We start from the raw sequence: 118704 nt of genomic DNA on the forward strand, positions 1-118704 counted from the left end.
TTGCACAATGTGGTGGCGATTGCATGTTGGTAGGTGGATTTGCAGATATAATTGCTAGACTCTGTCATTTCTTGATGGCGATGATAGATAGCAATTCCAGAATAGTTCCAGCTCTTTATACATCCATCAGAGGCATTGGAAAGCGGCACAGAAAAGCCTCTCTCGGAACCAGCACAATACACAACTTTTACATGAGCAGTTGATAGTTTGGTAGCTCGTCCCCGACTGACTCTTAGTTCCACCTTCTCTACCTAGGCCAACCAGAATTCGCGCGCGCTACATAGTTCCGTTCCCGAGAGGAACCACAACACCTATTACAAATAAAAATAACTAAGAACCATAAGTGAGGATCAACAATTACATAACAACAGCCAAACATATTAATTAAAACAGAACATTCGCACATATTGGTATTTCTACAAAAAATTATTTAAACAAAATTATTCAATCTTAAAGATAACCAAAGATATTAAGTGAGAAAGACAAACATAGCATTTGCTCATATCGTATACAGGGTGTTACAAAAAGGTACGGCCAAACTTTCAGGAAACATTCCTCCATTCCTCACACACAAAAAAAGAAAATATGTTATGTGGACATGTGTCCGGGAACGCTTACTTTCCATATTAGAGCTCATTTTATTACTTCTCTTCAAATCACATTAATCATGAAATGGAAACACACAGCAACAGAACGTACCAGCGTGACTTCAAAAACTTTGTTACAGGAAATGTTTAAAATGTCCTCCGTTAGCGAGGATACATGCATCCACCCTCCGTCGCATGGAATCCCTGATGCGCTGATGCAGCCCTGGAGAATGGCGTATTGTATCACAGCCGTCCACAATACGAGCACGAAGAGTCTCTACATTTGGTACCGGGGTTGCGTAGACAAGAGCTTTCAAATGCCCCCATAAATGAAAGTCAAGATGATTGAGGTCAGGAGAGCGTGGAGGCCATGGAATTGGTCCGCCTCTACCAATCCATCGGTCACCGAATCTATTTTTCAGAAGCGTACGAGCACTTTGACTGAAATGTGCAGGAGCTCCATCGTGCATGAAACACATGTGTCGTACTTGTAAAGGCACATGTTCTAGCAGCACAGGTAGAGTATCCCGTATGAAATCATGATAACATGCTCCATTGAGCGTAGGTGGAAGAAGATGGGGCCCAATCAAGACATCACCAACAATGCCTGCCCAAACGTTCACAGAAAATGTGTGTTGATGACGTGATTGCACAATTGCGTGCGGATTCTCGCCAGCCCACACATGTTGATTGTGAAAATTTACAATTTCATCACGTTGGAATGAAGCCTCATCCGTAAAGAGAACATTTGCAGTGAAATGAGGATTGACACATTGTTGGATGAACCATTCGCAGAAGTGTACCCGTGGAGGCCAATCAACTGCTGATAGCGCCTGCACACGCTGTACATGGTACGGAAACAACTGGTTCTCCCGTAGCACTCTCCATACAGTGACGTGATCAACGTTACCTTGTACAGTAGCTGACATTAGGGTTATCATCAACTGCACGAAGAATTGCCTCGTCCATTGCAGGTGTCCTCGTCGTTCTAGTTCTCCCCTAGTCGCGAGTCATAGGCTGGAATGTTCCGTGCTCCCTAAGACGCCGACCAATTGCTTCGAACGTCTTCCTGTCGGGACACCTTCATTCTGGAAATCTGTCTCGATAGAAACGTATCGCGCCACGGCTATTGCCCCGTGCTAATCCATACATCAAATGGGCATCTGCCAACTCCGCATTTGTAAATATCGCACTGACTGCAAATCCTCGTTCGTGATGAACACTGACCTGCTGATGCTACGTACTGATGTGCTTGATGCTAGTACTGTAGAGCAATGAGTCGCATGACAACACAAGCACCGAAGTCAACATTACGTTTCTTCAATTGGGCCAACTGGCGGTGAATCGAGGAAGTACAGTACATACAGACGAAACTAAAATTAGCTGTTACATGGAAATTAAGCGTTTCCGGACACATGTCCACATAACTTCTTTTCTTTATTTGAGTGTGAGGAACGTTTCCTGAAAGTTTGGCCGTACCTTTTTGTAACACCCTGTATATTAGATGGTCAAACTTCCCACATTCCAAAAAACATCAAGTTTACAACAGAGAAAAGAATAAACACTCTCATGGTATGGATTCAATCCAACAACATTTACAGAAACTCAACGATGTAATATTAAATAAAACAAAAAGGCAAAATAAATCAGTAGAGCTATGGTGTTACAACTTCACTGTCACACTCAAATTCTACGTCAGTAGGAAGAATGGTTTTGTCAGCTGCAGTGAACGCTCCTCCTCCTGTGGCATGTAAGCTAACTTTTCGATATACTTTCCACGTATCGCTGAATGTCTCAGAGCTTTCTAGTTTTTGTTCCAGCCAGCTGTCGGTCCCAAGTACACTTTCAGTGCGAGAAATTTTCTGGTGGGCAGTAAATTCGAAAAGTATATTACGAAACTTCGAAAATTTATTGATAAAATTTTGATAATTGAACTGTCATTACTCTTAACGCGGTCTGATTTCACTTTCTTCATGTCACCTGGCGAGTCTGGGAAAAATGTCGCAAATTTCCAGTTCTTCGAGCACAGCATACGTGATGCCAGCACCCACCATCACTTCCGCCAACCGCGTATATGAACTGCGAAAATAAAATTTGGAAAGAGTGTGTGGAACAGCATGGTGTGCAAGTAACAAATGTTTTGGCGTATCACTTGTCAAGCAACCGTTTTTAGCTGGACAGGTTGTGTAGGACATACTGCCACAAAAATCGCAAGGCATGGAACAGATTTATTTTGGGCTTCGAAGCTGTTACGAACTCATTACAAAACTAATCCACAGGATTTATCCCAGAGCAAATACTACTGGGAAAGAAAAGTAAAACCCTAAGCGAAGAAGTGCTTGTCATTCCCCTCTAATCCCCCTCCCCCCCCCCCCCCCCATGTATAATTTGGGATTAGATCGGGTAAAGGAATTAGTGATGGAATGAAGTAAAAAGACAGCAAAGCCAAAGCCAAAGTTAGTAAATTTACATTGGAGATTTTGTTCCCACAACAAATCTTGAGAAATCCAGCGAGTTGAATCATAAAATTTCAAAATTTAATTACATTTACAATGGCTCATCTTAAGTGCCAGAAATTTTCACATAAAAATATGCTATCTGATGTGTCCAAAACAGACCGCAATACAGTTCACCTTACATCCTTAGAACAGACAGTAAATCCTGTTAAATTATATGTACAAAATAATTTGTAAAATGTCTAATCTTGTACTTTCAATTTCGTACTATTATTATTAACTGCTGTTGTTACTAGGTTAATGAGAGTCTACAAGTTTCAGAGCCTGAAAAACTTACCTACGTATGCTGATAAAAGGACGTTCTAAAAATGGAATGGAACAGTGATAAGGAACAGATTAGTACAAGGACTGCACTGATTAAACTTTTGTACCCTAGTGACAGAAGTGCCTAAGGAAACATAAGATGAATAACAGACTGCCAAACTTAATAATGAGCATCAAATCTTACTGTTAAATGAACATAGTTTGCAAAGGAAAGTGGTTGCTACAAGTACCTGAATTGGTAATGGACTCAAAAATTTACCTAAGGCAAGTAGCGCGTGTAGTACCATTTCTTGGCAGACCGCATAAAATATTAGCAAACAAAATACCCATCAGGAGCATGTAATCTTTTTATAGAAACACGTCTCATAAACTGAAAATAATATCTTTCATTTATTTTTCAGCAATTTAAATAATCACAAAAGTAATTGATTGCTCTAACACAAACTGTATGAACTGATTAATCTTGCAAGCAAAATTCTCCATATCAAGTAAATATTCTCTAGATAATATTGTATGGAATCAACTGTTAAAGGTATGCATGTTATACAAAATTTGTGTTATTTCTTGCACATCTGCAAATTGTCTGCGTATTTCTTACCAGTTGTAACACAAAAATTATATTTCGCAAAAAACTACTGCTCTATGATGATATGAATGTATTACATGTGAATTATGCTATTCTTTTAAAATTTTAGCTTAATAATATTCCATGTGATGTAAAGTATGTAACAACTAACATAATTGGGTGAAACTAATGAATGACTGTGCCTACCACTCTATTTAATGTTGGGAATGTTTTCACGGATGATTATACCGTTAACATGAAACATCATTGAAACATGGGCCATATGTGACACATATGTTTACTGCGGATTATATAACATCTGTAAACCTTAACATATTTCACTTGCGATGCATCTAAATACTTCTTATCATTCTGTAGATTTATGTAATCCTGAAATAATTTGTAAATGTCTTTTTCAAAGACCGTTAACATGAAACATCATTGAAACATGGGCCATATGTGACACATATGTTTACTGCGGATTATATAACATCTGTAAACCTTAACATATTTCACTTGCGATGCATCTAAATACTTCTTATCATTCTGTAGATTTATGTAATCCGGAAATAATTTGTAAATGTCTTTTTCAAAGCAGTCTTTTGTGTCATGTACGAGTAAGCATTTAATTGTAACAAATATTGCTAGTTCATGCTCAGGAAACATAGTACTTGATGTGCTAGAAAAAATAGAGGGAGGTCTCTCCACAATGAAAATGCCTATGCACAAATGTAAAAGTTGGACAGATGCGAGTTAGCGTGCCATGTCTTTGTGTGCCCAGAGTCTGTGGCCAGCTCTTGAGGAGCAAAAATCCCAGGTGCTCAGTGAGGCAAGAATTTCTGGAAGAGTGGATAAAAAGAGCCTCGGATGAGAATTGTTATCAGTCACTTGACAATGGCATTCATTGGTTTGTTCTGAAATCTGCAATCCCAACACCAAGAAGAAATGTACAGAGCCTTTTACGGCAGGTGCCATCTTTGTATTATACAGCATAGTTCAATCCGCACAAAAGACCGTCCCAGCAACCACTTTCAGGTAAAGTAATGTTTAGTTAAGATTCTGTTGCATGGACCAGTGTTTGCTCATGTTTCCATAATGTAAGTGCATAATCTCAGCTGTGTGTCACCACCCTTAATTTGTGTAAAATCACTAACCTTGTCAGGCTTCCAGTCCGATTCCACAAAGTGACCGAACTTCAAAACCAAGTGAAAGTGTTTCAATTAATATTTGAAATAACTGAGAAAACCTTTAAATTTTGAAAGATTATTTATTTAAACAAATAAAGTTGAAAAATTGCGAAAATCATTTCATAGAATTTGAAACTGTTGACTTTAAATAGTGAATGCAAAGTTGTTTTAATATAGTTCAAGGACAAACATCATTTCTGCTTGCGTAACAGGTTCGTAGCTAGTGTTTTTGTGTATTTATACTTACATGTATTTTTTGCTATTGTTTAATTCTAAAAGTGTTGATCAAACAGCCAGTTGGGAGAGAGAACAACCTGAGGGGCCCGCTCGGTGTTAGTAGAGCGTGAGCAATTCTACAGTGAAAGTTTGTGTGAATCTCAGTTAATTAATTTTGAAATACTGGTGCTCTTGAAATAGTGATTTATAGTAATTTACCTAAGCTGTAACAGTTTCAAGGTCGCTACATATAAATCATAATACGTGCAATGCAAAGGATCACGAACAGTCATGTTAGAATAATAGTTTGGTAACTACCCTAGAACTACAGTTGATCAGCAGTGCAATTTCAGGCAAATCCGTGTATACCTGGTTAGTATATTTCAGTAGTTACTAGGGGGAAGTGCAATTTTATACTTTTTCAGTACCCTCTAAAGCAATCAGTAACGTCAGTATGAAGTAGTTTGCTGCCATGATAACCAGAAGGCAGCTTACCAATTCATTATTGACCATATTGCTAATTCATTTTATTCTCCAACTATCCAAAGTTTTTATTGAAATAAAGCTTAATTCAGTGTATATTTTACTTTCTTCTATACATTTAGTTGAAATTACATTTGTCTAATCTAGACTGGCAACCGCTTCCTTTTGCATTACCATATACTAATACTTCATGATAACGGTTCATTGGTTCGACTCCCACTCGAATAACTTTTTTTCCTTTCAATACCTAACTCACGCAGAAAACGAAATAAAGTTAATTTACTTTTCCGTTAACACATGATCAATTTAAGAGAGTGGTGAAGGTGCAATCTTTTAGGGGAAATTACTTACATTAGCATCCAACTTCAGTATTATACGTTGTAGTCCTGAATGTTCTTTGTGTAGCTCGTATCTATTTAAGGAGAAAAACCGACCACCCACCTGAGGCATGTTCATAAAAGTTACCTGCCGACCGGGTAAACCTTGGGAATTAGGAATCAGATAAGTAAACAGTCGATGAACATTGTGGTTCAAGTTGCTTTAGAATGAGGAGAACATAAATGTGATGTACATATATTTAAGGTAGAAGAAGTGTGTCAATATCTCTTCCCCACTTAAGTATGGCGTTATCATGAAATGTGCCTCATTGTAATTGTGCCAAGGCGCAGCGTATTTATATGGATTGTATTGAGACAGAATATTATGACAGTTATATACATTCTACTTCAGTATGGCTAATATACTCGTATGACGGAAATGTTTGATTGATGCATTGATGTAAAATGTTTTCCTCCTTGAAGATGATTGTAACAGTGGAAAACGGTAGAGTATAAATATCGAATTGTACAGCTGATGGCAAAAATATGATTTTCTCAAAACCAAGAAACAGTTTTCGTGTACATCGATGAATACAAAATTAACAAGTGGAAGTCACTGGTTGAAGGCAGTGGTCGAGAAACAAGTTGATCATACAACATGAAAATGATGGGCCTCGTTGAGACTGCCTTGACGCAAAGTTCAACTAAACTTTCAATTCCAAAATGAAATTTTCACTCTGAAGCGGAGTGTGCGCTGATATGAATCTTCCTGGCATATTAAAGATGTGCGGTGGACCGAGACTCAATCTCGGGATGTTTGCCTTTCGTGGGAAAGAGATCTACGGCCTGAGCTACCCAAGCACTAGTCACGACTTGCCCTCACAGGTTTACTTCTGTCAGTATCTTGTCTCATATCTTCCAAACTTCACATAAGCTTTTCTGAGAACCTTGTAGAACTATCACTCCTGCAAGAAAGGATTTTAGGGTTCTCTTGGAACAGTCTACTCTCACTGTACTACAATAATAATTTGTGCCAAGCCAAGGTTTGTGACGCCCACAACAACGAAGGCAGGGTCGTCAGCGGCGTCGGGGCGGCACAGGGCGTTCCCCGTGGCGGCGACGGCAGCCACCAGCAGCGCAGCCGGAGTCGTCGGCGCGGGCTGCATGTCCGAACTGTAGCCCTGGCTCACGGTCACCTACCGATGGCCAGCAGCGCGAAGGCCGGAATACTTGCCGGCGGTAGGATATCTTGGGACCTATTTTGGTCACCTGTGTCACGGAAGCAAGTAGGTTCCCGCGACCGACGACCTCTGGCGGCGCTACCAGGGCCGTTTAGTGGAGCACCAGAAATCTATTGGTCAGCCATCAGTGGCTGGCTGCCAAGCTGGCAATCCCCTAACCCTGGGACGTTTTATGTGTTGCCAAACATACAGGCGTAGAATCACGACGTATCAGTATTATGTTTTGGAGCAGCTGGTTGAAGGAAAACATATTTCTTAGTTTTTGAAATGCTTGAACTGACGAAACTTCGCCATATTGTCAACTTCTTGGTCTAGCAGAGTCGCCTGCCGCCACAGAGGAAAAAAAAAACGCTATTGACATTAGTTTACAGCAGTTAATACTAAATAACACGAAAACTGTATTAGCTATTCCTAAAACCAGTTATAAAAATTAACATTTTCAGTTTTGTAGGAAGAGCTTTGAAACCACTGAGCAGGTGCATTAGAGAGAAAGTCATTACCAATAGCCAGTTACATTACATTTCTGTATTCGTCATGGCATACTATCCACAAGTTCATCAAGGCAATGTTGGTCCAGATTATCTCACTCCTCAACGGCGATTCGGCGTAGATCCCTCAGAGTGGCTGGTGGGTCACGTCGTCGATAAACATACCTTTTCAATCTATCACAGGCATGTTCGATAGGTTTCACGTCTGGAGAACATGTTACCCACTCTAGTCGAGTGATGTCGTTATCACAAAGGAGGTCGCTCACAAGATGTGCGCGATGGGGGCGCGTATTGTCGTCCATCAAGACGAATGCCTCTCTAACATGCTGCCGATATGGTTGCACTATCGGTCGGAGGATGGCATTCACGTATCGTACAGCCATTACGGCGCCTTCGATGACCACCAGCGGTGTACGGCGGCCCCACATAATGCCCCCCAAAACATCAGGGAACGTCCACATTGGTCCACTCGCTGAACAGTGTGTCTAAGGCGTTCAGCCTAACCGGGTTACCTCCAAACACGTCCCCTACGATTATCTGTTTGAAGGCAAATGCGACACTCATCGGTGAAGAGCGGTCCATTTGGCATGTTGTTGGGCCCATATGTACCGCGCTGAATGGTGTCGTGGTTGCAAAGATGGACCTCGCTGTGGACGTCGGTAGTGAAGTTGCACATCATGCAGCCTATTGCGCGCAGTTTGAGTCATAACACGGCGTCCTGTGGCTGCACGAAAAGCATTATTCAACATGGTGGCGAAGCTGTAAGGTTTCCTCCGAGGCATAGTTCGCAGGTAGCGGTCGTCCACTGCAGTAGTAGCCCTTTAGCGGCCTGAGCGAGGCATGTCATCGACAGTTCCTGTATCTCCTCTATGTCCGAACAACATCGCTTTGGTTCACTCCGAGACACCTGGACACTTCCCTTGTTGAGAGCCCTTCCTGGCACAAAGTAACAATGCGGACGCGACCGAACCGCGGTATAGGCCGTCTAGGCATGGTTGAACTACAGACAACACGAGCCGTGTACCTCCTTCCTGGTAGAATGACTGGAACTGGTCGGTTGTCGGATCCCTTCCGTCTAATAGGCACTGCTCATCTATCGTTGTTTACATCTTTGGGCGGGTGTAGTGACATCTCTGAACAGTCAAAAGGACTGTGTCTGTGATACCATATCCAAAGTCATCGTCTATCTTCAGGAGTTCTGGAAACCGTTTTGATGCATTACTCTTTTTGATGTGTGTACAACGTTCAGGAACCGCTGTTTTGTTGGCCTGTAGAAGATGGGCATGTCGTTGGTGTTTTATGCGCGTTTGTTGCATAGCACTCATTGTTTGTCCTATGCTCCCTATACAACTCTGACAAGAAACATTACATATCGCATCTTTCGTAAAAGCAGACCATCTTCAACAAATCCCACAAGAGACGCCGTCTTGGTCGGTGCGGAGAAGATCACATCCACTTAATGCTTCTTTATTATCCTGGCAGTTTAAAAAAAAAAAAAATTCCTACATACGATAGAAAGGCTATAGACTTTACATATTCTTCTTCTTTCTCTTTCTTCGGTTGGTCTAGTATTTTCACTTGTAGACATTTCTTACTTTGATGTTACATAAATATATTTCTGCTGCGTTCGTCTTCCAGTTACTGTTACCATCACACGCTGTATGGGCCCTATGTACTGTTAGTTTGAGAAGATTGTTAGCAACTAGAGCCTGCAAGAATAAATCGATATGGGAGGGCTTACGATACACGAAATTCTGGTAAACGCAGTCCTTGTTACGTGAAACTGATACATCTAATACCGGTGGACAGACATTCATTTCTCATTCCATGGTAAAACTGATATTTTCATGAGTGGAGTAAAAATGCTCAAGGAGCTCCAATAATTTGTTCTCGCAATGCTCCCAAACAGTCTTTATGGCACTGTTTGCACCTTAACCCCACCTTTTTTTTTCGGTCATCAGTCTACTGACTGGTTAGATTCGGCCCACCACGAATTCCTTTCCTGTCCTAACCTCTTCATCTCAAATTAACAATTGCAACCTACGTCCTCAATTATTTGCTTGACGTATTCCAATCTCTGTTTTCCTCTACAGTTTTTGCCCTCTACAGCTCCCTCTAGTACCATGGAAGTCATTCCCTCATGTCTTAGCAGATGTCCTATCATCCTGTCCCTTCTCCTTATCAGTGTTTTCCACATATTCCTTTCCTCTCGCAGTTCTAGGCGCGCAGTCCGGAACCGCACAGCTGCTACGGTCGCAGGTTCGAATCCTGCCTCGGGCATGGATGTGTGTGATGTCCTTAGGTTAGTTAGGTTTAAGTAGTTCTAAGTTCTAGGGGACTGATGACCACAGATGTTAAGTCCCATAGTGCTCAGAGCCGTTAGAACCATTTGAACCTTTCCTCTCCGATTCTGCGTAGAAGCTCCTCATTCCTTACCTTATCAGTCCACCTAATTTTCAATATTCGTCTATAGCACCACATCTCAAATGCTTCGATTCTCTTCTGTTCCGGTTTTCCCACAGTCCGTGTTTCACTACCATACAATGCTGTACTCCAGACGTACATCCTCAGAAATTTCTTCCTCAAATTAAGGCCGGTATTTGATATTAGTAGACTTCTGTTGGCCAGAAATGCCTTTTTTTGCCATAGTGAGTCTGCTTTCGATGTCCTCCTTGCTCCGTCCATCATTGGTTATTTTACTGCCTAGGTAGCAGAATTCCTTAACTTCATTAACTTCGTGACCATCAATCCTGATGTTAAGTTTCTCGCTGTTCTCATTTCTACTACTTCTCATTACCTTCGTCTTTCTCCGATTTACTCTCAAACCATACTGTGTACTCATTAGACTGTTCATTCCGTTCAACAGATCATTTAATTCTTCTTCACTTTCACTCAGGATAGCAATGTCATCAACGCATCGTATGATTGATATCCTTTCACCTTGTATTTTAATTCCACTCCTGAACCTTTCTTTTATTTCCATCATTGCTTCCTCGATGTACAAATTGAAGAGTAGGGGCGAAAGGCTACAGCCTTGTCTTACACCCTTCTTAATACGAGCACTTCGTTCTTGATCGTCCACTCTTATTATTCCCTCATATTGTATATGACCCGTCTCTCCCTATAGCTTACCCCTACTTTTTTCAGGATCTCGAACAGCTTACACCATTTTATATTGTCGAACGCTTTTTCCAGGTCGACAAATCCTATGAAAGTGTCTTGATTTTTCTTTAGCCTTGCTTCCATTATTAGCCGTAACGTCAGAATTGCCTCTCTCGTCCCTTTACTTTTCCTAAAGCCAAACTGATCGTCACCTAGCGCATTCTCAATTTTCTTTTCCATTCTTCTGTATATTATTCTTGTAAGCAGCTTCGATGCATGAGCTGTTAAGCTGATTGTGCGATAATTCTCGCACTTGTCAGCTCTTGCCGTCTTCGGAATTATGTAGATGATGCTTTTCCGAAAGTCAGATGGTATATCGCCAGACTCATATATTCTACACACCAACGTGAATAGTCGTTTTGTTGCCACTTCCCCCAATGATTTTAGAAATTCTGATGGAATGTTATCTATCCCTTCTGCCTTATTTGACCGTAAGTCCTCCAAAGCTCATTTAAATTCCAGTACTGGATCCCCTATCTCTTCTAAATCGACTCCTGTTTCTTCTTCTATCACATCAGACAAATCTTCACCCTCATAGAGGCTTTCAATGTATTCTTTCCACCTATCTGCTCTCTCCTCTGCATTTAACAGTGGAATTCCCGTTGCACTCTTAATGTTACCACCGTTGCTTTCAATGTCACCAAAGGTTGTTTTGACTTTCCTGTATGCTGAGTCTGTCCTTCTGACAATCATATCTTTTTCGATGTCTTCACATTTTTCCTGCAGCCATTTCGTCTTAGTTTCCCTGCACTTCCTATTTATTTCATTCCTCAGCGACTTGTATTTCTGCATTCCTGATTTTCCCGGAACATCACCAATCAACTGAAGTATTTCTTCTGTTACCCATGGTTTCTTCGGAGCTACCTTCTTTGTATCTATGTTTTCCTTCCCAACTTCTGTGATGGCCCTTTTTAGAGATGTCCATTCCTCTTCAACTGTACTGCCTACTGCGCTGTTCCTTATTGCTGTATCTATAGCGTTAGAGAACTTCAAACGTATCCCGTCATTCCTTAGTACTTCCGTATCCCACTTCTTTGCGTATTGATTCATCCTGACTAACGTCTTGAACTTCAGCCTACTCTTCATCACTACTATATTGTGATCTGAGTCTATATCTGCTCCTGGGTACGCCTTACAGTCCAGTATCTGATTTCGGAATCTCTGTCTGACCATGATGTAATCTAATTGAAATCTTCCCGTATCTCCCGGCCTTTTCCAAGTACACCCCCTCCTCTTGTGATTCTTGAACAGGGTATTCGCTATTACTAGCTGAAACATGTTACAGAACTCAATTAGTCTTTCTCCTCTTTCATTCCTTGTCCCAAGCCCATATTCTCCTGTAACCTTTTCTTCTACTCCTTCCCCTACCTTTGCCCGCATCTCGTGGTCGTGCGGTAGCGTTCTCGCTTCCCACGCCCGGGTTCCCGGGTTCGATTCCCGGCGGGGTCAGGGATTTTCTCTGCCTCGTGATGGCTGGGTGTTGTGTGCTGTCCTTAGGTTAGTTAGGTTTAAGTAGTTCTAAGTTCTAGGGGACTTATGACCATAGCAGTTGAGTCCCATAGTGCTCAGAGCCATTTGAACCATTTGAACCTTCCCCTACAACTGCATTCCAGTCGCCCATGACTATTAGATGTTCGTCCCCCTTTACATACTGTATTAGCCTTTCAGTATCCTCATACACTTTCTCCACCTGTTCCTCTTCAGCTTGCGACGTCGACATGTATACCTGAACTATCGTTGTCGGTGTTGGTCTGCTGTCGATTCTGATTAGAACAACCCGGTCACTGAACTGTTCACAGTAACACACCCTCTGCCCTACCTTCCTATTCATAACGAATCCTACAACTGTTATACCATTTTCTGCTGCTGTTGATACTACCCGATACTCATCTGACCAGAAATCCTTGTCTTCCTTTCACTTTACTTCACTGACCCCTACTATACCTAGATTGAGCCTTTTCATTTCCCTTTTCAGATTTTCTAGTTTCCCTACCACGTTCAAGCTTCTGACATTCCACGCCCCGACTCGTAGGACGTTATCCTTTCGTTGATTATTCAATCTTTTTCTCATGGTAACCTCACCCTTGGCAGTCCCCTCCCGGGGATCCGAATGGGGGACTATTCCGGAATCTTTTGCCAATGGAGAGATCATCATGACACTTCTTCAAATACAGGCCACATGTCCTGTGTATACACGTTACGTGTCTTTAATGCAGTGGTTTCCATTGCCTTCTGCATCCTCATGTCGTTGATCGTTGCTGATTCTTCCGCCTTTAGGGGCACTTTCCCACCCCTAGGACAAGAGAGTGCCCTGAACCTCTATCCGCTCCTGCGCCCTCTTCGGCAAGGCCGTTGTCAGAATGAGGCTGACGTCTTATGCCGGAAGTCTTCGGCCGCCAATGCTGCTTATTTATCAAAAATTAGGCAGTGGCGGGGATCGAACGCGGGTCCTAAGAATCAAAGACGCTACTCCTAGAGCACGGGTAGCGTCTATACCAATATATACTTACAGGTGTGTATGATCATACTTGCTACTTCAATGTACATATTTTCCATGTAGAGTCCGTCGGTGACAACCAACAAGATGGAGTGCTACACTTGGAAGAGGCATTCAGCAAAAATGTATTTATGACACATCGTAGTAAGAGAATTCTACAAACGAAAACGCCAGACGAACCAATGATAGAGTAAGAAGCCTATATAAAACCTTTATATCGTATCTGGGAAATCTTTCTTGAAAAATTGCAAGTATAATGAAAAAGCATGAAATGGATGTTATACCAACGCGGCGTCGCTTCTGGGATCTGTGAAAGATCGTCCGCATTTACGAAATGTAAGTATCTATGATTCTCCTTGTCAGTGTACTATAAAATACAAAGGACAAAAACAGTGCCCAGTACAACAATGGTGCATCAAACACCAGCGACAAATCCACCCATCTTCATTCCAACAAATCTAATTCAGTAACACAATAGTACGAAAACCTTAGTGATTGTGCTGTTGCATGGACTAAATAATCGGTTCATCACAGTCTGTGCCTTTCAGCCAGACTTTAGTGGGAGTAATTTATTATTACTGTATTTTAATTATCATTATTATTATTATTATTATTATTATTATGAGGAGAAATCAGGTCTACCTCGCGTGGGTCGGTTGAGATTAGTTTTATCATATTTGCCACCACAAGTGACTATCGTTGATTTACAGCCGAAAAAACGCTCAACTATTGAGAAAAATTAACTGCATATCATCGGTACACAGAGGTGTACCCAAACAGAACGTGTCTATTACGGCAAGTAAGCAAAAGAACGAAACTGTAGCAGCTTAACATGAATTCCAGGCTATGTTCCTTTATAGAGAAAGCCAACATGTTCATTAACTAGGAACAGTGGCGAACTGCAAACATTTCTGTGTCCGGCGACTATGTAACGTTTCCATAACTGATAACAGTGTATTTTATTTCCAGAATTCCTTTTTTATCTGCCTGTAATCTCCGTTGCCAAACGACTAAAGAGGTGTATTACAAAGGATTTCAGTTGCACGTTGCCTGTCGAACGTTTTCCAGGGCCAAGAAAATTGTTTTATAATATTTGATATAATTATTATTGTATGTTTTCAGACAGCGTAATTCACGACACGCAAATTACCCTGACTATATTTATCCAGTGTTTGAGAATGAGAGCACTTAGCGAAACAAACTTCAGACGTAATTTTAAACTTTTTTAAAAATTTTCTCGCTGACACCCCACCAAAATACGGAAAGCAAAAAAGTTGATCACCTACGACTTTTTCCTTCGTCATGCAGCAAAACATCAGCATCAGGAATGCCATATCAGTTTATTACTTCATTACTACTGACTCTGAGTGGTTCGTTCCGAGGCTCGTCTGTGTTTTGAAAGCAATATATGAAGACTTTCCTACTGGCTTGCTAGGCCTAACGCAAGAAAGGATTTTCTGTTGGGGTTGTCTCCCTTAGCCTTTGGAATTTCTCCTCCACCACAAGGCAGTGGTTCCCTTTTCATTTAATCGCCAGAAAGGAGGCTTGCCTCATCTGTCAGCTACGCCGTTCCGAAGTCTTCCTTCTCCGCCGTCGCTGCCATTAAGGTCTTCACCCGTAACCCTGGGCATGGGTTCCGTGTTATACCCCACGGGATTTTGTCCCTGCCTGAACTCAGCCATCCTAGCACTCCGGCCTACTGAAGTGTAGGATGCCCACCCCCGCGACGTGGACGCGCCAGACAGGAATTACCCCAGTGGAGGAATAGGGAAGGGCACCCTACCTCCCTGGAGCCGGGTTAATGATTGTGTATGGTGCCACAATGGGCAGAGACTCCCCAAAATTATGGAAGAACTAAAGTTGGATGGGAAAAGACCTAGAGGGCGGCCAAGAACATGGTGGAAAATGGGAGTGAGAATATCTGTAGGAAGGAGAGGTGTGACCTGGCAGCAAGTGGAGGAAGAAAAGTGGTGGGAGGACCGAGCCAAATGGAGAGCACTCGTCAACACCCAGACCCGGCAGTAGCTGGAGCGGAGTTGCTGGAGCGGGATTCGGATATAGATAGATAGATAGACTACTGACTCTATTTGTAACACATTTTGGACAGGATCCATACCACTAAATCTACCTGCAGAATTACATCGCAGTTCGGGAGATGCCACATATTATACACGGAAATTCGATTCCTTAAAAAACCAGGTTTTGGGGTGATTTACTAGTTACGTCTAAAATACAGAATGTCGGTCTTTGACACTGGTTGCGATTTTCTGCCACCACTTTCTGTATTGGCAAATGTATGTCTGCAATTCTAATAAAGTAAGGTTAAAGAATCGAGAGAAAACTTATCTGCATCACTCCATCACTTTCAAAATGGGCCTCGTGGAGGATTTACGAAGTGTGACTGCAGATGCTGAGTTCCAGGCGAAACGGATCTTTGTGTGGTGGCGACGCCATGCCGAGTCGGTGAGCGCCCTATGGTCGTGGCAGCTGCTGTACGTAACTGAGACGACAGGGACGTGAACCACGACAGTCCTTACCAACAAGGATAGGCAGCAGCCCGCAATATCCATTGATACCTAAGTGCAAACATTCCTTTGTGTTACGAGTAATGTTCTTGAAGTTTGAAATGAATTACCAGTTTTACAATTTTCTTTATTCGGTTTTATTTTAGACCGATGCACAAAATCGAGGTTTACATCAGTCATCAAGAGTTGAAAGCGCACATTCAATTATTTTTAACTGTAAGTAATTTGGGGCACTCAAGGCAGCAGCAATTATTTCTGCACTATTCAAATATCCACAGCAAGAGGCACTTTCAGTTTTGCTGTGTCCTACTCCACTATCGCCGAGGATTAAAAAGAGGACACGGCCGTCGTGTGCTGGGAAGAGACAGCGCAGCCGCTAGTACGGAGTGAGTTCACACACGACGGGGTGTGTGTCTTCGCACGAGACGTCCACGTAATAGCCGAAGCCAACCAGGATGACGCAGTTGTGTGGCCCGTGCCCGGCGCCGTTATCCGGTTCTCCAAGCCTCCAGAAATGAAACTCCTTGGACTCCAGGGGATGCCCTGCCAACATGAGAGAATTGCTCGCTCATATATAGTCCGCTGCAAGACTCCAAAGGCACATCTTAACGAGTTATACATTCTAAATTAGGAGTGCCAGAAACACATTACCAAAGACTTTCACACAGAGATGGCACAAGCTCCAACGGTGCATATTAGTGGAAAGTAAACATTCAATTATTTTTAACTGAAAGTAATCTGGCGCATTTAGATATTGTGTATGAGCTGGCATCGACACAGCGGGAGCTGACCCTTATACTGTAATAGGCAGCATCTGACCTGGAAAGTATTTTTTGATGAGTTCCAAAATTTAATTAGTGCATTGCCACATAAATCTACGTGAATTGCTCCCGCTCCCGTTTTAAGGATCCAGTGTCTGGCTGACTGATGGAATCAGTGAGTCGAACGCCTTTCCTCCCGATGTAAGGAGTAAGCACTCTGAACGCCTGGGTTACTTGCAGAGTGGGTATGAAGACAGGCCAGTTAACGAATATGTTGGAGGGGGTCACTGCATGACATGAATCTGGAAGTCTGCTGTTAAGGGACCGTTTTTCAGAACGGACTCAAAACATATGAAAATTCTCCATATTCAAATTAAGCACCCAGCCACAACTTGCGTAATTTATTGATCTTAAATATACGATTGATTGTTACTTGCAATAATATAAAATGGATTTGCAATGCTATGAGGGCTGTGCGGAAAGTAATGCACCGCATTTTATCTTCAATAGTTCTTTATTGAACATAATGAGAATCACACACACGAAAGAATGGTGTTTTACTTACACCCCCTATTTTTCCACGTAATCTTCATCCCATTCTAAGGTCTTCCTGCAAGGCGAAACAAGGACGAGTACGCACTGTCGGTAGCAATTCTTGTCCTGGTGGCGGAGCCAGTGCTTCACTGTGTGAATCACCTCCTCATCGTCCCCAAAATGCGTTCCACGTATGGCATCCTTGGCCGAAACAAGTCGGAGTCCGATCGGGCTAGGTCGGGTGTGTCAATTGTGACAGCTGTGGGTGATCTCCCCGACCGCTGCAAATCGTGGAGCTCCACCGAACCGCCTTCTGATGACCTGACCGTCCTTGCCCAACAACTAACTGTACTTCTGTCGACAGCAGGTGCTCCATAGACTCTGCACAAGCGTCTGTGAATATTCCCCACAGTTTATTTCGCTGCAGTGAGAAATTAAATGACGTCACGTTGCTTGTAACGACTTCACCTACAGACGCCATTTTGAAACTGTCTTGCAGCTCCGCTATGAGTGAGAAGTGACGGAAAGTAGGTCCACTCAACCACGCGACTTCAAATAATACATACGTAATATTTCGCATTCGTAGCGTTGCTTTTGGCTGGAAAAAAATGCCATGCGCTATGCTCTGGGAAACATTCGTATCTGGATGTAAGCAAATGCTCTGGAAGCATACTGGAAGACACACGGCCGGGCACCTAGTTGTGTTGCTATTGTTCAGAGGACGGCGCACGCTGGGCTGGGTAGCGGTCACGCAGTGGACAGCAGCCGGCTGCGCCTTCCCTCAAGGCGTGCGGCACCGCCGGACGAATTCCACGACAGGAAGTGCTTCCTGTCACGACAACTTTCATAAACCTTTCATGAGATGGAGCGAGGAGGAATCGAAGCAGAAAATAGTGTTGCCTTCCGAACGTAGGAACGACTTTTTGGACGAAAATTGGAAGCAGTACCCAGCAGGTGAAAAGAAAGCCCCGAGTCTTTGAAAACCGTGGGACGCTGCTGTACATGCAGCTGTCACATTAAAACTTTGTTTAAGAATATAAGAAGCACAGACATTGGTTCATATTGAACTTTTCCCCAGTGTGACTGATACCACGGCAGTGCTTCAAATGAAGCTCCCTAATTGGCAGAAGGAAGAGACAGGATGAGTGAGAAACGTTTTCCCCAGAAACCGATGGGAAGAATTTCACTGATTACTAAAGTTAAACATAGTCCAGAGAAGGGGACATGTGCTCTTAGATACCCCTTTTTAGTTACTGAAGCTTCCAAGGTATAGAATCCAGCCAAACCTAGTTAGCTCGTAGCAAAAAAGGCGGTAGACCGAGGCTTCCTTGATCGACCCCGTCTCATAATACAAACAGAGATCATCAGGATCTTCTATCCCCCTGGTCGCCTCGCAGAGCTTCTCCTTAAGACGCCAACTTAGAAGTGTGGACGCTGGCGCTACCCCGCATTCAGGTTAACGTATTCAGATTAACATATTTCCCGGCCGGGGTGGCCGAGCGGTTCTAGGCGTTTCAGTCTGGAACCGCGCGACCGCTACGGTCGCACGTTCGAATCCTTCCTCGGGCATGGATGTGTGTGTGATGTACTTAGGTTAGTTAGGTTTACGTAGTTCTAAGTTCTAGGGGACTGATGACCTCAGATGTTAAGTCCCATAGTGCTCAGAGCCATTTGAACCAATTAACATACTTGCGTTCGCACAGATTGCCTTATCGAGATGTTTCCACAGCATGCCATTATGAAACGTTGTTGAAAATTAAGCGTTTTTTTCATGAATGAATGTAATAAATTATCGTCAATACAATATCATTCATTTAAAAGCCACCTACACAGATGGAAAGAATCGCAGCACAAAAAAGTAATGTAGAGTAATGAAATTTCGGGAACACATTTATCTAGGTAACATATTATGTGATTAACACTGCACGATTATAGGTTAATGCCGCGCGAGATAAGCCATTGAAAATGTGAAATGCTGGTACATTACAACTCATGTAACCTTCAGAAGCCGCGCGGGATCAGCTGAGCGGTCTAGGGCGCAGCAGTCATGGACTGTGCGGCTGGTCCCGGCGGAGGTTCGAGTCCGCCCTCGGGCATGGGTGTGTGTGTTTGTCCTTAGGATAATATAGGTTAAGTAGTGTGTAAAAATGTTGAATGCAAGCCCGCAAATGTGGATGCGCTGTGTTGTACAGGAGCCGGATGTCAGTTTGTTGGATGGAGATCAATGCCTGTTACACCATGTTAGCCAATACAGACACGACTAATGCTGTTTGTGAATGTCGCTGGAAGTGTCGTCCGATGACGTTCCAAATGTCCTCGACTGGAGACAGGTCTGCTGATCGTGCAGGTCAAGGCAGTATGTCGACACTCTGTAGACTGCAGAGCACGATGGATCACAGCAGCAGTATGTGGGCGGGCGTTACCGCGTTGGGAAACACTCTCTAAATACTATTCATGAATGGCAGCACAACAGATCGAATCACCAGCTTGATGTACAAATCTGCAGTCAGGGTACGTGCGATATCCCCGATAGTGGACCTGCTGTCATACTAAATCGCAGCCTAGACTCTAACTCCAGGTGTAGGTCCCTTGTGTCTAGCACGTAGACAGGTAGGTTGCAGGCCTTCAACTGGCCCCATCTTCACCAACACAGAGCCACCACTGGGACCGAGGCACAACCAGCTTTCATCAGAAAACACAGTAGACCCCCAGCCTGTCCTCTTACGAGCTCTTGCTCGACACCACAAAAGCTGCAAGTAGTTGGTGATTCTGGGTCAGTAGAATTCATGCTACAGGGCTTCTGGCGCGGAGTTGTCCTTGAAGAAACCGATCTGTAACAGTGGTATCAACAGCTGCTCAAATTGTTGCTGCAGCTGCAGTACGATGCTGCAGAGCCATACACCGAACCCGGTGGTTTCCCTTCTCGTTAGTGCTACGTGGCCGTCGCGAGCTCAGTTTTCTTGCGACTATACATTCCAGTGACCACCGCAGCGAGAAATCATGTACAGTGGCTTCATTCCCGCCAGGTCTTCTTGCAATATCGCAGAAGGAACATCAGCCTTCTCGTAGCCCTATTAAACGAGCTCGATCAAACTCAATGAGGTGATAACGACGACTTCCTCACCACACAGGCGTTCTAGACTAACATCAACTCACCACGTCCCATCTCAAAGGCGACTAACGGTCACGTCCGTTGCAGCGTGTACTTCAAGCAAACCTGATTTGCATACTCACAGTGGCGCTGCTGTCACCACTCTTTTGCGACTGGCGCGAAATTTGAATAGACATGATCTTTCAGTTGTAGAAACATGCCTATCAACTTTCGTTTGTTGCATACGATATTTTTCCTCCAGTGCACAAAAGGTATTGTTAAAATCTCACTGTTTGTACCAGAAGCACAATTCCTTCTGCAAAAATTTCTTGAACATATACTGTGGTCCACTTCGTTTATGGAGAAGCATCCATCCTAAAGCCATGAACCTGGAGACGTCACAAACTAGAAAGTAATGATTAACCTATAGCTCAACACCCAGATGTGTGGTGACTACTCTTCTCCGAGTATCTGTAGCGTAATAATAATGAATGCTATTCATTCATGTAGAAAGAAACATCTTTTACATGTAATAAGTTTTGAGAATGCTGGTGTGCGACTAATTTATGTATATCATCTTCACACAATATTTGGCACTTTGTATGGACAACTGATATGCATTGTGCAGGATGGATTTTTATGATTTTTTTATTAGTGACGTATGTTGATCGAACGACTTAAGATAAGGCCTAACTGAAGTCACGAGTCACGAAGTCTGGGAAGTGCTTATGCCTTAGAATTACGAATGTGGCAAAGGGTGACCTAGGAACCAAAAATTAATATTACAACCACAAACGTTCCGAAAATTTAGTTGCCAGTTGTATGTGAATGCTGCGCTGAACATATGGCCTATTACGTTATTAATCAGAGCGAAGTACGAGGGCTTGCTGAAAAGTGATGCTAACAAAATTTGTATCTGAAATCTCTTAAATGTTTTTAAATAAAACTAAAGTTTCTACACTTGAAAGAGGACGAGTCACTGCCTCACTATTCTCCATATTCAAGGGTACAATTTAATCTTGGTTTTACACCCACGATACGTTCTGTGAGACGACAAGAGGTTATCAGCATGAGCAGGCATTGATGGGAGCGTCTACATTGTTAATACATGACGGATATTTATGGGGCTCTCCTTCAAATAGTATTTTTCTGGAGTTAAGAACAAGCATGCAGTTTGCTCATTTAACAGTAAAGCTTGCAGTGGACGTTTGGAGCAGTGTCAAACTGCCACGTGCAGCTATTAGAGAAAGGAACATCTCGAAGCAGTTACTGGGACATAATGCTAGGCCCAAGAATTCTCACACCGGAATGCAAACAATGCGTTCGGTCGGAGGAGAGACAGCCTACCTGGACAGCCACAACAGGGTCAGGATGTGCAAGAGAAAACTAGGTTGCCAAGCCAACGTGTTACGACAGTGTCAAACTCCATTTGTGAAGAAGGATGGCGGCCATAAAAGTTCGCGATTTTCCACGTTCACTGTGGACCGGACGCTTTTGAGGGAGCCATCAAGTGGTGGCATTCCTCGGCCTGCAGAATTGTGTTGTGAAGCCTCAGGTCTTCAAAACAATTTTAGAAGGAATACAGCGTTTATGGAGGCTCTGAAATGACATATGTCAGTACACAAAAGCACTTCTATTAGTTTGGGCGGGGCCCCTGATCTGACGCACAATAACGTTTGGGCCAACCTGGCAATAACCTTCATGATAAATGTGTTGTTCAGTTAGAGGTATACTACCCCTCTTGAGGCCCGATTGACGATATCTACCAGGTAGAGTTGGTATCTGTGGGTTGTGCCTTTATGAGGTCTTTGCTTGCCGATATATGTGCGGGGTTGGCTGGCCCGATAGGAGGCACGAAGTTTGGGGATTGGCGGTAGTGTCTCGACACGAGGTAATCACGAAGTCCGAGCGGCCGAAGCCGCAAGCAAAGCAAGGAGGTCCTGCGCAAAGCGAAGATATCTGAATACTTCGACCACAAACAGCAGGCCGACACCCCGTCTGTTGGTTGGTAACATACGTGTCGGACGATCGTGTCCTGGCTGCCCTCATCTACCTGGCTTTCATCGGCACCACTAAGTAAGCGCCGTGTAGCCATGGAACTGCTTCCTGATAAAGGGTAGTAACATTCTGTAGTCCTCGTGGTGATTTTTGTCATTGTCTATCTGCCCTCCAAATTATTTTCTGGTTTGTACCCGACCCCAGTTTTACTCGGTCGGCTCTTTGGTCGTAAATATAGGCCGTAGTATTGTACTAAGACACTAATTGTCGTTTGAAAATTTGTTCCGCATTTATATTTCCTTTCCTTTCTGGTTTATACCCGATCATTAATGTTCCAATGAATCAGCTGCTGGTCGTAAATACAGCCGGTGCAATTGTACTAAGGCACAGGCTACCGTTAAACAAACAGGGGTCTTGTGATTAGATTTAGATGTGAACCGGAACAATTGTTTGATTGTAATTGCATTAGTTGTAATCTGAACAACCTGTTGTACTAAGCGATGCGTTGCTGTCTTTGAAAGGCCGGGTCATTATTGGTGTATTTTTAACTGCATCTCGTGGTTCCGCCGAGTGAGTTCTCTTGTAGTAAGGGTTCACAAGTAATGTTCTAAGACGTTCCTTCAGAGTGATCTTAATAACTGACATACGTCTAACTTGGAAAATATTAACAGCAAACTGTCATCGGGGCTTTAGTGAAAATAAGATTGTCAGAAGGGAGGGGCTGGGATCCAGTCGCACCTTGGTTGCATTGAAGTAAGCCTTATCATTGTCTGATTGTTTTCTAATCTGTTTAACGTTTAAGCACTGTTTCAGCGCGGACGCTGTTTCACCCGATAGCGGGCTGGCTGCAGGTCCGGCAGTCTTGTAATTATTATAATATTGCTTGCTGTTTTTATTTCTCTTGCAAAAGCTTATTTTACAAATTTGTTCATTTCGTAAAAGATATTATGGTTATATATTCTTAAATAAACGGGTTGTGTGAAAAGAAAGGTACATTGGTGGGCCCTTCCTTCCACGTTTTCCTTAATTCCAGTACGTACCACGTCTCACTTTGGGCCAGAGTAAGTAGTTCAATCAGAAAAACATTATTCTTTGCCAACCAACCGCTACTCAGGGGAGTTTTAACTGTTTGTTGCATATTTGTGTTGCCATCAGTTCATGTTTTATTTTGTCATCGTGCATAACATGTATTTTTGTTTTATTTTTTAACCAATAAACTTGTGTCATAGCTTTTATAAATGATAAATCCCCTGTCATGCATAAACTATTGACTAAAATAATGACAGGATCACGATTTCATTAATATTGTATCAGCATTCAAGTTCATTTAGATTTCAATAAATATCATCAGCTCTAATGCAGCCTATTGGCGACACAGTCAAAGGGCAAAATCAATTTAACAAACGCATGGGACAGGTAGTTAAGGGAATGTTTACTAGTTAAAGTTACTGCTAACAATGCCTTCCAACACATACGGCAAGTCCATTGTAATCTTTCACATTCTATATCTTTATTCTTCAGGTCTACATATTTCCAGCTCTTGCCGTTAGTCTAGTGTGTAACATGGCAGTGTGTAACATAACTACGTTGGTATGTGAGAAAAAGCGTGCTGTAATCGAGTTTCGAATTCGAATGGTCCGTCAAAACGTGGGGTAGACTCTCCATCAGCGTCACAGTGCCAGACGACACCCGACCACTGCAACGTCTGCAGCAGTCCGGCGCCTCGGGTCCACTGCCATCGATCATCCTCCTGAACACCAGACTTCGACCCCATCCGATTTTCACTTGTTTCCAGAACTTAAGGGCATCTTCGAGTACGTCACTTTGATAGTGAAGAATCAGTGTAAGCAGAGTTGAATTTGTGACTTCGTCAATAAAAACAGTGGTGGTATCGCAAAACTGGTCTCTCATCCGAAAATGTGTTTGTCGCCAGGGTGAGAGTGTTGAGAAATAATATGTGAACACAAGAAAAAAAGGCGTAGACTGTTAGCGTTTGTTTTATGTAAAAGACTTTAGGAGTTTTCTCATGAAGAATTCGGAGGCATTATTTTACAGCATGCCCTCGTGATCACCAGAACAGTGGCATGATTGACCAATAGTAGCTGTACAGCACGAGCAGTTGTGGATATATTGGTTCTACTTCAGAAGTGAATTTTTTGATCGTTAGTGCGGCTTCGTGGAGGAACCCTCAAACTGCAGAGCGTGGCAACAAGAGACACTTGAGGATTCATAAAAGGAGATAAGAAGGGATCGTGCCTCTCAATGAAGGAGAGACTTCAGTGGTGAAGCGTTGAATTTGTGACAAAAAGATCAGAGGTCCACAGTTCAGTGGTCGTCGTGTCTCACTGCTATGCAGAGAAACTATATTCGATCCCTGGTACTGCTACGGATTTTTCCTTGGTGTGAGGACTGGAATGGCGTACATTCAGCCTCGTGCTGTTGACTCAGGAGCTACTTGATTGAAAAGCGGCGGTTCCATCGTCAACGAAGCCGACAATAAATGGAAGAGCGGTGTGCTGACCCCATTCCCCTCCACACCATATCCAAAAATCGCCATTCACAGAAAATGACATGGCAGTTGGTTGATCCAAACTGACCCATCTGTTTCACAATGCTGAACTTTGTTTTGCTTGCTATATAAACAATAGAAGAGTAATTAGTTACTTTAATACATTCAGTTTCGACACACCAAGTATCGTGGGAGTCCTAAATGTTCACATCATACCTAAACTCTTCGGAAGGAAAATTTAATTTTCTTCAGCCGGTTACATCACTGTAATCAAGTAAGAAGTTTTTAATTTTTCTTTCTCAACAGACTTCATGACTAAGTTTACGACTGAGCATTAGTGCATGGCTGTTGATGCAACGCTGTCGAGGGTCATATTTCAAAGCGAAAAAAGTAACTTTCGTTTAGCATCTTTCCCCAAGTAAAAAGAATAGACTGTTGTTGATCTCTTCGACCTTTTTATAAAATTCAAATATCCTGAGTGGGTGGCGGAGGTGTTTCTTAGTTGAAATATTTTGGAGGCGATTGGCAATTCCAACATTCTACTTACAAACAACGAACCCTTCCGCAAACTGGAACTACATTCAGATGACAAAAGTTGTACGGCAGTGATATGCATGTACACAGATGGCGGTAGTATCACCTGACTAAGGAATGAAAGGGCAGTGCATTGGCGGAGGTGTCATTTGAACTCGGGTGATACATGCGAACAAGTTGCCGACGTGATTGTGTGTGCACGATGGTAAGTTACGCATTTTGAACGCGGAATGGTAGTTGGAGGTAAATGCATGGGCCATTCCATTTCGGAAATTGTTGTGGAATTCATTATTTCAAGACTCACACCGTCAGCAGTGTGCCAGGAATATCAAATTTCAGCCACTACCTCTCACCACAGACAATGCAGTGGCCAATGGCCTTCACTTGACGACTGAGAGCAGCGGCGTTTGCATAGCGTTGTCGGTGCTAACAGACAAGCAACACTGCGTGAAATTACCTCAAATGGTTCAAATGGCCCTGAGCACTATGGGACTCAACTGCTGAGGTCATCAGTCCCCTAGAACCTAGAACTACTGAAACCTGACTAACCTAAGGACATCACACACATCCATGCCCATGGCAGGATTCGAACCTGCGACCGTAGCAGTCGCGCGGTTCCAGACTGTAGCGCCTAGAACCGCTCTAACACTCCGGCCGGCTGAAATTACCTCAGAAATCAATGTGGGACGTACGACGAACATATCCTTTAGGACTTGTTTTTGAGTCATCAGTCCTCTGAGTGGTTTGATACTGCTCGCCACGAATTCCTGTGCTGTGCTAACCTTTTCATCTCAGAGTAGTAATTCCACCTGTGTATTCTAATCTCTGGCTTCCTCTGCAGTTTCTACCCTCTACAGCACCATCCAGTACTGTGAAAGTTATCCCCTGGTGCCTTAACAGATGTCCTGTCATTCTATCCCTTTTTTGTTAGTGTTCTGCATATGCTCCTTTCCTCGCTGATTCTGTGGAGTACCTCCTTATTTCTTACCTTATCGTCCACCTAATTTTCAACATTCTTCTGTAGCACCACAACGCAAAGGCCTCGGCTCTCTTCTGGTCTGGTTCCTGCACAGTCTATGTCTCACTACCATGCTATGTTTTGCTCCAAATGTGCATTTTCATAAATTTCGTTTCTAAGTTAAGACTAGCAGACTTCTCTTGGCAAGGAATGCCTTTTTCCCAAGTGCTAGCCTGGTTCTTACGTCCTTACTCCGTCGGTCACACTACTTCATTATCACAAATTGTAATGTGAATTTCCTCACTGTTCTCACTTCTGGTACTTCCCGTTACATTTGACTTTCTTCGATTTACTCTCAATTCATATTCTATACTCACCCAACTTCATTCGATTCAACACATGCTGCAGTTCTTCTTCACTTTCACTGAGGGTAGGAATGACATCAGTGAATCTTATCACTCATACCATTTCACCCTGAATTTAAACATACTCCTGAAACTTTCTTTTATTTCCATCATTTCTTCTTCAATGTATGGATTGAACAGTTGGGGCGTAAGACTACCTCCCTGTCTTACACCCATTCTAATCCAAGCACTTCGTTCTGGGTGTTCCATTTTATTGTTCCCTCTTGGTTCTTGTACATATTGTGCATTACCTGCCTTTTCCTATAGCTTACCCCCATTTTCCTCAGAATTTCGACCATCTTGCACCATTTTAAGTTATCAAATGTTTTCTCCAGATCGATAAACACTATGAACGTGTTTCTATTTTTCTTTAGTCTTGCTTCCGTTATCAACGGCACGTCACAACTGCCTCTTTTATCCCTTTACCTTTCCTAAAGCCACACTGATCGTCATCTAAGAGATTCTCAATTTTCTTTTCCATTCTTCTGTACAGTATTCTTTTCAGCAGTTTCGATGCGTGAGCTGTTAAGCTGATTGTGTGATAATTTTTGCTCTTGTCGGCTCTTCTTGTTTTCGAAATTGTGTGGATGGTGTTTTTAGGAATGTCTGATGGAATATCACCAATCTCGTACATTCTACACACCATTGTGAATAGTCCTTTTGTTGTCACTTCACAAAATGATTTTAGAAATTCTGATGCAATGTTATCTATCCCTTCTACCTCATTTGATGTTAAGTCTTCCAAAGCTCTTTTAAATTCTCATTCAGATTTTTGATCATCTATCTCTTCCTTGTCGACTTGTTTCTCCTTCTATTCCATCGTCAGATAAGTCTACTCCTCGTAGAGGCTTTCAATTTACTCTTCAACTATCTACTCTCTGATCTGCCTTTAAGGATACAGGGTATTTTTCCGGCTCAGTATTATGTAAAAATCAACGCCTATTTCTTTCAGGCACTGTTTATAACGTTTTACAGATTTTTTGTTGATATCAGGTAATGCAGCACACTTTCTGGACGAAATAGATGTGTTTTGAATATTTTCGAATCTGATTATGTTTATTAAAGAAATTACAAAGAAATTGATGCATTTCTTTTCCAAAATGCTTCCTGAAATTGAGGTACCATTTAATCCAATGTTATACATTTGAAGGAGACCAAATTTTCACCAGATATGCATGACATGATCGCTGAGGTACTAGCCCTATTTAATTCCACCTATTACGTATATTGCAAGTAAAAAATATCACATCATACATTTTAATTCGTATAATCTTTTTTCCTAGTAAAAATGTTGCTTTTTCTGTAATGTAGATAATTCTGCAATAAAGCTTAGGTCTACTAAATAGGTATAGACTATTGCAAGTTACAGAAAAAATTAGAGAAATACTTCATAAACGTTAGGTAATATTTGTACCTAAATTCTGAAAATACGACTTGCCGGAAATTGCGAATGAAGATATGAGTCCAATTAAACTGTGCCTCAGAACATTCCTGAAGCATATTCTTCATCCTGCAGCATTTCTTCATCTTCAATCTTCCTCTTGGCATTCCTTTTAGCACTTCTTGCTTCTTTGGTACTTGAAGAGCGAATCTTTCAGCTTCATGTACCCGTTGTGTGTCACATGCAGGAAACTGATCTTCCGTATTAGAGCCACATTTATTCCTAAATTTCTCAGGACTTCCAACCTTCCTATCACTCCATCATTGAAACATCACTGCATCTAGTACACCAACTTTTAGTGTATTTAATTCTACAAAAAGATTCTTTTGTAATCTTTCCCATATGTAATACTTGAAATTTTCATTTGTATTCTGAGTGCCCCCATGAAGACATTTACTAAGCAACACAGGGTCACTCAGGTCTCAGGCTTTATTTCATTCATAACAGGCTGAGGAAGAGAATGGCTACGATTGTATATTTGACCACTTTCTTTTGCTTTTTGTTAACCACACCAAGAATCTACTACTTTAGGGCAAAGTCTGTGGACAGGCTGGTTGCCTGTGGACAACTTATGAAAGTAGGTGGCCCATACAGCTTTTCTCATTGCTGTAACATCGTTCAGAGGTGCCGCTAGTCTAATGGCCAGGACACAATAACTCTGAAGAAGGTCTACTACAGTTTCTGTCAATTTGCCTGGACCAGACAGAGACTTTCCATCAGGTAGCAAATTTCCTTTAATTTCTCTTCATAGCTTCCTCAATCTAGCACCCATCCTCTTTTGCACATGTCCACAGCACTCCAGTTTTGTTACCAAGGTATCACCATGAACATTGAAGGCATTAATTTTATTGAAAGTTTTAGAGTCCCCATCGCCTAGGTATTTCGTGTATCTAACGTTATAAACGGGCACCGATCTCTGAAATATTTTTAGAGCCCCATCACACTCCATACCTCCACTGTAACCCAAATAATTCTTCGATCACTGATGTTCAATATGTCCTTCAATGTTACGATAGCAGTTGTGGCAGTACTTAGATAACATCAACAACATTTCCATTCTCCAGAGAAGTACCACTTAAAACACCATTCAAGGACCGATGCCCTCGACGTTGCCATGTCCCATCAAGTGCAACAGCAATGCCCCTGGTTCCACAAATATTTACAGTTTCTTCTACTGCAAGTTGCTGCACTAAGCCAGGCAAAAGGAGAGCCGATTCGATGTTAGAAGGTATCCCATGCCTTTTGTCACCTCAGAGTATATTCAGTTTGTTTTTGGAACATCACTCAGAGAAACATAAAAAGGCTCAGGAAATTCTGTATTTTTAGTCCATACACATCAAAATATGTGTATTTATGATACTGAGAAAACGAGAGGTAGGTCATTTGCACTAAAAATTTAGCCTCAAACCATTTCAGAATGCGCAGAGAACTCAGTGCAGTAAGGATATTGGTTATCCTTTAGAGTCCAACAGACAATGCTGAGCCTTGCGTGGCTCATGTTCGTGCCATCTCTTATTCAACATCCTGTTTTCACCGTACTGCAACCTCGTTATGTTAATTTTCAATTACTGATGTCACTGAGTCGCTGCCTTGCCTGCCCGTGAGCGGCAGCAGCAGCAGCGCTTATCGATATAAGCCCTGTCGTATTATCATGGCTGGACTGCTATTACTTGCTGGTCGTCGTCTGTCGTCCAACAGGTTGGAACGCGCCAGCAGTGGAGTTCGGACCTGGCAGTCGGACAGTTGGGACGCGGCAGAAGTTCGGTCGGGCGGGAGCGGCAGTGAGGTTCGGATAGCCACGACTCGCCCGACCGTTGCCGGCACACATGGCTTGGGACGGTCTTGGTTGATCGTCGGCTGGTCATCTTACCGGACGACGTGCATTTGTTCACCGATCGCTTATGGGTTGGATGTGTGTGTCTCAACTCGAGGTTCATCCTGGTGATTGCACAGTCACTGCTTTTAGCATTGGTCGAGTTCTTCGTCCAAGTGTTTGTGAAATTGTGTGTAGCCTGTGGTGTTCACTGCCCAGTTATTTTAGTGGTGTCTCCGTGCTGATGTGTAGCACTTGCTCGGTTGGCGTAGTCGCGTTGTAGCACCAGTGGGGCATGCGGCGCCAGGGAGACGCGGATAGCCATCACTCGCCGATGACTGCCGATACACATGATTTGAGCGGGGACGACTTTGGTTGATCGTCGGTCGGTCGTTTTGCTCGACGACGTATATTTGCCCGGCGATCGCTTATGGGTTGTCTGTGTGTGCCAACTCGTGATTCGTCCTTGTTTTGCTCAGTCACTGCCGTTAGTATTGTCTAGTTCTTCGTGCAAATGTTCGTGAAACTGTGTGTAGTTTATGTGGTTTGACTGACAAGCTATTTAAATGTTGTCTGCGTACAGGCTCTTAACTGGTCGGTTGGTGTGGAGTAGCGAGGAAGGACAGGATAGCCATCACTCGCCCGACGATTGCCGACACACACGTTTCAGTGGAAACGATCTTGTTTGGCCATTTTGTCGGTCGTCTGATTAGACGACGTGTATTTGGGTGGTCTACCGCTTATGGGTTGTCTGTGATCCGTTCTGGTTGTTGTTCCAGTCTCCGCTGTTTTGGTGCAAGTGTGGAGAGGAACTGATTGTGATCATTGGTCTGTTACCGTCTGTCGGTTGGGTTCCTAGCGGATTGAAAATGGTTGGGCCGACTGCCTGTCTCACCTAAGCGAGCGTTAGTTTTTGAATTCCAGGCCGACCCTCGAACTTCTGAGCGCCCTGGGGCGACTGTCATTTTCTTTTTCAAATTTGTTGTTGTTGTTTGTACTTGTATGGCTTCAGCCTAGTTTAAAGTACTGTTTCACATAATCCCTTTGGCATTTTAAAAATTTCAGTGTTGTTGAATTTTAAGTCTTGAGCCTTCAGCCGATTTTGAGTTTGAGTTGTTTGCTCTTAAGGCCTTCACCCTAAATTAAAGAACTGTTTCACGTAAGGCCTGTGGCATTTAAAAAATTAATGTTATGGAGTTTAAAAGGTTAGGCCTTCAACTGATTTGAACTTAACTTGTCACTTCAGCCTATCTAAAGAACTGTTTTAAGATAAGGCGTGCCTTTTAAATTTCTGATTGTGCTTTCGTTTTAAGTTATTGGCCTTTAGCCGTTTTTAAATTAAAGTGGCTTTCAGCTGGTAATTAAATCCCAAATATTAAAGCTGTGTGTTTAAAAAAAAATTTATTTGGGCTCTCGTAATGTCTGATCGAATAATAACGTTGTATGTTCGAGTGTAACTGACAGCGCCTTATTTTGACCCCTTTCCACAATTTATACTATCTGTCCTGTCCTGCAGTGAAAAGCGGGGCGTTTCAACTGCAGCTACAACGATTATCAAAATAAGCAGAAAAGTGATGAGAGAAAATTATCAACCACGCACAGACTTGCTAATGTTAATCGTTGCAATTAGTCATTAAAAATGCTTTGTAACAAACATTATCAGATTTGTTACATTTAAAACTCTTTATGATATCTAAGTGACTCTTCAGACAAGTAATTATATCAAAGGAAAACAGGAATTTGCTGTATGATTACCATTTATGACGCTATCGCCTGCTACTTCAGAGGAAACACTACATACGTTTTTCAGCGACATAGAAAGATATTGATTAAAAAATGTTTTGACATAATATTTATTAGTTATGTCAACGAAATCGTTGAGAAAGGTAACTGAACAGTACCATACATCATGAAAGATATCCCAGTACCAAAACTCAAGTCCAAATTCCCGTGTATTATAGAGGCCGGGGGTGTGACTTCCATTGTGGCGGAGGATTTGGCTTTGCAGTCGGGAAGCAAAGTCCCCTCCTTCGTCTGGACCTAGTTTGGGACTGGTGGTGGTGATTGGAAGCGAGTTGCAGACCAGTAATAAGACATCGACCCTGGTTGAATTAAACGTTTATTCATGTCAGGTACAGAGGAGTGGTCACTGCTGGAGGAGTTTCTGCAGCCCTGGGATGAAGTAGTGAGCCACTGAACTCTGAGATCTGTCGTCAACAGTTAGGCCTACACAAGGGCATTGGCGTGCATAGGCTGCTTCAGCCCCTGGAGTCATAGACCGGCCACAGTCGGAAGGGACGTCGCCCCATGTCCGATGCATGACAACGCCATCCAGGCTACTGGCCAGCCTCGCGCCACAAAACACAGGACAGGAGAGGATGGTACACAAAGTGTAGCCCTTAGTATGATCAATGTCGAAGGCACGTTTCCGCTCTGCGCGATGATCAGTCAATGGATGCCTTCAGGAATCAGTGTGCAGCGAGAGAGAAACCGAGCCGCCCCCAGCCTGGGCTCAAACATGTATCCCACTACAGAGATGGCCGCCAGAACAAAATAGCCACCTAAATGAAGACATAGTAGTGCAAAAGCGCCAAGTCGTCTGCATATGTGCCCCAGCAAAGGCAGTTGCCTCCTGCTACTGGAGACTAATTCCATGACTTATGACTGAATACCTTACCAGCTGCCGCAGTAGTTCCTATCTGAAAGTCAGAAGATGAAGATAACAGTGGTTAGCAGCACATATATACCCCAGAACTCTGTAAATACGCCTTTGTACAAGATGACTGCGGGATTTCAGCTACTCAGCCTTAAATGTAAAATTAAAAACAACTTACTTCAGCCATGTATATGTTGAATGTAATTCATGTGACCAGTTTTATCATTTCACTACACCATCTTCAGGGCTCCCAACCAACGAGTAGGAGGAATCCAAGACGAATCCAACCTCACGTGTAGCCGAAACAGGGGCCAACATTATCTGGTATGCATAAACTTTCATTAACTAATACCTTCATTCATCAATTAATGCTGGCCCCTATTTCGACTGTATATCAGGTTGGATTTCCCTTACACGTCAGTCAGGGAGCCTCAAGATGGCGTGGTGAACGTCGAAAATGATCACATAATAAATTACACTCAAAAGGCGTTTTAATTTTACATTTTAAACAGCAGTATGGTCATGCGCGAATAACACACGAGTACATCTGAGACTGAGAGCCTGATTCAGGGGAATATTTATGAGAGTGTACTCGCCAATACTTTTCTAACAGTTTCACCCCCATCCTGGAAGAGACAACAGTCGTAATACACGGGCGTTGCCATTGGGTTGCTTTGACTTCATTCAATCTGCTCTTTTTTGTTCACTTAGCTTCAACAGGAGTCTAGCCAGAGGTGTACCATTGCCCAACTTCACCCTTCACAGATGCTTGCTAACTCTTTCTGATTTGCTAGTTTCGTGAATGAGTGCTTTTACGCAATGAATACGTCTTCTTAATTCGTACTGTGCGGTAACAACAATGAAGGCACCCCTCCATCGTGTTGCTGCGTTGGGGCAAGATAGTTCAGCGCACCAGCCAGGCCGTGGTGCAATAATTCTCTCTTCTCTGAATAAATCTGGTATCTAGATTTGCACATGTTTCGATGTGTGGATAAAACCATCTAAACATATGTTCAGTAGGTTGGTATATTAACACAAAATGAATACAAGTTTTCTCCTGTCCCTCTTATTCTAATGTACCGGTATCTTAATCCACATGATTACTTGGCGGCTTTTTAACCTACGTTATTCTGCAAAATATATTAGTACAACAAAATGACTAAAGCTTTTCTGTCCTTTAACGATCCATTTAACTGGAAATAGTTTGTAACATAACAGCTTAAATTTTACCAAAAAATTTGTTAAAATTTTTCGTTCAAACCAAGGCTATAAAAATCGATACATAAAAGTAATGATGTTTTCAAATAATGCTAAATGTATCTATAAATTCTATCGATGACGAATGTCTTTAATGATGTGTTAAAGGTAATTGGAGTGATAGATATTGTTTAAAGAGAGCAAAAGCGTAATAATGAATGTTGTCCATAATTATAACGACAGTAATATTCACATGTCATTTAAATATGTATATTACTTTTGACAATGCGAATGAGAAAGTCAGGAATCCACTTTGGGTTTTCAACTCGCAGTTGTGTGGATGACTTTGGTGGTAAGTGGCACAGAAAGTACGGAAAAGTGCAAAAAGACGGCAGTCGCAGGCAGAGTAGCCTAGAACGTGTACGTAGTTGTGCCATGGCTGGCGATGTGAAAATTTTGTGAGTGCTAAAACTGTACATATCAGGTGAAAGCTGGTGTCCCAGCGGTATTTGTGTCGTAAAGTCGTCTCCAGTAATTGTGGTTTTTTGGAAAGCAAGAATATCCAACACTGATCTTAGATGGAAATTGGTGCCAACACAACTTTAAGGAAACTGTCTACCGCAAACAATGTGGTAGTAATAAACTATTTCCATCTTACTGGAGACATAAAGAGCCAAGCCAGTTATCATTCTGCAGTCTTCAACTATAGCATCCCAATAACTACGATAAACTAGGCAATACTTTGTATCAAATCTAAGAAATCAGACAGACCAAACGTCATATTTTGATACTGAGTACATTCAGTTAGTAAAGTATTTGTTGAAGTTATTAGCCTTAAGTCACGATATGGATCTTGCTCACAAGACAAGGAAGCGTTCTGTTCTCCCATTTGATTGAGGGTGTGAGTATTTCTCCATTATGAAATTAAAAGATCGTTACTGGAACCGAATCTCAAAGAACAGCCAAAGACCACGTTAAGGTTCTATGGTGGGACAATCAACATCGACGGATGTTGCCTGGTATTAATAATGCACCAGCCACATTCCAGAGATTACTGGATGTATAACTCATAGGATGGAAACCGACTGACCTAAGTTCTCTAAAGTCTCCATTAATGTTTGAATTGAATATGCATCTGTGGCTCCTCTTGCGTTTAGATATCGTTAAATGCAACAAAGACGACACTTCTTCATTTTCCAGTGATTTCCTCAGGATGATAACGACAGCTGCTACCCATGGAATCTCATGTTCTTCAGTAATGCCATCAGCCAAATGCTGATTGATAAATTCTTCCATTATCGTGTCTTGTATGGCTTATTGTACATTACAATGTTATTACCCATTAGTACCTATGACGCGTTACCGGTATTGCTGTTAATGGCCCACCAAAGTTTAATAGGTCCACGAATCGTACATTCCATTTATCCTGCCCACAGGTCGCAATATCCACCTCTTCGAGTTGCATAGCAACCATCATATCAGTGGCTAAATCCTTTGGATATTTCACTCTTAAGCTCTTTGGCATATCAGCTGTAACTCCAATCAAAACTGCAGCCTGAGACGCTATTTTTATAATTTAATCTTTCGTTGGACTCAGTCAGTATCTCAGTTTCTTAATGAGCAGTGCGCTCTTAGTAAATGAGGGGCACAATGTGACAGAGATCATTCAGGAGACGCAAGAATCGTCGATCAGTACTATGATGGAATCTTACGAAAGATAACAGTCTGTTATTAACAGATAATTAGACTGATTATAGAACTTCATCTTTTGTTTGCAGTGACGCTCGTTAGACAATTTCTTGTAGATTTTTTTTTTCATTTGAGGAGGTGCAGCGTTTGCCAAAAATATCTTTTCAAACAAATAAAGAGATATTTTAAAATTTTATTGTCAACAAGTCTTAGAATACGGTTGCCAATGGTATTAAAGTATACATAATGCCTTGGTTATAACTTAGGGAAATCCGTATTAACGTCTCATTACGAGGAAATATTTCAGTAATGACTTTGAGGTATTCTACGCAAAAGAAAGACTTGGGAGATTTCCTTTGATTTACTTTACATTTTCGACTTCACAAAAAGGAATAGAAAAAGGCAATAGCCACCAAATGTGTACACTTCTTTTCATTGTCGTCTGAAAGAGGATATGTTTAATGTTGTATTACTCAAAGATTATCTGAATAGGAGGCACTGTTCTTGGTTCGTACTGTGAAAGAAAGAGTAGTACACAGAAATGCAAGAAAATTCACCATAGCTAGACAACTTGCAGAGTAATCATCTATTAAACTCTTGAAGGAACTTTAATAAAATAACCGCACAGTATTCAAAGGTAAAGCTGCCATCTACGAAAAGGATAATTTGAACGACAGCAAAATTTACTAGTCATAGACCTACAGCAGATGGTATGCCGATGTCCTCCATAGTCATTTGGACTTACCTATTCAAACAATTTGCGAATGACTTCTCTGTGGTAGCCATAAAATGGTAGAAATTTACAAAGTAGGCCAGAAGATATGGATTCGATACTAAGAGAGGAAAGTTCTGTTGTGGCCTTCATTTCGAATACTGGTTTTATGCAGGTGTCCACACTGCTCTGTAAGGTGTCCAAATAAGTACTGCAGCCTACGTCCTTCTGAAACTTCTTATTGTATAAATCTCTTGGCCACCCTCTACATTATTACCCCACTCCCCTCCCCCTCATTCCCTGCAATACTAAATTGATGATCCGATGATATCTCAGAATGTGTCCTATCAACTGATCCCTTCTTTTACTCAAGTTGTGCTACAATTCTTTGTCCCCGGATCTATTGAGCACCTCCTTATCAGTTGCGCCATATACCCACCTAACATTTAGCATTCTTCTGAAGCATCACATTTCAAAAGCTTCTATCATCTTCTTGTCTAAACGATTTATCGTCCATGTTTCTATTCTATACATGGCTACACTCTAGGCAATTTCCTACAGAAAAGAGTTCCTAACACTTAAAATTAGATTTGACCTTAGCAAACTTCTTTTCTTCAGAAACCCTTTTCTTCCCATTATCAGTTTACATTTTATATCCTCCTACCTTGGCGGTCATAAATTATTTTGCTACCCAAAAAGCAAAGCTCATCTACTAATTTAAATGTCTCATTTCCTAATCTAATTCCTTCAGCATCACCTGATTTAACTCGACTACATTCCATTATCCCCCTTTTGCTTTTGTCAATGTTCATCTTACATACCCTTTCAAGACACTTTCTACTCCGTTCAGCTGCTCTTCCAAGTCCATTGCCGTCGCTGACAGAATTAAGTATTTATTTCTTGTCACTGAACTTTAACTCCTTTTCAAATTTTTCTTTGGTTTTCATTACTGCTTGCTCCATGTACAGACCGAATAACACCGGGGATAGGTATCAACCCTGTCTCACTACCTTTCAACCACTACTTCCCTTTCATGCCTCTCGATTCTTAAAATTGCAGTCTGGTTTCTGTACAAGTTATAAATAACCTTTCGCTCCCTGTATTTTAACCCTGCTGCCTTCAGAATTTCAGAGTATTCCAGTCAACATTGTTAAAAGCTTTCTCTAAGACTATAAACGCTATAAACGTAGGTTTTCCTTTCCTTAACCTGTCTTCTAAGAGAAGTCGTGAAGTCTGTATTACTTCACGTGTCCCTACATTCTTCCAAAATTCAAACCGATCTTTCCCGAAATCGGCTTCTGCCAGTTATTCCACTCTTTTGCAAAGAATTCGTGTTAGGTTTTCGCAACTATGACTTATTAAACTGATAGTTCGGTAATATGCACATCTGTCAGTATTGCTTTCTTAGGAATGAGAATTATTACATTCGTGTTGAAGTCTGAGGATATTTCGCCTGCCTCATACATCTTGCAATCCAGGTGGAATAGTCTTGTCACAGCTGGCTCTCCTAAGGAATCTGTAGTTCGGACGAAATTTCTCCTACTCCTTGGGCCCTGTTCCGACTTAAATCTTTCACTGCTCTGTCCAATTCTACTCTTTGTATCATACCTCCCATGGCATCTACATCTATGCGATCTTCGCTTTCTGTAATATTGCCTTCAAGTTGATCTCCATTGTACAGCTCCTCTATATACTCCTTATACGCCTGAATCTTCCCTTCTTTTCTTAGTACTGGTTTTCCATCTGAGTTCTTGACATTCATAGAGCTGCTTCTCTTTTCTCGAAACGTCTCTTTAAATTTCTTATAGGTGATCTATCTTTCTGCTAGTCATATACGATTCTATATCCTTGCATTGGGTACTTCAGCAATTCCTTCTTATCCATTTTGTACTTCCTGTCAATCTCATTTTTTAGACGTTCGAGCTGTCACTCGCCTATTTCATTTGCTACATTTTTATATTTTCTCCTTTCATCAGTTAAATTCAGTACCTCCTGTGATATCCGAGGATTTCTATTGGACCTTATGTTTTTACCTCTACTGCCTCCACCATTTCATCTCTCAAAGCTACCCATTCCCCTTGTAATGTATTCCTTTTCCCTGTTTCAGCCAATCGGTGCCTAATGTCCCCTTTGAAACTCTCAACAACGTCTGGTTCTTTCAGCTTATCAAGATGCCATCTCCTTAATTTCGTACCGTTTTACAAATTCTTCAGTTACGATATTCAGTTTACAACAGTAAATTATGATCAGAGTCCACATTTGCCCCTGAAAATGTGAATTTAATATCCTGTACATAAATATCGGTCTTACCATTATATAATGAATGTGAAACCTTCCATTGTCTCCATGTCTCTTCCACGTATACAACCTTCTTTCATGATTATTAAACGAAGTGTTAACGGTGACTAAATTATGCTCTGTGCAAAATCGTACCAGGCAGCTCACTCTTTCAGTCCTTCCCACTCAGTCCATATTCATTTTCCATATTTCCTTCTCTTCGTTTTCCTACTGTTGCATTCTGGTCCACCACCACAATTATATTTTTATCTTCCTTAACTATCTGAGTAATTTCTTTTCTTTCACCACACATTTCTTCAATTCCTCCGTCGTCTGCGGAGCTAGTTGGCATATAAACTGGTACTGTTGTGGTGGGTGAGGGCTTTGTGTCTATCTTAGCTACAATTATGCGTTCACTATGATGTCCATAGTACTTTACTCACATTCCTATTTTCTTTTTCATTATTAGACGTACTCTTACATTATCCCTATTTGTATTTATAACCCTGTACTCACCTGACTTGAAGTTCTGTTCCTCCTGCCACCAAACTTCACTAGTAGCCATTTTATCTCCTTTTAAATTCTATAACCTACCTACCCAATTAAGTGATCCAATATTTCACTCTCTGACACATAGGACGCCAGGTTTGTTTCTTCTAGTGAGACATCCTCTTGAGTAGTCCCCGCCCGTAGATCCGAATGGGGGTCTATTTTACCTCCAGAATATTTTTTCCAAGAACAGGCCGTCATCATTTAAAGATGCAGTAGAGCTGCATGCTCTACGAAAAAAATTACTTCTGTGGTTTCCCCTTCCTTTCAGCTGTTGACAGTACCAGTACAGTAAGGCCGTGTTGACTGATGTTACAACGTCAGATCAGCCAGTCATTGAGACCATTGCTCCTGTAACTAATGGAAAGACTGCTGCCCCTCTTCAGGAACCTCATGTCCATCTCGCCTCTCCACAGGTAGGTCTCCGTTGTGGTTGCACCGCGATCTGTATCTGTATCCGTATCGTTGAGGCATGTTAGCCTACCCCATCTTGGTGCAAGGTCCATGGTTTGAAAGAGGGGGGGGGGGGGGAGAACAAAAGGAAATTAATACAATGAGAACATAAAAATAAAAGTTAGACGAAGTGAGGTAAAACAAGAAAAAGCAGATTCTAGAATCTGGCCATGTACGTCTTAAAGTCATATAGTTACATACAATGTCACAAGCTTGACGAAACTATGTGATTCAGTTTAAACGGATTGAAGGTACATATTCAAGAGCTGAAATCTAGATCTGCAATAAAAATACAGGTTGCATTTGGGACTGATTACTGAATTCCCTTTCCGGCGAAAAGAATTCACCCTCTTTGACCATGGCGACGAGCGAGAACTAAAGACTTCTTTTGTTGAAATAGTGGCGTCTGTCGTCACGTTCATAACATTTACTACATGTCTCGCTGCCTTGTCCTTGTCAGTGTAGTGAAATTCACTAACAGCGCTCAAATTCATTTAGTACGCGATTAATGACGTCCAAGTAACATCAAAATCCATGATCATTTCTGCTAGATTTCTTTAAATATTACACTATTCCTTCCAAAATATTCAACCAATTTAGTAAAATTATTTGTCTGGCTGATTATCAACATTGCAGAGCAAGCACTGAAGTAAGGTTTTTCAAAGCTTTCAGGGTCTTATTAACAATAACTGGTTGTAATTTCTGATATAACAAAACCCTCTGCATGTGTAAGTCTTAAGCAGTGTTGGTGGAAGGGCTTGCAAGCTGTTACCTGCGTATATCATTATTTGTACACATTAAAATGAAAATAATAAAATTAGATCGGTGAGATGAACCTAGCACTGAGATTAAAGATGCCAAATGAGAAAATAAATACATTTTAGTTCAGTTCAACAGCGATACACGGCCTGCTCTTTAAATTTTATCATGATTCAAATAAAGCAAAAAAAATAATTAAAAAAATGAAACGGGATAGGGATTCCCTTACTTTGACTGTTCCGTTCTTTTATCAAAAACTTTTCTGAATAGTCATTGCATTCTATAAAGACCTTTATATCCGTCGAGGATGGCAAAAGTTTTAGAGCGATTTGAATAACATATTCGTTATGAAAATAGTGTACATCCGGACAATCGCACAGACCTTTTAGTGGCTCCTACATCATATAACACTCCCATTCTAAAAAGAAAGCAAACGTGACATTAGTTAGTGCCATGCTGTCATTTTTATTTCCCATAATAATGAGATTCTTATCAGAATAATGCATCAAAAAAAATTCGAAAATTTAGTTTGGAAATTAGCAAGCAGAATAAGGGGTTTCGTGCAAGAATTTTGCGTAACTTATCTTGAGCCAATTAATCATATAACAGAGTTCTATCAAGAATACAACTTGACTACGTATTTTGTTGATTTAAAAAGTCTTTCGATTCTCCACACCGTAAGGGGGTACTGGACGCCTTAAAAAGTTAAAGCATACTTACACAACATTAAGCTGAAGAAGTACATCTGTAGCAATAGAATAGGCCAAATTAAATCGGAAAATTTTTCGAACAATTTAAAATTGAAAGAAGAGAATCAATCTCTTAAAAATTATTCGCATCGAGCTTTGAGCATACATTCTCTGGTCATCAGAGTGTGATCACAAGCTAATAAAAAAATTACCTGTGATTTTCAGGTGACATTGTGGAGCTTACGGATTTCTAGGATGCGCTACAGTATTAACTGAGCGAGGTGAGCTAGGATTCTCTGCTACACATAAATGTTCCGAAATCAAAACTTATCACTAATGACCTCATTCAGCAGGAGGCAAACAATACCCCTTCAAGATACACGTAGCATTTTGTATACTTTACACAGGTTTACTGACTCAAAAATTGACAGCAGCTGGAAGATGATACTCTAAAAGAGAACACCAGGGGAAAGCACTGAGGCCTCGATTTTATATGTAAGATGACTTTTGGCATGTTTTAAAGAGAATAATCTTCTATTCGCGGATCATTATTACTTTAATAGAGGGAAATGGATTTTAATACACAGAATAGGAAAAAAAACAAAAACAGGATAGTGCTAAGTGCTATGGGAACCATGTGCTGAAGGTTAGAGGAAGGGATGGAATTAGATATAAAGACTATGACCTATAAAATAGAACGAATGATGATGTATCTTTACCACAGCAATACTACTGAAATGGTGGCGTGGACTCTAAAGAAACTTCAAACCTCATGATCGCTAGTAAAATTGAAATAAGAACACCGTGAATTCATTGTCCCAGGAAGGGGAAACTTTATTGACACATTCCTGGGGTCAGATACATCACATGATCACACTGACAGAACCACAGGCACATAGACACAGGCAACAGAGCATGCACAATGTCGGCACTAGTACAGTGTATATCCACCTTTCGCAGCAATGCAGGCTGCTATTCTCCCATGGAGACGATCGTAGAGATGCTGGATGTAGTCCTGTGGAACGGCTTGCCATGCCATTTCCACCTGGCGCCTCAGTTGGACCAGCGTTCGTGCTGGACGTGCAGACCGCGTGAGACGACGCTTCATCCAGTCCCAAACATGCTCAATGGGGGACAGATCCGGAGATCTTGCTGGCCAGGGTAGTTGACTTACACCTTCTAGAGCACGTTGGGTGGCACGGGATACATGCGGACGTGCATTGTCCTGTTGGAACAGCAAGTTCCCTTGCCGGTCTAGGAATGGTAGAACGATGGGTTCGATGACGGTTTGGATGTACCGTGCACTATTCAGTGTCCCCTCGACGATCACCAGTGGTGTACGGCCAGTGCAGGAGATCGCTCCCCACACCATGATGCCGGGTGTTGGCCCTGTGTGCCTCGGTCGTATGCAGTCCTGATTGTGGCGCTCACCTGCACGGCGCCAAACACGCATACGACCATCATTGGCACCAAGGCAGAAGCGACTCTCATCGCTGAAGACGACACGTCTCCATTCGTCCCTCCATTCACGCCTGTCGCGACACCACTGGAGGCGGGCTGCACGATGTTGGGGCGTGAGCGGAAGACGGCCTAACGGTGTGCGGGACCGTAGCCCAGTTTCATGGAGACGGTTGCGAATGGTCCTCGCCGATACCCCAGGAGCAACAGTGTCCCTAATTTGCTGGGAAGTGGCGGTGCGGTCCCCTACGGCACTGCGTAGGATCCCACGGTCTTGGCGTGCATCCGTGCGTCGCTGCGGTCCGGTCCCAGGTCGACGGGCACGTGCACCTTCCGCCGACCACTGGCGACAACATCGATGTACTGTGGAGACCTCACGCCCCACGTGTTGAGCAATTCGGCGGTACGTCCACCCAGCCTCCCGCATGCCCACTATACGCCCTCGCTCAAAGTCCGTCAACTGCACATACGGTTCACGTCCACGCTGTCGCGGCATGCTACCAGTGTTAAAGACTGCGATGGAGCTCCGTATGCCACGGCAAACTGTCTGACACCGACGGCGGCGGTGCGCAAATGCTGCGCAGCTAGCGCCATTCGACGGCCAACACCGCGGTTCCTGGTGTGTCCGCTGTGCCGTGCGTGTGATCATTGCTTGTACAGCCCTCTCGCAGTGTCCGGAGCAAGTATGGTGGTTCTGACACACCGGTGTCAATGTGTTCTTTTTTCCATTTCCAGGAGTGTATATGTGCAATCAACTAGCAGTAGCGCGCAAAACTTGGGGTTTGAAGATTAATTACCAACAAACAGAATACTTGACTAATTATTCAGATGAGCTATACATTGAAGGAAAGAAAATCGAAAAGATAAACACTTTCTGTTATTTGGGATCCATTTTAGAAATCGAGGGAAAATCAGAGTCAGAAATCAATAAAAGAATTAGTAGCGGACGGAGGGTCATTGGGATGCTTAACTCAGTCTTATGGAGCAGGAATGTAATGAGCAGAACTAAAAAATTAATATACAAATCCATATTAGAGAGCGTGGCTCTGTATGGAACGGAGACCTGGACAATCAACGTTAAGCACATTAAATAATTACAAGCCCTAGAGATGGACTTCTGGAGAAGATCGGCAAGATCTCCAGGAAAGAAAAGATAAGGAACACAGAAATACTAAGGAGAATGGAAATAAAAGAAAGAATATATGATGTAATGGATAGGAAGAAATTACAGTGGTACGGGCACGTACGACGAATGGAGAAAACCAGAATACCAAAACTGATACTGGAGTGGAAACAGGCGGGGAGAAGAAGAAGAGGACGACCTGTGACCACCTGGCTCCAGAATGTACAGCACACAGTGAGGAGAATGGGCGCAGAGGAAGAGGACACACAAGATCGAAACACCTGGAGGAATATTTTGAAAATATAGTTTAAGAAAGTTTATGGTTTGTTTTGTAATTTCCAAGTAAATTATTATGTTGGAGATAAGCCTCTGTAATGAGGAAAAGCTCAAAATAATAAATAAACGTAAGCTAAGCCCAGATAATACGAGCTACATAGGATACATCGAAAACATAAACGAACTCGTATCCATTTTGCCCAAACGTTATTTGGTGCTGCCTGTGCAGAGTGGTTAGGCAATTCCTTGCCAAATTCCTACCGGTGATAAGTACCCCTTTCTATACCACTAAATTCCCTCCGTCAATCAGTTCTGACAAGAAACACGTGTGTGACATTGACGCTTTCAAGGCTCTGTTAAATACCCTGAGCTGAAATTCCTGATGCGACTGGCGGCTAAGATAAGGCTCTTGTGGGAACGTACCTCTGCTGTCCACGAAAAGGCCTTCGGCCGCGTCGTCGCTGAGGTCCACCCAGGGGTCGAACCGAGTGGCGGGGAACAACCGTAACACATAAAGCGCCTCGATGTTCGTATCGATCGACAGCAGGGCGCCGCCGTCTTGTTCGCAGACTCTCCTCGCTTCCAGGAACGTTTTCTCCTGACTGAGGATCTTGTAGAACCTTTGGGCCTGCCTGCTCCACGTGTACCCGGACGGTATCGGCTTCTGCAAGCGGCGCTCGCACACGAAGGGCCGAGACATCCAGCAGGCTCTGTCGTCCAGAAGCCCGCCATCGGGATGGACCACACCGCAGTCCTCGTCGTCATAGTTGTTGGGCTCGCCCTTCCTCCAAGGCAAGAGCGGCGGTTTGTTACCTTCAACAAAAAATCGAGGGAAGCAATCTGCTTAACAGCAAAAAACTTAAGTCTGGCATTAACGAATAAGAATAAATTTAAAAACCTGCACGGAATGGCGCTATTTTCCTTTCGCTGCAAGATCAGTTCGCGTGACTTACCACAGCATTTAGTATATATGCCTGGTAACATCGCAGGATTTCGGCTCGGAAGTCGTTAAAGCCAACATTTACTGAATGCTAAGTCCAGTTTTCGGACTGATCTATTACTCCCTACGGACTTCATCCATTAAGGCCTTCTTTCTGCATATTCCACTCTCTGTTGATTAGTCACTTAATACTTTGTCACCTCAACTCTCCTCCCCCTCCCATCCCCAATCCAAAACAAATACCTCTGGCTACCGTACATTTCCTTTGTAACTAACACCAACCACCACGACGTCGTAAAAAAGTGAAAAACCCATATTTACCCAATAAAATGGGGCGAGGGGTTGGTGCCCACCTATCTCACGCTTCTATAACAAAAATAACATTACTAAAATAAACATTCAAAAAATAAAAGTTACGAGATAAATCTTAAAGTTAAACCTTAAATCCAGGTAATCTGCCACGCCCAATCATTATAGCGCCTCGACCTTACAGTTGCATAATTGTTCACCCTCTCATTTTGGCGGTATCTCTCTGCTGCCTTGACGCTACCCATCGTCTCAAATTCAACTGAATCCTCTACGTCCTCCTCCTTAGATAATACAATCTCTCCCTTCCAGTTCTCTCCTTTCTAACGGTTCCAGAAAACGTTTCGCAGCAAAAACATGCTTTTCTTCGGTCATACGTTTCATCACATAAAATTTACATCATGTTTCACAATTCACAGAACCTACACCACCTCCACACATGACTATAAAAACCTATAAAATCGAACATGGCTTTTTCTGTGGCTTAACTGCCACACTTCTGCTGTAGATCCCTCTCATCATAAAATTGGCATTCCGCATTTTAAATCTGGCAAACTAATCTGTTTTCTGTATTTGAACACTTGGTCAACTGCTGTTTCATTTTTAAAATTCTTGACACGGCTCTTTTACTTTTAAAATTCTTGAGATGAAGAGTGGACTAGAATGTTTCTGCTGACTTCCGCCCAGCAGCCATCCCCTCCCCCCTTCCCCTTCCGTCTTGACCAGTAATCATGGTTATTTTTTTATTAATATGTCATACCACTTGGCATTACGACCTTTGCCCTTCGAATTATTTTGTAAAAACCACAAACACTTCATCGATCAATTTCTGCAGTCATGGGCAAATCATTCTATAACACACCATTTTCATTTCTTTTGCATTTGTAAATAGGATAACATTTTAGTGAAATGTAGAAACATTATTTTGAAAATATCAGTCAAAATATTAACCTATTAGCAAATCTGAAACTACTTCGTGTTGTATTAAATTTACTGGTTTACTACAAGATTATTTTGATAAACTACCATTGCTTCAGGTATGTTACGTTGAGATAACAGTAATCTCCTTAATTCCGTTGTAGCATTTTTAATATAAAATTTTCCACAATGAAGTGGATGATCTCACAGATACAGACAGAAAACCATTAAGATATGTTTGCCTGGATTTCAGTTAGAAATCTGTCTAAATTCGCGCATACTAAGTTCTGTAACGAAGCCCTCTCTACGTTGCGTCGGTCTGCGACACAAATCTCTCAACGTCAGTGGATGCACGCAGTTTCTAATACGCAAAATATAAGTAAAAGAGAGTAGTTAACAGCCAAATTTTATTCACCAATAAGAGTTTCAAAATGAAAGACGGCCTACGAAAGATTTGCCGTAAGTTACATAGTACAACTTCGATATAATTAATGAACATCATTTTGAATACCACTAAATGTGCTGTTTCAGAACGGTATTTGTCTACCAAAAACTGGCTTTCAATATGTAACGCCTTAAAGGAATGCATTTCGTCGATAATGTGGTCGTTAGATGCGAAACGCTAGCTCGCCTGTGTAAAGGCGAGAGAGGACATCGGACTCCGTCGTGCGGCAGAAATCGGCGGAATTCAGAAAATTCGTGGAAAATCTGAACCTGGACTTTAGTCTTGGTTCTTCCACAAACAGTCTCTTTTATAACACTGCTTTTCTGTGATGAGTAGTGCGAATAATCGCATATGAATTATTCGAGAGGAGTTCTAGCAAACTCAGCAGGCAGAGCGCAATACACTACTGGAAACTAAAAACATAGAGATCTGCTTTGTTGAACCTTCGCTCTGATCGCTAAGTTCACTATAAATCAGTTCGAATAAAACATGTGCTAGTATTCGTCTTGCTCGTTGTAGCAAGGCAGTCTGTAGCAAGCTTAGTACAACTGTGACTTTGAAGGGACACTCAAAGCAACTCTATTTCCAAGACTTTCTCTGTGTTCGCACTCAAAATGAATGGCTTGTGTGTACTGTTAACACCATTTTCTGATGTTATGCTACTGTATCTGCAAAGTGAGAAAATTTCAACACCAAAACATTTCTGTCGGCGATTTTCTCAAATTCCCCTATGTTGTTGTAGGTGTCATATAATGGCCACTGTTTACTAATCACTTCTCCTGTACGTATGAGCAGCAAATAAGCCAAAGTCAAAAGTACTATCATGCTCAAAAGCACTTGAATGACCTGAATTGGGTTCCACCTTATTTCCTCGCAGCCCACATCACGTAGCTGCCTTGCAATACAGTCCTTCGGCTATACGAGATGATTATAACACATGACAACTTAAAACTAGTGTTCTCTGCTAAAATCAGTCTGCACGTAAATTAATACCACGGTATTGCAAAGTTTGGAAACACTTTCTTACAGAGGAGACTCTCCGTAACGTTTGTAAACTCAACTTTATTACAGTGAGTGACATATGAAAAATATTATCACATTCGTTAGTATCCGAGATAAGTAATACCCGAAACTCAGTGGCTTACATGATTCAGTAGTCCTTAGTCAAAACTAAATGTTTTTATGAATAAGAGATTTTGAACGAATATCTGGACTCCCAAAGTTCTATAATGATTCAAAGTATGTTTGCTCTCATGAAGGTTTTCCAACCACATGTTAACGGTCGTTCGTGCAGCGAGTGGTTTTGCCCGAGCTGGTTAATGAACGAACCAGTTAAAAGAAAAAACAAGCGATTGACACAGAAAAACGATCTATGTAAACCTTAACACTAAGAGCTATCACTACTTCTTTCACTATCTCATGATGGCAAGTGGATCTATGTGCAGTGCGAAATTCACGGCACCGGTCGTCATGGGTGGCAAGGCGTAAGGGAAGGTCAAATGTCGCAGTTTCCGAAAGTCTGAACTTAATAGCAAATGACGAAAGTTTTGTAGTGCTCTCGGAATCCTGTTAACCACCTAGTGCATGAAATGAAATGATCAGGACAAGGATTCGAACCTACGTACGTGCATTTCCTGGAGTCCTACAGGCGTTTGCGACATTGGGGAAAACAACGAAATCATGGAACTGTATCGTTCCTAGAGGATCAACCCCCCCCCCCCCCCAAGAGAGAACTTAATTCACATAAAGTAAGAAATAAGTGCTCTGTAACATTATATGCCGATTGGTTCGGTATATAAAATAAAATTTCTAGTGTAATGGTGAGAGAGTTTCTGTTTGCCGCGACTTCCGCCTTTCTCGTGGCGCAACTTCAACCGATTTTACTACAGTCACCAGTGAGAGACATCACGTTCAATGTGCATTCCAAACCACTGAGCAACCCGACGTCTTTCGCTTGACGTTATCGCAGATGAAGGTCTGTGTCAAAAATTGATTCTTAAAGAGGGGATCGAAACTATACCTGGCGCATACCAAACTACTATCTGTCCACCATACCACTGTAGCAAGGTCGTTACTGAGTTTTAACGGAAAACGCATGACACAATAAGAGCGTTCAGACAGAATGATGCCTTCGAAGTGGATTTTTTCTTTATCGATACATTCGTTTTCTGACCCTGTTTTAATCTTGTTCGACGGCATCGTCATTCACACGTTGCCTCGCTTACTGACACTCAGCACCTCCACATATCCCACAACGCAATGGTAATTGCGTATGATACTGAATTAAGCGCCAAAACCAATTCGTATGCGCTGTTAACTGCTAGCCGATTAGTGTTAATTTCTGACACTAGGCTTGAAAAGAGCTTACCTATTAGACGTGCTGAAGAAAAACCGGCTCGCCATTGATCTGTTACGAACCGGCGAGCCTCTGTCACGGAAGGTTTGTTCGTCTCTTGCCAGCGGGATGTAAAGACGCTTCCTGCCATCATATCTCTGATTCGAAGCCGTTTGGAAATCGTCACTATTCCAACAAATTTCCTAAATCGAAAAAAGTAACTGCAGAATGCGAGGTTGCCAGATATTTCGAGCATTAACATCGTCATTACTATTTCCTTCTGAACTCCATTGCAGGTGCAAGTGTACATGCAAGAAGAATTTGATGATTTTTGGCAGCAAAAAACATGTAATTACTTAGTTCGTTTCATATATATGGCTTAATACTTTTGAACTTAATACTTGACATCACCACTTATTCATTGATCACATCGAAACTAAATTTAGTGATGAAGACTTTACGTGATAACAGAAATCCTGTGGAATTACTTCATTTATCTGCGCTTGGCAAAGACGAGACTGATGATGTACGCCAGTTCAGATCCCAACATGTTAATATATCCCATGAACTGTCAAGGTCATTCTTTCGGATAACTCGATCGACTTTGTTGAAGTCACGTTTTCAAGTTGTGTAAGGAGCAACATATTGCAAAAGAACAGCTGTTTTCATTATGGTAATCTCAGAGTCTAGCACTACATTTGGTCTAAGTTCACATCTACTGGTTATTAGTTTAAACTGGGTACCCAGTTCAGCATTGTAGAGAAATATTGCACAGTTGGAAACTACACACCCACCTCAGTGACTTTACATTCAGTGACCAACTTAACCAAACTCTGCGGAGCACCAGTTTCAAGAATCAGGTTTAGTTCAAATGGTTCAAATGGCTCTAAGTACTATGGAACTTAACATCTGAGGTCATCAGTCCCCTAGACTTAGAACTACTTAAACCTAACTAACCTAAGGACATCACACATATCTATGCCCGAGGCAGGATTCGAACCTGCGACCGTAGCAGCCTCGTGGCTCCGGATTGAAGCGCGTAGAACCGCTCGGCCACAGCGGCCGGCTCAGGTTTCGTAAAGGCTGTGATTTGCAGGGCCCTCTCTCGCCGAAAAGTACATAGTTAAGCTTCATAGCTACACTCTAATAGCAATTTCGTTGATAGCAGATAAGTATTCTGCATAATAGTTACTATTAGTTGCTTTTCTAAGGTTGGGGGTGTCATCAGCTGAAACCGTGTTTAACACGTAAGGCTATCGTACTACGAAAACATTCGGGATGACTATTAGCTGAAGATAGAGTTGATCTTCACAATCAGGCGTATTTACAATACAGATGTTTTATAAATTATAGAGTTCAGCAATCAGTCGTCCTTCTTAGATTTTATTATGCAAATCCAGATTTCGGCTAGTGGTTAGCCATTCTCACTGCTCTTTTTTTTAATTCTCAGTGCATGTTAAGTCCTTGTTGTTGTAGTATTAAAAGAACTGTTACTGATGCGCGAACAACAGGGACATACATCCATTGAGAATAAAAGAAAATAGCGCATTGACAATGAATTTCTACAAGCCGAAATCTTTATGTGCGCAATAAAATCTAAAAAGGATGAGTGATTCCTGCACTCTATAAATTATAAGTCACATACAGCCGCTGAGTACATCCACTTTCCGAATGGAAGGTAATCTGACTAATACAGGCGTTTGTTGAGACCGTTCGTTCTTGCCTTTCTCCAGCGAGCGCTTGAAGCCATATACAATGTTTCGAATACTTCTAACGCTGCAGTTGACTCTGTCCTCATAACTAATAATTCGAGTGTTACAGCGAATTAAAATTTTCTTTATAAAGGGATTCGCCATTCTAGCACCCACGTATTCTCGTTTTACCACATGGTGTGATGTAGTGTATGAGGCCATACCACTATTAAAAAGAAGAAAAAAAACTTACAATAGACCAAGGAACGTAGCCTGAATTACTACTTGAACCGACGAAAATATACGAAATAGACCGCCTTTCTAGAAACGAGCTTGCCGAGCAGCCTCCGCAGTTGCTAACACCAAACTAGTTGGTAACTTGGCAAGAAACATGACCAGCTCACTATTTGGTCCCGGCGGAGGTTCGAGTCCTTCCTCGGGCATGGGTGTGTGTGTGTGTGTGTGTGTGAGTGTGTGTGTGTGTGTGTGTGTGTGTGTGTGTGTTTGTCCTTAGAATAATTTAGGTTAAGTAGTGTGTAAGCTTAGGGACTGATGACCTTAGCAGTTAAGTCCCATAAGATTTCACACACACACAGCACACTACTAAAGCAAAATAACAGCGCAATTAGACAAACGCCAGACAGCTAGCGGCAGTGATGACAATCACATTGAAGCAGAATTACAAACAGTACCATACAGAAACATTATGACAAGCATGCATATGCTCTTATAGTAACAGACAAAACATGAAAGGGCAAACACCGTACATTATACTACACATACAACAATAGCTGAAGAACAGAGTTGCAAATAATGTCATAAGAATGTGAGATGTGTAGCATACAGACAGACGTACTCAAAATGACAAACACAATGCAACCAACGGTATGTACAATTGCGCCAGCAGAACAGTGACGTAATATGCACAAGAGAGCAATAATGAAAATTTAATGTACAAATACAGATCTGTGCGCAAATTAAAAAGCAAAACTACGCACTTGATTAAGAACCAGGCTAATGTCATGTGAAAATTAAGTCGACGGTAGCTCTTAAATTAAATTTGGATGCCGCTGGCTTCCAGATAGTCTGTGAGGAAGTTATCAAAACGGTGAAGTAAAACAGGGATATTGGTGGAGAGGGGGTAACCTCTCGCAACCAGTTTCTTATACAAGTCTGACAGTGCAGTCATGTACTTGGAACAAGCCAAAATGATGATAAGATACACTACTGTCGTTGTGTCCTTATCGCACTGTCCAGACGTGATAATCCTCAACCAGTATAGGTGTGCGGAACAACACGCTTGTCCCAGCCTCATGCGAATGAGGCGAACCATGGTCGAGAAGAGATGTTCGGTTTTATGGCCGCCATGTGGCCGTCCTTAGAGTGCTGAGAGACATGTCATTCACAGTTCCATTCATGATAAGCAGTCTTCTGTATCGTCGATGTGAGATCCGTATAAGGGATCTGCGTTTGGCGTAACTGGTCTTCTGTAATACTACTCTTGGCAAGGGGGTCAACAGTTTAATTATGAAGAATGCCATGATGCCCTTTAACGCAGAGTAACTGAAAGGCAATACCCAAGGTCTACGCGTCTCTTATGGCCGCAAAGACGTCCAGAACATACCTGTTGATCTGTTTCTCAAACGTGGGATGTTGCAATTCCTGCAGAACACTTTGGGAGTTCGTAAGTATCAGGATGAACGTGAATGTCCGGGTACCGTAATGAATACTTCCCTGACGGCCAGTAGCTCCGCTTTGTACATAGAAGATTGAAGTAGAAGCGCAAACATTTGGCAGGTGCTACTAAAAGGGCTAAAAAAGGCGTATCCCACACCAGCCTCAGGTTTAGAGCAGAATCGAACAACTGCCTTAAGAGAGGCACAATCAGATATCGAAGATAGACTGAGGAAGAAAATATCACACATCTGTCATCTTACAGACATGGCGCATGCTTCCACTAGCAGGGCGTTGGTGGGCGTTGATTTCATGGCTCCTAGGACGGAATGAATCACTCTGTAATGGATGACATCGAACTTGCGTTGCAGAGCCGTAGACAATGCTACCATAATCTAACACAGAACGGATCAAAACCTTATATAGTGTCAAGAGCATAATCGGTTCCGCTCCCTACCATATGCGGGCAAGCATACGCAAGATATTCACGTGTTACCTTGCTGATGAGGCACACAACATGTCGTGTCCACTTGAGTTAGCTGTCGAAGTAGATGCCAAGGAACTTAGCATGTGCTCGAACAGGAAATGTATATGGGCCAAGATGAAGTTCGGATGAGAAGTTAATACGCAGTTTCCTCGTGAGTATATCAAAAACTGAGTTGTCAGATGGCAAATCAGCCCATTTTTGAACTCCCGTGCGACCAACTTTTTACATGCGTCGGTAAGCCATAGGTGTGTCACCCAAAAGCACGACGAGCGAATATACAGACGTCGTCCGCATACTGAAGAACTTCGATGGTGGGGCTGAACAAAGTCTCTAGGTGGGTAACATACAGGGCATATACTAAGGGACTCAGTATCGCGCCCTGGGCGAGGCCACGAGACGCCTGGTGGAGCCCATGCAACATGTTGTCCCGGTCGCGGATACGATACGGCAACCAGGCAAACTGCACGTATATAATCCGTAACAGCAGAAGAGACAGCAGTTGCAAAGTGTCGATAAGTTCAGTTATCAAGACATTGTCGTGCGCCCTCGAAAAGTAAACAAATAATGCCGTTAAATACCCAATTGTAAATTATGTGTTTTCAGTATCCATCACAAGCGAGGTAATATTGTCATACGTACTTCTGCCATTACCGAAGTCGTTTTGCGTCCGTGAGAGCAATTTCTCATGTTCCAACCAGCATTCTAAGTGAAACTTGAAGAGACGTTTAAGAGTCGATATAAGAATAGCATAGAGGTTAGACTCCATAGGGTAGGGAAGGGAAGGGAAGGGTAGGCCATATACAAACCTGAGAAAGTGGCCCAAAACTCAGAGACAAAACAACGGCCTGAGGGTCTCTGTCCAGACAATAGAAGTAATCTACGGGGTCCATCATTGAGCAGGATAAGACAGAACTCGTCAAGAATGTCAAGGATCCCATCACCAAACCTATCATTACGGGGGGCGTTTGAAAAGTCCGTGCAAAGACCGAGAGATGGCAGCAATGGCGCGTATGTCATGTTTAGTTAGTAACTTCTTTGAAAAGAAGGCACACCATGTATCAGCCGTATTGGTCTTTTTCTTTGTGTTTGGCATTCATGTGAATCAAGGAAGTCGAATGATTGTCAAATAATGGACGAAAAAGAATTTCGTGTGGCGATTAAACATTACTGTATCAAAGTCAAAACGCCTCAGGAGACTAAAGAGAAGCCTGATAAACATTACGGTCACTCTGCACCTTCAATTAGAACAGTTTATAAGTGGTTTCAAAATTTTCGGAGTGGCCATACGGGCACAAGTGATGCTGAACGTTCTGGACGCCCTGTGGAGGTTACGACTCCAGAAATCATTGATTAAATCCATGATATGATAATGGATGACAGAAGAGTTAAGGTGCGTGAGATTGCTAGTCCTGTGGGCATCTCTAATGAACGGGTACATAATATTTTGCATAAACATTTGGACATGAGAAAGCTATCCGCAAGATGGGTTCCGCGATTGCCTACGCTTGGCCAAAAACGGAGTAGTGTGAAGTGTCGCAAGGATGGTTTGCAGCTGTTCAGGAAGAATCCGCAGGACTTCGAGCGTCGTTCCGTCACTGTGGATACATTACTATACCCCTGAGACCAAACAACAATCTAAACAATGGGTTACCAAGGGAGAATCTGCACCAAAAAAGGCGAAGGCCACTCCTTCGGCCGTAAGGTTATGGTGACTGTCTTTTGGGATTCGCAATGGATAATCCTCATCGAATATTTGGAAAAGGGTAAAACTATTACAGGTGAATATTATTCATCGTTATTGTACCGTTTGAAAACCATGCTGCAAGAAAAACGCCGGCGATTGGACCGCAAAAACGTCCTTTTCCATCATGACAATATACCAGCACACACCTCAGCAGTTGTGGTGCAAAATTAATGGAAATAGGATTCCAGCTCGTTTCACATCTCCTCTATTCTCGAGACTTGGCTCCCTCGGACTACTATTTGTTCCTCAATTTGAAAAAATGGCTGGTGGGACAAAGATTTTATTCAAACGAGGAGGTAATTCCAGCAACTAACAGCTATTTTGCATACTTGGACAATTCCTATTATTCGGAAGGGATCAACAAATTAGAACAACGTTGGACGAACAGTATGTCAAAAAGGAGACTATGTCGAAAAATAAAAAAGTTTTACCCCAAACACGTAGTAGTTTTTACTTTTTCATGGACTTTTCAAACGCCCCTCGTATATGCACTGCACCACAGTCTTGTGTGTTTTAAAATACACACGAATAATGAATGGAGGTGCCAACTGCCGAACTAGTGCGTACCACATGCTGCTGTTCTGGGGACACGTTGTCCAGTGCAACCATACGTCGCTCCAGTTGTTTAGTATTGAAATTGATGGCGTTTTCATCATCGGGCAAGCCAATGTAGACGTCATAATCGTTGCAGCCTGTGTGGTGGTCCACACCCAGTGGGGTTTGGGGGAGATGAGAGAATATTCGTGACGAATATAAGAGAATCCCTGTCGCCAGACTGGCCTAGGAGCACGCTATTTCGATGGACTTCTAGTGTCAGAGATGGCACCCGATCTGTCTGCCGACTGCATATCATGTTGACGATACGTGGCACCCTGAGGGAGAGAGCCTGACTGGGGCGACACTGGCGGTAGAGTTGGTCGCGTAGAAGTATCTCAGAAGGCGACTCCTGGTTGCGTGGAATGCCTTGGAAGTAGAGGCGGCAAATCCAGAGGATTCTGGAGACTAGGAGGCCGGCAGAGAGCAGCGGATGTGAGAGCTGCGGGCTGCCAACGTTCTGTCACTGGGTGCTGACCACAGCAATTTAAACACGTCGGAAACGGCGCCGTACGTGGATCCGCTGGGTGTGGCCCAGCACACTTGCTGCAACGAGTATGACTTCTACATTGGCTTGCCCGACTATGAAAATGCCAGGAACTTCGACACTGAGTAACTGGAACGACGTACGGTTTCACTAGACAACGCGTCCCCAGGACAGCATTATGTGAGGGCAAAGCCTGGGAGCGAAACATCACCAGACATACTGGAATCGACATCGTTTTTTCAGGGTGTGAATGACGTTTCTTAGAGTATCATTTGATACTTGCGACAGGATATATGCTCTCCATTGTGTCAGTGATCTCCTTGTCTGTCAAGCTGATGTCAACATCAAGAAAAATGCCATACGTATGAAGCAGAAAGTTGGTAAAATAGACATCAAACTTACGAGATTTGAAAACAGGGACTTCTGTCAAAGCGTTGGGAGCTACCGCAGTTTTCAGTTCTATCTTGACGCCGTTTCTGTCTGACGAACTAATGTCAACAACGTAACACCTGAGATGAGAGTTACAGGAAAATAATGACTCGTCTATCGACATAGGGTGGAATTTGCCAGCGTGCTTATCTAAACTGTCCACAAAGACAACGTAGGGGCCTGGCATCTGATTGACTGTGCCGATTGTTGACACTTGGCCGTACGACCGCAGCAGTGGAAGTCAGCAGTTGACTCTGAGAACGTTCTGAGTTTGTCTGCAATGTAGCATTAGTACAAGTGGGATCCGAACCTTTAACGCACTCATAGCACAGGAGGTGAGTCGACACACAGCCGTTTACTAGTGGGGCCACTTTCGTGTTGTTGACTTGCAGGAGCATTGGTTTCAAGCATGAGGCTGGAAGGGTCGCTAGGATGGCTAACTTGCTGACTAAACTGATGCAATTGTTGTTGGTGGTGGTGATATTGCTGAAGTTGCTATTGTTGTAGCTGCAATAATTGAAATTGCTGCTGTAGAGCCAGTTGTTGCTGGTGAATCTGTAGTTGCTGATGACGGTGGTGCAGAACGTGTTGTTCGGGTTGATGTTGTAACTCCTGTTGTTGGTGGTGGTGTTAGAGAAGGTGTGTATCAGGAAGTGTTAATTCGCCCTCCTGGATCTCACCATGGTTGTCGGACATCGGTAGCAACGCAACATCTGTCGGTGCGTGCTGATGGCAGATTTCTAGTGCCGACTGCATAATTTGACCCGCATCAGTGGGATCTGCCATTTTACTCAGAAATATGTAGCGCTACCGTCGCGAACATGTGACGAAGAAAACACACACAGTCCGGCGACGCTACACTGCACGGAAGCGATTCTCCTCGAAAACCGACAATATAACTGGAGAAATGCTATGATAAACGCGAAGAGTACGAAGCACTACAGTCGTTCGCGAAACGTGAACAAGGCAGCGCCACACAGACCGCGCTGACACAAACTGTGCACACCGCAGGAAGGAGAGGGGGTGGGGACGCAGAAGACATATAATAATCTGCTATCGTCATCCAATGCCGTTTGTTTATATATTTGAGTTATTTTCAGCTGTTTGGTAAAAAGCTCAACAGTTGAAGCTGTCGACTGTCTACCGCACTGAGGAGCCAACCCCAGGTGAAACATGCTCTCAGTGTGTATTCGACGATGTCGATATCATTGTCTCCACTATCAACTGCGGGAATACTTTTCACAGCTTGAGGATATCAAATGCATCATCCCAGCTGCAGCTCTCTCAGCATCTGAAGAGGCCCAAAGATTTAATTTTGTAAAATGAACAAACCGCACAACGGTTGCTTCCTGTTTGTGTTCCCGGTCGCGCAACACAGCGGAACATTTTCTTTGTGACATTTATGTCCCGTTTGTCCAGTTGGCACGAAACCTTTGGTTCCCTGACAACAATGGACTGAGGTTATGTGATTTTATTTTTTACTCCAGATGGTGGGCTCGTAAGTGTTCCGGAACCGGTAGTATACACAATAAAAGTTACTGCATTAGGCAACTGCTGGGCGGTTTCTTCATTTTACAAACTGGACTTACACAGTTGCGGCTGCCCCATAAGAATAACTCTTTGCTCACAACTTTAAACTGGCTCCTTCTGTAAAAGAAGTAAGTACCTGGGTGATGTGGAACCTCAGATATTACAACACAAGGTAGACAAGGCATTACAGTAGATTACTGTTCCTGATTTAAACATGACCAATCTCATTCCGCAGGTACATTCACATCCTCTGCGCAAGATATCCTGTTGCTCTGTGGTAAGTGGCTCCGCTCAATGCAGCCACCTCCAGAATTCCAGCTGTTCACGAATGGAACAGGTTTATGCATTCTACCAGCAACACAATTAATGCTGAGAAAAGTACAGTAACTTTCTGGTCACGTATTAATTCACAATCGTCACTGCCACACCGTTAAGCTGCTTTACAGTAAGTTCAGTGACAGAGTTGTTCTTGTCAGAATCGGCAGCAAACCTGAACCGACAACGATAGTTTAGATATACTCACCGATGTTGCAAGCTGAACATGAAGAGATACAGAAAGTATATGAGGATATTGAAAGGGTAACACAGTACATAAAGGGAGATGAAAGTCTAATAACCATGTGGGACTCTAATGCAGTTCTAGGGGAAGGAGTAGAAGAGAAGGTTACAGGAGAATACGGGCAGGAGAATATGGGCGTGGGACAAGGAACAAGAGTGGAGGAAGACTGATTGAGTTTGTAATAAATGTCAGCTAGTAACAGCTAATACTCTGTTTAAGACTCACAAGAGGGGGAGACATAGCTAGGAAAAGACCGTATGGTAAGGGAAGATTTCAGTTGATTGATATTGGATATTGGATTGCAAGGCGTACCTAGGAGCAGATATAGATTCAGATCATAAAGTAGTAGTGATGAAGATTAGGCTGAAGTTAAAGAAATTAGTCAGAAAAATCAATTCGCAGAGAAGTGGGATACAGAAGTACTATGGGATAACGAGACACGCTTTAAGTTCTCTAAGACTATAGATACAGCAACAAGGTTTAACTCAGTAGGCAGCACAGTTGAAGAGGAATGGACGGGCAATCACAGAAGATGGAAAGAAATACATAGCTTCAAAGAAGGTAACTGCGAAGAAACCATGGGTAGCAGATGAAATATTTCAATTGATCGATGAAAGGAGAAAGTACAAAAATGTTCAGGGAAATTCAGGAATACAGAAATAAAAGTCGCTGAGGAGTGAAATAAATAGGAAGTGGAGAGAAGCAAAGACGAAGTGGATGCATGAAAAAGTGAAGAAATCGAAAAAGAAATGATTGTCGAAACGACTGACTCAGCGTACACAGAAGTCAAAACAGCCTTCGGTGAAATTAAAAGCAAATGTGGTGACGTTAAGAGTGCAAAGGGAATTTCACTGTTAAAAGCAGAGTAGAGAGCGGATAGGTGGAGAGAGTATATTGAAGGCCTCTATGAGATGGTAGATTTTTCTAACGTGATACAAGAAGAAACGGGAGTCGATTTAGAAGAGACAGGGGATTCATTATTACAATCAGAACGTAAGAGCTTTGGAGGACTTGAAATCAAATAGGGCAGGAGGGCCTGATAATATTCCATCAAAATTTCTAAAATCATTGGGGTAGTTGCAACAAAACGGCTATTCACGTTCGTGTGTAGAGTGTATGAGCCTGGCGAAACACCATCTGACTTTCGAAAAAATATCATCCACACAATTCCGAAGACTGCAAGAGCTGATAGGTGCGAGAATTATCGCACAATCAGCATAACAGATCATGTATCCAAGTTGCCGACAAGAATAATCTACAGAAGAATGGAAAAGAAAGTTGAGGATGCGTTGTATGAAGATCAGTTTGGCTTCAGGAAAGGTAAAGGCACCAGAGAGACAATTCTGACTTTGCAGTTGATAGTGAAAGTAAGACTACAGAAAAATCAAGACAAATTCATATATTTGTTAATCTGGAAAAAGCTTTCGACAATGTAAAATGTTGTAAGGTGTTCGAACTTCTGAGAAAAATAGGGGTAAGCTATAGGGAAAGACGGCTAGTATACAATACGTACAAGAGCCAGAAGGGAATAATATGAGTGGACGACCAAGAACGAAGCTCTCGGATTAAAAAGGATGTAAGACTAGGGCGTATTCTTTCGCCCCTACTTTTCAATCTGTACATCGAAGAAGCAATGATGATAATAAAAGAAAGGTTCAGAAATGGAATTAAAATTCAAGGTGAAAGGATATCAATGATGAGAGTCGCTGATGATTTTGCTATCCTGTGTAAAAGTGAAGAAGAATTACACGATCTGCTGAATGGATTGGCTTTGTTTTGCTTTATGGCCCAAGGACAACTGGGATCATACGCGCCCAAGTCAAAACTAGAGAACACGAAGATAGACAGGAGTTGAAGAACGACTATACGTCAGTCTCAACTGATATAATAGAAGACAGCTAGAAACAGGCATGCGGAAAAAGGGCTAAAAAAACACCATACAGAAACGGAGGTCCAAAACTAAAAAGGAAATGGCCTTCGCCATATTGTTTGGCGGATAAAAAGTAAGACGCTGTCGACAGCCCGCGTGCCATTTGCCAAGACGGCCGATAACTCAGACGGCAAACCCAAACGGGAACGTAAAAGGTTAAAAAATGGACATTCCATCAGGAAGTGGCGGACACTTAAAACTTGAGTGCAATGTGTACAAAGTGGTGGAGTAGCGCCACTTAGCAAATGACGATGGCTAATAGGGCAGTGCCCAATACGCAGCTGAGTTAAATAATCTCCTCTCGGCGAGATGGCCGAGAAGAGGTCGTCCAAGCCATTGGGAGAGGCTTAGCAAGCCGGAGCTTATTCCCGTGAAGGGAGGAACATTGACGATGTCAAAGGGACACCACCTCCTGACAGACAGCAACACACAGATCAACCGAGGGAATATACGTACTCGCTGGCGGAGGTGCGAGGACTGCAGCTCTGATAGCAGCGTCAGCAGCCTCGTTTCCTGGCAGACCGACATGACCAGGAACAGACAGAAACGATACACTGACTCCACCAAGAGTGAGCCGTTGACAGTTTTCCTGGTCCCGCTGCACTAAGGGATAGGCGGTGTACAGCGCACATAGACTTTGAAGGGCACTGAGTAAGTCAGAGCAGACGATACAATTCAAAAGGCTGTGTCGCCGGATGTACTCCGTGGCCTCATACAAGGCTGTAAATACTGATTAGTGTGCCGAAAGCTGATGTCGAAAGACACGGGTGCCAATGACGAAGGCACACCCGACCCCACAGTCAGTCCGGGAGTCATCAGTCTATACAAAGGTACTATCGCGAAGTTCCATGCGAAGGTCGTGAAACTGAAGGCGATAGACCAATGCTGGAGTAGTGTCCTTAGGCAGTGAATGAAGGCCAAGGTTAACACTGGCCGTTTCACGAAGCCATGGTGGTGAAGGGTTCACACGCACTGGGAAAGGTGCAGGTAGTATGAAGTTAAGCTGCCGTAGCAAGTGCCGAAAGTGGACTCCAGGAGGTAACAGAGAAGAAGGACGAACCCCATACTGACGATCAAAGGAATCATCAAAGAAGGAGGCATAGGATTGGTTGCCACGCATGGCTGACAAACGGCATGCATACGTGCTGATGAGAAAGTCACGGCGGTAGGACAGGGGTAGTTCAGCAACTTCACCATATAGACTCTCTACCGGGCTGGTGTAAAAGGAGCCCATGGCCAAACGGATGCCATGATGGTGGGTAGTGTTGAGATGGCGTAAGACGGATGCGCGTGGTGACGCATAAACAAAGCACCCATTATCGAGTTTCTACCAAACAAGGGACCGGTACAGCGGAGGTGGGTGGTTCGATTGGCACCCCAGGAAGTACCATTGAGGATACATAGTACATTAGGAACCGCGTACAGCGGGCTGCTAGGTAAGATACATCGGAGGAACAAAAGTGTTTCCTATCGAGCATGAGCCCCAGGAATTTCGTCGTTTCAACGAACGGAAGGGTAACAGGCCCAATATGTAAAGATGTGGGGAGACACCACTTGCGTCGCCAGTGGAAAAGCGAAAGCCATTGTCGATGTTCCAGGAGTAAAGACGATTAAGACACCGATGAAGACGCCGCTCAGTAAGACAGGTCCATGGAGAACTGCAATAGATGGCAAAATCGTCAAGAAAAAGGGATCCGGAGAAGCCAGTGATGCTGGAGGTGCCGGTGGGATACAGGCCATTATAGATTTAATGGCGATAGCAAAGAGGATGACACTCAGGACGGAACCCTGAGGTACACCGGTTTTCTGGATATAAGCCGCTGATAAGGCGGAACCTTCACGCGCCTTGAAAATTCGATCTTGTAAAAACGCATGAAGGAAATAGGGCACGCGGGCACGGAAGCTCCACGTGTAAAGAGTACGGAGGATACCTGTTCTCCAGCAGGTGTCGTAGGCCTTCTCCAAATTGAAAAACGTTCATGACATGGGTGGACAAAGTAACGAGATGGTCAACTTCAAAGCGCTGTGCTCGAAATCTATACTGCGCATTCGTCAGTAAATTGCGAGACTCGAGCCCCCATACCAGCCGGGCATGAATCATACGTTCCACCACCTTGCAAACGCAACTAATAAGAGAGATGGGGTCGTAGCTGGGAGAAAGGATTTTTTATATATGGGTATGGCGGTGGCTTCATGCCAACGTCCGGGAAATGTGCTCTCTGCCCAGATGCGCTTGTATGTGTTAATCAGAACGTGCTTGCCTGCAAGAGAAAGGTGTTGCAACATCTGAATGTGTACGGCGTCTAGCCCTGGGGCGGAGGATCTGGATAAACTGAGAACATGATCTGGCTCGCTCATAGTAAAGGCGGCATTGTAGCACTCACAATGCAGAGAAGAGAAGGGTATCGTCCGAGCCTCCTCCGTTCGTTTCCGATGGAGGAGGGAGGGATGATAGTGGGAGAAGCTTGAAACTTTCTCAAAATGGTGGCCCAAGCTGTTGCAGATAGCAATAAGGTCCACAATAACATCGTCTGCTACTGTAAGGCCGGAAATGGGGGAATGGATCTTGGTCCCAGGGAGCTGTCGGAGGTTGGCCCACACGACAGAGGAAGAGGTGGAACTGTTAAAAGAACTAGTGAATTAAATCCAGCTAGCTCGTTTGCTATCCCGAAGAACGCGATGACTCTTTGAACGCATCTGGTTATAGTGAATGCTGTTTGCCATCGTACGATGATGGTTAAAAACACAGAGAGCATATCTCCATGCACGAAGTGCATCGTGGCATGCATCAGTTCACCAAGGGACCGGCTCACGACGTGGCAAAGAGGAAGTGCGAGGAATGGAACGTTCTGCAGCAGTAGGGATAACGTTTGTGAGATAGTCCACCTGGTCATCACAACCGGGGAAATCTTGTTCTTCAGAGGTCGACAGGGAGGAGTGAAGCTGCCATTTGGGTGTGCACACGAATGGAGTAGGAGTCAGCAAATGGAGAGCGCATGGGAAATGCTCGCTCGAGTAGGTGTCAGAAAGACTCGACCACTCAAGACAATGGGCAAGTTGGGCATTGCAAAAGGATAGGAACAAATGGGAATAGGTGTGGGAGGAGTCAGAAAGGGAAATGGGTGCTGCATTGTTAAGGCAGAAGAAGTTAAGTTGGTTAAGAAGGGCTGCCAAGAGGGCACATCTGAGAACCCCAAAGGGGATGATGTGCATTAAAGTCACCGAGTAGCAAAAATGGGGAAGGTAGCTGCCCAGTAAGCTGAAGGGAGTCTGCCCTGGTGACATCAAATAATGGAGGTATATAAATGGTGCAGAGGGAGAAAGTCAGGCAGGGGAGGGAAAGGTGAACTGCAATAGCTTCAAGATGGGTAATCAGGGAGATGGGTTGACTGTGAATATCATCACATATGAGCAACATGATGCCCCCATGAGATGGAATGCCAACCTCAGGGGGAAGGTCAAAACGAATTGGTAAGTATTGTGTAAGCTCAAAGCGGTCGTAAGGGCGCAATTTCGTTTTCTGAAGGCAGAGTACAAGGGGATGCTACGATACCAAAAGCAACCATAAATCCTCTTTGTTGGACCGAAGGCCGCAAACGTTCTATTGGAGGACAGTCATGAGGAGGAAGAGATGTAGAGATGTCAACTCGGCAGCCACCGAGTGACAGCTGGCGTCGATTCGCTTCTACAGGGCACATAAGCGGGCGGATCCTGTTCCATAGGGTCCACAGAAGCATCAACTTGCTTGTGTGGTCAGTCCGTGGTGTCGAACGCTGAAAAACGTTTGGTGTTGCGCACTGGCGAGACAGAGGATGGCCAGCCTAAGGTCCCACGTGGCGACACCATCGAACAGGATCTTCAAGTTGGCGAAGGAGAAGACCGTTTCCCTTTGGTGGACTTCTCCGAGCCTTTCTGGTTAGAGGAAGACTCGGGTGTTGTTTGGCTGGAGGGACGGAGGAAGTCTATACGGAAGTACTCCTCCTGTCCTTTCCTGCCTACTGGTTTTGTAGCTGGTGGCTTCGCTCCTTGACGTGAAAGTTTGACAATTTGTTGCGCAGCGGGACAGGGGGACAACGATACCTCCTTGACACTCCATGTCCTTCATGGAGGGGGAGTAACAACAACAGAACTTTAGGTGCCAGAAGGAGGGAACACAGGGTTTACGACCAGCCAGTAACTTGCGAGCTACTGGGTAAGGCACTTTTCCTTCACCTGAATCTCTTGGACAGGCTGCTCCCCAAGATACATGGGACAATCCCGAGAGGAGGCGGCATGGCCGCCTTTGCAGTTGATACAGCAGGGAGAAGGTGGTAGACAATCGCCCTCATGTGCATCCCTACCACAGGTTACACATTTGCCTGGGCGTAACAAGACGTTCTATTGAGGTTGAAACGGTGACACTGGTAGCAGCGCATCGGGTTCGGAACGTGCGGCAAGATTGTGATAATTTCATAGCCAGCTTTGGTCTTGGATGGCAGCATCACTCTGTCAAAGGTGAGGAAAGGAGTGCAGGTGGGCACAAAGGAGGAATCCACCTTTTTTATTACACAATGGACGGCAATGACACCCTCATAAGGCAGGTATGATTGAATTTCGGCATCTGTTAGACCGTCGAGCAGCCTGGTGTAAATTACACAACGGGAAGAATTCAAAGTTCTATGGATCACAAAACGAACAGCGTAGCCGTGGAGAAGCGAGGAAGCAAGCAGTTGTTGAGCTTGAGAATCAGAAGCCGCCTCAAAAAGCAAAGTGCCAGTCCGTAAAAGAGAGCAGGATTTCACAGGGCCAGCAACTGCATCAACATTTTTCTGAATAATAAACAGATTTACTGTGGCGATCATCTTCAGTGCGTGAGACCACGAGGACCCGTGGTGCAGTGGGAAGGATCTTCGAATCATTAACCTCATCAAGTTAACGTTTCATAGACGTTAATTGGGAAGATGACTGACTCCTCGCGAGAAAATCCCCCATGATTGACAGCGCCTCTGATGGCGCGCTCCTAACTGGGGGCTCCCTTCACAAGGAGGGTGCACCTGCCTTAGGTGATTATTCACATCTCAGCTCATACCTCCCGAACATCTGACTGAGGGACCAATCGGGCAATCAGCAATTTGGGAAGGTTGCAGCTCAGGCAGTCACCCCTCCCTGGGCCTAGCCTGTACAACGGGTCAAGTGCGAACCTTAGCTCTCGACCTGTGGCTGGGAATTACACGTTACCCAGTCACCTGTTACGCGTCAGATGCGTGGGTCGGCCTTCAGGAATGCACAGGGAGGAAGAAGAAAAAGAGGAACATCAAACGCCGAAGAGGAGGAACGAGAGAAGGGAAACGAAGAAAGGAAAAAGGAGCGAAAAACAAAGGTGAGACTGTTCTTACGTCAGACAATGCACAATATTCCCAATAACATCCTAGACATGTTCCCCAAGGGAGAGGAAAAATTAGCAAGATGATAGAGTTGCAGCACAGAAGGGAAAAAACGCTGCAAAGGTTGGAACCCTGTGGTAGGCAAGCACGATCCAGCCAAAGAGTGCGAGACCCTGGGGGGCTGCTGAATGGGATGAACAGTCTAATGAGTACACAGTATGGAGTCAGGGTAAATCGAAGAAAGGCAACGAAGTAGCATAAATGAGAACAGCGAGAAACATTGCATCAATATTGATGGTCACAAGGCAGATGAAGTTAAGGAATTTTGTTACCTAGGCAGCAAAATAACCAATCACGGACGGAGCAAGGAGGACATCAAAAGCAGATTATCACCAGCAAAAAGGGCATTCCTGGCCAAGAGTAATCTGACACTATGAAAAATAGGCATTAATTTGAGGAAGAAATTTCTGAGAATGTACGTTTGGAGTACAGCATTGTATGGTAGTGAAACATGGACTGTTGGAAAATCGGAACGGAATAGAATCGAAGCGTTTTAGATGTTGTGCTACAGGCGAATGTTGAAAATTAGGTGGACAGATAAAGTAAGGAATGAGAATGCTCTGCGCAGAATCGGAGAGGAAAGCAATATGTGGAAAACACTGACAAGGAGAAGGGACAGGACGATAGGACACCTGTTAAGGTGTTCACTTTCATGGTATTAGAGGGAGCTGTACAGGATAAAGACAGGAATTGGAATATATCCAGCAAACAATTGAGAAGGTAGGCTGCAAGTCAAGTGCTACTCTGAGATGAAGAGGCTGACACAGGAGAGGAGATCATGGCAGGCCGCATCAAACCAGTCAGAAGACCGATGACAAAAAAAGGATCCCATACAGCAGAATGGTACTCTAGTACAGGACACAGGACGCACAAGCATACTGTAGGCAGTCTGTTCAGTACACCTGTTACACGTTGTATTTTTATCACACAAAACCAGACCACTTTGAGTTCTGATAAAGTCAAGTAAATGACGTCGGATTGCTCCGTGGTTTAGAATCCACATTGAACATGTCCCTCACAAGCGACTGGGGTAGAATCAGTTGAGGTTGCGCCATGGGAGAAGTGGAAATCGCGGCAAACCCAAACTGTGTCACCACTACACTAGAAATTTTATTTTACAAAACGAACCAATCGACATATGTCAAGAGCACTTATTTCTTACTTTATTTGTATATGAAACACCGCAAGTTTTGGTTTTGCACTGAGATGCGAATTCACATCTCCCATTTCTTGGGGGATATGATCCCCTAGGAACGATACAGTTCCATAATTTCGTTGTTTTCCCCATGATCACAAACGCCTCCAGGACGCCAGGAAATGCACGTACCTATGTTCGAGTCCTTGTCGGGCACTAAAATACTAATCATTTCATTTCATCCGCTAGTATATGCACATCTGGAGACTGAAGAAAAAACAATCGCTATTTATCTTCTATTCATGGCTGCAAAACAATGGTGGTAGCTGCCAGCTTCGAATCACAGTCAGACAAAGAAAATGTACCGTCAATTCAGGCTCCAACATCTTGTTTCTGGTTTTTTAAAAAAAATTTGATATCTAACATCTAGTTGTGCCCACTTAACGATCTGATTAGGTGCTGGGTTCTAATCCACGTCCATCACAAAACATGACATTATGGAATGCGCACAAATTGTTAGTTGACAGAAACAATAGGTGGTTAACAGGAGTCCAAGAGCGGTAAAAAAAAAATTTTGGCCATTTCTTTTTAAGTTCACACTTGCTAACTGATACTAGTGGAAACTTCGATATTTCACCTTTCCTTACGCCCCCAATGACGATCGGTACCGTGACTGGGTGTCGGTTGGACACGAAATCTTTGCTTGGTTAGCAATGTCTGTAGGTGGTGGGTTTCAATCAAACCCAGAGAAACAAAAATCGTCACATCATTGAAAATTCATACATGTGCTCAGACAGCTACACGTGAATGCTTTAGATACGTAGTGTCACTTCGTGCTAGATTAGAAGGACGATATGTGACATTCATAATGCACATAGATCGAGGTGCAAATATGAGTACAATGAAATTAATAGTGATAGCTCTTGCCCCTGAGGTTTCCATACCGCTCTTGCCGCTATCAATCCCGTTTTTTAACTTGTTCGTTCATTAACCTGTTGGTGCTAAACCACTCGACACACCAAAAACGATTTGTAAGTAGTTGGAATACCATTTAGAAAGAAAAACTACTTCGAATCGTAATGGAACAATTGGAGTCGTGATATTCTCCCAGAATCGCTTATGCATAAAAAACCTAGTTACTGAATGATAATGTGTGACAGAGATACGGGTATTAGTTGTCTCAGACACAAATGAGTGTAGTAAGATGTCTGGAATGTCACTCGCTGAAATAAAGTGATTTTACAGGCGTTACAGACAGTCTCATGTCTGATAAAAGGTTTGCTAATGCAATGACGGAAAAAAATTGCAACGCTGAGGGGGAGTTGTGCTGCACAAACGAAAGTTGCTCAACTTGTTCCTGAAACATGGTGTGTGTCCAGATTTCGCGGCAGTCGAGTGAGAGTGCCGCCAGTAACGCCACTCTGGCGATGCAAATCAGGTTTGATTTAAATACACGCTGTAACTGTTGTGAGTGTTGAGTTATCTTTGAGACTGGACATGGTGAGTTGACGTCAGTCAACAATGCTTTAAGAAGACAGACGCCATTATCAACACCTCTCTCAATTTGAAGGAGGTCGTGTAGTGGGGCTACGGGCAGCTGGATATTCCTCCTGCGATACTGCAGAAAGACTTGGCAGGAACATAATCGCTGTACGTGACTGCTAGCAGCGGTTGTTACGAGAATGCACTGTCTCGAGCAGACAGAGCCCTGGACGGCCACGTGGCACTAGCGAGAGGGAAGACCACCGGGTTCGGGTTATTGCTCTGGCGCATCGTACTGCAGCTGCAGCAGCAATTTGAGCAGCTGTTGGTGCCACAGTGACAACGAACTGTTACAGATCGGTTTATTCAAGAATAACTCCGAGCCAGATACCCTGTAGCATGAATTCCACTGACCCTGAATCACCCACTACTTGCAGCTTTTGTGGTGTCAAGCGAGAGTTCGTAAGAGGGCAGGCTGGGGGTCTACTGTGTTTTCTGATGAAAGCTGGTTGTGTCTCGGTGTGTTGGTTAGGACGAGGACAGCTGAGGGCCTGCAGCCCACCTGTCTAAGTGCTGGACGCATTGGCCCTACACCTGGGGTCATGGTCTAGGCTGCGATTTCGTATGAAACAGGTGCACTCTCGTGATTATCGCATGTACCCTGACTGCAAATTTGTACATCAATCTGGTGATTCGACCTGTTGTGCTACCATTCACGCACAGCATTCCAGGGGGTGTTTCCCAACAGGATAACGCTCACTCACGTACCGCTGTTTTAACCCAACATGCTCCACAGAGCATCGACGTATTGCCTGGCCCTGCTCGATCACCAGGCTCGTATCCAATACAGCACATATGAGACATCACTGGAGGACAAGTCCAGCGCCATCCACAGCTTTAACCGTCCCTATATTGAATGACTAAGTACAATAGGCATGGAGCTCCATCCCATTAACTGATATCCGGCTCCTGTACAACGTAAAGCATACACGTTTGCATGCTTCCATTCAATATTCCGTCCGTCACATAGGTTATCAATGAACCTGTATTCTACATATGCAATGACTTAACTCGAACTTACGTTAACCTGTGACCTTTCAATGTTAATCACTTGAATATATTGCCTTGACAAATGTATTCCCGTATTTCATTACTCTACATTAATTATTTTGGGTGTTGCGACTTTTTTTCCTTTCATGTATTAGCAATATCGTGCTATTACTTTACTCACGGATTGATTGTAGTTATGAGTAGTATTCTCTAGTGGTCTTATGCGGTAACCATTTTGTATAGCCTAAGGACTGTAGTGCAAAGGCACTGAAGGATCTGAAAGACATCTACCTATCGTGGACTACTGGACTCGCATTCGGGAGGACGACGGTTCAATCCCGCGTCCGGCCATCCTTTTTCCGTGATTTCCCTAAATCGCTCCAGGCAAATTCCGAGATGGTTCCTTTCAAAGGCGACGGCCGACTTCCTTCCCCGTCCTTCCCTAATCCGATGAGACCGATGACCTCGCTGTCTGGTCTCCTTCCCCAAAACAATCAACCAACCGTATCGTGGACTGTACCCAAATTAGGTGGAACGCCATTCAGGTCGTTCTGATACTTTTAAGCATGACAGAACGTTTACGAAGTACGCAAGGGCTTCTAGTGACGTGCTAATGAGTCAATGTTTCGTCAGGCAACCTAAAACTCACCTGCAATCCCTTCAATATCGCATAAACAGGGCAGCCTTCCGGACGGCGCTACCACCTCCCCTGCACGGGCTAGGAAGGCCTACACGTCTAGCTGCTCGCCTATTTTTCCTGCACACACATCACTCTTAACCGGTTGCTGGTGTCTACCATGATGACTTTCCCATCCTCATAAACGTTGTTCCTTGATTATATAAGAATATGAGATTATTATTTCCATCTTCACTTGTCAGATCAGATTTAACCTCGAAACACAAACTTCCGCCGGCCGGTGTGGCCGAGCGGTTCTAGGCCATTTCCATGCCCTTCATATTCCTCAGACCACAGTGCTTGGTATTGTCATCTATAAGGCACACGAATCGATTTGTTGATACGACAGACATTCCCAATGCTAAGACGATTAAACGACTTGCTACGGAACCCAGTAAAGTAATGCGGAGGAGTTTTAAAGAACACCACGGTGCATCATGCAAGAGCACGCGTCCATGCACGAGCAGACGAAAGCAATTGACATTTTGAACATTAGTTATGTTACGACTTTTTAAAACGTTCTTTCGTTAATAGCTCAAAAACGGAGCGCTCTTAGGACGTTGGTTTATGTGGAGCTTTTTATCAACGAAGTGCTCCCAGACCGGATGTCGTTATCTATCTTTTCACATTTCTTAGCGCAGTCCCCGTCTTTAACGTCTATAAGTGCCTCTTCGGAGCAGAGTTGAAACTCTGGATTGGCAGCGTAGAAACAGTCGCAAGAACTGCGTCAACTTGCCCCCGTATTCGACGTAGCATCAAATAAAATTTCCATCCAAATAACTGTCCTTAGTGAACTGCCGTTAGTAAACTATTATGGACATATTCTCCGAAGGAACGTACCATTCATGAATTTCGATTTATTCGTTTCCGAGTAACTACATGAACGATGAAATTTTCGTTTAACACTTCCAAGGTGTCACAGGATGTCAAAAGGTAAAATTATAATCATCATTACCAGGCAACACACAAATTCTGAAGAAAATGGTACCTCATAAGCTAAATCATCGTCCTAAAGCGAATGTGAACGTGTTCGCAAAGGACTTGGAACGTAATATAGAGTTAGATGTGAACCAGTAAGTGGTCATTCATCTATGAATTTTCGTTGTATCTGTGGCTTTAAGTGGCAACGGTCTTGCCGCAGTAGATACACCGGTTCCCATCAGATCACCGAAGTTAAGCGCTGTCGGGCGTGGCCGGCCCTTGGATGGGTGACCATCCAGGCTGCCATGTGCTGTTACCATTTCTCGGGGTGCACTCAGCCTCGTGATGCAAATTGAGAAGCTACTCGACCGAATGGTAGCGGCTCCGATGAAAGAAAACCGTCATAACGACCGGGAATGCTGTGTGCTGACACTAGTCCCGATGGACCACTAGTGACCTGAAGACGGTGTGCTTGCGGCTTTAAGTGCTACATCAGAAAGATATTTTGAGATAATCCGTTTGCTTTGTGGTTTACAAACGATTTGAAGCGAGTTGCAAGTAAAACTGTTGTATTACCAGAAAATAAATCATCATATTTTCAAATTGTGTCCATATTCACTTTTGGAAATGGTAACGTCACAGCAATTACAGTACATGTAGACTACATGATTTCTAGTCCCAGGCTACACCGTAAAGGAATGAAATTTTACATCGATACAATTGAGGACTATCAGAAGGTGTTTTCTTTCTGCCAGGAACAAAACTTACCTTTCCAAACCGGCTCCAGTTGCTTTGTTTAGCTTTCTGGTTTAGTTTTCTGAATTGTAAGCAACGAGGTGTTAAATTTAAGTTCGATGGCCTCCACGGCCGGTGTCATTTTGGATAAAATAATTTTGGGCATTGGGCTGCGTTATTGTAAGGTCCTCTTCAGCAGTGTCCCATCCTGAAAACGGCGCAGCAAGTCGGTCGAAACGTTTGCCATTTACTTGTTTCATTAGGTTAGTGTGTCACATTCTTATGGATCTGAAGATAGCAGTTTTATTTCCGTCACTCGTAATCCATTAATTTGTTAACATAGCGACCTTGGCAAATAAATAAAAGTTTTCATAAGAAGACCATAGTACATTCCATAAGCAATTCATCCATTGCGAAATTAAACTCTTCTCTACTCTGTGGAGTTAACTACTCGTGAGAAAATTCTGTCTTTTGAAACGCACAGTGCAATTATTGTAAGAAGCCAGTACATGGATCATAAGTGCGTAACACCCCAAAATCAGGGAGTGAAATAAGGCATTCAATGATTCAGTATTAAACTTCAACTGATGTTCACAGTGAACAAGTGCAAATAAAAACACTTTCACGATCAAAATATAATGTGTATGCACTCTCCTCACTCCCAGTTGATCAAGTGTCATTACAATTAAAACTGAGAGAGGATCTTCGATTCCCATAATCAACCTACAGCCGTAACTGAAATTAGGATCACCAAAATTAATAACTTTCAGAGTTCGCTATTTAGTTACAGCGACCAACAGAAACTAGTAAAAGGTCTATTATAAGAAATGTTGCGTGCAAGAAATCAAACAGGCCAGATTCATAGTTGTCAATTCCCAGTAATCAATGAACTTGCTGGGCAGATACACTACTCGTGTAGGAGCGAATCAGATTCATACTGACATTCCGACGGAAAAGTTACAAACTTTGTAGCCAAAAAACGATATTTTTTTGCCGAATACACAAGTGGCATTGATTATTACAAGGCACATACCACGATGAAGCCGAATGCTGTACCTAAATTTCGTAAAGTACGCAACATTTTCTTTTCGTTAAAGGGTAAAGTCAAACAGGTATCTAACGAGAATTATGTTATGGAATCAATAACCAGTATTCAGTGGACAACGCCAATCGTGATAATGCAGAAGCCGAATGGCGAATTATAAATTTGAGGAGACTTCAAATCAACAATAAATACCTAATTCATTGTTCATTCATACCCAATTCATAAACTATAAGAACTGATGACAAAATTAGATAACAGTATATACTTCGTAAAACTTGCCTGTCTACACATACCGTTGTATGACGTCACACACAAGTACTCTGTTCAGTCTACACTCATACAAGACGTTAACTTCTGATATTACCAGTGCCTCGAGTTTGTTCCAGTGGTATATACAAAAATTAATGAGCAAGTTTCATGACGCCTTGAATACTGAGACTACATCATCGTCGCAGGAAAAACCCCGGACAAAATGTTACGTCATTTGGAATCTGTCTTCATACAATGTAATAAAGAAAAGTGCAAGTTCTTCCAGCTTTAAGTGCAATACGCAGGACACATTACGTCTGTGCACACTATAAAGTGTCAAAAACAGATAGAGACATACTTTCTTTACGAAAATATTACCAAAAATATTAATTAAATGTGTCATGGCCTACAAAGAACTGTTACACGGGACAGTAATATCTATGATCATTGTCATTCTTAGAACAAATGTTTTGGAGATTTTATGTCATCAATTCTATTTCTGAAGCTGTATCTCGAGCGTGCTGTAAGTGTAATTTGGTAATTTCAAGCAACAGGTGAAATTTTACCTAATTTAGTACTCTCTTGTTGTAGTATTTGCTAACCTCACCAACGTACGCTTTAAGAAGTGTCTGTGAATATTTTAAACAACGCGAGAGAGGTGCAGATGCTCCTCATATTGTAGTCGGCCATCTTAAGACCGATAACGTTGTTGTTGTTGTTGTGGTCTTCAGTCCTGAGACTGGTTTGATGCAGCTCTCCATGCTACTCTATCCTGTGCAAGCTTTTTCATCTCCCAGTACCTACTGCAACCTACATCCTTCTGAATCTGCTTAGTGTATTCATCTCTTGGTCTCCCTCTACGATTTTTACCCTCCACGCTGCCCTCAAATACTAAATTGGTGATCCCTTGATGCCTCAGAACATGCCCTACCAACCGATCCCTTCTTCTGGTCAAGTTGTGCCACAAACTTCTCTTCTCCCCAATCCTATTCAATACTTCCTCATTAGTTACGTGATCTACCCATCTAATCTTCAGCATTCTTCTGTAGCACCACATTTCGAAAGCTTCTATTCTCTTCTTGTCTAAACTATTTATCGTCCATGTTTCACTTCCATACATGGCTACACTCCATACGAATACTTTCAGAAATGACTTCCTGACACTTAAATCAATACTGGATGTTAACAAATTTCTCTTCTTCAGAAACGCTTTCCTTGCCATTGCCAGCCTACATTTTATATCCTCCCTACTTCGACCATCATCAGTTATTTTGCTCCCCAAATAGCAAAACTCCTTTACTACTTTAAGTGCCTCATTTCCTAATCTAATTCCCTCAGCATCACCCGACTTAATTAGACTACATTCCATTATCCTTGTTTTGCTTTTGTTGATGTTCATCTTATATCCTCCTTTCAAGACACTGTCCATTCCATTCAACTGCTCTTCCAAGTCCTTTGCTGTCTCTGACAGAATTACAATGTCATCGGCGAACCTCAAAGTTTTTATTTCTTCTCCATGAATTTTAATACCTACTCCGAATTTTCCTTTGTTTCCTTTACTGCTTGCTCAATATACAGATTGAACAACATGGGGGAGAGGCTACAACCCTGTCTTACTCCCTTCCCAACCACTGCTTCCCTTTCATGTCCCTCGACTCTTATAACTGCCATCTGGTTTCTGTACAAATTGTAAATAGCCTTTCGCTCCCTGTATTTTACCCCTGCCACCTTTAGAATTTGAAAGAGAGTATTCCAGTCAACATTTGAATCCGATAACGTTATTCCACTATATTTCTTAATTGATTAATAACATTCAATTCAGACTTGTTTAAAAAAATACTAATAAATCTCCTTTAGTGTGGATAGATATTTTGCTTAATTTCAAGGAATTTTATGTAAAAACTTCGTGCTTGTGAGTACTGACAGAGCCTGCGGTAAAGACGATGTTTTATCAACTAAAACAAATCAAATATTTATCGAGAGAAGTTACAAATTTTACGACATGGTACATGCAGATATTCGTACTGGGTCGTAACCCATGATAGGTGGATATTTTACTGAAGAACTTTATTCGATTTTTAGTAAAAATATAGCTCTGAGAGCTCTCTAGCAGAAAGAAACTTATAACTCTACTCACGAAAGAGTTTAATACTGTATGGATGTAGTTTGTGCGCGTAGGTGAGATTTATTTTCTGATAAAGCAGATGAACAATTAACAGAAACTTACCATCAAAGACAACTGCTAATACATATGTGCATGCTGCGTAAATTTGAAGGATGTTTCAGAGGTAAAGCTAGCTACCTGCGTTTTAATACATTCAAGATCCTCGCAGACTGCTTTCAGTGTGTATTTTGGAAGTTTCACATAACATATTACGCAAACAGTATTAAACTAAGCCCACATCCAAAGATTTACCGTACGCAAAAAAGCTTTAACACATTCGTGTGATACATTTAACAGCGTACACATGTCTTTACAATACATCAATACAATAACATGATTCATACAGACATTCTACACGACACGACACAGTACACACCACATCGGCCATCACCAGCGAAGCTTTTTGAAATTTCCATTTGGGATTAAAATGTCGTAACGTCTATGGAAACCATTTAGGCTTCCTCATGGAATTCTCCATTGAAGAACTGCTGAAAGCATTAGTTGCAGGCAATGACACTATTCTCTTCTCTACTGTTCAAACTCTTTTGCGAAAGAAATGATATTTCACACTTACAAATCACACCAGTCCAAGTAGAACCCAACAAACATGCAGATATTGAAGTCGAATGCGACGAATCTCAGCCAGCAGTATAATAAGGAAAACGCTTTACTAATATGTCTAAGTACAAGATCACGTCACATCACGCTTAGTCTTCAGCTGAAAATTTATGTGAGACACCACATCTAAGTGTTGGGATTAATGGACCAGTGCTCATTAGAATGGAAAGAAATCTCGGTTACCAGGCAATGTCATACAACAACTCGTCTGTGTCGTGTTTAGTATTCAAACGCCTCGCGGTTTCACGACGTGCACTTACGTAGATGGCATGGTAATGATTATCTGTTCTGAATGTAACGTAATCACAGACACATGTATGGTATGTGTTTATCCTGAAGTAGATATGATACTGAATTTGTTTCATTCTTTTTGTATGATTATTATGCTTAAAGTGCTGCGGGGTGGCTGCACTGTGGCTGAATCTACATTGCAAAACGGCGCTGTATACCGTTGTTGCTAACAGTCGTGCTTATTTAAACTACAAACTAGAAGGAAAGTGTTTGACAATATGCTGTTGATCTTTTTCTTACACGTTCATGTGCGAATTATTTTGGAGGGTATGTTCTTGTAATGTGGTTACGAGGCAGCGAAATTCAGGTCCACAAATACCCCAAATTCTAACTTATTTACATTCAATTTTCGATCCGTTGGCGAGAAATAGAAACAAATATAGTAATAGCAATCGTCCACACACACACAAATAGAGCAGATTTCTCTTAATCTTAAATTTGGAGACACTTTAACAATATATCAACACGTCATACATTACCTAGGATAACAGCATATTTCCAAAGCGCAATTCACAATTAGGTCACATGATACTTCGTACTGCGTCTGGAAGGTATACCTACCGCAGCTGGAGCACCTAGAGCCACAACTAAAGAGCTTATGTAAGGAATTGCTGTAACCACGCAATGTCTACATTAGCAGAGTAGTATTGTACACAGATAGGATTCAGTACACACAGTCACCCGTAGATTTAACCAACAGTCATCCTGTTTAGACTAATGCTTGCAGGAGGGGGCTTATAAATGAAACAAAAAAAGAGGATATATTAAATTTTATGTCTCCGCATCTGCTATCTGGGATTTCAGTACTTCCGTGATGAATTAACGCCTAGCTTATAAAGTTTAGGCCTCATCCCTCTGGCTATGAAGCCACTCTTAGTATAGTAATTGAAATACTTATTTTTATTTAATTTGAGTTATTTAATGAGTTATGTGAATTTTTTTTGAAATTTATAAGTTTATTAATATAGTAAAATAATTTAGATATTTCAAGGAAGCTAAAGGCTTCAGAATAACAAGTAGGTGTTACGTTGTTCTGTGTTTTATTTTTAGTAGTATACGTACAAGCTTTAGACCGTAGCGGTATCTTGCGTTCTGTTAGCTCTCTTTCAGTTAGAATCTTGGTTACATTTATGTTTGTTATTGAAAAGTGTTATTTGTGAAAATTTCGTTTCGAACGATTTACTAATAAAACAGCATCGTTATTTATGGATTTTAATATGTGCAATTATTGAAGTGTTACGATTTTACATCTGAGGCTGTCTGGTCTAAAAATACTAGACTGCACGTACTATAATCTTGAAGTCAGTCTCAGTTCAACAGCAGTTAAACAATTATCATGAAAATGTTAACTTCCAATCGCAGCGCAGAGCGATCGGCTAACTGTCATTTATTTGAAGAATTTCACTGACTACATTGCGGCAATCTTCTGACTTTCAGCGTGTAATCTGACGTGAAAACTTGAGTACGACGAATGTAAGGTGTCAAGACATTTATTTTCAGTTCTGAGTGCTTGAAATTAATTCTTCTCAAAAACAAATAGTATTTGTTCACCGAATTAAACTGAGCTTGCTTAATAACAGGGCTTGTGATTAAACAATTTACAACGATAACAAGCTACGTTACGTGCGCTGTTACTGTTCCAAGAGATTGTAATGAAGTTTGTGACTCGTCCTCCAGCTTTAAATAAAAATAAACTGAACACGACCCTGAGAGTCTAAGACATCGCCACCCGCCAACTTAATGAACTAAAATTTAGCAATTACGAAAGACTATAAAAAGGAGGAAGAGTCACAGGTAGAAGAGAATGTCAGAATGCAACCCACAGAAATATGACACAGAGCTAAACGTCTCGACACACCAGTCAGGAAATCTTTATCTTCATTGGCTCAACGGTGTGCTCATTGGCGTATCTGAATGGTTTCAAAACTAAACCCTGTGAATATTCTAAAGGAATGCGTTTCAAACGCGGCAGATAAATATACTGTAAAAGATACGCTGTGACTGAACTTAAAATCAATGAGTGGAAAGAAAAACAGAATCGCAAAAACACCATGAAGTGATCCAGATTACCAATAGCCTTAATTCATACGAATAGCTTTCAGTTTCTGGTAGTATTTTCGTTCTCCATCAGTTTCGCTTAGTGGCTTGTGTTGATCAACAAACGATTTTCGGGTGAAGTATTTTAACAGAAATTTAAAACAAGCGATCTCTGTAGGCTATGTTATGGCCAGGATTTTAATAATGCCGTGCAGACCAGAGCAGAACAGTATATGTAGCTTAATCCCATGCGCCAAAATTAGGTATCACGTAAAATACGGTTGTACTAGCTCGAGTTAAGAGGAATGTATTCAGATGTCCGAAGATACACACAACTGTACCTCAGTGATCTATTTCCAGTGCTTTAAGAATACTGCACAATTATGAGCACGTAACTCTTTACGGTATTATTGTTTCCGTTTCTAAACTTAACATTTTTTTCCGAAACAGGCGGACATTTGAGCGGGACCATTGGCAGTGCGGGACCCAAGTATGTGCTGCAGGGATAAACCGCCCCTGATTGTGTTTCTCTGATCATCGTTTAGAAAGATAATGTGTACCAAGTTTCTTTTATCTTTATATTTATATGAGTATATACGTTTTGGAAAGTTAAAGATGTAATTGAAATGTGAGGCCAAAATTGTGTCCCTAACCCAGTTTGAGTCTCAGAATCATTTAAAAAATCTACAGTGATGCGACAGAGACCGATAACTACTCATTTTGTCCAACAAACAGTAATGGAATGTATGAAGAAGCTTAACAAAGAGCTCACATTTTACCAGAGGGCTCTGTTTACAGTTATAACCACACACGACATTTTTTTCTTGTCCTCTCACATTTTTATCTCCTGATATTTGCAAAATTCACTTGTTGTATTTTTTTAACTTGTGATCTATTTTATACATATTTTAACTGACCCACTTTCGATATTCACCCTACAAGGAGAGTATTCCAAAGTGTAACCACTAATTCTTAACTCCTCTATCTCTAAGATTATGTGATATTTAGACAGAAACAACACATTTACCTCTTCAGAGACTGGTAAAGCCTTCGAAACAAATGAAAAGTTAGTCTCTCTTATTCCTTAACCGTATGATTGTGACAGTTTTCAATGATTTGTTATAAAATTTGTTGGAGTTGGGCCCGCCGGTGTGACCAAGCGGTTCTAGGCGCTACAGCCTGGAACTGCGCGACCGCTACGGTCGCAGGTTCGAATTCTGCCTCGGGCATGGGTGTGTGTGATGTCCTTAGGTTAGTTAGGTTTAAGTAGTTCTAAGTTCTAGGGGACTGATGACCACAGAAGTTAAGTCCCATAATGCTCAGAGCCATTTGAACCTTTTTTTGTTGGAGTTGTTTCCCATCTCTATAATTTCTTTAGGATTGTTGTCTGGACCCAAACTGAGTGAAAAACATTTGATTCTTCGACAACGCAAATCACATGAATTTCTGCTGTACTTTATTATGGCCTGTGGAAATTTTCTGCAAGAATCTTAGCTAATTTTTCCTTTCCTCTTTGTTTTGTCGGCGAAACTGTTCAGGACTAGCTACGAACACAATTTAATCTAATCGTAACCAGATATGGTTTGTGTGTGGCATTATTGTTGTCTTCGATTTTAACGAAAAGCTATAGGTGAGTAGAGCCTGTATGAAGGCAAGCGTGAAAATTTACTGGCCTAAGACAAAGCTTATCTATAATTATTTCTCCATACATTTCATTGCGATACTTTTTATTCCTTTGGCGTCTGTTTTGCAAAGAAAATATACTAAAAGTCTGCAAAGGTTGAAAACTCTACTACAAACCTGATGCAATCCTTTACACATTCAACTTTTTTTATCTATCTATTCATTAGTTACCAAATGTATTAAGGTGACAACTACTACAGGTACAAAATATCAAAATGGTTTTCGGCGCTCTGACACAGTTTCCAGTACCATCTGCAGGTGGCTGTTTAGTGCAATAGCCCACCTACACTACAGCTTTATATCCCAATATCGCACCTACAGTTTGTTGCATCACCTCACTGTCGTTCTCTCGTACGAGAAGCCTAGTTTTGAAATTCATGAGCAGTCTTGAAAATGAGGTTCTATTTTTCTATATCTTTTATGTGATTTTTCCTGTGAACTTCCCATTTGTAATTTCACAGCCTCTAAATATGTATCTTATATGTAGCATACTATCAAAATGTTTGTAGGGGAACACCAGAGCACCCCACAAGAAACTCCCTACTTGTGTACCCTGTTTTACTATAATTTGAATTTTCATAACCTTCCGTTGTGCATCCAAATGAAACGTTGAGTACACTCCTGCATTTATTTCACAGCGCATATCACGAATGAAGGTGCTACGGTAATTATGACACTAGACACTCTTCGGAAATCCTTATTTTCGCTTATTTGACTCATCAAAAGTTGTTCAAGGTCAAGCTGGCACACTTCATCCAATAATTCCCGGACCTGTATCCCCGAATTCCTAACCCTTGTCTACTTCTCGGTATCCTATGGCCTGGATGTTTAACAGATCCCGGTTCATAATCAGACCTACAGATTAGTAACTTCCGTCTATCCTTAGATATAAAGTAGCCTTTATTTCGGGTAGCAGTCAGAATACAGAATACTCTGCAGTCCATTTGTTCACGAGGCTACACCCTAACTGTACATGGATGATCCATGTAAAGTAAGTCCGAAAGTGTTACCATACATGCAAAAGACTAAAAAGTGCACAATATCAGTCAGAAATGTATAAAGTATCTTACGCCTTAGTGATATGATAAGGAACAGTGCTATACTCTTTACATGAGGAATTAACTACGATAAAGAATTGTGCTGGATGACTGAAGCATCTCTTGACTGTAATATCTTTGCTATAAACGAAGGAGGCGGATAATCCATGTACTGTAGGTGCAAGTAGATATTCTGTGGGTGTTCTGTTCCAAAGTGTGCCACCAATGACGTCATCAATGAGTCATACGATTGTACCCCTGACGAAAGTCAATTACCCTATAATAAAATAAAGGGAAATTCAGGTTTGGCAGGAAATTCAAAAATGGTGGTAGTCCAAAAAAAAAAAAAAAAAAAAAAAAAAAGACAGACAGGGTTGTTGTCCTCAGTACCAATTGGCGGGAAATGCAAGATGACGTACTGTTATGCTGACTGACCTGGAATGTTGGCCCTTGCTCTATGACGTCGCAATCCAGCTCAGACATGTCGGGCTCATTACAGCAGTGTGAGACTCAGGTACACAGGCGCAGCTCTGGGCATACAGGCACAGGTTCTGTGACATGAGAATCCGTTTTATGGAATACTGACCGTGACTCAGTGATGTGAGAGACAAAGGATGTTTGTGCAGATCCAGGCATGTCTGCTGAACAAATGATTTCTCAGCAGAGGCCAACGGCCCATGGCGGCCGCCAGCACCACCCCGTGTGAAGGCCTGTAACCTAGCTGACCCCAGCCTCCATAGGATTGCTGAATGGCGGCATGTGACAGGCATCGTACATAGCAGGTCAGTAGGTTTCGACATCATTTTCGTGGTGAAATCAACGAATAAAGCACCAAAATCAATGAAATTTCCACAAAATATCAACTGATCCACATGCCTGTATGTTACCACATTTTCCTCTACAAGCACCATTGCAATTCATCGGAAATGATTTAGAAGTGTAATGTGAATGTTTGATGCATATGTCAGTCAGGGATTCTCTGCCGTGTCTACAACTACTCGACTATTCGCAACACTTCTGAGTACTAACTTTCTGGCTTCTTCTGCTAAGCTAGAAACGAACTTCAGAAAAGTGACTATGCGGATTGGTATAGATTCGATGCGAATCGCTGCAAAACCAATTTCAAAGTAAAATTCAGTGACTCTGATGCAAAACTGTACATTTAGGTTGCATCGCTTCTAGATGATAGAATTCATGAAACGAAGATGCATGTGAAGTGCGCCATCTTAGCCACTGGGCTGGCTAGTAAGATGTATACTGGTAACAGAACGTTTTTGTAAGTGGAACGGATAACAAACTCTGAAAAATTGCTAGTTTGCCACAGAGAATGGTCTAAACCAAAACATGTTTGAAATACCTGTGGATTGTCATCCTCAAGACTTACAGAGATCTGGAGGATTGTCGTCAACGAATCTGTCACTATCTGCGTCCGTGCTCGTGCGTCCGTGCGCGTGCGTCCGTGCGCGTACACACACACAAAACTTTCACGTTTCTTTTAGTAAGCTACAATACTATGACCTTAGATGGTCTTTATTAGAAATAATTTAGAACTCCCTCGGAGACGTTTGAAGTCTATTTCTGTCGAGATGTGGGACATTCTCTCCTATATAACGAAATTTGTTCTGAAGAGCTGTAGGTAATGCCCTGCTCTGAAAAACTGTATAAGACTACTGTATAAGACATGCAACTGGAATTTTGTACTTTGTATTTCCTGCAGTGCTGCTCTATTGATTTCACTTTAACGTATGGATGTACGGACTTTTGTATGGCGTTAAATCCTGATGAGCACGTTCGCATTATGTGTGTTCCTCATTCACACCTTGTGTGTGCAAACTGTTGCCATTATTAAAATCACAGTTAAAGCTGTATCGTTTATTGGTTTCGTAAATTACAGGAGAAGCACGTTGGAAGTCTCATTTCTTGGGAGCACTAACAAGCCATTTATCACTAGCATCAGTATTCGACCAAAATGTGTGTGGAACTATCAGTTCCCTATTACTTTTGATTTTTAATCTGGAGCAGAAATGTGAGCGCTTTAACGTCATGGTTCAGTAATTATCATTACCATCTGTCAGAAGTACACCTGTTCTGCGAGTCCGAAATTATAGTAGAAATGTAAAATGTTCGGTGCGAATTATTATTGAAATAATGCCTACAACCAAAGGTCCACATCCATGGTACTAGTCCTGTTTGGATTTGCCCTCTGGAGCCAGAACAATAACAAAATATATCCCATCCATTTCAACCTAGCAAGAGCTTGTCCAATCCGTGTAACACAGAATCACGACACTCCACTGGGTGCGAAAATTGGTGGGCCAAAAATGCAGAATTCAGTGTCGTTGGTGCGATGTTCGTTGTAAAAGCGTAAGACTACACCTGGAAAGGGGATTGACACTAATACAGACGGAAATATCATAGATTTAGATACGCTATTCGTTGATTTCACCTTAAAATTGACGTATAAAGGCAACGGCTTGCTGTATGTATGTCACCTGCTACTGATTAGAGCTACAATGGTGAGAACTGATGTTAACTATGCACTGTAAAACACACAGTGAGGTGGTGCCCGTCGGTAAAACATTCACTGGAGCAAGCATAAACTCTCACCTGGAGAAAGGTATTACGCTTATTTAGGTGCAAATTTCATTGGTTTCGGTTCTGAATTGTGGTTCCGTGCCTCAGTCTGTAAAAATGGAACCGCTATAGGATCGCTTTGTTATCCACGTCCATGTCTGTCCGTTTGTCTGCCTGTCCGAGTATTAGGAACCCTTTTTGTTAGGAACAGGTAGATGTAACAAGTTAAAATTTAAGCCACATATTAAGGTCTTCGGTCAGTTGTAGACGTAAAATGTTTAAGCTTCTAGGACACGAAAATCAAAAGATAGCGCTATTTATGTTGCATATTTTGGTATTCGAAAATTCATTCATCAAAACCTATACACTGCTTCGTGTTAACCGCGAATCATGCATTTTGGCAAGAACCAAGTTTTCACCATACTAGTGACTAAAACAATCCGACAAATGTTAATTTGTAATTACATAACACACAAAAATATTTTTTGAGATTTCTATCCAGCTGTCTGTCTGTCCGTCTGTTAAGCCCCTTTTCCTCTGGAATATTTTGGTGAAATTTGTGTCACACTCTCAGATCCATGGCTACCTGGTGTTAAACAAGGTGTAAGCTTCTAAGTCAATGCAATCAAAAGATACAGCAATTTACGTCACTTCTTTTAATACTCGAAAACTCACTCATCACAGTCTACAGGCTACTTCCCAATGACTTAGTATAAAGTATAATGAACTTGTGTAAGAAACAACGTTTCACAGTACAAGTAAAGCAAAAGAATCCGAAAACTCTTAAATTGTAATTGTCACATAAAAAATACTTTTTGCCATTTGAAGGTACATTGCTTTTATCACCTGACAAAAGCGTAATGGAAGTTCAAATGGTTCAAATGGCTCTGAGCACTATGGGACTCAACTGCTGAGGTCATTAGTCCCCTAGAACTTAGAACTAGTTAAACTTAACTAACCTAAGGACATCACAAACATCCATGCCCGAGGCAGGATTCGAACCTGCGACCGTAGCGGTCTTGCGGTTCCAGACTGCAGCGCCTTTAACCGCACGGCCACTTCGGCCGGCCGTAATGGAAGTACATTACTGCATGCAGAGATAAAATATAGTCATGATTTACTAACAAAATCAAAATGTTTTATTAAATCTCCTCTCTCTACATATACGAGTATAAACCGAGGTCCCCTGCACTTTTATTTATGTATGTAAGGGGTACTCTGAGGAAATGTAGAGATTTTGATACGGTCATGGAATTCCCAGGAACAACAATATGTTGCCAGTATCGATGTCGATAATACACAAAAATCATTGACATTCTCGATTTCCATGATGGATGATCTATACATATACACACATCAAAAATGTTTTGCATAACCCCAGTTCCCAGAATTCCTTAAGACAGATGGTGACTGTGGATTTTGTATCACAGACACAGACAGTCCCTTTGACTGTTCAGAGATGTCACTAAACCCGCCCAAAGAGGTAAACAACCATGCATGAGCAGCTCCTATTAGACGGAGGGGGTACGACAGCCGATCAGTTCCAGTCATTCCACCAGAAAGCAGGTACACAGCTCATGTTGTCTGTAGTTCAACCATGCCTAGACTGTCAATACCGCGGTTTGATCGCGTCCGCATTGTTACTTTGTGCCAGGAAGGCCTCTCAACAAAGGAAGTCCCCAGGCGTCTCGTAATGAACCACTGCGATGTTGTTCATACATGGAGGAGATGCAGAGAGACACGAACTGTCGATGACGTGCCTTGCTCACGCCGCCCAAGGGCTACAACTGAAATGGGGGCCCGCTACCTACGGGTCATGGCTCGGAGGAACCCCGAGAGCAACGCCACGATATTGAATAAACGTCCAGCTTTGCAACCACGACGCCATGCAGTGTGGTACAGATAGGCCCAACAACATGCCGAATGGACCGCTCAGAATTGGCATCACGTTCTCTTCACCGACGAGTGTCGCATATGCCTTCAACCGGATTATCGTCCGAGACGTGTTTGAAGGCAACCCGGTCTGGCTGACCGCCTTAGACACACTGTCAAGCGAGTGCACCAAGTTGTAGGTTCCCTGCTGTTTTGAGGTGTCATTACGTGGGGCCCACGTACGCCGCTGGTGGTCATGCCATCTTCCCACCATATTGGCAACATATTGGTGAAGCATTCGTCTTCATGGACGACAATTCGCACCCCCATCGTGCACATCTTGTGAATGACTTCCTTCAGGATAACGCTATCGTTCGAGTACAGTGACCAGAATCTTCTCCAGCCATGAACCCTATCGAACATGCCTGGGATGGATTGAAAAGGGCTGTTTCTGGGAGACGAGACCCACCAACCACTCTGAGGGATCTACGCCGAATCGCCGTTGAGGAGTGGGACAATCTTGACCAACATTGCCTTGATGAACTTGTGAATAGTATGTCACGATGAATACAGGCATGCATTAATGCAAGAGGACGTGCTACTGTGTATTAGAGGTACCACTGTGTACAGCAGTCTTAGCAACCACTTCTGAAGGTCTCACTGTACGGTGTTATAGCATGCAATGTTTGTTTTTAATGAGCAATAAAAAGGGCAGAAATAATGTTTATTTTGATCTCTATTCGAATTTTCTCTACGGGTTCCAGGACCCTCGGAACCGAGGTGATGCAAAACTTTTTTTGATGTTTGTACATAATAAACTTTTTACTGTACCATCAATGCACAAGTCCCGCTCGCACTTACCAGATTTTTCCTATTTGCAGCAGAAAATTTCGCGTGTCATTACAACATTCGACTCAAAAGCATGTGGATAGAGGATGGGTTACACTTTCGTACATACAAATTTTCATTGATTTTTATACTATATTCAATGCTTTCAATATCGTTTCGATATCTTCACAACTGATGTAGTGACGTGAGGCCTGTTGGTACAACATTCATTGCAGCAACTATAAGATCAAGCCAGGAGAATGAATTTACAGTTGTTTAGGTACACATTTCATTGATTTCTGCACTATACTCACTATTTTCAACGCTAAAATTCAGTGTTGTCGGTAAAATATTCGTTCTGAAAACATAGAACCGCACATTGAGAGCAGCAGTAGGTGGAAATTTCATTGATTTCGATACGTTATTCGTTGTTTTCCCTATGAAATTTATGTGAAAATCCAATTACCTGTTCTATACACGTCGCCTCTCGCCATTTATAAATCATCAAGATCATTTACTTTTTTTTCCTTTATTGTAATTTTATGCCGCAGCCCCACGTCGGCAGGGGAGGGCTGTCAGTGGCACAGTCCACCTATCTTCAGCCGAGTGACTTTACAAAAATTTTAACAAGGGAACTCACATACAAAAGTGGCGAGGGAAAGGGGGATATAAAAACACAGTAAGTGGATCTAATGGAAGTTCAAATATAGGTTAACGTAGGGAAATTCAATGGGGAACAGCTAAAAAAGACGACATAAAGTTAAAAGAACACAGCTGGCAAGTTGTGGGGCACTTAAAATACACTGGAGTCACACATGTCAAAAGTCGGCCATAGTATAAAAACACACAGGGTGGAGGACACTTAAAAAACCACTGTAAATGATGGAGCACACATGACATGACCTGCCAAGGGACAGGAGGCCTGAGAGGAGGGAAAAAGAAGGAAGGAAGGTGCAGTGGAGGGAGCTGAGAGGAAGAGGAAAAAGGGGGACAGGGGTCGCACCAAGAGGCAGGTGACAGGTGGGGCAGGAGATGAAGAGAGAAGAGATGGCAGGAGGGAGCACAGAGACACAGAAGGGGGCAAGGGAAAGGGGGAGGTTTAGGAGGGAGGAAAAGTGCTCAGGGGAAGGGAAGGAGAGGGGATGGGGAGCCAGAGAACTTGGGGGAGGGGGGAAGTGGAGTTAGAGTTGGTAGGAGGGGTAGATGTCAGGATGAAGCTCATCATCAGAGAGTGGTAGGTGCTGGAAGTTGCATTGGGATAGGAGGTGGAGGGTATGGAGATGGGGAAAGGGCAATATGCAATGGTAAAGGCATGGCAAGGGGTTGGGGGTGGAGAGGAAGGGGGACACCAGGGGGGTGGGTGGGATCAAGTCAGCAGATGGTGTACACAGTGTGGATGTGTGGGGGAAGGGATGAGGTCATAGAGGATGCACGTAAGGGATGGAAGGTGGATATAGAAGGTGAGGCAGGGTGCATGACGTTCTAGTGTTTGGAGGGCTTTATAGAATGTGGGAGGGGTGGAAATCCAAGTGATGCTGGCGTAACAAAAGATGGGGTGGATCAAGGATTTGTAGGTGTGAAGGATGGTGGAAGTATGAAGTCCCCATGTCTGGCTGGACAGGTGTTTCAGGAGGCAGAGTCTATTGTGGGCTTTGTGTTGGGTTGTAAGGAGATGGAGAATCCAAGTAAGGTGACTCAAGGGTGAGGCCAAGTTACTTCAGGGTAATAGTGAGGTGGATAGGACGATCATAAATGGTTAAGTAGAAATCATGGAGACGGAAGGAGCGGGTGGTGTGACCTATGATGATTGCCTGGGTCTCGGAGGAGTTGATATGAAGGAACCACTGGCTGCACCAAGTGGTGAACCGGTCAAGGTGCGTTTGGAGAGTACATTGGGGCCGTTGAACTGTCGGATGAACGTCCAGAAAGCAGTGTCATCAGTATGCACCGTAATACACTCTTAGACGTAAAAGTTCTGTGACATGATGGAAAATTAGACTGGCCATGATTGGCTAGGTTGTGAGATGACACTGGTGGCCACCACCAATGGCCGTTTGCACTAGACATGGAAGCATGTTGTTCATATGACTGCGTCTGCTTACAGAAACACAACTCTTTCCCTCGCACTGTGGAAGTGTGATGCTGAACTCTTGGATACATATTATGGAGACAACTACATGGCGTCTGACTGTGTTGGAGATGGTTGTTTAGTTTTCGTCTAAGAATCTGCTGTACAAGTATGGTACTGACCACTATTCTCATAGAAAACATCACACATTCCCCTCACAAGTTTTTACCACATTTTGCTGCATACAGTTGATCTGTAAATAAGTATAACTACGTTTCATTCTCAAATGTTGTTGCTACATGCCTGGTACATATCAGTTCATTCTTATGATGGCTCTGTATTCAGAGGAATCCCACAAGTGTCCACTACCAGGAGGATGAATGCACATCTTTAGATTTTTTTAATTTCCTTGGAGAAACCTATGTGTGAGTTATATATTATTTTCGTGCTCCCTGCATCTTTCATGTTTCCCATCATTTTATTTCAAGTCATTTGGATTGTGGCTGTGATTGCAGTGCTCTCACAGCGACATGCTGACACTGGTAATCGGAGGTTGTACACTCCACTATGCATCAGGTTATCAAATCGGTAGCACACATGTGGGGCCTCTCTGCATGTAGCTGACACCGACAGATAGTGGGTTGACTGCCAGTTGTCAGGGTCTTTGTCTTGAGCGACACGGCGTGTGCAGTGGCTGACAGCTCTGGCCAACTTTCTGGTAGTAGCAGTGATATATGATGGCTGACTTCTGGACCACAAAAGGGAGTTCCCACTGGAAAGGTATTTGCTTAAATGAAGATGCAAGTGGGGAGATCCAAACTTGGAGTTAAGAGAGACAGTATATTGTGACAATGAGTAAATAGTAGCAGGGGTAAACGAATCAAGTAGGACATCTTTTGCCCAGGAGACATGCCTGGACGCTGGAACATCCTTAGTCTCTAACGTCGCAGATCCAGGCCTAGGACTTCGATTCTGACGTAATAAAACCTGTACCAGCAGGTTCAGAGCTGCGCCTATATACCTGAATTCTACACTGTCCTAAATACTTAGACAGGTCCGTGCTGGAATGTGGTGACGTGGCTAGACAGTCCTTTTATTCCAGCTCTGGGGCAATATGCCAGAATTCTACAGTCTGAGGTGGATTGCGACATTGTAGAGCCAGGGCCAGTATTTCAGGCCAGCTAGCATGACAATGCGCCATCTTGGATTTCCAGTCAATTTATATTTACAAATGGTAAGACATCAGCTTCCTCATTACAGTTGATGCCAGTGAGGGTATGCGCCAATACGTATTCTATGGGTGTTTTGGCCCAAAGTGTGTCTCAAGACATTGGTGAACGTGGGATACTACCCCTCTCAGTTTCTTCTGTTTCGTTTCTCTAATTCATTCGCCTTCATAATGTGATTTTTAATATCCTTAAGATTATAAGGCGACGCATCCAGTTTTTAATACTATTCATTTTTACATGTCTCTTTATCGCTTATGGTTACATTTAAGAAACAGTGTCAAATGATAATACTAAAATGACTAATTTACTCATGCATTGACATACAAAATTTTTTTTGAAATATTGCGACAGCTTGAGATTTTACTCTTCTAAACCGACAATTCTGTATTTTCTCTGTAGGATTAAGTAAACATTGGCTAAACAGAGTAGAAACTCTGCAAGGTAAATGAAACAAACCAAAACGATTACTGACCAAAAAGGTGGAAATAAATTTCTAAATGCTATGTGGGTTGTACTCAATTTTTTGCGACGATCTACGAGGCTGATCAACAAGGACTGACTTTTTCATCGGGGTTTATTATTCCATTTCAATGTTTACATGATCTTTTCGAATGTACTCCCTCCCCCCGACTTCTTGACTGAACTTGTTATAGTGCCTCTGCCAGTTCTCGAACACATGGTGCAGGCCACTTTTTGTCAGGACCTTGAGAGTCGCCTCACTTTCCTTGCGCACTGCTTCAGTGTACTCACAGTGAATGCCCCAAAGCCTGGTCTTTAATGATGGAATAAAAAATTCGCGATGTGCGTGATCGTGACTATAAGATGTATGCTATTCACAAGTAATGTTGAATTGAGCCAGATAAAGCATTACTTGAATTGCAATATGAGGCCGCAAATTGTCATGATGATGTCGCGACCGAGTCCGAGAAAGTTCCGGTCGTTTCCTTGTAATGTGCTTCCTCAGTTTAGACAATACTGAACGTGTAGTATGCTGGTGTAACTGTAGTGTGAGGGGGATCTGCATTCTGGTAAATCATTCCATGAAAGTCAAAAAAATTGGCTACCACCACTTTCCCTGCAGATGGAAAAACATTAGCCATTTTTGGGTTGGACATGCTGGTGATTTCCACACTATGCTGGCTCGTTTTCCTTCAGGATCATAACGATGCAGCCTTGACTCATCAGCTTGATAATCGTTTCCACAAATGCATCGTCTCCATCAGCAAAGAGATGTAGCACCTCATGGCTGGCCCCACTTGCACAGCCTGTTGTTCAGCAGTCAACAGATGTTGCACCCAACGGCTCATATGAATATGATCAAGCATAATCCTAAAGGCACTGACATATGAATTTCTCAGAGGTTCACGGAGGTTACGTAGTATCACCTGTCGATGTTCACGGACAGTCACAGAAGCTGTGTAGATGCGGACTTCAGTCACTGGAAATGCCGAAAAACCTGGCCCTTCTTGATTATCACAGACAAGCCGGCCCACTCTGAAGTCCTTGAACCACCTAAACACAGTTTCACGAATTAATGCATCTTCGCCGCACGCTCGCTGCAGCTTTCCGTAAGTTTCAGTGGCTGTATTGTTTAAAGGAACACAGAATTTTATTGCACCGTACTGTTCCTCTTGCGTCAATTCCATTTGTGGGTATGCGAAATGTAAAGAGCGTCTGCAAAATAGAACATTACTACCAACCTTCTGATACAAGAGTGTGCCTCCAGTGAACATTACAGATAAAAACTCTCTCTTTTCACATATTCATGGCACAGACTGAAGACCATCTCAGAATCCACAGGGAAAAATTAGTCTCTGTCTCTGTTGATCAGCCCTCGTGTAATTCTGGGAGAGTCGTTCGTTTCACCACACTCCACAGACGATAAAGAACCTTAAGTGGTAAGTAAAATACGGTGATAGTTTTGTCATGGATTACCCGTGTTTCCTGCGATAAAAGAAGGGATTCCTCCTAACAATTACCTTGGAATGGGTGAAACAAGAACTAATGAAGTATATACAACTCTTCCGGGTCATCACGATAAAAGAAATGCATAAGAAGAGGCTGACATCACTAGATAAGATTCTGTTCTAGATACTGATATGAGGCATGGGGAAACGTCGATTTAAATAACAAACTGTTGGAACATGTACACTTTGCGCTCCGTGATTTGCACGAACTCACACATCTGAGACATACTGAAATCTCATTACCGAACCACGTTCCAAGAGGAGTCAAAACAAGAGCTCACAGCCCATTGTGGAGTATCGTGCGTTGACCCGTTTTTATTTTTTAATTTTACAATTGAAGAGAAACAATGGTACAGCAATCCATGCTAAGTTGATAGAAGTGTACGGCGACAGTTTACTGTCATGTGACATAGGATAGGGCATAGGTGGCCCAGACGCTTCCACTATGTCAAACAAGTCTGAATAACAAAGACTTGACTCACAGACCATCTCTCTGTGGAGAAACAGGAATTGCAAGATAGAAGTAGCACCTGGTTAGCGATGACTGGTGAATCACTCCTAGATGATAGTGTAAATGGATTTATTTCAATAACTTGTATGGAATTTTGAATCAGCCAAAACTTTCCGTCCACTTAATTCTGCACCTACTCATACATATTTAAGAAGATTACCGGAACAGGCATCAGCAAAAACATTGCAGAGTTGTCACGCCAATCCAAACGACACCACAGTCGAGTAACAGACCCCCAGGAAAAGGGACAGAATGTGCTCGTAGAGGGGGGAAAACATCGCAGGAGCAGCGAAAACTCCTGACAATATTACGAGGAAAGGTTAAAACGTAGCGGAGATCTATTTTTGCTCTACTTTTCAGTTCCACGACGAAACCCCAGCTATTTCTGCACATGGTACAGTCTCTAGGCTACCAAATTTTGTCTCATCCGCTGTACCTTCCTGAGATGGACCCCAATAGTTTCTTCCTCTCCCTCTGGCTGAAGAAACAACTGCGTGACAGGAATTTCCGGAATCAAGATGAGGTGATTTTTGGGGTGGAACTCCTCCAGACCAGCCAAATGCAGAGTTCTAGAACCAAGATTTCCCCTAAGTCATTCATCGTTAGGAGAAATGTGGCACACTGAAGAGTAAGTATGTAGAGTAGGGATAACGTTAGCACCAAGTTTCATGGTCGAAGCTTGGCTATTTCGAGTAGCTCATTAAGATTTTATGAGCTTGCCTTTAGCGTTATCTGCAGAGTATACTCACTGGGAAAGTGTTGAACAAACAGCACTAACCAAAAAGAGGTTCTTTCCATTCACAAAAGTTTCTCAGAGCAAACACGAGAAATTTCCATCTGGTCAGCTTTTAACTTAATGTGTTACTAATCGCCATACCACACACAGTGGGAATCAGATACTCACCATCAATGTCTAACCACGTTCCCTCAGTCTCCATGTCTTGCACACCTATATAAGCAAGCTTATCTACCTCATCTTTTATCAGCTTCTGCAGCTTTTTGTATACATTCATACTCTCTGGCACTGCTAGTCGGCCTCCTTCCTGCGCGCAGTAAATCCTTGCATGATGGTACCTCCGGTGAAATCGATAGACGGCGAAAAGTCCTTGTGGCGCGACATAGACGTACGTACGTGGCAAGCGCGGAACCGACTCTGTGAAAGATCAAAACTCAATTCACGGCCCTAGACAAAGATCAAATTATTAAGAAAGGATCTGTATAAACACCACTTTACGTATAGCGACTCTCCATAAGCATATTGAGAAAGTAATAAAGTACTCACCATCTGTGCAGGTAGATAGCGCCTTATTTTCCTGAAATTTTACCATAACAAAATGAGCATTCATATCAATTTATTTATTTATTTTATTGATCTATTTGATATACGGTTAATGGAACCACAAGTGATCACTATTACATCTAATAAGGTTTCATCTTCATTTTATCTTAATACTTAATTTGTAAATGTTCCTCAACGTAATTCTATCACAACAAGCCTTACACATGGCCCTTGTAAACAACTGTAACAAACATAGAGTAAAAGGAGACAACATGTTCCAATGAATATTTTTTGCCCAGTAGTTTGGCTATGGGGTCTTTGGCTTATACTTCATTTCCAAATGGTTTTGAACCTTGCGATAGCAAACCGTGTTCCTGCTTATTAATGACATCATTTATAACTGTACCACACTTTGCAAGTCAGAATCAACCTATAAATTTAAGATTTCCATATCTAAACCCTCTGTATCACTTACCAAAAACACAATAATCACTTCATGGCATTACTGCTACAAATTATAGGTTAGTCAACGAGCTTAGTTCATCAATATCTGTATAACACTTAAAAGGAAATAAAATTTGTTCTATAGCATCATAGAACACACATAATCATTACTGTTTATCTGACTTACGGCTTAAAGTGCACTTATCAATTAGAGTATTTCGAACATTGTACCAAAATGAACAATGTTATTCCCATGTCTAAATTTGTGAAAAACTCATCATCCTTTGGGTAAAACCATCATCAAAAGTCAGCTCAACATTACAATGACTCAAATGCTAGGGTATTAACTTCATCTTGCAGTACAAAACATTTGTCGTCTTCTGCTGATAATGCTAACATATGCTGACACACAATGGAGGCTACATCAAAGTACACCTCATATGTAATCAATTACAGAAATATTGTAACAAATTTCCCCATACATTGTGAATTCATGGTGGATGTCACTGTGGCAGCAACAGTCAATTGATATGGTGACTCCCACTACCCCAGATGTTATTATCTAGGACACTGATTGGTAGTTGACATATGGTTTATACCATTACCCTGAATGCAGTTGTAACAATAACGATCAGTTGACAAGTTGACTGCCATTATCATAAACACAACTGAATAGGGCAATGATGATCATTTACATGTGTAGTGCCCCCAGAATTGTACGAAAGTCTGGAGTCACTTGTGTTCCAGCCACTTCGAACACACGTTATTTTGTAGTGGGTTGTAGCATAAACAGATACACACTGCCACGGAACGTTATTTGTGCAGGCTAACCGAGAAAGAAGAGCAAAACCGGGCCAACAAGTGACGCGCTCGGTTGTAGCAAAGAGAAAAGAAAAACTTCCGGCCCAGAATTCCGTGGACGAATTTCATGCACGAAAAACAAATGGTGATTGTTGTGTGTTGCAGAGAGTCAACGGAAGAAAAAAATGATTATTATTAGTAGTGACTTGATCTCGAGCAGACGGACATGTATATTAGTATTGTATCGTTGAGAAAAAATGTTATTTAATTTGGTTGAATTCAGTCGTTTGCGAATGCCCTAAGAAAGTGTGGGCTTACTGTTTAATGTGGCAGTGGAATGGTGTATTGAATTGTGAATATAGAATACGTTAACTGCAACTGAATTTTGAGAGAGTCTTTATTTGGACTAGATAATAAGATTTTGGAATAGTGGATGAATTTTCCACCTTCTTCAAAATATAGAATCTTCGGAGAAGAGTTTGATGCAAGCAGAAGACGACGGAATTGCTGGGAAGCTGAGCCTGTATCCGGCATTCAAGTAAGTTCACACTGATAGTCCAAGGAGCGTGGCTCTAAGTTTTAGAGAAGATACAATGGGGCACCGCACACGGTAACTGCAATTACTCCAAATCCAATTTGGGAATTGTGGTCAGTTGACAGGATGACTGCTATTACCTTCATGATATTTCTGAATACTGTGACGATAGTCAGTTGATATGGGGACCAGTATTACCCTCAGTGTATGATAATGTATGTATCATTACCTGACCGTTGGTGTCTGCTACTGGGTCTCAAACTGTAATGTAACAACAGAAGCTGACAGTGTGTGTACTATAAGTTGAAAATGTATGTCAGCTACTGAACCTCCAATAGCATTGTAACACCAGAGGGTCTCTGTGTGTATGTGCCATAAGTTGGCAGTGGGTGTCAGCTACTGGATCATCCTCATTTTATACTCAGTCATAGATAACTGTTAAATGAAATTGCAACAAATTACCCCACACATCATCATGTTACAGCGAAATTGTAACAAATCATCCTACACATCACCATTGTTACACGAAATTGAAACAAATTGTACCATTTTATGGTAAAATTGTAATAAATTGCTCCCAACATCAACATGATACTGCAAAATTGTGACAAATTAGCCCAGACATTGCCAGTAGTCAACATTTGTAAACGCTTTGTCAGGTCATATTCATGATGTCACTTGCACAGGTCAGCACCCTATCCATGATATTACAGGCCACATACACGTTAAATATGACGTCATAATGATGTTGTATGTGGATCATTTACCTTGACTGGATCCCATGGGATACATGGCATCACAATGGTGTTATACTGTAGATGAAAACGAAACAGCCGTTCACAGGGAAGTATTTTACCAGCCTTTAAAGCTAATTCCATCATGATGTCATGAAGTCCGCCATCTTGGACTGGGATGAAGTATCATCAAGGCCAGTGGCAGGCATGTGATATCATGTTGCCGTCTTAGTAAAGGCGGGTATGGCTTGTAATGTCATGGACAGGGTATTTAACTGTGCACATGACATCAAGTCTCTAATTTTTTTGCTTGTGGCAACAAGTCTTGACTTTCTGGCACCCAATTTATACAATTCAGGTGAAGTTCATGAATTTTTTTGCTAATAATACTGTGATTCGGTTTGAATATGGTGGACGCATACTAAGTCCCTGTTTTCTCAGTATTTTCTTTCAATTTCCCGCCAACGTCACATCACTGATATGGTGGGATGATGTCATCGATCATAGGGGTGTGAGTTATGAGATTAGTCGTACTGCATGGTTCATTACCGAATTTATTTGCTACATAGCATTCATCTTGGATTGTGAATACAGTGTTATCACACAGTGAGTTGAAGTTCCTATACCCAAACTATTTAGCACAAACTGTTTATACTGTGGCTGTGCACAATTAAGGTGAGTTTACACCTGAGCGCCTTGAAGCTAATCGTCGTGTGGCTGCAGCTTTACCTGCACGGAAACAGAGTGTCGATTGTGAACACAGGTGTGAATGGAACGACTCGCGTGCATTTACTTGTGTGTGGGGCAAGCACAGTCGCACAGCGACTAGGCGCAGGGTGCACAGGTGTAAACACACACACCTTTACTAGTCATTCATCAGTCAACATGAAAGAGGAAACTCAAGATGAGTGCTACTAGTAATAACGTCTCGTACATTTAAGCCGAAATCAGTCGATTCTTTGGGCTCTGCCATACAACCATACAACCACATACACTGTGTAATCAAAAGTATCCGGACGCCTGGCTGAAAATTACTTACAAGTTCGTTGCGCCCTCCATCGGTGGTGCTGGAAGTTAATATCGTGTTGGCCTACCCTTAGCCTTGATGAGAGCATCAATTCTCGCAGGCATACGTTCAATCACGTGCTGGAAGGTTTCTTGGGGAATGGCAGCCCATTCTTCACAGCGTGCTCCACTGTGGAGAGGTATCCATGTCTCTCAGTAAGCCTGGCATTCCAAAACATCCCAAAGATGTTGTATAGGATCCAGGTCAGGACTTTGTGCAAGGCAGTCCATTACAGTTATGTTATTGTCGTGTAACCACTCCGCCATAGGCCGTGCATTATGAACATCTGCTCGATCGTGTTGAAAGATGCAATCGCCATCCCCGAAATGCTCTTCAACAGTGGGACACAAGAAGGTGCTTAAAACATCAATGTAGGCCTGTGCTGTGACATTGCCACACAAAACAACAAGGGGTGCAAGACCCCTCCATGAAAAGCACGACCACACTATAGTACCACCACCTCCGAATTTTACTGTTGGCACTACATACGCTGTCAGATGACATCCACCGGGTATTCGCCATACTCACACCCTGCCGTCGGATCGCCACATTGTGCACCATGATTCGTCATTCCACACAACGTTTTTCCACTGTTCAATTCATCCAGTGTGTTGTGTACATAGTCCCGCATAGTCAGCGCGCCCCGCTAAGCACAACAGTGCAGGCGCAGCGCTCGTCTGTCTCCGCACTACGAGATGGCGCTGCCTTAGAGACGGGCCAAATTCTGTTTCTGCCGATCCGCGTATTAATACATAACGCAGCCAATGAGATTGCTGCTAATGTAGAACCTTTTCTCCTCACGGATCACACTCGCGCAGTGATACCTGAATGTGAGAGGTATTTTAACAAGTGTACAGACCTCCAATTAATCAGTCTGCATTAGTCTGCACCAGTCTGAATTAGTCTGCATTAGTCTGTACCTGTCTGCATTAGTCTGTACCAGTCTACAGTCAAGTTTCATTCTGCGCCTAATAAGATTACCATATTCCTGTACATAGCCATGAAGATAAATGAATAGACACTTTGTCAAGTATCAGAGATATGTGAGAATAAGATTAACGTACCAAGACCAAAGGAACTTCAGACTGTCAATTGTAAACAGCATCCAGAATCAAGTTATGTAATCTCTATAATCACTGGCAAAAACTCACTTTGTTCAGCGTTTTGCTTTGGTATCAGCAGAAGAAGTATAAGAGCAGATACTGTGATCGTTGGTACCTTAATATGTAAACATTTCATTGTGGTATTTGTTTTTTCCCTGAATCTAGTAGTCTTCCTGCAAGTACATCACTCAGTTTACTACATGATGTTTGCTGCACAGTCACACAGTCATTACTGCACCACTAAATGGACTATGCTTGTCGGTATAGGCGGACCACCTTGCCTTTACGCATCCACACTTCCTACACCTGACCTACTGCCTAGAGGAAAATAAGCATTGGCGGCTTTCTCTTGCCACATGTACTTGGAGGTACTAATCAACCTAAAAAAATACTACTCATAATAGCTATAATTATTACTCTGCAAATAAGTAAATAAAACATCTGCACTTATACCCCTAACAGAATATACAGGGTTATTACAAATGATTGAAGCGATTTCACAGCTCTACAATAACTTTATTTGAGATATTTTCACAATGCTTTGCACACACATACAAAAACTCAAAAAGTTTTTTTGGGCATTCACAATTGTTCGATAAGTGCCCCTTTAGTGATTCGGCAGACATCAAGCCGATAATCAAGTTCCTCCCACACTCGGCGCAGCATGTCCCCATCAATGAGTTCGAAAGCATCGTTGATGCGAGCTCGCAGTTCTGGCACGTTTCTTGGTAGAGGAGGTTTAAACACTGAATCTTTCACATAACCCCACAGAAAGAAATCGCATGGGGTTAAGTCGGGAGAGTGTGGAGGCCATGACATGAATTGTTGATCATGATCTCCACCACGGCCGATCCATCGGTTTTCCAATCTCCTGTTTAAGAAATGCTTCTGCTTTAGCCTTTTCCGTAAGATTTTCCAAACCGTCGGCTGTATTACGTTTAGCTCCCTGCTTGCTTTATTCGTCGACTTCCGCGGCTACGCGTGAAACTTGCCCGCCCGCGTTCAACCGTTTCTTCGGTCACTGCAGGCCGACCCGTTGATTTCCCCTTACAGAGGCATCCAGAAGCTTTAAACTGCGCATACCATCGCTGAATGGAGTTAGCAGTTGGTAGATCTTTGTTGAACTTCGTCCTGAAGTGCCGTTGTACTGTTATGACTGACTGATGTGAGTGAATTTCAAGCACGACATACGCTTTCTCGGCTCCTGTCGTCATTTTGTCTCACTGCGCTCTCGAGCGCTCTGGCGGCAGAAACCTGAAGTGCGGCTTCAGCCGAACAAAACTTTATGAGTTTTTCTACGTATCTGTAGTATGTCGTGACCATATGTCAATGAGTGGAGCTACAGTGAATTTATGAAATCGCTTCAATCATTTGTAATAGCCCTGTATATTATAATAGATTTTATATGCTGTAACTGACATGACGCAGTGGTAATGCCAATAAAGAAATATAAAATAACAATGGGAACTTTGAGTTAAGTATAAGACTTTCACCAGCGAGATTTCATTAGACTGAGGTGACAAAGGTCATTGGATACTTCCTAATATCCTGCCAGACATCCTTCTGACCGGCACAGTGAGGTAATTAGACGTAGCATGGACTCAACTAGCTGGCGGAAGTCCCCTGCATAAATATTGAGCTATGATGCCATCTATAACTGAGAAAGTGTTGCCACTACAGGATTCTGTGCACGAACAGGCGGGTGGATTATGTTAAGTAAATGTTCGATAGGATTTATGTCGGGCGATCTGGATGGCCAAATCATTCGTTCGAACTGTCGACCATGCTGTTCAAAACCAATCGCGAATAGTTACGGTGCACTGACATGGAACATTGTTGTTTGGGAACATAAAGTCCACGGATGGCTGCTAATGGTCTCTACGTAGCCGAACATAGCCATTTCCAGTCAGTGATCTATTCAGTTGGATCAGAGGTCACAGTTCATTAGGTGTCAACACAGCCGCCACCATTATGAAGCCACCACCATCTTGCACAGTTCTTTGCCGACAACTTGGGTCCATTGTTTCATAGTGTCTGCGTCACTTCAACTCTACCATCAGCTCTTACCAACTGAAATCGAGACTCATCTGACCAGGCTACTGTTTTCCGGTCCTCTACGGTCCAACCGATGTGGTCACGACCACAACAGAGGTGATGCAAGTGATGGATTTACGCTGATAGCAAAGACTCCCAGGACAGTCGACTGCTGCCGCAGAACATCAACGCCAAATTTCGCCGCACTGTCCGAACAGATATGTTCGTCGTACGTTCCTCACTGATTTCTACGGATATTTCACGCAGTGTCGCTTATCTTCTAGCACTGACATCTCTACGCAAACGCCGCTGCTCTCGGTCGTTCCGTGAGAGCCGTCGGCTACTGCCTTCCCCATGGTGACAGGTAACGCATGAAATTTGATATTGTCGGCGTGCCATTTACACTGCGGATCTCGGAATATCGATTTTCCTAACGATTTCGGAAACGGAATGCCTCATGCGTCTAGCTCCAGATACCATTCCCGTTCAGTGTCTGTTAATTCTTGTCGTGCAACCATAATCACGTCGGACTCCTTTTTACATGAATCACCTGCGTCAATGCACTGCCTTTTTGTACCTTGTGTAGGCGATACGACCGTTGTCTGTATGAGTGCGTATCGTAGTCAGAAGGATGCATCAAAAAAAGATCTCTTTAGACAAACATTTTTAAATTTTATCCCATGATCGTCCAATTCAAAATTGTGAAGTTGAGTTGTTTTGATCCCGTTAACTGCAAATATCTGATATGAGTTTCACCGTTCGATGTGCACTTACATGTCTGCCTGAGAGGATGGGGCACGAAGAGAACATATATAACGGAAACAATCCTTCTCCATATATACATCCCTGCTGACGTATCTGACACTTGTCTCACGCCCTTTACTCAGAGAGAGCACAGAGATAGGAATTTCTCTCATCTAGCGTAACTATTAACGCGAATTTGTACGTGCTGAAGTAGCAACTCGTCCTAAGATCCCTATAACCTGAGCGGAACTGTTCGCCAAGTTTTCCTCAAGGTGTAAGATATTCATACTTGTTTACATACGAGACACGATGCGAGTGGAGATTTCTAATTAAATGTATTGAAGAATTATTCGTAAATACGGGTGGTCGCTCAGCTGTGAACTACACTAAGTATTGCATAAATAGTTTCCCCATGTTTAAGTTTCCAAGTGATCCCAAAACGAAGAAAAACGTGGGCCATAAATTGTCGGAGGGACAACTCTGAATCAAGACCTGGTACTCAGTTGTGTGTTGTAAATACACGTTGATAAAAGTAGTTATACACATGAAAGCAATTGTATACAATTATATTTCTTTCCCAGTGGAATATCATATTTTAATATAATATTTTATCCAGAATGAGATTTTCACTCTGCAGCGGAGTGTGCGCTGATATGAAACTTACTGGCAGATTAAAACTGTGTGCCGGACCGAGACTCGAACTCGGGACCTTTGCCTTTCGCGGGCAAGTGCTCTACCAACTGAGCTACCGAAGCACAAGTCACTTCCGCTACTCACAGCTTTACTTCTGCCAGTACCTCGTCTCCTACCTTCCAAACTTTACAGAAGCTCTCCTGCGAACCATGCAGAACTAGCACTCCTGAAGGAAAGGAGATTGCGGAGACATGGCTTAGCCACAGCCTGGGGGTAGAGCACTTGCCCGCGAAAGGCAAAGGTCCCGAGCTCGAGTCTCGGTCGGGAAGTTTCATATCAGCGCACACTCCGCTGCAGAGTGAAAATCTCATTCTGGAAACATCCCCCCGGCTGTGGCTAAGCCATGTCTCCGCAATATTCTTTCTTTCAGGACGCTAGTTCTGCAAGGTTCGCAGGAGAGCTTCTGTAAAGTTTGGAAGGTAAGAGGCGAGGTACTGGCAGAAGTAAAGCTGTGAAGAGGGGGCGTGAGTCGTGCTTGGGTAGCTCAGTCGGTAGAGCACTTGCCCGCGAAAGGCAAAGGTCCCAAGTTCGAGTCTCGGTCGGGCACACAGTTTTAATCTGCCAGGAAGTTTCAGAATGTTTTATTATTATATTATTAATACTTTAAAGTCAGCACCGCCATTAGACTTTTGTTTATTTACATTGTTAGATTTAGACTTACACTATTATGATTTCGGCTTCAAAGTGCCATTATCAAGTGTTATAAATTGCTTAAGATGGCATACTGTCGTATTAAAATACACTATTAGACACACTGTCTAAGAGTCGATATTTCTGGCAGAGCCTACTGCTTTGTTTTATTACTGCGTACACCATCTTTACTAAATAATAGTAGTCAACTGTCATTCAGTCAAGATGGTGTACTCAGTAATGAAACAAATCAGTAGGCTCTGCCAGGAATTTCGACTCTTAGACAATGTGTCTAGTAGTGTATTTTAGCACGACAGTATGCCATCTTAAGCAATTTATAACACTTAAAACACTTGATAATGGCTCTTTGAAGCCGAAATCATGATTGTGTAAGTGTAAATGTAACACTGTAAATAAACAACTGTCTAATGGTGGTACTGACTTTAAAGAAATATTTATGACTGTGGCCCCGCATTATGAAAATGTTATTAAATATTATTAGTATTATATTTTATAAATTTTATATTTTTAAAATATAATATATTCTGATGGAATTTCAAAATTTTTCGATTCCTGAGATATTTTTGCAACTGTCATACTGTAGAGGAATATTTGTGATGTAATCATACATCGTTTTATAAACATACATAATCAATCTGAATAATACTTAACGCCATTCCTTATTTAAGAACATAGGACAAGGGATAATTAAGATATTATTATAGTAGGTTGACTGTTTTGAGGGCACTTGCGCAAGTAACATAACCTCCAAAGAATAAAGTTGTACTAAAAAAAAGCACCGCCTTAAATAGTATTTATATATGGAAAAAACTAATAAATAGGCACAGGTTTTTACTGCATTAAAAAACCCATATTTGATGACATTGGTACCGAGTCCTTAACTCATTACATTTAATACGTACGAACTACCACGCTAGTTCCGATCCTACATTTCTATTGTCGTGTAATATTACGTTTTAGTTTTCATGTTATATGAAAAAAGCATTCTAGTAAATATCTCTATTCTACTCGGCACACTTCATACATGTATCAAATATTTTTTAATAAATATCGTAAAAAATCATGTGAATGTGGTAACCACCCACAAGGTAAACATTACCGAATCCTAAGAGTAGGGAAATGGGTAACAGACGATTCAGCCAATTATACAGGAGCTGTACCTCGTCGACAGCGCACAGCCGGCGGTCCACGTTGACTCGGTTGTCGCGGGAGAAGCAGTCGCATGTCCGGTAAGTGACGTCGCTGGTTGCCAGGGACGCCGCCAGCAGCAGCAGCAGCGCCTCCGCCAGCGCCATCGCCCAGAGGTGTGCGCCCCAGCCGCCCCCGCCTTCCGCTTATGTAGAGCACGCTGGGCTCACGTGCCGCAGGCACCCGCAAGCCAGAGATAGCGATTATCGCTGAAACAACCGGTTTTCAATTATAGCGGTTTTTTTCCGCGCCAGTTTAAACTGATTGTTAAAACCGCTGAAATAACCGGTTTCTGATGTAACCGATTTTCGGTTTTTTGTTCCTCTTATTCCCTGTAATAAACGTAGAAATCGGAAACAGATTGAAAAATGTTGGCTCATGTTTCAACATACATAGAAACAAAACATTAAACTAAATCCGTTTGCTGCTTTTCTCGGAAAGTGATAAAGTGCTTGAATACTACTGTAAAAAATCATTGGCATTTTTTATTCACCAGTATTCTCCAGCTGATTCTAATTTTTTGAAACCTTGCTTAAAAATCATGTTGTAATCAGGGGTCACACCCCTGCTTGGGCATTACGAATAGTCTGTACTAATGAGTGAAAACTAAGGCTGATAAACTTTAATTTTCTGTTACCTTGTCCTTCCTTAAAGGCTACAAGCAGATTAAGGCATATTATGAGACACAGGCAACAGATAAGCTACTTTCTATTTCTATTATAGGTGTTGTTCTGTATCTTGAAAATTAGACAAGTGTTAATTTAGAATTCTTGGATGTATACTAAATGTCAAGGAATATATTTGTCTTTTTATTCAAATAATTTGCATGTACACGTCTGAATCCAATGGAAGCGCTATCTGTGAAAATAGTTGAACTCTATGATTTTCATTTCTCTGTAGTACCTTTTTCCTACCTCTGTGTCGTTGAGGTAAGACGTACTCCTTCATAGTTGAGAATAATTTGTGAAATACATGAATTGTGGTTCAAAAGGATATTTATTCGATACATTTTTCAATTGTATGAAATTCATTACTTGGAGATGAAGTCTGATATATCAACAGAAAACTACAACTAAAGGAAGTATCTGTTACATACAACGATTTGTAAGAGTTTATCCTTAAGTTGGGGCTAAAGTATTTGTGACAAAATATTCCAATAGCCTACAATCATCAAGAGTTTCTTTATACCTTAAATAGAACTAAATATTTGTCGTAAACGCTTCTCCAAAATCCGTCACTTGTTGTGCTTTCCACACATAACCAGTGTAACACTACACTGTGAATGAGCCGTTGATAAGTTTTTAATTTATTACTGTTATCTTAATTTCCTTTCTGTTCTACTATTTCATAGAAATGACAGATCATTTTTGTATTTTTTAAAGTAAATGAAGTACTGTACTTGACTGCTACGTCACTTCTTGAAAATGTTTCCATGTTAGTGTTGTTGCCATTCTGCAATACAGCGGATGTCCAACGACGTCAGGGTGGGACGACCCATATATAACAGATGGAGGCAAGTTCTGCACACTGTACGTACACGCATCCCTTGGCCCACGATACACGGCAATAGGGACACTGTTGTCTCTGCAATACTGTACCAGTTCTCAAGGCATGTGTTCGTTGCTCGTTTCTGTCGACATTTTTATTAAAAGAGCACTGATACTTTCTCTCGTTTTCTACAGTTACGCAATATTTCAAACTAATACAAATTTTACAAATAGAAGTTGCTTCTTTTCTAAAAAATACTTACTTAAAAACGAAAAAAATCAGCACTGCTGCTATGGTTAATTGATATTTCAGTTTTTTTCCACTCGGTTGTTAGTAAAAAATAAAAAACGCCTGTTATAAACAGAACCACGCAAATACCGAAAAATACCGTTTATTCAGAACTCAGATACTGGTGTCAGCTTTAACTGGTCGGTTTTCCGATCCCTACTGTAAGCTTCTGCCATGCGGCGAAAAAAGCATAAGCTTTTCGCTGCAAGATTATTACCACGGTCTTAACAGCGTGTGTGCACATAATCGGAATAGTTGCATTTTGCCGTAGGGCGTATGGTGTGAAACATCGACGCGTGTCTGAGATAGTAAATACTACTACAAGGTGATTAACGAACTCTGAATCGTTGATCTATGACGTCCTATAAACCATCTCCTCACATGTAACAGGGCACCATTGCTGCTCGTTTTTATGACGACAGCCATCCAATTAATAGCGAGTAGGAAGACATTCTGCTACAGCTACTTTTATCGAAACCTTTGTAACAGATACGAGAGCTATTCGTAAGGTTTTAATTATCACCTCGTAAGAACCAAACGATGGGTATGAAACCTAGTTACACTGTTAGCCTTTTTCTACACATCCATCCTTCGATGCGACACGTACTTCCCAATGGTGGATAACTTGACCGCGAACTTGGTTGTAAAAGCCTGCATTTTGGCTGTTCGGGACGTTCCACATAGAAGGTCACCTCGTCGTTACTGTGAAGTCATGGAAAGACGGAAGCCACTAGGTGCAATGTAAAGCATAAACGGTGGGGGTAGGGACAGGCAAGACTTGATAGCCGAAAGAAGGAGAAAATACACTGTGTGGTGTTATCTGCAACATTGCCATGGAACACAAAGGCCTTCCTGAGCGACGCTTCATCTTGACAACCTCCCTTAACTTCGTCAATACATACCGATATTATCGTCCTGCGACTGTGCTAACTGGAGAATCGAATTTGTTATTCTGAGGGTAACCCTCGTTATTCCTCGGAAACAGCTGTGTCTGATTTTGAACTGTGTAATCTGTCTGCACCACACCATGAAAGACCCAAAAGAACTCAGCATCACCTTCCCGAATGTTGGCTGTCTCTTCAGCTTTTTGGCAGTGGTGAATGGACGTGTTCCTACTGTTGCCTTTACTTGGTTGCCACGGAAACATAGCGATGCATCCACCAATCGTCAGTCTAGACCGGTCTGAGTTACCCGCAATATTTTTTTGCTGCCTCGGTTCGGCAAGATCTTTGAATGAGTGTGAGCAGTCTCAGAACCTAGAGGGTGGCTATCTTTTTCATGATCAAATTGTCCTGAAAAGATGTGGAAAACTGATACGTGACCGACTTCCGCTTTTTACCAACCTCATCTTGACTGTGATACACCGGTCTGCTATCACCAGGACTTCCACCTCTCTTGCGATTCCCTGTTCTTGATGGAGAGATGGTTTTCCACCCTGTTCTTCATCATTCAGACTGTATTGCCCACGTTGCAAGTGTTTGCGCCATCTTACCGCCACGTCATAAGATGGTGTATTATTGCTGTATATGAAATGAGTCAGGCTGTAGCCAGCCTCTTGCTTCGTTCTAATTATGCACATTTATTGAATCGAGAAGCGACGACAAGCAGATTTTGTTCTCCACAATGTGACGCATGAGTAATCTAGCGCTTAACCCTAAAGGAGCATGGGATTGCTGATATTAATTTTAATGCATTTAGCGGTACTAAATCTCTGTGTAATAAGAATGCAGAACAGCAGAGCTGAGGTTAACGGATGCCGTTAGCAAGGGGCTGCAGAGTAGCTCAGCGTCCGGGGAGCCGGTCACCCACAACTCATTTACACGTGAGCTCTGCAGGCCGTTTCGCGATCGTCTTGTGCCTGGGCTCGCGCTCCCCACCAGACACCCCTTGCGAGGCCGCGGTATTTCCTACAGAGAGTTCCCAAACTGCTATTGACCACTCGCATAGAGGGCGGGGGAGTGCAGTTGGCAGGTGGAAAAGCGGGCGATTCTGGGCACCTAGGCAAGATACGATCGCTTCGTACTGTTGGAAGAGCAAACCTCTACCATTGGGACCAGCTTTGTTGCTTGCCGAGGCCTCGCTGGGACTACTATTAAGAACACTGTCCACGTCGAGTATAAGTGGGAAAATAAGGCTGAACTGTGATTGGTCGGTGTCCGCAAACTATGGGAATGGTGGCTTGCCATTCGTCGGCACTTGCAACTTTCCGAAAAAAATATGGCTATTTTACATACTGAGCGCACCTTTTTTGAAACGAGATTTGCCGATGGCAGTGTTTGAGACACTCCTTTAGAACAGATTACGAAAAGTTTTTGGCCACATCAGAGACGGAGGCAGAGAGCACAATTTTTTGAACTGTCAGGCAGGAGTCTTCTCGAGAGGCAGACACGAGACTACCTTCTTCAGAGACAGTTGAGGAGGGGCAGCAGAAGGCAGAAGCTGATGCATCACATACTTGGTAGACCATCACCCACTGCACCTTTCACCTCGTCTCCGTTCAACTTGTGTACGTTCATGCATCAGTGTGACAAGCAAGTAACACTCGGGAGAGAATATGCACGTTTTGGGTTCTTGATATTAATTGGTCACACTGTGTTCTTGACCTCTTGTCCATGACTCTGTTGTTCGGTTTTCTCACATACTTATCCAACTTACTTATCAAATCTACGTGATTAGCACGATCAGAACGACCGTGCGTATGTTTTCAATTATGTTCTGCGTGAAGTTTTGTTGCCAGAGATTTTCAAATTCTTTACGAGGTTAACGTGATTATTTCATGAACTCAGGTTCAGCTCTCATTTCTCCCGAGAGAGAGATTAGATTATTTGTTTTTGTGGATTAGTAATTTACATGTGACTACATTGACAAGAAATTGTACTGTTTCTGATTCCTGGAGAAATGTTCGTTTGGCTTTGAATATGAGGACAAATTTTGATGAATGATTAAAGAAATTTCTTGGGGTTAAATTCCTCATTAGCATTCATTTACAAAGTTTCTACTGGTAGGTGAAAATCACAGAAGAATCGAGGAAATACATTGCCTCTACATTCGCTGCCAGAAGCTACCACTTATGTGTACTGTCGTTTGGCTAAAATGTATGTTGAGGGTTACTTACAACCACACTGGAAACTATATTGGGACCTGTAGCACTTGACGAATTTACTTTGTACATTTACTATATACTAACAGCTACACATATATGAGAAGAACATAAACAGTTACCAGAAAAGTCACTTCACAAATTATCAGAGGGATGAGTGGAAGCAAGTTTGCAGAAGTCTAAATTTTTCATGAAGAAAGTTAAATGTCTTGGTCATATTATTGCCTCTATTGGAATAACACCAGACTCTGCTAAGTGCCACAAAATATTTTCCATGTACTAAAGGGCAGCTTCGAGCATTCTTTGGCTTATGCTCATACTTTCGTCTGCTTGTAACCAACCAGTTTTTGATCGGTTCAGACTCGCTTTGCTAAATATTTTAAAGACAATGCACAGTGTATCTGGACGAGTGATCGTGCGATTAATTTTAATTCAATAAAAGAGTCGTTAGTAAATAGGAATATTCTGCATTATCCTGATATGAATAAAGATTTCTGTTTAGTTTACTGATTCATTATTTTCTAGATTACGAGCTTGCCTGTTTCAGAGTCATGAGGAAGAAAGAAACGAGAAACATGAGTCATAAGTTTTGCTAATCGCACTGTACCTAAATTCGAACAGTCGTATTGTGCTGCTGAGATAGATGCTTTAGCAGTGATCTGGATATTTAAAAACTGCCACTATTACGATTATGGAAAGAAAATTATAGTCCACTGTGACCATCAGGCACTGAATTTTCGCATGTCATGCAAGTTACTAGACTCCCACTAAGCATGCTTGTCTTTGTTTCTTCGAGACTACTATTTTGAGATCATTTACATATCTGGAAACGAGAACATCGTAGCAGGTGCACTGTAAACACAAGGTTTTCCTAAATACAAGTAGCTTGGGGAACAAACAACTAATTACAAAGTACTGTTAATGCAAGATAGTTATTACTATCAGTACTACTTAGACATGTGCAAAAATATGGCTGAGTTACAAAATGCAGAAAAATGTTGCCTGTAGATAAAAACTTTAATTTTAGAGAATCCATTAGACAAACTGAACCAGTACTACACGATACACAATGATGTCATATTCTACAGACGAAATCTTAAGTCCAGCACTTGGTGTGTTTGCATTCCTAGTGCTTATGAAGATACAGTAATCTGGTATACACAAAACGCTTGGGGCCAGTATGGAGCATGTAACTCTGTACAGAAAATTCACTAAGACTGTTATTTTCCAAACATTAAAAATGCGAATATGACTGCCATGTAAATCCTTTACCGTTGGTCAAAAATCAAAACCCACTAATAATCCACATCACACAGAGTTGCATCCCATTCAACCAGCACAACCACGTTAAATCGTCTCCATAGACGTTGCTCGTCCTCTCCCGTCTGCGAGGAGCGGAGTTAAATATGTCGTTGCCTTATGTGCTACAGTCCCAAAGTATGTTAGGTTATATACCACAGTAAACCATTACATCCCAACAGTTGGAAAACCTGCCCCGCTGTTATCCGACAATTGATCTGACTGTACTTGTCACACTTGGTAAACGTCTCTACGTGAACATAGCGTTAAACAGATATTAATCTCTTTGTTTTGTCCAGTAGGAAACCTAGGGAAATGCGTATTTAGAGAGTTCAATACATTCCTTTGAATATATACACACTATCAGTGAAGAGAATCGACCCATCACTTGGAACTTTATGAACAGGTGGTGAACAATCTTCCTTTGTATAATACAGAATTCACTCCAGCTGATCTGATAAGTAAACCCAAAGAGAATAATGAATAGGTAGATCAGCGGCGAAGAGTGTGCAGAAACGAGAGTCACTGAGAGGAAAAGGTAAGCAAACTATTAATTACGCTCACACAACAGGCACACTTACGTAAATTACACTGTAACACAAAGCTATGACAGCTACAAACTTACCAAACAGGAGACTACGTTCTTATAAGAGAACGTCCAAAGTCATCGCTTCTGCACAAGAACTGTAAGTGGCAACTTTTATACACTGGTCATTATATGATTGTGAGAACACTCTATCCTGGACGTTATCTTCTGGAGTATCCTAAAAGTGATAAACTTAAGGGAGTCTATTCCCATTAGGATATTTTCGTAAATAATGAATCTTAACTTTTGTGAATGTGAATTTATATTTAAGTATAGCTTTGAAGGTGGTTTGTAACGAGTTAAGCCATGATTTCTACGGGAGCCATGAGCCAAACAGAACGAATACGCCTTAACCAAGTTAACGAACGGTACTATTGAGTTAATGAGACTAATATTTAGGTATTGACACTAAAAGGAGAAGAATAGGTATTTACGTGAAAATATTTCTCATTTCCTGACGTTAACCTGGAGAAGAGGCACACTGCTACGTTAGCTGTTGGAATATTTACCAATTTGTATATGAGTACGTAGAAAGCTTTAGTAAGCATAATCAATTGTGAGATCATCATCTTAGATTCACCATAAAGAAGGATGGATTTGTATACACGCAAAATATTATTGGTACTAGACATGTCGAAGCAATGTACTTCAATAAGAAACTAAGCAAGCCTTCAATGCGTACTGTACTTTGATTTCTCTTGAGCTATGAGTATAGATTTTGCTTAGCTTTAAGTGGTTGTTTTATTATATTTCCTGTTTCCTTGATATTCTGTTTTGTGTTAGAGTGTCATTCTATAAAAAGATTGAGTTTCGATCTGTGATAGATGATGTTCTCCTATCCTATGTAAATATGGTACTTTTGTAAGATCATATCAAACGACTCAGGTTAGGATCAAATGTAGGGATGTAAGAAATAATTGTAGGTGTGGACATTTAATAGCTAGTAGGCAATATTCCCACCACAAGACATGTAAAAAAAATGCCGAACTCTATTAGATTAATTATCTTGGTATCAGTGGGGGGAAATTATGACAGCATGAATTATGAAAGGTGTAATGATACAATGTGTTATGGTTAAATTCAGCTTCAAAGAACTATTCTGAAGGTGAATACGATCGTTGATAGAACAGTAATGGATGCGTACTGTGTGAAGTTGAATAGTACAGATACAGTAGTCCAGGGCAGGAACACACCAACACAGATGACATGCTGAAATGTTGGCGAATACTATGGGCTTGTTCTGTGCTTGACTTGTGATGTACTTAACGACTCATCTCTTATTTCTAGTGACGTGCAGAAATAACAGTCTCATTAGAGATACAGTTCATTTCAAACAAGTCACAAACACTCATTAACGAATTCCACGCAGCCGTAGCTAGCGAAGCAATGCTATACTGGCATGAGCTAACCGGTCTGCTACTTTTACGGTCAGTTCTGATTGTCGGTGGCCTTACGTGACTTGTCATCATTATTGATTTGAAATATGAATCAGACCTCAAGACCATATTTAGCTAGCGCGCTCACAATGCATACGCTGAAAAGCCATTACTAAAATTCTAACCTGTAGTGAATGAACACATATATAGCCAATGTAATAATACGAACCAGCAAAGTCATGTTCTAATCATAGTAAATACAAATATCTCCCACACTTTATGTGGATCCATTATGTATCTTATAAATGTGTAACTATAATTACGTGTACATGTCTTGTTTCCTGTGAGATGTTACATATATTTGTACTAACCCTTCCTTACAATGTCCTGTACAGGTCATACACTACGTGATAGTAATCCAGTGGCACGCCTGTTTCATACACACCAAAACCGATGAGCTGACTGACGTGCCTTTGAGATTTCGGACGAAACGAACTGATGGTTCCACTGTATTGTTCCAGGTCCCATCATCCAATTCAAAGGTGACCATACAAGCACCACATTAGAGCACCCACTCGCTGCGTCCCAAGCAAGAGAGGTGGCGCAATGGTAAGCATACTGGACTCGCATTCGGGAGGACGACGGTTCAAACCTGCATCCGACCATCCTGATTTAGTTTCTCCGTGATTTCCCTAAATCGCTGAAGCCAAATGCCGGGATGGTTCCTTTGAAAGTGGACAGCCGACTTCCTTCCCCATCCTTACCTAATCCGAAGGTCCTTTGCCCCCAAATCAACCAACCAAACCATACTTCTCAAGCGCAGCAATGCTTGTTCGATGTGGATGTTACTTCCTTGTGGATACACATGCTTAGGTACACTCAGCAGTACGGCACAGTACATACCTGGAAAGAATTCCTCCCACTTGGGAAGCACTCGAATATCACTGCAACACCATAAGGTACTAACAGGGGTCCCATTAGCAAAGTGCAGCTAAACACGGTACTGCTCAAAGGTGTAGAAACTATTTACTCTTCCCTGGGAACTAATAGCCTGTACTCGGCACCATTTCCACCTAAAGGCTTGTAAACACAATTTTGTCGCTCCAGTCGGAACGTCCACCTGTTTCCTACCTGTCTGTTACTCCATACTTTCGCCCCACAGGACCACCGAAAACAAGAATGGAGATCCGGAAGTGGTACTGAGCGCATGACCATCTTTTTATTCATATACCAATAGTCTACCACTGCGTGATAACCTCCATCTGACTTGGGAACTAAAAATATAGGAGCCGCATATGGCGGGTTGCATGGCTGAACATTTGCTCGAGCTTTCCCTTCAACACCTTCTTCCTGGGATGGACCAAACTATATGGTGCCTTCTTTACCCAAATGTTATATGTTACTTTGATACTATACTATACTAGCCAAATAACACTCAATTTCACCTTCAAAACATCCAGGAATTCAAGATATCATTCTTTTGTCTCTCCTGCGTCCGAGGATCCAAGTGTTAGAACAGCAACCCAGAGTTCTCTTGGTTTCCTTCGCCTCCTTTTTGAGCTCTTTTGTTACTAGCAACTTATGTGACACCCTGTCCCCGATTACTATAGAGAGCAAAGCTTTTCTAAGGTTTAAAACTGCAACTAAATCGGCCGTCTCCCCAGTCAGTCACGTGGCCAATCCATTTGATTACATCATCTCTTAGACTATATGTAGCTAGGAGCTTGTTCACCATCCTCATCCCAACCTTCGATGTGAAATTCTCTATTCCAACAGTCACCGGAACTACTCCTCTTACCCTCTTACTAGACTGTTAGTAAGCTTTATTTTACACACCATCCTTTTCCATTTTCCTATACTTAAAATTCCCTATTAATACGAAACCAATCATTATCAGTAGCCATAATGACACTGCCCGACTCCAACAATGCACACACTTGCTCTTCATTCACCGCACTATAAACAAATGGCTAAAATCCTGTTCCTTACCCATGCTCAACGCACAGATATCCTTATTCTCCTTCCTCTCCTCTTGCATCAATTGGCAGGAGGTCTGCCCCTCTTTCCTTTTCCAGCAGTTTCTATTGATCGGCCCTGCTTTGGCACAAAACTAGCACTTTACTCTGTTATTTTCATAATTCCATTCCTCCTTATCCCCCGAAAGTCTCTCTCCACCTCTCCTACTACCCGACCGAAAATTGTTGCTCCAACCCTTCCTTGCTACCCTGTCGTCTGGCTCTTGTTCTCTTCTGCAACCCTTCACCTCGCCTTATCTCCATGAATCAGCGCATGCGGCTCCCTGAATGTGTCACTCTACTTCCTCTAACTGTGCAGATTTCTCCGGTATCCACCAAATGATCACCTTCTCTCTATCAATGTGTTGTACCACCTCAGCTTTACGGTATGGCAGACACAACGCCGACGAATTCCTCTTAACCCTTTCAACAAACTTAACCACAGTTTTCTCAGACAGAGTAGACACCACACATTTATTTAGTACGTGTATTTGCAGACATGATTATTTTGATAAATTCAGTGTGGATGTACAGCAGGATCCATGACCTTGCAGGGAGACAGGACTGGCTGTGAGCAAGTAGGTGAATAAACAGTGGGGGCTACTTGTGGGTGACAAATTGAGAATCTGGGTCGGATGGGAAGCGTCTCCGGATGGCCAAAACGATTAAGGCAACCGCTTGCGTTAAGGTGGAAATCCGGGTTCGAGTCCTAGCCCGACACAAATTATTTCGATGCTTGATTGTGGCTGGAGTCGGTCTCTCCTTCGAAATGTAATATTTACAGATGCTGTATCAACCAACAGTATGGCGTGCGTCCTGTTAGACATATCTCACAGAAAAGACACCTCGCATGTGTATAGTATAGCAACAGTTATGTCAATGATTACAGAAATCTACAACAGTGTTTGAAAAATAAATTGTATTGAGAAAGACTCACCGAAAGTAATCGTTCAGGCAAGCTCGATGGGTGAAGCCGTTTACAGAGATTAATATACAAAATCGCATGAATGCACGCAATGAGTTTGAGAACAATTTCTACTAACTCATAAGCACTGCCATCTTTGGAAAGACTACGCAAAGCTTGCGGGAGATACATCATGGAGAGACAGATTCGGGTTGTTGCCTTAACTGCAAGACCTAAATTCAGAAGTCGCGTTCTTTTTAATAAAATATTGTTGCTATAACACTTAACAGATGAAATGTAGTCCTTTATAATAATAATAATAATAAAGTTGCAGTTGGAATGGGAATTTTAGGGATTCCTAAAACGCTCCTTTTCGACTTCCATTGTGGTTATACATTGAACAAATTCCCGCCAAATAGTGTACAACTATGCTGATACTTATAGTCTCATTTACTACATCAAAACCATCAATATCTGTGAGAGTACGAGAAGTGATGTGGATACGACGTTCGGTACCTCGCGTTTCCCGGATATTGAACAGAAAGAACAATCTTCCGCTGTTGAATAAAAAACTGGTTGGACTGATGAAAGGCGATCTGAATGACGAGCCCATCACAAAATTTGTGGGCCTGCACGCGTAAGTATATCCTCTTGAGATCGAGTCTTGGAGCGTAATGCAAAAGGTGTAAAACAGTCGTCTGCAAATAGGCTCATCATTGACGATTACAAGCAGATTCAGAAGTGAAAAACACTGATTAGTTCGTCATTCGTATGAAGATGCATGTTTATTCGACTATTAAATAACTTAAATGCTCTTTATCTGCTCAGGATGACAAACTGTATGTACTTCGCGATAAAGTAAACGCAGTCAACTGGAGACATTACCTCATCAAAAATGATGACGATGATAGTAAATAAAACTAATAATTGATTGGTTTTTATTGTAAAAAATGGAAATAATGTACTATAACAATGCAAGTATTTCGAAAATGTATAAATAATGGAGATACTTTAAAAAACTGATGACTGTATAAATGTAAATATCTGATTCGTTTCTATTGTGAAAATGTAAGTACATAAAAAGTTTGACGTGAATATTACAAAAAGGTAAATAATGGACATTTATGAAAAACAATGAATGAAAAAAACAATTTGCTTTGTAATAAATTTTATGTGCAGCTTATTTTTTCCTTCCTACTACCTGTATGGTGTGTTTACACACAGTATTAGTGAGTGCCCATCTGCTTCTCAGCTACACAGTGCCTCACTGGAATAGCTGAGGCGTGTGGAGATCTCTCTCTCTCTCTCTCTCCCTCTCCCTCTCTCTCTCTCTCTCTCTCTCTCTCTCTCTCTCTCACTTTCTCTCTCTGCAGTGAGCTGCCTCACAGCAGCAAGAGCAGTTTCGCAAAACGTTACTAGAGATGACCTTTAATAACGAGACATAGGTGGGTAGATGTGCACAAACTCATATGTGAGTTGAGATTTAATTGGGAAATACCAGTATGTAAGACCCCACTGTTTGTTGGCTGGAATTAAAAGTATCAAAAATAGGAAAAGGTTTCACGGAAGTTGTGAAACAATAAAATAAGAAAAGACGCTACGAATTTTTTAAATTGTAATACATCATTTATTCATCGACAAATATGTAATGTCGGGAGGCTTTTTTGCTACTAGGCAGTGCAAAAACAACACCCAGCTGGTGCAAATGTGAACTATCATAATTTCTTATACACCTATAATTGATAGAATTGTTATGCTCCTTTGATGTAAATGTACTGTGGCTTATGTTACGACATATCACCAGACGTTTGTGGGAAGTAATCAGGCTACTATTCATGTAAAAAAATAACATATTTCTAGTGGTAAGGGGAGGATAGATTTGATGCGTTGAATTGTGTTTTTAACGCATTGAGGAGTATATACGAACGTAAGGGGTGATAGATTCATTTCGTAAACAGACGCAAGGGAAGGTTCAAATCGCTCTGTTATTGTGTATTAAGAGGATGGTCAATACGGCTGTAACGAAATGGATACACAGAATGTGCCCTCATCGCCTCCCCTAAGCAGATCCTGACGATCTCCTTGTTGCACTATCGGCTCTGATGTTGATTGCAGTACACCAACTGATATCGGTGATGTCTTTGCAGTCCTTTCGTATGCGCGAGCGCTGTTGATTGTCCCATAGTGCCAGACACCTGTGCTTTACAACATTGGTTTGAGTGAGTCATGGCAGGATGCAGCAATTTCCGGAAGCGCCGACTGGACGACTTAAACCTCATATAATTTCGTAGGACTGAGGAGAATCGAGACAGCTAGCTTGTGTGGATGTGGGTATATGATAATTTTTTCGGGTGCTGTACACAAATAAACGATAAGTGCATTCTTGTCTGAAATGTGTACACGTTGCAGTGTAAAGTTACTGTGTCTTATGTTCGAGCACGTGCAAAGAGACTGGCTATGTGTCCTATCGCGAGGGAGGTGTAGATTTGATGTGGAAAATTTCAACACATCAGTAGCCGCAAAGGTATGAGAGAGATTTTACGTGGAAAATTATGTGCACTATTGATATTGGTATTTCAATGTGAGATTAGTTCCAGAACCAAAGCCATCAAGAGGAGACATTTCCAGTACGTCGATCAATGTCAGACAGCAGCAACAATCGCAATATTTAATTGTAGTTGCACTGATAAACATGTGCCTGGTTCCCAATTATTAGTGAGTCTAGAGACAGTCTTAGAAAGCATAGCGGCGAGCGAGCACGTCGGGGCTGGAAGCGGTATCCCAGTGTCAGTGACCGCCTTTGTTCCAGGCTGAGGCTTGCCCATCCATTTTCTGTACACCAACTCGGAGAGACCGAGAAAGCTCCCCGTGTGCTCCTGATTATGACGATTTGGCTCGCGGCTCCCACTGGACAGGTGAATAGTAAACTAATACCCAGTTTGCATTAGATGGCCTTCGTGACCACCTGTGGCTCAAGTCAACCAGTCAAATTCCAATTATCATTTCATACATCGCCGCTTCCAGTCATGACGTCAAATAACAATAGGTTTGGATTACTTACTGAAAGTCCTCGTAAAAAACGTAGCACTATTGTTTATGCACGCAGACTGGTGTGCAGTGTCGATCATTTTTATCTCGGGTAGCTTTAAACTCTGTGTGTGTGTGTGTGTGTGTGTGTGTGTGTGTGTGTGTGTGTGCGCGCTCGCGCGGACGCCCGTGCGTGTCACCAGCAAATTGTTTAAATGCTTATATTAACTATTTAATTAATATTTCCTGTGGCACAACTTCTAAAGCAACATTTGTGACACCTTCAAGATATGATATTCCACACCATATTTAATAGCTCCCAAAGCAATTCGAAGAGTGCATCACAAGAAAGCGTACCAGGATGGCTGGGACAGTTTAGAGTCCACGGCGGAATGAAAAAGCACGGCAGTTGTTTAAATATTCCCTGCTAATTCCTGCATGTTCCGCAAAGCAAACTACAGCTTTATCTCTCTCTTTGTATACAACGTTGAGTTTAAGTGTATTTCGAGTCAGCCTGCTACTAGTTTTGTGACATCATCAATTTATAGGCGTGTGAAATAGCTTCCGTGTCTGCTTCATATCCCCTATATCACGATCATGTGACCAGAAATTACTAACTACAGCAGTATTTCTGGATTCCCAGTCGGTCATTTGTTTGGGAAGGAGGGAGTCTAAGGTGCGCAGGTATCCAACAGGTTGGTTCATGCATACAAACTATTTGCGATGGTAAGGGCGCTGAGAGGATGTGTGCTTTTGTTTCCTGGGGTTAGTCACAGTCGCTTCCCAATGCCAGGAGGTTGCACAGGTGGCAAGACGCGAGAAAGTTTTCCAGATACGTTTAAGCGACCTGTAAAAAGGGTAGTTACATGTTCCCTTATGGGATTGGAATGAAAAAGCGCCACAATTGTTTAAATATGCGACACACTGTGATCAACTTCCTGACAAATTCTTTAAATAAACTATATTCCATACACCACCTTGTATCCAATTAATTGTTTAAACAATATACCACACATTGTCTAAATTGTTTAAACAATAATTCATACACTGCAGTCAATAAATCAATATTTTCAAGGGGAGGGGCAAGGAAAACTGAAGGATATCGACTCATTTAATTAGTCAGTCAAATTGATACTGTTGCAAGGGGGGGAGAGGGCTATTAGATTAACCTGGAGCAGCTCGTGAATACCAAAAGTGGCACGATTCAGCTATTTCCTGCCAATGTTTTTGATCGGTTGAACTACTTAGTCAATTAATTTGAAACTACAGGTGGTGCCAGATTTCGGCTGTGTCGGAGGGGAGGGGGATGGGTAGGTGTGACATGGAAAACCACTTAACGAAACAACAGGTTAAGAATGCATTATCCCCTGGGGATCGTATCTGCTTAGCGGAACAATACTTTAAGGACCTATCAAACAAAAGAGAACGATAGTTTTGACCCTGAATGTATGCTTGCACCCGATATATACAACCTGCACCAACGATTTGTGGTTTAGCCCCTTACCGTTCTACTCGTGTAACCACTGCAAATATTTATGACGTTATTAAAAGCGATTTACATAGGTGGCTTGACACTTCGGCTTACCCAGATACAAACGTTAATCGCACATGTCAATTAAAAAAGGAAACAGTGGAAGGTGGATTTTTGGGAGAGATTATTATAGAAATCACGGAACTGAGGCTTGAAATGTATCTTGATGCTGAGAAATGAAACATAATGTGTAAGGAGATGGGTGTGAAACCTTCATTAGCAAAA

At 42.3% G+C, this 118704-nt stretch overlaps 1 protein-coding gene and 1 pseudogene across 1 annotated transcript; one reads left to right on the forward strand and one right to left on the reverse strand.

The window, feature by feature from the left end:
- Positions 1-16424: 16424 nt before the first annotated feature.
- LOC126482221 (C-type mannose receptor 2-like) lies at positions 16425-92606 on the reverse strand. The gene is made up of 3 exons (XM_050106200.1): positions 92498-92606; positions 44353-44742; positions 16425-16591 (listed from the first exon to the last, which is right to left on the reverse strand). The coding sequence occupies exons 1-3, from the start codon at positions 92604-92606 to the stop codon at positions 16425-16427; spliced, it is 666 nt and encodes a 221-aa protein (XP_049962157.1).
- On the forward strand, positions 70887-71004 carry LOC126483042 (5S ribosomal RNA; annotated as a pseudogene).
- Positions 92607-118704: the final 26098 nt, after the last annotated feature.

This window comes from Schistocerca serialis, chromosome 5, assembly GCF_023864345.2.
Source record: "Schistocerca serialis cubense isolate TAMUIC-IGC-003099 chromosome 5, iqSchSeri2.2, whole genome shotgun sequence".
NCBI lineage: Eukaryota > Metazoa > Arthropoda > Insecta > Orthoptera > Acrididae > Schistocerca > Schistocerca serialis.

What these genes read in the sequence shown, in the direction of transcription:
- LOC126482221 (XM_050106200.1), bottom strand. Translation starts at nt 92,606, where the DNA reads ATGAATGTATACAAAAAGCTGCAGAAGCTGATAAAAGATGAGGTAGAT. An exon ending in AACGTGGTTAGACATTGATG is followed by an intron (nt 44,743 to 92,497) that starts GTGAGTATCTGA and finishes TTTTTGTTGAAG; the next exon opens with GTAACAAACCGCCGCTCTTG. An exon ending in CCTTTTCGTGGACAGCAGAG is followed by an intron (nt 16,592 to 44,352) that starts GTACGTTCCCAC and finishes TCATGTTGGCAG; the next exon opens with GGCATCCCCTGGAGTCCAAG.